Source organism: Lacerta agilis, chromosome 10, assembly GCF_009819535.1.
Source record: "Lacerta agilis isolate rLacAgi1 chromosome 10, rLacAgi1.pri, whole genome shotgun sequence".
Lineage (NCBI taxonomy): Eukaryota > Metazoa > Chordata > Lepidosauria > Squamata > Lacertidae > Lacerta > Lacerta agilis.
The window spans coordinates 69,661,859-69,783,754 of NC_046321.1; the positions used below are offsets into that span (position 1 = coordinate 69,661,859).

The 121,896-nt window shown below is 42.2% G+C and overlaps 3 protein-coding genes and 1 long non-coding RNA gene across 7 annotated transcripts in view; 1 reads left to right on the forward strand and 3 right to left on the reverse strand.

Moving 5' to 3' along the window:
- SEC61A2 (SEC61 translocon subunit alpha 2) overlaps positions 1-1,419 on the reverse strand; it is a 20,296-nt gene extending 18,877 nt beyond the window's left edge. Inside the window, exon 1 of the mRNA XM_033161950.1 lies at positions 1,367-1,419. Within this exon, the coding sequence (XP_033017841.1) occupies positions 1,367-1,373 (7 nt within the window). The 5' untranslated portion in view covers positions 1,374-1,419. The remainder of the gene's footprint in view (positions 1-1,366) is intronic.
- A 6,300-nt stretch (positions 1,420-7,719) lies between these two features.
- DHTKD1 (dehydrogenase E1 and transketolase domain containing 1) lies at positions 7,720-43,115 on the reverse strand. The gene is made up of 17 exons (XM_033163543.1): positions 42,932-43,115; positions 36,766-36,921; positions 36,046-36,257; positions 34,309-34,503; positions 32,696-32,965; positions 31,888-32,059; positions 30,605-30,803; positions 28,705-29,017; positions 28,162-28,246; positions 27,499-27,638; positions 26,982-27,132; positions 26,009-26,115; positions 24,848-25,012; positions 23,766-23,848; positions 21,488-21,657; positions 20,067-20,152; positions 7,720-8,384 (listed from the first exon to the last, which is right to left on the reverse strand). The coding sequence occupies exons 1-17, from the start codon at positions 43,113-43,115 to the stop codon at positions 8,283-8,285; spliced, it is 2,790 nt and encodes a 929-aa protein (XP_033019434.1). The 3' UTR covers positions 7,720-8,282.
- Positions 43,116-47,708: 4,593 nt separating this feature from the next.
- On the forward strand, positions 47,709-110,868 carry UPF2 (UPF2 regulator of nonsense mediated mRNA decay). Of its 4 annotated transcripts, none has more exons than XM_033162920.1 (24): positions 47,709-47,775; positions 54,023-54,396; positions 55,602-56,381; positions 66,056-66,216; positions 66,514-66,711; positions 67,104-67,253; positions 69,094-69,156; positions 72,359-72,462; positions 73,228-73,313; positions 73,897-74,005; positions 78,427-78,540; positions 78,909-79,025; positions 80,760-80,945; positions 81,930-82,133; positions 82,620-82,895; positions 84,715-84,898; positions 85,647-85,786; positions 86,100-86,204; positions 91,125-91,223; positions 97,846-98,013; positions 99,485-99,626; positions 100,296-100,416; positions 108,198-108,257; positions 109,599-110,868. In XM_033162920.1, the coding sequence occupies exons 1-23, from the start codon at positions 47,713-47,715 to the stop codon at positions 108,229-108,231; spliced, it is 3,978 nt and encodes a 1,325-aa protein (XP_033018811.1). In that variant the 5' UTR covers positions 47,709-47,712; the 3' UTR covers positions 108,232-108,257; positions 109,599-110,868. The 4 variants fall into 4 exon arrangements, with proteins under 4 accessions (XP_033018811.1, XP_033018812.1, XP_033018813.1 ...); XM_033162923.1 differs by lacking the exon at positions 47,709-47,775 and adding an exon at positions 47,896-47,977; XM_033162921.1 differs by lacking the exon at positions 108,198-108,257 and having other exon boundaries at positions 47,710-47,775.
- On the reverse strand, positions 99,469-107,626 carry LOC117054259. Its single transcript, XR_004427469.1, has 2 exons — positions 107,556-107,626; positions 99,469-99,737 (listed from the first exon to the last, which is right to left on the reverse strand). It is a non-coding gene; the product is annotated as an uncharacterized LOC117054259 (long non-coding RNA).
- Positions 110,869-121,896: the final 11,028 nt, after the last annotated feature.

Consider the following 121,896-nt stretch of genomic DNA (forward strand, 5'->3'; position numbering starts at 1 on the left):
TTGCCGATTTGCTACCAGGCCAAGTTCAAGGTGTTACTGTTAGCATATAAAGCCCTGAACAACTTGGCATCACTTTACCTCAGAAATCACCTGACCCAAAACACGCCCACTTCATCACTTCAATCTGCAGAACTTGCACTGTTACAGCTGCCACACAATAGTATTTGTTCTGCATTTATAAAAAACAATCTTTTAGTGTGGCAGCACCGAAACTTTGACACTCCCTGTCTCTTAACATCAGGCAAATGCCTTCATTGTACTCTTTTTCAGGGCCTGCTAAAACATTTTTGTTTAGATAAGCCTACCTAGATATGTAGGGCGTTGTGTTTTAACCTATTAGTTTATCACTGGTTTTATTTTTTTGTAGTATTTTGTTTTCAGCTGTTTTTACGAATGATTTTATTCAATTCTTTTTGTAAACTGCTTAGAGGTTGTTCAGAATCAAGCCTTGTATAATTTTTATGAAATAATTGAAACATCACAATTTGTAAGATTAACATCACAATTTGCAAGATGGTTCAAAATGATTTGCGAGCTAAAACATTTCTTTTTCACTTGAGATGCTTATGAAGAAGATAATTTATTAAATTTGTAGACCACCCTATAGCCATAGATCTCAGGATGCTTCACCATGTATCATATATGATATGCATCTTCAAATATCTAAATGGCTGTCACATGGAAGATGGAGCAAACTTGTTTTCTCTTGCTCCAGACTCGAGTTTAGAACCCAAAACAACAGATTCAAGTTACAAGAAGAGATTCTGACTAAACATCAAGAAGAATTTTCTGACAGCAATAGCTGTTGGACAGTGGAGCAGACTTTCACAAGTGGTGGTTGACTCTTCCTCCTTGGAGATTTCTAAGCAGAGGCTAAATATCCACCTGTCAAGTATGATTTAGTTGAGATTCCTGCATTAGATGACCCTTGGGGTCCCTTCCAACTCTACGATTCCACCATTCTATGAGCAAGATCGTTAAAGATCGTTGCCTTACTCATTCTTGCCGTTTCCAGTTTTGCCCTTTTTGCCCTTCCTCCCACGCGCCCGTTTCTGAGCCCTGAGCAACCTTCTCCTGCGGTGGGGGGGGGAGGGGGTGCACGCCGCCTCGCCAAGGGGGCCACAGCAGCCTGGCCCCAGAGGGAGGCGGGCGGCTTGAGGCAGCCACCTCGCAGGGCTGCTCTCCGCGGAGGGAAGGCGAGAGCGGCGAGGAGGAGGAGGCAGGCAGCGGCCGCGGCCGCCTCTCGCCCGCCTGCAAGGCAGGCAGCCGGAGCGCCAAGAGAAGCCGCAGGCAGAGGACGGCGCAACCAGGCAGAGGACGGCGACCCCCTCCGGCCCGCCCGCTCCCTCCCGGCCCGCCGACTCACTTCCCATGCTGGCGGAGGCGGCGCCCGGAAGAGGAGGAGGAGGCCCCCCCGCACCTGCCACGCCGCCGCCACCGCTCACGTCACCAATGACGCCTTTTTCCGGCGCGACCGAAACTCCGGACACGTAGAGCCACGCAAAAAGTAGAGTCGCGCGACCTCGCTTCCTTATTTGTTTACATTTACTCCTTTAATTGAATGGGCGCTTTAATTTTATTAAATTTTTATTTATTTATAATTGTGTAATAAAATTGACGGGAGCTTTATTTATTTATTATTAAATTTGAGGGGCGCTTTTATTTATTTAATTTGACGGGCTTTTTCTTTGTCATTCATTTATTATCCGCTCCAAACCGGTGCCAAACTGCTGCAGTTGTTTTCAGCCTTTTGCAGCGAAAACTGCGCGTTTTGAAGTGTCCCACCCACTGAGCAATTCTTAATTAAACCTGGGGTCAAACTATCACCCCAAGGCCTAACATTGTCTAATTCACTCCAAAACAGTTCCAAAGTGTGGCAACAATTTTGCCGCGAAAACACGACGTTGTACAGCAGGAGTCAGCAAACATTTTCATCAGGGGGCCTGTCCACTGTCCCTCAGACCTTGTGGGGGCCCGGACTATATTTTGAAAAATGTAAATACCCTGCAAGCTGGTCCCGCAGCTGCCTCCAGACCTGAAGGAGGAACGCACTCTGACCGCGCTCAGGAGCGCGTCTTGGTGCCACCCACTAAGCGGCGTTGTTGACGAGCAGCACCCGCGCTTCCTGCAGCAATCCGAAGCTGCGCCAGCATCACCGTCCGCCCTGAAGCCGTGTCAGTCCTCACGCAGCAAGGTGTCTGCAGTGCACAAGGACTGACCAAGCGGGTGGCAGGGCCCGCAGGCCAGATTTTTGAGCGGGGGGGGGCTGCATCCAGCCCCCGGGCCTTAGTTTGCTGACCCGTTTTACAGCACCCCACCACGGAATAGCATTGAGCAAATACTACTTGTGGCAGTGGCTCAAAGGGCCACAATAAATGTGATAATGTGTACCCCTGTAAATCCTTGAGTGTGCTTCAAATAGAGAAGTTATGGTAGCCTGTTACTTTATGAAACTGATGATTTTGCAAGTTGCCACACACACACACACACCAAATTGGGGCAGAAAAACAGCTAACGTGAATTACAAAGATACAGCTAGAACCTAAGTTGCTACATGGTGCAAATGGCTACACATAGGTTCCCAACCACAATGTAACAGAACATGGTGGTAATCAGAACTTAGCCAGTGCCTATTGCGCATGACTGGTGGAAATTTAAATGCTTTGTTTGAAATTTTATAAATACTACTGCCTGGACCACCAGGCGGGGTTGCAGTTTTCCGGAACAATCTGACTGTAACCTATTGCTTTGCAATAAAATTTGGACTCCTAACTCCTCACTTTTCTGAGTTTTATTGTCATAAACTGAGGAGATAAGCTATTTACTGGCTTAGAACATACTCAAACCTGGGGTAACAGCTATCACCATAAAACCAACACTTTTGCAGCACCACAACTGAGCAATTGCTACTCAAACCTGGGGTCATAGTGAAAACAGAGAAATCAGAGGGCTCACTTGGACAAACTGAGACTTCAGCCAAAGTTTGGAGCAAAATGGCAGCCAGTAGGCTTTGTCTTTATTTTAAAAATGCTGTCGCAACAGGACCTCCACCCACCACAAGGTGAAGCAAACAATGGAGGCCCTGAACAGGAGGAGACCCCAACTTTTATTACCCTCCCATCACCAGGATATACCCCTAAAACTACATAATTGCTACATCATGGTTACATCAGAAATACATCACAAAAAAGGAGGGACCAAGGTGGAAACTTGAGCTTCTTGACACCTATCTTGCTCTCCTCCTTACCCCTCCCAGACACACATTCCATAGGACAAAGGTTTTCCTGCCCCCCTCCATAGGGCCAAGTACTGCCTCTTTGTCCCAGTTCGTGTTGAATCCATTTCCAAGTGGTGGATCTTTGTAAAGCAAATGTTCCAACGTCTGGCACTATCAAAAGGAGGTATTTCCCCTGGGGATTATGGCTGCCCTGTGCCAACCTTAAACCAACCCCCTTTGACCGCCTTCTTCTATAGAGAGAGACAAAAGTGGAACAGTGAGAATCCCATATACTGTTGATTTTATATGAATTATTAAAGAAAACACATAGAAACACTGAGCCGATAATCGGAACACAGAATCAGGAAGTCTTTCATTAACACCTACGCAGGTTATAGATAAGATTGTAGGAGAGTAAATAGCGGTCCTGCAGTACCTGCGTGGCCGCCACAAGGGGCGCAGTTCGGTAATGCTGATTGGCTAAAACACAAAGGCTTGTTTGAATGGGAATTTCAGCGGAGGTTCAGAAGCACGGCTGAGTAGCTTGACAATAAAGGAAATGGGTGCAAAGGGAAACGGACCTCCAGGCTTGGCGCACCCTTATCAAAGGGGGCCATTCTGATAAAATGGTCAAGGGGCATGTCTCTTCGTGTGCGTATGTGCGTGTGTTGTGCTTGTGTGACTTGTGAGGGGAAATTCCTACAACAATAGCTGTTACCCCCCAACCGAATGCTGTTCAATTCACTCCAAATGGTGCCTGAACGAATTGCAGAAGTATAACGCGGTGAAAATTTGTCTAATAGTACCTTAGAGACCAACTAAGTTTATTATTGGTATGAGCTTTCGTGTGCATGCACACTTCTTCAGATACACTGAAACAGAAGTCACCAGACCTTTATATATAGACCCAGCCACACATTGCTGTGGCTAATAATGTGGATTGGAAAAGGAAGTATAGTGAAAAAGAGGAAATGTATTGTTTTTATACCTTATTTTGTTGAAGTGAGGGGATGTCTGCAGAGTGTTTTGATGTGTAATTGTTTTCTTTGTGCAGTTTGGAGATGTTTGTGGTGGGACGGGATATGTTTTGGAAAAAATATAAATGAATCCTATGTCCTTGGGATGGGGTATGTTTTCTGAAAAATATACCGGTAAATGAATTCCTATGTTCTATAAAGAACTTAGAGATCCATTTTAAATAAAAGTACACCTTCTACTCATGTAAAAACAGCAGGGATGCCCCATAAATAACCCAGAGATGCATTTTATTTAAAAGGGCACATTCTAGTCATTTAAAAATTTCCGGACCGTCCGTTGCGGCCAAAATCGGGACTTGAGGTCAGTTTTTTTTTTTTTTTGCACTGTCCTGGTTGTGGAGGTGGGCGAGGTGAGGGAGGAAATGGCGGATGCGGCTAGGAAGGGGGAGAAATAGGGACCCAGGGGGAGTTTTTTTTCTGGCCGCACTGGCTGTGGAGATGGGTGAGTTGAGGGAGGAAATTGCAGGCGCGGGTCTTTTCACCGCCGTTGCTCTTTACAGGTGGTGTTTCCGTTGTTGGAAAGCCGCTGCCTCTGGAGGTGGACGATGGGAGGGAGCAACTTGCGGTGGGGGGCTTTCCGGGTTGCGGTTTGCATGGTTCGGCTCCGCGACTGTGGATACGTGTGAGGGGAGTGTGGAAATTGGGGAGGCCTGATTTTATGGCGGACTGGCTGTGTGCAGGTGGCAGAGGAAGTGGCATAAAGTGTGAATGGGGTAAAGTTTTGCTTTCGGTGCTTGGTTCTGTACAGGGGGTGGTGGGGACGGAATAAACTCACTCTGGGTGGCTTCCAACAAATATTAAAATACATTAAAATGTCACAGATTAAAAACTTCCCTAAACAGGGCTGCCTTCAGATATTTTCTGAATGTCAAGTAGTTGCTTATCTCTTTGACCTCTGAAGGGAGGGTGTTCCACAGGACGGGTGCCACTACTTCTAAGCAGGTCATAGAATTGTAGCGTTGGAAGGGTTCCCCAAGGGTCATCCAGTCCAGCCCCCTTGAAGGTGCTGAATCTGGCTTAGCACTGGAAGCGGGAGTCTGTGGCCTTCCAGCTCCCATCAGCCCCAGCCACCAAACCCCATGGTGAGAGATGAGGGGACTCTAAGAAAACAAAACAGCCACAGGTCCCCCATCCCTAACTCTACCTGAGCTGGACCATCCATCCTCAGGTATAGCATCCCCCTCGCCTACTCCTCCTGCTCCTTACCCACCTGGGCACACCTGCCAGTAGGCCTGGCAGCAGTCCAATGTGTAAGGGCATGCCTGGTTGCAGTAGTAGGGCCCGTGGGACCCGTCCGCCCTCCAGCCGGCGCTCACGGACGCCATGCTCCAGCCCGCGCAGGCTGGGGAGCCGAGCACAGGAGCCAAAAGCTGATGGAGAACACGGGCGCGGCAACTAAACTCCAGGCGCGCTGCTGCCCCGCCGGCGCTGCTGCCATGGCCCTCGTCCTCCTCAGCTCCGAGGGTGGGAAAAACAAAGTGCGCGAGGAGGAGGAGGAGGCGCGCAAGCTCCGCGCATGGCTTTGTCGCCCCCCTCTCGCCCGCTCCACCTCCCGCCTGCCTTCGCTTAATCCCTCCTGAAGAGGCTCGCCCTGTCGACGGCTCCTTGCTTCGCAGCCAGGCGTCCCCGGGGAGCTCCGCGACGGGGAGCTTGCTCGCTTGAGTGGGACATGGGCAAAGGGGGCGAGCGAGACGGAGGAGCTTGGCGGGGCAGGAGCGGGTGGCGGGGCTGCGGGCCGGAGGGTGGGCCATCGGCCAGGTGAAGACGTGGGCGGGCGCAAGCGGGCCAGCAGCGCGGTGCGGCGGGGCGCCCCCTCCATTTCGGCGCTCTAGGCGGCCGCCTAGTCTGCCTAAATGGATGCACCGGCTCTGGACACAACATATACATGCAACTTATTCTATCACATTTTCTGAACTACTGCTATCATTTTCCATTTCTTCTTGTTCTTCCTCTTTGTCATTTTTCTCATGGACTTCTAAGAAACAGCTTTGGGGGGAAACAGGAAAAAAACCTGTCCCCCTCCCCATTTTTCTGGGTTTTCTTTCCAGGCCTTCCCATCTGTATTTGAGGACAGCCGGGGCAAAATGCAAGGCAATTTTTTTGCATGCCAGGCCTAGAAGTAACCAACATCCAGCTGCACTAAGGCTCAAACTCTGTTTGAAAGGAAAAGGAGTGTGTTTTTTAAAATTGAATTTGTTATTATATATTATAAACTGCATGACGGTAACAGAGCTTTCTAAACAGTTTACAAAAATATACAACAGAATACTAGAATGATTGATAAAACACAGTTAAAAGCAGGTATTTAAGAGTATTCAATAGATGATTAAAGTCAGCAGTGGTTAAAAGGAAGTAAATCGCATGTAGCTTCTACGTGTTCAGATGGGCTGCCCTAACGAAAATGTTTTGAGCAGTTGCTGGAAAGAGTACAGTGAGAGCATCTGCCTGGTGTCAGTTGGCAGGGAGCTCCAAAGTGTGGGTGCTGGAAGGCCTGGGAAAAAATGGGAAAATTGGGGGAAGGGAACAGGTTTTTTCAGGTTTTTTCCAAAGCTGCTTTTTCATGAAAAAAAAATGAAATAAAAAGTGTGTAGAATTTTCAAACTATATCAAACTAATTTTTTTTTCAATTTTTCCGGAAAAGAACAGCTTTGGGGGGGAAACAGAAAAAAACTGGTGCCCCGCCCCATTTTTCTGGTAAAAAAGAAGTCAGGATTAAAACCTATGACAGATCTTGCTGCCTGGAAGTGTGCTGTCCTTCCCAGAGAGAGGATGTTGTCTGCTATTGTGAGCTGCTTTGAGATTGCGTTTGTCACTGGAAAAGCGGAATACAAATACTAAATTAAATAAAAATCAAATTGCTTAAAAAGAAAATACCGATAAACGCTAAGCCAACAACATTCTATATTCGCACAATCAAATTCTCCCTCCAAAGGTTTATTTCCATCTCCCTCCTTTGGCTTCAAGGGATGAGAAAAGAACCTGCTTTACACGAACAACACATTTAAAGGGAAAAGCTGCAATTTTCCATTGAGAAAGACTTTTAATATCCAAGGCCTAGTTCACACAGATGCATTGGTAAAACCAGCCCTGGGTTGTATCACTTTTGCATGACTGAATAAATACTTGCAATAAAACAAATTCACAGCACGCAGAACCACAGGTGTCAGCAGCGCTATTTTTCTAGAAAAAGAGGTGCTGGAACTCCCCATGCATGCCTCCCTTGTTCTCTTCTTATGGCAATGGCGCCCACCTGAAAGGTGACAGAATGGCGTTCTGGCAAGTTCCAGCTGAAAAAAAGCCTTGGATGTCAGGAGTAAGATTATGCTAGTTTTTTATATGCAGGGATCCCATCCACTCAATTGAGTTATTTTCCCACCTACTGTCTGAAGTGATACAGCTGAGGAACAGATTTTTCCATCACATCTGTTTTTTATAATTTAGGCCTACAAGGCCCACTCATAAAAAAACACCCAGCAAGCTTTAATAATTTCTTTTTAAATTACAGTTACAATAATCTACCATGATTTAAGCCAAGGGTAGCTATCCTTTTCCAGACAGAGAGCTGCATTCAGCTGTGGTCAGCCTTCTGTGCATGACATGTCTGAGTTGGTGTGCTTGAATTTAGAAGGGTTTTGCTCCTGAAAAATACAAAATCTTGCCACTTTTGCCATCAACAAATAATGCACAAAAGTGGGAAGTCATTACGGGTACAATAAGAGTCTCAGATTTTAGGAGCTGCATAAAGATGTTTAATTTAAAAATAATTTTATTTTATTTTTAAAAGATTTCTTACCTAAACATGAGCAAATTGCAATAGGCAAGATTCAAATACAGATAAATGCACTTACGCTCCATTCAAGGGTGCAGATTTAAATACATGCTTAAGTATACAATGAAATGAATTTTAGCTGGCTTGTACCCAATATATAATTGTGAGCAAGATGCCTCAAGACCACATTCAAGTTTGTAATGTTCTCATTCACTAAGACCTTGTTTTAACCTTCAAGAATTAACACAATTCATACGTCTCAAGCAAATGTTTTGGTGAGAAGGTCTTCCTGCTGTTTTCGGTGTAACATTCCAATGCCCACTGCAGGTGCTGGTAACGCGGGTCTACTTACAAGATGGAGCTGCAATTAAGTTAGAAAGGCGGCATTACAAACTACTTATTATCTGTCCAAATTAAACAGTTATTAAATTAATAAACTGGGCTGCAATCTTGCACGCAGGCTACTTGACTCAAATGGGGCAACACAATCCTTAGCATGTTTGCTCGGAATTAATCTGACTGTGTTCAATGGGTTTCATCAGTGAGGGTCTTGTCATATGGGCTGCCCAGGATTTCCATAGACACTGCCAGGCTCGTGCCCTGGAGTGGTCACTTCAGCGCTGCCAAAGCAACAAAAACACAGGAGGTCTCTGCAGCCACAGCGGGTGCTGTGATTCTCCAGCACTTTGATTTCACCCACAAAGGCGCACTCCATTGTCTCTTGAGACAGATGGATGCCAAAAGCAGCAACAACTCCCTAGTAAATGTACTTGGGATAAGAGTCAAAGCCAAACTATGGCCACGACTGCAGTCTTCAGCATTATTCTGCAAACAGTATTATTGTAAAAGACAAACCTGTACTACATAACCAGTATGCTCCCTCTTCTATGGCTCTGTCTTGGCTTCAGCATACATCTCAGGAGGCCAACATTATAAGACCCCCTTAGAACTGCACACCTAGCTCCTCAAGCTGGCCACAGGCCAAACAGACAAGTGGGACGCTCCTATGTGGTTGAGAACCACAGCTCCTTTAAAAGATCAGAAATTGATTAAAAGTCTCCCATATTTTGCAAGAAAATGTATTGGGTGTGTTTTACAGGCCTGTAATTGTTCAGAAGGAAGTATCACTGTGTTCATTGGGTTTTGTTCCCAAAAAGGTAGAGAGAGAATTTCAGTCTTAATTCCAGTTGTTGTTGTTTATTCAACTTATACACTGCCATGTATCAAAAGCTCCCAGGGTAGTGTACAACATTAAAAAGTTCTAGCGTTGCCTATAAGGTACTGCTAGAATACAATGTTATCAATCAGTAAAAATCCATTACTATTATAACATTTATGTTCTGCCTATCATGGAACTCAAACTGATGTGCATAACTCCAGGTTCAAAGTTCTTGTATACAAAGCCATGAACAATTCAGGACCATGTCACCTAAGGAGCACCTTACCCTGCCTGCTTCAGGCCGGCCATGGAGACCACCTGGGAAGCCCTATTGGTGGACCCCCATGGACCATGTAGTCATGCCTTCAGTGTAATGGGCCCAGCCCTGTGGAACTCTCTCTCCTTAGGGCTCAGGCAGGCAACACCTCTGATGCGTTTCAGATACAGTCAGACCTCAGGTTACAATAGCTGTGGGTTGCGTTTTTTTTTAGGTTCCGAATGCGGCAAACCCGGAAGTGTTCACTTCCGGGTTTCTGTGCATTCTGCGCAGTTCGCAGAAGTGCGATATCGCACTTTGGTGCATGTGCGATATCGCTGATCGAGTTGCAGACTTTTCGGGGTGCAGGTGGCACCCCGGAACGGATCGTGTCCACAACCCGAGGTACCACTGTACCTGGTTAAAACCATTCTAATGCTAATAAAAGACTCCACTGAGAGATTGGAAAAATCCATTGGTGCAATTGAGGAAGGAGTGAGGAAAAATCGAGAAGAAATTGATAAAATTGGGAAAGAGGTGACAGTTTTAAAAAAGGAAACAGAGGAGTTTAAAGAAGTAAAGGAGAAAATAAAAACGGTGGAGACGAAATTGGAGAATCTTGATTTGGAAAAGATAGAACAAATTGGATCGCAGCAGAGGAACGTGGAAGAAGCTCTTGCTTTTTTGCAACTCCGAGACAGGGAAGGGAACCTCCGTCTAAGAGGAATTCCAGAATTGGAAAAAGATAGTTTGAAAGCTTTTATAGTTACTGAATTTGCAACATTTTGGAACTTGGAGGAGGAAGACGTCTCAGCACTCATAGTGAAGGCCTTCAGATTTGGATCCAGAGGGAAAAGAAGCACAAAAGTGCCTAATGACTGTCTGATTGTGTTGAACAACAGATATCAAAGAGATTATATTCTGGATTTACATTACAAGAACAACCTGGTGGTACAGCAGAAGAAAATCATAATTTTTAAGGACATCCCCAAATATTTCCGGGACAAAAGAGTATCTTATAACGACCTGGCATCAGAGCTAAGAGTAAGGAAAATTCCTTACAGTTGGGAATTTCCAGAAGGCCTTGCATTCACATTCAAAGAGAAGAAGATAAGGATAAGATCCCCGGCTGAGAAACAAAAATTTTTGGACAAGCATCTGGAAGATTTCAAAGGCTCAGCATTAGATCCAGCTTTCTTCTTTCAACTTCCAGGAGTATTGCCATTGCCAGGGGCACCGAGGCCTGAAGGCTCAGAAGATCCAGAAAAAGACAAGAAAGCAGAGGCGTCTGGAGGAGCAGATTAGAAGATGGCCCTGAAACTGATGACATGGAATGTTCGGGGATTGAACCAGAGACCGAAGAGACACAGAGTATTTCTTGGAGAAGAAGAAATTGGATATAATTTGTTTACAGGAGACCCATGTGGTTCGACAACACAGAAGGATTTTACAAAACAAAAAATTAGGACAGGAATATGTTTCATCGGATAAAGTCAAGAAGAGAGGAGTGGTAATTTATGCAAAAGAAAAATACAGCCCAAGACAGCTTTTCAAAGACGAAGAAGGGAGATACATTGCTATTGAAATTAAGGTACAAGGCGAAAAAATTCTGATTCTGGGACTTTATGCGCCAAATGATGGAAAGTCAATTTTCTATAAAAAGATTCACGACTTGCTATTGGACTATTTGGACTATAAAATAGTATGCCTCGGAGACTTTAATGGTGCAGTTTCTACATTAATGGACAGATCTCAAAGAACAAAAATTACAAATGATGGGAAACTGCCAAAAACGTTTTTTGAAATGGTTGATAATCTGAATTTGGTAGATGCTTGGAGATTGAGAAATCCAACCGAAACTGAGGCAACTTATTTCTCAGAATCTCAGCAGTCGTGGTCGAGAATAGATTACATCTGGATTTCAAATGAATTGACACCAAAAATACAAAAAGTAGAAATTGGTCCTAAGACTTATTCTGATCATAATCCTGTACAATTGAATTTAAAAGTAATTTCCAAGTTTGAGCTGATGTGGAAAACAACTGTTACAAAAGGAAGAACATAGAAATAGAAACTGAAATTTGATACCCACCCCCTCTCTCAACATGTTGGGCTTTGTGTTTGAACTTGTTTTGAACTCTGGACTAACGGATGAACAAAGGCTTATTGTCTTGAAGCTGGAACTGCTTTATCGGAAAGTGAAGGTCTTGAGTGGGGATATGAAAAAAATCTACTTCCCACAGAGGAGGCTTTCCAAGCTTTTGACACCATGGGAGAAAACCTTGGCAAAGAGCTGAAAGGGATGTTTGAAGGATGGAGAGAAATGACAGGGCGACTCCGGGAAAAAGATCCGTTCTTTGGGGGTGGCAGCCCCGGGACGGCAAGAATTGTTATATCCAGCCCCCGAGGTGTGAGCTCGGGAGTAAGGGTCAAAGAATTAAGATATCTACAAATAGAGGAAGAACGTTACAAGGAAGCGGAGGAGCAGAAAGAAGATGAGTGGTGTACCCTGATGCTCGATGCAAGGTTTGTTGTGAACTGTGCCTGGATCTGTGGACATATGGGAAAAGAGGAAAATTGGAAGATTGGTTCCGGTGATAGATGGAAAAGGACAATGGACAGAGGGGGAGTAGGGTGAAGTATTAAGTGTAAAATTTATATGGTCTGTTATGGTATTCTGAAATCGGAGGGTTAAGACTCTAAGTTTTATTTTATTTTTAATAAGAAAAGGGATATTTTGAATTTTATGTTATTAGCAGCAGTATAAGGGATAGAAGAAGTTCGTATAGATTTGATATAAGAATAATTTGTTAAGATTTAAAGATTTGTTATTAATTATTATGGATTAAGGTGATTGTTCAGATCTGAATTTTCTTTAAATGAATTTAATTTTTAGAGAGAGGATGTTATTAAAGTATATTCTGGATTTAAAACCGAAGGTGAAAAGGCAGGGGAAGTCAACAGTCAAGATTCGGAACTAGAATTTTTTTTTTGTATGTAAACAAGAAGAAGAATCATGGCTATGTTTGTATTTGTTTTGTATTTGTTTTGTATTTGTAGGTGTGGGTGTGAGTTTGTGTTGTGTTATGAAAATGCCAATAAATTCTTTATAAAAAAAATAAAAGTAATTTCCAAGGATTCTTTCAGATGGAGAATGGATGATGCTTTGATGAGAGATACCAAGCTGATAGAAAGAGCTGCAAAAAAGATGAAGGACTACTTCCAAATTAATTTGAACACTGATGTGGAAAAGAGGATAGTATGGGACGCAAGCAAAGCGGTGATGAGAGGGTTCCTCAGAAGTGAGAAAGCAAAAAAGAAGAAGCAGCAAAATGCAGAAATGGAAAGACTATTGAAATTAATCAAAGGAAAAGAAAAAGAATTAAGAGGTCATCCCAAAAATCAAAATATACAGAAAGAAATTAAATATTTGCAGTCCCAATACGCAAAAATTCTGAACCAAGACTTAGAATGGAAGATAAAATTGATGAAACAAAGAACTTTCGAATCAGCAAACAAATGTGGGAAGCTATTAGCTTGGCAGTTGAAAAAAAGACAAAAAGCAAATGTCATCAATAATCTAGTAGTTAACGGAAGGAATGTGGAGAATCCAGAGGAAATTAGATGGTGCTTTCAAAGATACTATAAACAATTGTATAAGGAAGATGAAATAGAAGAATTTGAAATAGACCAGTTTCTAAAAAAAAATGGATTACATAAAGTCCCAGAGGACAAAATAAACATGCTCAACCACCCGATTACAATGCAAGAGATAGAAGATGCAATTAACAACATGCAGATAGGGAAGGCTCCAGGTCCAGATGGATTAACTGCAAAGTATTATAAATCATTAAAAGACTGGCTGTCTCAGCCTTTGAAAGATGTTTGCAATGATCTGTTAGAAGGAGGTAGGGCACCGGAGACATGGAAGGAGGCCTATATCACACTGATTTTGAAACCTGATTCAGATAAGACTGTTATGAGAAACTACCGTCCCATTTCACTCCTGAATGTGGATTATAAAATATTTGCTAATGTCATGGCTACGAGATTAAGAAGAGTGCTGAAAGACTACATCCATAAGGACCAAGCAGGTTTTTTACCAGGAAGACAAATAAGTAATAATACGAGAATCATTGTGGATATTTTAGAGAAACTGGAAAAAAAAAACATAAACACGGATTCAGCATTAATGTTTATAGATGCAGAAAAAGCCTTTGACAATATATCTTGGACTTTTATGAAGAAAAATTTAGAAAAGATGGAAGTTGGTCAACGATTTCTTAATGGCATCAATGCCATTTATACAGAACAAAAAGCAACAATTATAATTAACAGTGTGATATCGGAGGAAATTAGAGTTGAAAAAGGAACAAGACAAGGGTGCCCTATCTCCCCTTTGCTATTTATCACGGTCCTGGAGGTCCTTTTAAATATGATACGAGAGGAGAAACAGATTAAAGGAATAAAGGTGGGTGAGAAGGAATACAAACTACGAGCCTATGCTGATGATTTGATGTTATCCCTACAAGAACCTGAAAGCAGTGTCCCCAAAGCCTTAGAAACAATTGAACTCTTTGGACGTGTAGCCGGCTTCAAATTAAATAAAGTGAAGACCAAAGTATTGACCAAAAATATGAACCCTGTGCAGATACAGAAGTTACAGGACTGTACTGGCCTTAATTTTGTTAAAAAAGTAAAGTATTTAGGAGTTAATTTAACTGCAAGAAATCTAAACCTGTTGAAGGACAATTACGAAAAAATATGGGCCGAGATAAAAAGAGACTTAGAAACGTGGACAAGATTGAAACTTTCACTAATGGGCAGAATAGCTGCCGTTAAAATTAACGTATTACCAAGGATGCTGTTTTTATTCCAAGTAATACCAATTTTAGATAAACAAGATTGTTTTAAGACATGGCAAAAGGATTTGACGAAGTTTATCTGGCAGGGGAAGAAGAAAAGAATCAAATTTAAGATATTAACGGACTCTAAGGAGAGAGGAGGCTTTGCCCTGCCAGATTTACGGATTTATTTTGAGGCAGCAGCCTTTTGCTGGTTGAAGGACTGGTTTAAACTAGATAATACTGACGTGTTGGACTTGGAAGGTTTTGATAATGTGTTTGGATGGCATGCTTATCTTTGGTATGATAAAGTAAAGGCCCACAAAGCTTTTAAAAACCATATAGTTAGAAAAGCCCCTTTTCAGGTTTGGATGAGAAATAAAGATTTGTTGGAGAGAAAGACCCCTAGATGGATTTCACCTGTAGAGGCCAAGGCCTATAAAAGACCAAATATGTCTGCAAAATGGCCAAGATATGTAGATATACTGCAGCAAGAAGGTGAGACGTTTAAGCTGAAAAGTTTTGATCAAATGAAAGAGGAAGTCACCGACTGGCTGCAGTATCATCAAATTTATGAAATTTTTAGATTAGACAAAAAGATTGGTTTTCAAAAAGAAAAATCAAAGCTGGAAACAGAGTTAATTGAACCGAACTCCAAAAACCTCTCCAGGATGTATAATTTGTTGCTAGAGTGGCATACGAAAGATGAAATGGTTAAATCTGTAATGATAGATTGGGCAAAAGATGTGGGACATAATATTATGATGGATGACTGGGAGCGGTTGTGGAAGGAAGGTATCAAATTTACTGCTTGTAATGTGTTAAGAGAAAATATTATGAAAATGATATATAGATGGTATTTGACGCCAGTGAAGATTGCTAAGATATATCATGTAACAAGCAATGTGTGTTGGAAATGTAAATCTGCGGAAGGTACCTTTTATCATATGTGGTGGACATGCCCAAGGGTTAAGGCTTTCTGGGAGAAGATTTATAATGAACTTAAGAAGGTAATGAAAATTACCTTTAGTAAGAAACCAGAGGCCTGCCTTTTGAGCATGACCAATCATGAGATACCCAGTCAGGATAGAGTGTTTTTTATGTATGCCACAACAGCTGCTAGAATTTTACTTGCAAGAAACTGGAAAGGCGAAGTGATTCCGACAGTGGAAGAATGGCAGATGAAGTTAATGGACTTTATGGAACTCGCTGAACTGACCGCGAGACTCCGAGACCAGAGGGAGGAGAAGGTGCAACAGGATTGGAAGAAATTTAAGGATTATTTAAAAGATCGTGTAAAGTTAGATATTTGAGCAGAATTAGCTTATTGTGTATTGGCCTTAGCTAGTTGATGTCAGTTAAAATTGTATAAAAGAAGTATTGTTATGAAGGATTTAAATGTTTAAGATTGTTTTAGGATAAGTAATCTAAGTAATGATTTACACTTGATTAATTAATGTCTTAAAGATTATTAAGAAGATTGGTAAATGTTAAGAAAAAAGATACAAAGTTACCAAAGTATATTGATACTGAACGCAGTTGAGGGAGCGGGGGGAGTCCCCCTTTAAGAAGATAGAAACTAGAATTAAACAATGATAGTTTATTGTTCCTGTTTATGTAGGTTTGTATAAGTTTTCTTTTATTTTATGTTCTTTGTTTGATGTGTAATAATGTGTTTGTTTGATGTGCTTTTTATTGTGTATTTGTATATGTATTGTGTTTTTGTTGTTGTTTAATGTGAAAATAATAAAATATGTTTGGAAAAAAATAAAATAAAACCATTCTAATGCTGTTCTACTGCTCCATTCCCTGATGTTTTAATTCATGGTTTAAATTTTATATCTTCTATATGTTGTTGTTTTCTAAGCAGTATTGAGATCCAGGTGTGGTGAAATGTGGGGTATGACTCTTTTAAAAAAATTAATAAAAAGGATTTGTCACGGAGACAAGCCTGGATCGGGAAAGGAGCGTGGGAGGAGGAACAGTGAGGGAAAGCGGCAAAGCAGACAGGCAGGGGGAGGGGGCTGGGTATAGAGAACCGGTCCCATTAATCTCAACAGATACGTCCGATGATGACAGCCCTCTCTTGGAGATATCGCCAGAAGAAAGGGGGAATACTGATGTCAGTAATAAACAGGGGGAGGGGAGCAAGAGAGGGAGGAAGAGATTTACGCATCACTTCCGAGGCACCCGGAGGTTCTTGTGCTGGAAGAGGCGCGAAACGGAAGACAGCAGTTAGGATGTTTGTAGCAAAGGAGTGCAGACGTGTTTTATAGCTCTGTAATTAGTAAGGACAATAAAACGCTTTGAAAACCGAGAAACGAGCCGGCTGTTATCTCACAGCAACACCAAAGGCAAGGTTGCCATGACAACAAATCCTAACTCCTCTGCGTTGCTGTGAGGCTGTTGGAGAGGCGAGACATGGAAGGAGTTGAAGAGAAGCTGAAAGCTGCGAGGGCCAGCTGGGAGATTCAAGCCAAGGAGGCGATTTTGAAAATTCGGCAGGAGGGAGAAGCCAGAGTTGCTGATTTGGAGGAGATAAATAAGCGTTCTGAGCTTAGAGCTGCCAAACTGGAGGAAGATTTACGAGATCTTCAAATTAGGCTTGACGAGGCGCGCAAAGCCGGTGGGGGAGGAGCCACAGCAGTCGTGACTCAGAGGCAACAGCTTGCATCAGTGAGTAAGTTTGATGGGGACCCCAGGGGATATTTGGGGTTCAGGACTGAGGTTGATTATGCCCTTAAGATGCGAGGGAAAGACTTTGAGACTGATGCTGAGAAGGTAGCCTTTATTATTTCCCATTTGTCGGGGTCAGCGAGAGAATGGGTACGCCCACTTTTGGCAAGTAACAACCCAGCGCTTGGGAATCTCCAGGACTTCTTGGATGCCATGGCGGCTCATTACACAAGTGACATTGATCAAGAGATAACCAAGCAGGAACTCATGAGCCTCAGACAAGGGAAAGGGACTGTGAGAGATTATGTGGCGAAATTTACCCTTCTCTGCCATAAACTGGGATGGGAGATTTTGGCCCCACAAACTGAAGCGCTTTTTCAGCAGGGGTTGAACCCGGAAATTTTGGATGAAATAAGCAGGGGACCGAGACCCAAGGACACTGATGCTTATATTAAACTGGCTCTGCAAGTGGGGGTTCGACAGGAACTAAGAGAATGGGAAGGGCGGAATGTACCCGGCAGTAAGACATTCAATGCTTACAGGCGGCCTTCCCATGGCGTCCAGCCGGTTCAGGGCAACAGGCAGCATCTGCCCCCCGAAGAGCCAATGGAAATCGGTCGTTTGGACACGAAAGCAAGCCTCAAAGAGACGCCTCGCAGGGAGCTGCTGAGCAGGGGGGAGAAGGAGACGCGCAAATGCTTTGTGTGTGACAAGCCGGGGCACCTAGCCCGGAATTGTTCCCAGAAGCGAGTGTGGCAAGGGATGGCAGCGGTTTCGGGGCAGGAGGCGAGAGGGGGAGCACAGGAGCAGGGAAACGCCAACGCCTGGTTGGAAACAAGAGAGGGGAAGACCAACCAGGCGGAACGCAAGTAAACCCCCCACAACGGCAGAGTGCAGTGGTTCCAAGGGAGCCCAGGCCTGGAATTGTGCTGATGGTACGGCTGGAATTGCCAAATGGGTACCCCCTTGAGGTAGAAGCTTTACTAGATTCGGGCAGCTCTGCCTCTTTCATGTCCAAAAGTTTCGCCAAAGCCCACCAGATCCATTTGTTGCCTTTGGACTTTCCTCTGGTGGTGACCACAATTGATGGGAGAGAGCTGCTGGGGGGCCAAGTGAGGCATCAGACACCGCCCATGAGGATGAGCGTCTCGCGGCATCAGGAAGTGATTGCTTTTAATGTCACACACCTGTCGGGGGCGCCGATCATATTGGGCATGTGTTGGTTAGATCTTCACGATCCGGTCGTTGCCTGGCACCAGAGGTCGCTCACCTTCGGATCTTCGCATTGCACGTAGAATTGCCTGATGGAGGTGGGAACGTCGGAGATGGAGGGGAGGATCGCCACGGTACGGTTGGAAGACTCCAGGGGAATTCCACCACAGTATGAAGATTTCAAGGAAGTGTTCAGTGAAAAGGAGGCGGACAAACTGCCCCCCCATAGGCCGTATGATTGTCAAATTGAGTTGCTGCCGGGGGCAAAGTTGCCTGCAGGAAAGTTGTATTCCATGTCGGAGCAGGAGTTGCAGGAGCTGAAGGAATTCCTCACACTGAACCTGCAAAGGGGATTCATACGAGAATCCAAAGCGGTAGGAGGAAGCCCAATTTTCTTCGTGGACAAGAAAGGCACGGCACAAAAACACCTTATTTGTGACTACAGGATCTTAAATTCGCGAACGAAACCAACCGCTTTTCCGATGCCCAGGATCGACGACTTGTTGGCGGTAGTGCGAAAAGGGAAAATTTTTACGAAGTTGGACTTACGAGGAGCTTACAACCTCATAAGGATCAGAGAAGGAGATGAGTGGAAAACAGCTATGTTTACCTCGTTTGGGACCCTTCGAGGTAGTGGGCCAGGTCAATCCCGTAGCCTTCAAGCTGAGGTTGCCCGAGGACATGAGAATTCACCCCGTGTTTCACAGAGCGCTGTTAACACCATACAGGGAAGGGCACCCTTATCAAGGGGAAGGGGGGGTGACAACAGGGCCTTCAGTGGAGGAGGTGGGGGCCGGCAATGAGGTCACTGAGATCCTCGATTCCAGGTGGAGGGAAGGGCAGGTGGAGTACTTGGTGGCCTGGGAAGGGGAGGACCCCGAGAATAACACATGGATGCGCCATGATAATATTCAGGAGGAATACCTCAAGGCTGAATTCCATGCGCTATACCCACAAAAGCCGGCCCCACCAGGGTATGAATGTTGGCAGGGACATCAGGAGGAGGGGATGGGGGACCAAGGGTCCAGAGGAGGGGAGGAGGCAGAGGAACCCCATCCAGACTGGTCAGAGGAGGAGGTTGACGAGGTAGTGTCATTCGCACCTTTTACGACGGAACAGTGGAAGACGGTATTTGAGTCGGATGAAAAGGAGGATACAGACTTCCTGGGGTTTGTCACTCCACCGCGCACGGAACAGTGGCAGCATGGGAACGGGGAGGTGGAGAATGTTAGCACGATCATACACCATCCGCTTGAGTCCAGCGACTCCGGGGAGGAAGGGGGCCTGGAGGAGGGAGTGGATGTCACGGAGACAAGCCTGGATCGGGAAAGGAGCGTGGGAGGAGGAACAGTGAGGGAAAGCGGCAAAGCAGACAGGCAGGGGGAGGGGGCTGGGTATAGAGAACCGGTCCCATTAATCTCAACAGATACGTCCGATGATGACAGCCCTCTCTTGGAGATATCGCCAGAAGAAAGGGGGAATACTGACGTCAGTAATAAACAGGGGGAGGGGAGCAAGAGAGGGAGGAAGAGATTTACGCGTCACTTCCGAGGCACCCGGAGGTTCTTGTGCTGGAAGAGGCGCGAAACGGAAGACAGCAGTTAGGATGTTTGTAGCAATGGAGTGCAGACGTGTTTTATAGCTCTGTAATTAGTAAGGACAATAAAACGCTTTGAAAACCGAGAAACGAGCCGGCTGTTATCTCACAGCAACACCAAAGGCAAGGTTGCCATGACAGGATTCAAATGTATTCTCTCATCCAAGGAACTAAGTAGATACACACGTGCTTAGCCTCCAGTCCATTATGGTAGCAAGAATGGCAAAAACTGATTTGAGGCATTCAAGGCTCAGCTAATGGGCAACTTACCCCAATGTCACAGAATACTGGGATCTTACCTTACAGGCCAGTTGCTTCTCAAATCTTGGTGACACAAATGCCCAGGGCCCCATATTCTGTGGTTCCTCTTGACTCCATATAAACTCTGAGTAAAAAATAAGAGGAAACAATAGGTATTGGTTTGTCCTATGAATTTTGGCTAATCCATAGGTTCTACTCTGCTTATATATCAGTGTGGCATACTGGTTTTAGAGTATTGGACCTGGGAGATCAGAGTTTGAATTCCCACTCAGCCATGAAGCTCCTTGGGTGACCTTGGGCCAGTTGCCATCTCTTAGCCTAACCTACCTCACAGGGCTGCTGTGAGATGAAATGGGGAGGAGGAGAACCATGTGCAACCATTTGAGCTTCTGGGAAGATAAAGGTGGTATGTAAATGTAATAAATAAATACAGTCACACCTTGGGTTGCGTTCGCTGCGGGTTGCGTTCGTCACGGGATACAAATGCACCGAACCCAGAAGTACCAGAATGGGTTACTTCTGGGTTCGGTGCTTCCCGCATACACAGAAGCACTAAATTATGCTTCGCGCATGCGCAGAAGCAGCGAATATCAACCTGCACGTGTGCAGAAGCGGCGCTGCAGGTTACGGACGCTGCGGGTTGCGAACGCGCCTCCTGCATGGATCATGTTCGCAACCCGAGCGTCCACTGTAAAACCCTTTTTGGCCTGGTGGGCCAGATCTTTATCTCCTGCACCCCTGAGGATCAACGTCAACAAGTTGGCAGGAGCACACACGTCTCAATCATCTGATGTCATACTGATAATAGTTGATTGACAGGTGGGTTGTCTTGTGTAACTGCCATAATTGCCCCTCAATTGTGTGGGTGTTTGGGGGTGAGACATACTGTCCAAGCAGGATTTGGGCACCATATGGAAACTGGATGGCACAACCAAGCTGAGCAGGATTGAACTCCCCCTGTATCATCTTCTACCTTCCCCAAACCTGAAGTTACACAAATGGACGTGGCTTTGGGAAAACAGCCTGGTGGCACTGGTGGAGCAACAGGGGTGCGGGGGGAGCACACCGCCCCTGGCGGCACGATCTCAGTGGGGTGCCATCGCGGCTGCCCCCCCGCTGGGTGCCATGCCCCCACAGGCGGCGTGCTACTCCCCCAGGACGTGTGTTACGCCCCTGCGGGCAGCACGCCATGCCCCCAGGGATGCACGCCACGCCCCCTGGGACATGTGCCAGCCACGCCCCTGTCTGCTCTCTGCCCACCCCCCGCCGAAGCTTGACGGTCCGCCATTGCCTGGTGGGCCAAATGGGGAGGTCTATATATGTTCAGTCAATGTCGGCCAGCACCTCTTATTATTACGCTTTAGAGCCCCTGTTCTCAAAGGGCTGCAGCACATTAGTCTAAAACAACTAAGTGACCAGGTTTTGGCCAAGCCCTTTTAAAGAGTCAGAGCCCACCAACCTTTTGCATTACTAAATTTTTTCATCTCTTGCTGAAGAGCTTCTATTGGAAAAGGACACAGTTCTTCTAATCTGATAATTGCTGTATTTTGCTTCTTTTCTTCAAGCATCTCCCGGTGTTTTGACAGAGAATAGTAATGTTTTCCAGAACAGAGAATTACTCTGCTCACACTACACGGAAGAAAGGTTGGAATAGTTTAAAGGATCCAAAGACAATGGAGATTTAAGTGCTCAGGATACACAATTCCTAAAAAGACCATGCATCTATTCCATCCACACACCCAGATGTCAATGTCTGATTAACTTAAAAGAGACCCAGTGTAGTGGTCAAAGCAGATATGGGGCAACCTGTTTTCTTTAGAGAGCTGTAAACTCTCAGGAGTAATATTTCAGGAACTGCATGTCAGTAATGAGTGGAACAAGAACAGAGACTAGGCTGAGCCAAAGATAAACGCGTTCTGGATTAACTACTCCGGAACAAAGACTGCTCTGCTCCAATTTTCACAAAAGCTACCTCAGATTAGAATTCCCAGCCATACGCAGGTCTAATCAGAAGCAAGCTCCACTGAGTTTGATGAGGTTTTACTCAAATAAGTAAGCAGGGGATTTAAAATAACATAAAATAATAAAAAGACCAATACATCTATGGTTCTGAAAAGCAAGTGAAAGTAATTCCTCTTTACTTTAGTGTACTACAATATTGTTTTTAGGTATTAGATTTCTCACCCACCCTTCACTATCAGGTCCCAGGGCAGGTTACATTTGAAATCAGAATAATAGGGTGGGTGCATTTACAGACACAGAATATGGGAGAAGCCAGCTACTTTGTCTCAGACAGCTGGGAATGGGGCTTCTTTTCTCAAGGAAAAGGAAAACATTTTTAAAAAGTTAATTTATTTTTATAAGATATCCAGCTATTCAGAAGCTACATAGAAAGAGGGGAGAAACACTTTTAATTATGAAAAATAAGGAGGAAATGATGGAAGGGAAGAATGAGGACGTTTCAGACGTTGAGTGCAGCATAAAAAAAGAAAAAAAATCCTTCCAGTAGCACCTTAGAGACCAACTAAGTTTGTTCTTGGTATGAGCTTTCATGTGCATGCACACTAAAGAAGTTATCTGAAGAAGTGTGCATGCACACGAAAGCTCAAACCAAGAACAAACTTAGTTGGTCTCTAAGGTGCTACTGGAAGGAACTTTTTTTATTTTGTTTTGACTATGGCAGACCAAAACGGCTACCTACCTGTAGCATAAAAATTGTTAAGGCTGCATAAAACTCCTCAGCAGCAGGCTGCTCACCAGTGGGCTATGCATGGACCCAGCTTCAAACTGCTGGTCATCCATACTACTCACTGGGTCAGTTTGGGCACTCCCCCTACAGAGGTGTTTTGTTTTAGGTTTAAAAACATTGCTCTTCTTCTGCCTTGGAAGAAGGGCAGGATATAAATCTAGGAAATAATACAAAGATAACGATTCCGCTTTTATACTGAGGACACAGGCATGTACAACTGAAACCTATGACTTTACAGGGAACAAGACATCCCAGGGGCCTGAGCACAAAGGAGACAGGAGACTCAGCACAGGCAAACAGGGACCAGGTGTGTACATGCACCCTACATCCCTGTCTCCATGTAACAGTACATGTGTTAATCCAATCTATCCCGTAGGACCATGTCAGATATACAGTACAGTGGTACCTCAGGTTACATACCCTTCAGGTTACAGACTCCGCTAACCCAGAAATAATGCTTCAGGTTAAGAACTTGGCTTCAGGATAAGAACAGAAATTGTGCTCTGGAGCTGCAGCGGCAGCAGGAGATCCCATTAGCTAAAGTGGTGCTTCAGGTTAAGAACAGTTTCAGGTTAAGAATGGACCTCCGGAACAAATTAAGTACACAACCTGAGGTACCACTGTACACAATCCTGCCAGCGCAATATGGCAATGGCAGGCCCCTGTCAATCTTCCAGCTGGTAATCTAGTCACCCACAAAGCAAAAGGCTGAATATCTGGCACCCCACTTCTGTCTTTTATGGACATAATCAAAAGCAACTAGTTAAATCAGAGAAACATGTTTTACTCAGGCCATTGGATCCTTACAACATTAAACAGGGCTTACTTCCAGGTAAGCAGGTATAGGATTGCAGCCTTAATCTTCATTCTAAATCTATGTCTTAGTAATGCTTAAATTTTTCACTCCATCATGCGCTATCGTGCTATTTTACTGCCTGCTACTATTTGGAATGTTGAATACTAAATACAAGACCGCAGTTCCAGTTACTTTTCAGGATCCACCGTCGAATCACCAATAACTGGTCTGAACATTGTTCCTGGGGCCATTTCTACTAAGCTTGATGCAGCAGCCTATAGAAAGGAAAGGGGGGGGGGGGAGACTGAATGTGTACATATCAAGTACATTTGAAGAGCTACATATTTCACTCAGCAACTGTAAAGTATCTAAGCAAGACAAATTTCTGAACCATTAAATTTATACAGTGCTTTTTCTAACTAAAATGTTTAGTGGTATTCTTTTTCCTTCTCATATTGAAATCCTGCCCCTCAATGCGGCCAAACTTAGATTCACAAAATGTTGAGTGGTATGCATACCCCTGCGTACCCCCAGAAAAAAGCACTGGATTTATATGACTAGCTGGGAACAACTTAGGAACAAGTATGGAAATACTAGCTAAAAAACTGTTTGGTCATTAAGATGTCTAAGATTCTTGATAAACATCCATGAATAGTCAAAAGTGCAAGACAAGTATATCCCATTGAAGTGATGGATCTTTCACATAAACTTTTTGAGGAATGGGTTAGAAGGTAGATGAAATGTAAAAGATTAAACACAGAGAAAGGTCATTTAAATAACAGATTATGTTCAATAATGTAGGGGTGTGTGTGTGTGTGTGTGTGTGTGTATGTATGTGCGTGCACACACTTACACAAACACACACAGAGAGAGTCAAATAAAAACCAATGACCCTTCCAAACATCTTATGCCCAATATAGCATAGGATGAATCCAGAGCAACACAGAGTTACTTCCCTGGTTTTTTTTTTCCAATGGCATTTTGGTAATATACCGTACATACAAAGGGATCACATGTGTAGGTCCAGTAACATGGTTAGCTCCCACACCTGGGTTAACCTCTTGGCAACATTCAGGTGGGAATTAACCACACCGCTGCCTCCTGTCCAGAAGTCCATTCGCCCATATCTTATAGGAACTACAAGTTAAGTTACAGGACCTACATGAGAAACTGTCATTTTGACAGTAAGTGGCTGTGCTAACAAGTGATGTTTTAGAATAATTAGGAGTAAAAGGAAATGAGTAGCAAGCAAAGCAAGAAATCTTTCTACTCACAGGCAACCTGAGCAGAGTTTTTGGAGAAGCAACGATCAGAGGTTTCCGGAAGTTTCGAACCATCTGCCTACGGAGTAAGTGGAAATACTGTGCTGGGGTTGTTGGGTGCACAACACACATGTTGACATGGTCACCATCCACACCCTCCTCTGAGCTATCACACATCTGTGAAACAAATGAACAAAAAATGCAAAACAAATTGGGAGGGGGGACAAGTACAGCTGCTGTTTTTAAAGTTGCAAAACAACAAGCACAGGGCAGAGCAATGGAGAAATTTCTCAAACAACAGTGGGATAACAGCTTCACCCAAGGCATGAGGGAGAAGAGCAACACCCAGTATCTGAAGAAGTGGGCATGCACACAAAAGCTTATACCCAGAACAAACTTAGTCAGTCTCTAAGGTGCTACTGGACAATTTTTTATTTATAGCAACAACCGGGGGAAAGAAAGACACAACGTCTTACAAGGACAGAAAGAAACACCACAGACAGAATAATTGGTGGACACAGGAAGAACAAGGATATAGTTCTGAGTTCCTCACTTGTATTTTTATAAATTGCAAAGGCAATTTGTGTCTGCACACTTCTCTACAATTGACTGGTGCGTAGCAGGACAGATTCTCTAGAACAATCTTTCACAATATAGCCATGTAAAAAGCTCCTCTCTCATCCTGGCCAAGTTTCAACATAGCTGAACTGGAAATTACCTGATGTGGTGATATGACAGTGCTGGAAGTGTCAGCCTCACCTTTGCCAGAATATGAACAGAAACAGCCCAGGACCCCGTTTCTCACAGCAGCCCACCAGCAAGATCCCTTCCCCTGCTTTCAATTCCTAGTAGCCTACATTAAGAAGTAAGGTGCCTCTGATCATGGAGGTAATATACAACATAATTGGTGAGGAGAGGGAGTGTTACTGGCTTGTGCTTGTTCCTGTTTGCATCATGTATTTATTTGTTTTATGTTGCATTTTTATGTTGTGAACTGCCCTGAGATCTACGGATGAAGGGCGGCATTCAAATTTAATAAATAACAACAACAATAATAATAACAACCATTGACAGCCTTATCCTCCATGAACCTAGAGATGCCAAAAATTGAACCAGGAACCTTATGTAAAGCATGTGAAGCATGAGCTTGTAGAACATGTCATGTCTGGCTACCTGCAAGAAACGTTCAATTCGGCAAGAAGAATGCTCTGGTCCAGCGCCGTCATACCCGTGTGGAAGAAGAACTACTATTCCACTCTGTAGAAGCCACTTTGCTTCCCCTGGAGTGGAGAAAGGAAGACTGATTCATTTTAGATGCCAGGATTATACGCTATCACAGTCCACACAAGAAGATCCTCATCACTGAGAATGGGCTACTTTCTATGTTGTGATCTTACCCATCCTTCAGCTAATATAGTATCTAATTGCTCTTCTTGCTGTGGGAAAAACCATTTGTGATGCACTTCAATTGATACAGAAGTCAGATTTTATGAACATTCAATTACACTTTCCTCTTATTGTTTACATAGCGACCCAAGAACATAGTGTGCTGCTTCAGAAAGATCTCTGAAACACTACAATATTGCAATTCCAAAAGTTTCACACATCTTCCTCTTGAACATAAGAAACACAGTAAGCTGCAAGCTGCAAGTCACCTCTACTGTTGCTGAGCTCACACATCTGTACATGACACCTGAGGGCTAGAGCATCAAGTGATGAGCTGCACGTGTGAAATGACCACAAAGCCTATACACAACAGAAACAGCTCACTCAGTACCACTGCAAACTCAATGCTTTTCCATGAAAACAGCTCATACACTCAGTGATGAGCCAACGGCACAATCCTATGTATGTCTACTCAGAAATAAGTCTGATCCATGAGACTTGCTCCCAAGTAGACTATTTAGAATTGTGAATGGCCCAAGTGAAGCTATTAATTAAATAGAATTTAACCCTTGTCTTTTAGAAGCGCACTTAAGGTGGCTAACAAAGCATTAAAATAAAAATGAAACCAAATTAAATGTGGAGCAACTTAAAAAAGAAAGTCTGAAGTGACGAGATATTAGGGGAAGCACATGTGAGTAAGCAATAATGACAGAAACAGATCTAAATGCATTTCTGTTTGGCACTGGCATTGGAATCTCACCTCCAGAGATAAATGTATCAAATATTATCTGAGCTCCATTAAAGAAATCACCAAACTGAGCCTCCCAAATAGGCAACAATTTGGGGCTCTCAATGCTCATTCCATACTCAAAGCCAAGCACAGCTTCTTCTGAGAGGGGGCTGTTGCTCACCTAACAGAGAAAGAATGTGAGAACTCATAAGCTAAATAGTGGTTCGTCAATAAATATGCATGCCCCACACACAAAAAAGCATTTTCTTTCTTAATCATAACTACAGCAGGAGGGTTAATGCAGGGGTGGACATAGGAAGCTGCAACATAACATTTACACAGAAGTAAGTCCCATTGACCTCAAGGTCACTGACTTCTGAGGACACTGTGAGAATCTCAGCAAGTTAGCAAGCTTAAAACTGGGGACCTTTGTTTTCATCTGTTCAAAAACTTAGCTATGAAGCAGATTTTCAGAAGTATAAACAGCCGATTACAGTAGGATCATGGTGTTAATGAAATGCTGCTTTGTTAAAAATGCAACTTTTACCTCAAGGAAACCTTTCTGATCTGGCGACATGTGATTCAAAGGGATGTAGGTTTCACCCGTCTCTTGGCAAACCAGCATTGTGTGTCTCTGGCTGAATGTTCCTCGGCCAACATCCTGTCCGCTCAGGCGAATATTAAAACCTTTGTATAAAGCAAAGTATGGAGTAAAAGTACAGCTACCCAATCCGGAGTGGCCAGTGTCCTCCCGACAGGGCAGGGCAGGGCTGTGTGGATACTGCAGCGAAACCACTGTGGCCTTCCCACTGGTGTGTCCATGCCATCCTGACTCACGGTCTTGGTGAGCTGCAGCAATGCCAGTGTCATGAGGGAAGTGCCAGCCCCCCCCCCGGTCCACGCACTACAGTAACCAACAGAACAACAGATACCAAGTATCCTGCAGGAATTCTCTTTAAACCAATGTTGACTTTTATTCAGATCTCAAAACCAAATTGTTTCCCCTTCTTGATGAAACATCCCTTTATCCATTTCTTCAAGCACTTGTATCTAAGTATTCCTTTTGGATGCATTCTACTGATTACTTTTGAGGGCAGTTTTTGTATGAGATACTTATTTTAAAAACTCATATCCCTCTTGCTTCCCAAGGAACACAAGGTAGCTAAGAAGTCACAATAGAAAAACTATTATATTTCAAAACATAGAATACCTTGACAGAGCAGAGAACCGAAAGCTAATGTTTCAGCCGTGGCCCAGTCCAACTTTACTCCTTCTTCCATCTTCAGCATTCTTGACTGTACAAAACAAAAATATTCAAATATTACAGCCTTGTTACCTCAGCTTCTGGAAGGTCTACCCAACTTCTGTCTGATTTCTGCATCACACATCATCAAGAGATTCAGTTGCATTATCTACTTCACATTTTTATCTGCTTTGGCTACTCTGTGTATGCAAAAGAAGCAACTTTCTGTACAATAGTTATATTTCTATTATACGGTAACAGCTCAATCTTTTGTTTAGCTAATCAGTAATCCCTTCCTATAAGCAAATATTATAGGAAGCTATTTAGTTGTTAGTATGTCACAAAAAGGAGCTTTTTGCAATATGCAAATGCATGTAATTATAAAAAAACTAATTAGTTGGCTTCCCTAAAGCCATCCAGCATTGTTTGTGCACAAGGAAAGATTTGAACCAGCTTGCAGGTATGTGCTTTCAGTGAGTGCAACTTCATATTTTATTTTATTTTTTGCACCTGGGTGTGTGTCTTCAGAATATGGCTGTGCAACTGCAATGCTGCTGGCACCTCCACAGACTTGACCCCAACAAACTGAAGGAGTGGAATTGGTATGCCGGTATCCCATGTGGTGATCCTTCGAGAGGGCTCCACCATGTTACTCCAATGAGCCTGAAGATTGGTGGATGGAGGGCTGTACAAAGTCATGTTGGCAAGATGTTCATTCAATTTGGAGTAATAGGAAGTCCTTATTTCAGACACTTCTTCCTCTGTCATTAGTCCCTGGGCTACCAGACGCTCTGCGTAAGTGTCTGGAATGCTCTTACGTGACCTGTGAGGGGAAACATGCTATTAAAATGTATGGCATTGCCTATTATTTGGATTACTGCCAGCCATGTCCTCTACATTCTGCTGCCCTTTTAAAATGGTTCAGAAACTCCAGTTAGTACAGAATGTGGCTGTGGCTACCTGCTTATTAATGGAAGCATGGGGTAAATATGAGTCACTCCTGTAAACCTGGGGGAGTGCCCTCTCTCTCTCTCTCTCTCCCGTCTGCCTCTTGTGCATCTCTTCATACACTGAAAACAGCAAAAGGGCAAAAGCAACCCAAAGGAGTGACTTTCTGCAGAAAAGCAGTAATGACTCCCAATCCAGTCTGAGACGCCACAGTTACTTTTTCTCCAAAATAAAAGTGACCAGGTAGAGCATGCTTGTTTAAACAGTTGTACTTTACACATTACAGAAGTTTTATTTAAATATTTTTAAAGTATTTTTGAAAGGCTCACATATAGATTTCATCAGGTCTGCTGGGTCCGTTTCCACCTATTAACTGTTTGGAGGGGAGCTGCTGAGAAGTAAAGTGGCTTTGGAGTTTTTCACAGTGTACAAATGTAGCATCTACCTCTGCAAAAAGGACTGCTACAAGAAGATCAAAGCAGAGGAGAAAATGTCTCTGAGATGTAGACCTTTGTGTTACTTAAAAAGGTAAAGGGTAAAGGGACCCCTGACCATTAGGTCCAGTCGTGAACGACTCTGGGGTTGTAGCGCTTTATTGGCCAAGGGAGCCGGTGTACAGCTTCCGGGTCGTGTGGCCAGCACGACTAAGCCGCTTCTAGCGAGCCAGAGCAGCGCACAGAAATGCCGTTTACCTTCTCACTGGAGCAGTACCTATTTATCTACTTGCACTGCGTGCTTTCGAACTGCTAGGTTGGCAGGAGCTGGGGCCAAGCAATGGGAGGTAACCCCGTCGTGGGGATTCGAACCACTTACCTTCCAATCGGCAAGCCCTAGGCTCTGTGGTTTACACCACAGCACCACCCGCACTGTCTTACTTAGAAATATGCAAAAAAATCTCCATTGCTTTTGCAACTGTATGGATGCAAAATTTTTAATGCAGCTGTGCACTGATACTATTTGCTTTTCTCAGTTGAGATTGCTATGTTCTTTTTGTCTTTTTCCAAAGTCAAGACTTTAAAAAGATGTGGATTTTTTGGGGGGAGGGAATAGTGAAAAAAAAGTCTATGAAAAAATAGAAGGTAAAATTTTAGTGGAGTTACTAAGAATCAAATATATGCCTCAACTCCCATGCAAAACAGCTTTAAGTGGGTGTGATTGTGTGTGTCTATGTGAATATTAAGGACACAGAAGCCAAGGGTCTTCAGCCCCCCCCCCAAGTTGATGGGCATTGCCATTCAAATGGTGCATGTGTACTGCGTCATGTGATCAATTATGTGGGGCAGGGATTACATGGGCCCTACCAATATTTTATTCAAGTTGGCACCCCTGGTTAAGGGCATCTGATTGTGTGTGGGGCTTGCCCAATGCCTTCCTAGAATGTGGCTGAGATAGCTTTCCATTGGGGGGGGGAGATGCAGCCTTCAGCCCAAAAAAGGTTCCCTGACCCTGCACTAAGCCATACCTGATAATTTTGTACATAGTGGGGTTAGTGAAGAATGGCTCATCAAGTTCATTGTGACCCCACTGCCGGTAGCACAGCAAATCGACAATCACGTCCTTACGAAAATGGCGCTGGTATTCAACAGCTAATCTAGTGGCTCGGATGACTTCTTCAGGGTCATCTCCATTTACATGGATAACTGCACAACCAACAATCTTGCCTAAGAATGAGAGAAAGAATATTTCAGTCTCATACAACGTATGACCAACTTAAGGTAAATGCAGCTCACCAGAAATGTATGACAATTCATGAGAGGCAGGACGCACCTCCTGTTTTTGTTGCCTATGAATGCAAAAGCAGAACGGATTCTCCAGCACCTAGCTGGTCACAAAGCACTGTGGTCACCAGCCAGGATTATAATTAAATTAAATAACTTTAAATATATCAGTCTATTTATATTTTTGCAGTTTCACATTCACTAATGATGTCCCCCTAAGCCTCCACGGCATTCTCAGGTACAGGTCCAGTCTCTCTGACTCCTCTCACTTCTGGAAAAGAACTCAGAAGTGATCAGAGTAAGTAGAAGCCACAGTCCCTGCAATACTGTCCCAGAAAGGGCCTTCCTGGTAGTGGCGCCACCCTGTGGAACACCCTCCTGCCAGATTTCAAAGAGATAACCAATTATACAACCTTCCATAGACACCTGAAGGCAGCCCCGTATCAGGAAGCTTTTAATGTCTGGTGTATCATGTGTGTTTTCATACTCTGTTGGAAACCACTCAAGAGGCAACCTAGTCCAATGGGCAGGGCACAAGTAATTTATTGTTATTGTTGCTGTTGTTGTTAACTTTCAAAACTGGTCACAGACAGTGGCAAAGTGTGGGGGCTTGGGGGTCCATGGCACCAGGCACATTTTTTTGAGGGGGTGTTACCAGGCACCCCTATCAGAGCCTGGCTCTGGCGCACGAGGAAGCTGCAAAGAAAGCTTTGCTGTGTGACGGCCCAAGCCTGCCAGCTGCGGCTCCACTTCTGGGTCAAGCCTGACCTGGGGGCAGAGAGAGGAGAGTCAGTGGCAAATTGCCACCCCTCTCCTCGGCTGGACGGCGATGCACAGCTTTCTCACACCCAAGTGCAGCTCCACTCCACAGGCATGACCCAGGGGCACAGAGCGGGCTCCCTCTGTGCCCTGCTCCCCTTGGGGCCACCCCACATGGCAGTATCATACGCTCTGCCGCTGGTCACAGACATTCTCAGTCCTTAGAACATATAAACTTTCTGCCTCCACAGAATCCGATGCTACATACCAATATCACTGCAATACAGAGATGACCTCCCTCGCTCTGCTGGAGTGGTGTAGCCCAACTGGTTGTTAACAATGAGATGAATGCTTCCTCCTATTCTAAAATGTGGTAGACCGGAAAGTGTAAAAGTTTCAGGAACAATGCCTTGGCCAGAGAAAGATGCATCACCGTGAACCTATATTACAAAAAGAAATTATGTCAGGAACCACTGCCAGTTCTTTGAGGGGACTTGTTGTTTGTTCAGGGGAGGGATTAAAATGTTTCAGCTATAATCTTTAATTAGGAAGTTTAGTGTAGCTTTCCAAATGTGGCAGATGATGGGGTGAGGTGGCAGCACTTACTTGACCTCTCAGCAATGTGCTGCTGCTATTTACTGGGAGAGTGGGGGGGGCAGGGTGGTTAGCACTGAGCAAATGCACCAGCCCCTTCCACACTGGCTCCCAGTAAGCAGCAGCAACTCATCTGCCAGGAAATCAAGTAAGCACCACATTCCTACTCTGCACAGAGTGCCACTACTTTCAATCTGAAGATTGCTAGAGAACGCACAGGCCTTCCATATTTTTTTGAACTTGGAATTCTAAGTAAAACGTTGTTACTGATTTAATTAAACCAATAGCATGCTCTTAACCTCTCTTCCAGGTGCTGATCAGTCTGTGCCCTGCTTAGCTTTGACAATACAACAGATCTATATGTCTGCAGGCTATTTCCTGTGACCAGAGAATAAGTCCTATCTATGTCATTACATCACATCAGGTTGTCTGAAATGTTAAGATACCCCTTCCAGAACCCTGCTCACTGGGTGTCAAAATACCTGCAGGCAGATGACTTTGTCTCCAGGCTGTGCAGAACTGTCTAGAGAGTAGTCCCCATCAAGCAGAGACTGCTGCCTCCCCCTGGCTTTGCCAACCGCCACAGGGTTAATGGCTTCTAGATGGGAAGGGTTTGGCAACAGGATGACATGAATAGGTCGGTGAGACCCGAAATCAAGATCCACTGAAGCAGTCAGATGAGATAGGACATCTCCAATCGCTGGTGAGTCGTCTGGAAATTCACTCAAGCCTCCCATTTTACGGAACATCAGCTTCACAGGAGGATAGGAATATGAAGTTTAAAACACATTTGCAGAGTATGTTGAATGCAGATGAACCAAAGCAGTCTATTACAGGGGTTCCCAAACTTTTGGAGCAATGACCCAGGTCTTCCCCCTCTTAGATTCAGGTCTCAAAATAATAATCTCAGCCCTCATTCTATTGCAGCCCACCCTGCCAACTTGAATAAAATATGATGTGGGGGGGGGGGGCGGTAAGCCACACAATTGATCATAAGAGGAGGCCTGGCACCCTCAAATATTTTATTGGGGGCAAAGGGACCTTGGTCCCCATGAGTTGGCTCCAATGGGCCTAATACTGTTTATGCCCTCACTTTCTTCAGGGAACTCTGAGCTTCATACATGGGTTGTCCCATTTAAACTTCATAACAATCCATTTGAAGGTTAGCCTAAGAGAGTGAGACCAGCCCAAAAGCACAGCTGAATGGGGGGTTTGAATCCAGGATTCCCTAGAAACCACTCACTCTATTGTTCTATCCATATTGACTCTGCATATGCTGCATTCACATGCAGTCTCTTTCAGGATGAGGCCAAACCACACGCTAAGTGGCCTTCAGGGACCAAGCGCATATCAGAGCACATGTTGTCCCAGATTCCACACCAGGTGTCTACAATTTAAAATATCTGCTACCGTGATGCTTATCAGAAGAAGCAACACTGGACTGGGAGGACAAATAGTTTGACCTTCGCACAAAACCACGGCTATGTAGAAGCATTTGAAGTTGCCATTGTAAGGCACCCATTATGTATCAGCTAGAGTTTAGGGGCCTGTGTCACAAAGACAATTGTGAATACTGCATTTGCTACTAGTTCTATTTAACAGTAAGTTGGAACACGGAGTAACTATACGGTGGCACTGTTTTACAGTTTTAGTGACAATCCTCTGAACTTGCAACATATGTAAAGCAGTCTGAATGGTGAAAGTATCAAGTATGTTTTTGACAAGGAATGTCAAGGAAAGTACACAGCAGAAATATTTCTCACAGATATTTCATCTTGTGGGTTATTTTGAATTGCCACCTCAAATTCCTTTTGGAGGAAGGGAGTTAGATATATTTAATAAATTAAAGTAAATGAAGCTTTTTGGTCAAAGTTTCAGCATTTCCACATGACATTTCCACATCAAGTTAAATAATGCATCGTTTTGTGTTAAGATATTTGCAACTGTTACATTTGGGTTGTCAAAAGAAATTCTAAACATGTCTATGAGGGCGACCCCAAAGAATCTAGTATCATTGCAGCTTTTGCCACCAATTTTATGGAAATGTGTGTTTTCAAATCAAAATTAGTCACACCTAAGAGAAAACCCCACTTACCTCAGGTGGAAATTGAAGAAGGCCGGTGAGGAGATTAAGTCTGCCTCGATGAGGCATTCCAAGTACGATGTCCGTCACCCCACTGTATGAGCACATCTTTAACAATTCATGAAAGAAACCCATCATGCTCTCTGCTCCTTCACCACCATATCTTTTCACTGTGGCAAACTTTGTAGCCAAAAAATGATCAAATTCCTGTAAAATGTGAATGGTGATTATATATTTACATATTTAGAATAATGTATCTTTGATAGGGATTCAGCCTTGGTATAGATATAACATTTGCAATCTTCTCACTACGATTTGGTGAGAGTGCTAAGAAGCATTCCATCTGCCATCACTGCTAACCCTGGTTAATGTGAACCAGGACTGCCTGGCTAACCAACTATGGCTTGCAAATGCATTTTGAAACACGGGTCAAATTGTGAAGGCAATCCTGGTTAGACAGAGAGGTGCTGAGGGAGGTGGAAGGTTTGTGCAAACCCATGGGGTATAACCACAGTAATCATTTGTGTAATCCACTAACTGTAGATAAGAGGTTCTAGAATGTTACCTCTCCACCAGGTCATAGCTATAAAAATATACTTCGAGAAAACTGAACAAAATTGTTTATTTGCTTCCTTCATGAATACTCAAATAGTCTATTTCAGTTTGGTAAGAAAATTTTGCTTTAAAGCACAGTCTGTTACAGAAATTTGGAGCATCACAAAACAATATATTGTGTTTGCAACAATGATCTCACAGATCAGTAGTCAGCATATTCAAAAATCACTATGGGGAAATAAGCATTTTGACAGGACTACTTGAAGTCTTTGTTGTGCAACTACTGCCGATAATGCTGTCTTCTATGTTATACATATAAACACTGGTCTAGCAATAGTTATTTACACTAGTAAATCTACTAAAATCTCACACTCAAAATTTAGCACTAGGAGTTTTGTTATGCAATGTCATCCATGGCCTCCTGGAATTTGGGCCTACGCAGCAACATTGATAAGCCCAACATGCAGTGGGGCAGCATGACTCCACCTTCTGCTTCAAAAAACACACAGCAGGGGATTGTATAGCTTATCATCTGCACTCTTGTGATAAGACTAGGATCAAATGCACTACAGGCAGCAACTGTTTTAGGTGCGTCTGATAGATGCGTGACTGCACATGCATGTGTCACGCTGAACCTGAAAGTGACCTGAAAATGTCAAAACACATCAGGAAAAGGGGCAGAATGGGGTGTTTGCAGACTCCAATTATACGCAATTTCACATAAGTGTGCGGTGCTTCGGAACGTAACCTGTTCTTCTCTATTCCATAGATGTAAGCCATTCCATTTTCTCTGCCTGCCTGAAAAGCCCATTTGTGCAAATCAAACAAGAAAATTTTCCCCTTGCAGTTAAGATTTCAAAACCAGTGCAACTACTAACTTAAAAGTACTTTAGTTTCTGCTAGGAATCACAAAACGCTGCAGAACAAGGCTATCAAAACTCATGTAAAAACTACTATGCCCGTAATGCAAATAATGAAATAAATTATTTGCCAGCATTTAATTGAGGAAAAATCCTCAAAATATCAGTTGTGTTAAAATATTATGGTATTTTATTCCACCAATTGAGCACTTTATTAATATTGAGAAATGAATCAATAATCCTTTAATTAAGGTGCTACTTTTTACCCCTAGAGATAATTTCATTCTCATTCTCTTTCTTATATTATATGCACACACATACTTATACAATGCACCTGAGATTCTAGCATGAGCTTGGACAAATACTTTTTCTCTTCAGTAGTGAATGCTTCTTCTTTCAGCTCCTCAAACCGTTTAGCAATCCATTCTCTTTCTTGCAAGCTTGACAGCTGACTCGTCTCTATAGACATATGTTCACAGTATATGTGGCCCAGGTGAGACAATATATCCTCTAGGGATGCCTCCTCCTTTCTCATGTTCAAAAGTCCTGGAATAAAATATTGTCTAATAGATTATATTGATACATTAATAACACTGAGCATCAAGCTCTAAGGTGTTCTTCTACCAAGTGGTCCATCAATAAGGCAACTTCTCTTTTTCTTCCCTTTAGAAAATAACTCATGGGTGTTCATTCTGTAGTTACTGCTGCAGTGTAACAGATCCACAATTCTCAAATATTGTACAGGAGACTCACAACTTACACACATTTAACTTGTACACACTTGGTATAAATTGTTTTAAACATGATAAAAGGGGTGGGTATCCAGGGAAAAAAGCTTTGGCAATCCCACCATTGCACCCAATTTGTGTTGGCTATATGCAATATTGACTTTATGCACTATTCCCAGAAGGTAATCCCTGTGTAAGCTGTGGGTCTACTGTAGTAACAAAACCATCCAATGTACTGTTTCCTTGACTGCTACGTGACCATTCACTTACCGGGGGGGGGGGGGGGGCTTCACTGTTCCGGCATGAAAGTCGCTTTTCTTTCCTACCTGCAGTATTGAAAGGTCCTTGAAGAACTTCAGTCAAAACTTGGATTTCAGGTACCATATCCATCACAGCTTGGCCAGTAAATAAAGGGTTGATTTTGGCAGCTTTGTGGCCATGTTCATAGTATGCTGTCACTAAGCGAGCCAGTCCATGGTCTACTAAAAACAAGAGAACAGAGAACAGAGACTACTTTTTAGCGATGTGCAAAGATACCAATTATTATAAACCATGAAAAATTAAGTTGGAAAGCCAATTGGATGTGGTTACAGAAACTGCTGGCTAAATTTTTTGGTGTATTTTGTTTGGAAAGCTTCAAAGAAAAATTCCTGTCTCCCTGCACTGAGCTCTGTGGATTCTTTAATGCACCCATGGAATTCCATCTGAGCAGTCTCTCTCATGCACTTCAATAAGTGTTATGTGCATTCAAAAGGGTGCATGCCTGGAGCTGTCAGGAAAGCTCTACTATGTGTACTTTCCTATCTACACATAAGGAAGCTCTGTGAGCCTATGGAAAAGCCACTGACTGCAATGTAGCTCTCTTTTGGGCAATCACTCTTAGCTAGCTTAAGGTAAACCAAGCAGTCACATTTGTATGTTTCTGGGAAGAATCCAAAGGAGTCCCCCCTTATAGAGCTCATTACCAGTAGCAGACCTTGGTGATAATTAATGTATGGAATAACAGTTGGCAATTGTCCTTTTCTCGGAGTGGTCCTGGCTGATGAATCAACCACAGCCTAAGAATCCAGCAGCACCTGACCCCCCCCCCCCCCCGGAGGGCATGTCCCAGCTTTGTATTTAACCATAGCCTGCTAAGAGGTTAATAACCTGTAGTTCAATGATTGCAGCAGAGCAGCCGTTTTCTCCATGAGGAGCATGAAAACAGAGCACTACTTTTGGGTTTCTTGGGTTTTTTTCAGGCAATTAACCTTTATGGGGTTCATAGGAGCCAACTCCTAGGAGCTGAGGTCCCTTCACGCCCCCAAAGTATTTGAGGGAGCCAGCTATGTCATGTGATCAATTATGCGGGGTGGGAATTATGTGCCCCCCACCAATATTTTATTCAAGTTGGCACTCCTGATGGAATTATTTACAAGGCTGGTATGACGTCATGCAGAACCAGGGAAGCATGGACTCCCAAGTCAGGCTCCCTACTATTCCCCCCCCCCCCATGTTCCAAGTGTTAAGTTTAATGATAACCAAATCTGTCATGCTTTTTATGTTTATCATAGATCAGAAGTTTGCATTAGTCATGTTTGTATTTTTGTGCATTTTACTTATGAGTTTTCTGTTTACAAACCTGTCAATTCCACCACTATTTTCCCTCTCCCCCCTTCTATATCCTCAATCACTCTTGTTTGTTCTTTTCTCTCTCCCCTTACTTCCCTCTGCCCCCCCCCTCGATTTCCTTCCAGTACATATATTACAGTATTCTTTGCATTCTGTGATCTTCCAGATTTTTTTTTATTATTTCTATTTTCTTTCTTTACTGAATTCTCTTCTGCCACATACTTCACATTTTAGTCTAGGCATATTAGAATATCTTTTTTTGAACAGTGCTTTTCCATATAGTCCTCATAGCATTTCCAGTTTTTTAATTTTTGGTTCGATTGATTTCTTATTATAGCAGTTGATTTTGCCAAGATTAGATATTCATTTAGCTTACAAATCCATTCCTCCTTTGTAGGTATATTTTGTGATTTCTATTTTGTAGCCATCACTACTCTAGCTGCTGTGCTTGCATATAGAACCCCCCCCCCCGGTGGTATCTCTTCATCTAACAATCCCACTGGCTTCTTTGTTAATGATAATTTCAACATCTTCTTCATTTCATGTACTATCACCCAAAATTTCTTAATCTCCTCACACCTCCACCACATATGTATTGTTGTCCCTATTTCTCTGCCGCATCTCCAACAGAGGTTGGATTTCAATTTGTAGATTTTGGCCAACTTAACTGGCATTAAATACCACCTATGGAACATTTTTACTAAGTTTTCTTTAATTGTATATGAGGCGGTGAATCTTATATCTTCCTTCCAGAATTTTCCCCACTGCTCTAGGTATATAGTTTGCCCAAGATCTTGAGACCATTTAATCATCGTTTCCTTTACTTCTTCCTCCATTAGCGGTAATTCCCAGTCTAGTAATAGATTATATGTTTTAGATAATAGTTTCTTGTTATTTTGTATCACTATATTATTAAATTTCGAATCTTCTTTTGAAAAACCTTTCTTTTGATCTGAACTGAATATGCTTCCAAGCTGTATATATTGCCATCTGTCCACTTCATATTCCCTTAATTCTTCATATGTTTTTAATCTGAGTTTTCCTTGTTCCTCTTCTAATAATTGTCTATATGTTGGCCAATTTATCTTCATATTTAATTTTTTAATACTAAATGCTTCCACCAGTGATATCCACCAATGTGTTTGCAGTTCCAAATATAGTCTATATTTGTTCCAAACGCTATATAATGCGCCTTGTGAATTCTTTATTAACTTTAACTTTTTTTCATAATTAAGATACGCATGCCATCCATATCTATTATTAAAACTTTCAAGGTCTAATATACTATTTTTTTCCAATCCAATCCAATCTCTTATCCAAATTAAACATTCCGCTTCATAATATAATTTTAAATTTGGCAATGCTAATCCTCCCCTTTCTTTTCTTTCCATCAATAGTCTTTATCAGGTATGTCCAACAGGTAGCTCACTGGACGTCTGCAGTAGATCACTGGTAGATCATTGGTTCCCCCCAAAGAAGCTGAACAACTGTGGCTCCCCTAAAAAAGCTCAACATTTTACCTCCTCCCTGAAAAAACTCAACAACTTTGACCTGAACCCCCAAAAAGGGGGTAGATCACTGCCAGTTTTTGACTCTGTGAGTAGATCGCAGTCTCTTGGGAGTTGGTCACCCCTGGTCTATATTTTATTTGTGGTTTTTTCCCTTGCCACACAAATTCCGTTATATCTTTCCTCTATTCTTCAAAGCAGTTCTCTTTATTTATGATTGGTATCATTTGAAACAAATATAGCATTTTTGGTAAGACATTAATATTGATTATGGATACTCTTCCTCATATTGATAACTGTAAACTGCTCCATGTTTCAAAATATTTCCTTATCCCTTTCCAATTTTTTCCATAGTTATTTTTAAACAAATTTATATTCTTCATAGTTAAATCTATACCCAAATATTTTGCTTTCTTTACTATCTGCAGGGCCACCTTTTCCTGAAGTTCTTTTTGCTCTTGTTCTTGCATATTTTATACCATCAGTTTTGTCTTTTCCATTTTCATTTTGAAACCGGACACCTTTCCAAAATTATTTATTATCTTTATTGCTTTGGCAATACTTATTTCTGGTTCTTCTGTTGTTTGATTATGCAGGGTGGGAATTATGTCCCCCCCCCCAATGTTTTATTCAAGTTGGCACTCCTGATGGAATTATTTACAAGGCTGGTATGACCTCATGCGGAACCAGGGAAGCATGAATTCCCAAGTCATGCTCCCTACTATTAACATCTCTGTCTTGTCTGGACTCAATTTATGAATTCTCATCCAGTCCCAGACTTCTACTAAACATCTGTTCAGAACTTCCATCACTTCATCTGGCTTTGTTGAAAGGAGAAACAGAGCTGCTACCATGAGCACTTCACCCCAACTCACCAGATGATATTCCATCGTGGTTTTTCATAGATCTGAAAAAGCCTGGTACAGTGGTACCTCGGGTTACATACGCTTCAGGTTACATACTCCGCTAACCAAGAAATAACGCTTCAGGTTAAGAACTTTGCTTCAGGATAAGAACAGAAATCGTGCTCCGGAGGTGCAGCGGCAGCAGGAGGTCCCATTAGCTAAAGTGGTGCTTCAGGTTAAGAACAGTTTCAGGTTAAGAACAGACCTCCATAATGAATTAAGTACAGTCATACCCTGGGTTGCGCACACCCCAGGTTGCGGACGTTTGAGTTAAGAATGCCCACAACCCGGAAGCGTTTCCGGAGCACGTGCAACCCCCGGATGGGCAGAACGCTTCTGCGCACTTCGCGCATGCGCAGAAGAGCTCAAATTGTGCTACTTCCAGGTTTTTTCTTTTGGGGGGTGTGTGTTCGTGTTACGCATGCCCATGCTACGTAGCGCAATCTGGAATAGATTGCGTGCGTAACACGCCACTCTACGTAACCAGAGGTACCACTGTAGACTAGACTAAACCCTTTGTTTGCCCACAATGTTTGATTATTGCCAAGAACATCCCATAAGACTAAAAAATGCCATGAGTTTCAAAGTTTTATTTTCAAGTTAATCTGTGCTCTATATAGCACCCTGGTTCTCACACTGTGGGGTGAGATACAAGATCATGGAAGGGTTTGAAACCTAGCAAATATTAGATTATTTTAATTTCTCGTCCTCAGAGGACTCATCACTGATCTATAGTGCAAGTGGCTGCCCACCCACTGCTTTGTTCTAATGCTGTTTCCTCTGCATAGTTTTTGGAAGTTTGGAGATGTCCTGTCTTGTCTTACTTCTATTTTTTAAAATAGGTAAGTAACAAAGAACGCTTGGCATGCATTGAGAAAAATAACACCAAAAGCTTGCTTATAAAGTCTCTCTCTCTCTCCCCCCCCCCCCCGAACCTCTGTATCAGTAACAATGTTGAAGAAGCCCCACCCCACAATCCAATGTTGGTTCTGTTCTTATTCACAAGCCTGGGCAGAATTAGTATCCCTTCACTGATTGGTTTGTGCATCTCCATGCACAAGATACATACATGCTCCCCTGCAGAACAAATGGTCAGGGGAGGGTGGAAAGAGGCAGCAGCTACAGAATATAAGAGGAGCAGAGCTCAAGAAAAAACATTCAAGTATGCTGTGTAATTAGTATCTTTCTGGAAGTTTACATGAGGGGAGCAGGTGTGGGAACCGGCAAGAGAGAAAAAGGTCTTGTTACATCATAGCAGAAATATTGGAAGAATTCCAAGACCAGCTTTGCACACAGTCCTACGCTACCCATACTTACTGAAAAGTTTGGAAAAACCATTGTAATCAATTGGATTTGCTTCCATGTAACCCTTTTAAAGATCAGTGTGTTATTGGTGTTGTTGTTCAGTCGTTCAGTCGTGCCCGACTCTTCGTGACCCCATGGACCAGAGCACGCCAGGCACCCCTATCCTCCACTGCCTCCCGCAGTTTGGCCAAACTCATGCCAGTCGCTTCGAGAACACTGTCCAACCATCTCGTCCTCTGTTGCCCCTTCTCCTTGTGCCCTCCATCTTTCCCAACATCAGGGTCTTTTCCAGGGAGTCTTCTCTTCTCATGAGGTGGCCAAAGTACTGGAGCCTCAACTTCAGGATCTGTCCTTCCAGTGAGCACTCAGGGCTGATTTCTTTAAGGATGGATAAGTTTGATCTTTTTGCAGTCCATTGCTGTGTTATTACCGAATTCCTATACTCACTCACCTGGGGGGTAAATTCCATTTTATTGATATTTATGTGTAAAATTATATGTAGGCCACCTTTTTAGTGTATGCAGCTTACACAGTGTAACTGCTGCAAACTCAGTGTGATTTACTAATGAGCAGACATGTATAGACAGGCACTTTGGGGACAGAGGAAAGAGGGGGGTCGTCTGGAGACAATGAAAAAACAGGAAAGCATTATCAAGTGTGGCAGAAGCCGCCTGATGACAAACCACTTTTAAGCTGTCAACTTTTCCCTTTTCTTGCAAGGAATCCTATTCGGAATAAGGGAATTTCCCTTAAAAAAGGGGGAGAGTTGACAACTATGCGTTTTAACAGCCTGATCCTGTACAGATCTACTCTGTACTGAGAGCAAGTCCCAGTGTGCCCAGAGGAACTTATTCTCAGGTGAGGCCAGGGTACCTTTGAAGGTCTGCTTGCCTTCGTTACCTTTCTGTTTGTATGGCGTGCATAAGTGGAGGGAGGCAAGCGGACATTTTTAAGGGTGCGTGCCACCCCGTGCGATTCCACCTGGGACCCCTTGTTGAATGGATCTGGATGGGATCAGGATGCATGCGGGCCAAAGTCCGAATTCGTAAGTATTAGTCTTCTTCTCTCCCCCCCCCCCCGCCCATAATATAGCAAAGCACGGCCTTCCCCCGCTCCCCCCCCCCCGCCCTGCGCCTCTACTAGGCGTGAAGGCGCCCGCCGACCTGCTCTCCTGCGGGAATCGCGCGGCTCCGCGCCCTCGGCAGCTCCGCTCTCCGCTTTGCGGCTCGGCTTGTAACCGTAAACCCCCCTCTCGGAGCGGTACCAGCGCCGCCGCAGCAGAGGCGCCGGCAGCCGCAGCCACCCGATTCGGGCTCGCAGCGCCAGGAGCGGCGCACACACCGCCATCGCAGCCAGGCCCCGCTCGCTCTGTCCGTAGCCCAAAAGAGAAAGGGGGCGGCAGCCCCGGCCCCCTCCCCCGGCCCCGGTTGGCTGAGCTGGGGGGCAGGAGGAGCACGCGGAACCGCCCCACGGGGGGGGGGAGGGGGGGAGAAGCCAGCCGCCGGCTCCGGATTGGCCCCCGCTCGCCCAGGGACGAGAGACGCGCGGCGCCCTCCCCAGCGCACACGCGTTTGGAAGGCACCAGAGTGCCAAAGGTTGAGGGAGGTTTAGGGTTGCCCCATTCTGAAGAGCAAAAAGAGGTCCCATTTGCAGACTTCCACTTTTAGCTGTGGATCGCTGCGAGGACTCTCATTTTACATGCCCATGAAAAAGAGGACATGTCCTGAAAAGAGGGGCCATATGGCAATCCTAAATAGAAAGATTCCTTGGAATGAGGGATTGGTATCTGAAGAAGTGTGCATGCACACGAAAGCTCATACCAAGAACAAACTTAGTTGGTCTCTAAGGTGCTACTGGAAAGAATTTTTTAATTTTGTTTTTACTATGGCAGACCAACACGGCTGCCCACCTGTAATTGGAATGAGTGGCAGCGGAGAATGTGGTGTCTTTAGTGCTTCTCACAGGGTGTGCCACACTGAGTGGCTGGAGAGGATGGCAAGTTTGGAGGGAAGCTTCAAGGACTATTGAAGAAACGTTTAAATCTTTCAGGATAGTATAATATAGTATCTATATAAATATATTAATTTGAGAATACGGATAGATCTCTCTTCAAAATGAGCACAAGAGCAATGGCTATTCTTCTATGAAAGATCAGAAAGGAGAAAGGCTTCTTTGGGTTGATGAGATGAGAGTTTGTCTCAAATTAGACCTAATATAAATGAGATTACCTGGCAAAAGTATACACACCTCTCGTTGAATTTGTATACATACTTAAGGTAGGCCCTACACATGTAACAGGTTCATCCATATATTCATGTTCTTGTGTAGCTGCATTTACTCACGCAAATATTACTTCTGAAAATGTGGCTCAGAAAGTATGTGGTTTATATATACATATAGAAACAGGAAGCCATCTCTGGGCAGGGTTGAAACTAGGCTTTTTTCACCGGGGTCAAAGACCCAGTTTGGCACCCCTCCATGCTCATTTGTGTACACACATAGTCTGAGACCTTAAATGGCACCCCTCTGGAGGCTTCACCCAAGGAAAAAACCTGGCTATTCCCCCCCCCCCCAGCTATGGCTCTGCTCTGGGAAGCAGTCTCTGGGCATCCATTGCCTTGGATGCAGTGTGTGGCGTACAAAACAACAGTTCTTCCCCACCTCCACCTTTGTACTTGGGGGTCACATATAATATTTCTGCCTAACCCCATTATATTTGGAATACAGTAACTGGAAACTGAGGCTTGCTACAAGTAGTCATCATTTTTGCTGCTTGTTTTTGTTATTAAACAGTGAGCATAAAACACTTAATCTCGGGGTTGTGGGTTCGAGCCCTATGTTGGGCAAAAGATTCCTGCATTGCAGTGGGTTGGACTAGATGACCCTTGTGTTAGGTACATTCCAACCCTACAATTCTATGATTCTATTATATACAACCTGAGGCTGCAGTGGAGGAGTTCATGGCATTAACACCCCATAAGGTCTTGCTTCCAGCAGAAGTCACGCATGGCTCTCACTCCCTGGCTTCTATCTGGTTCTAGCCCAGCTCTCTCACACACCACTCTGGCCATTGTACTTCTCACTACCAGCCAGGTGAGTAGTGGCATGCGGTCAGTGAGCTAGAGGGACAAGGCTAGTCCCCTAAATGTTCCCGGTAAATTACAGTATTGTATTAAAGTATTAAAGCCTGGTGTCTCCTTCCCAAAGCCGGGAAGCTTCTGCCTGGCTTGGCATGCAAGCAGGCTGTGGGGCGAGGCCACTCCACCCCATGGCCTGTCCGGAGTCCGCCCAGTGGCGCCGCTATGGCGCAGCATGCATGCGCAGTGCATTGTACGCACTACGCACATGCTGCTGCGTATGACGCATGGCGCACGCGTCAGACGCAACGCTGCGCACGCGCCGCCGCTGGGTCCCCGGGTTTGCCGCCCCGGGTGACTGAGCAGCTCGGTACGCACCTGCCTCGGGTTAAGAACTTTGCTTCAGGATGAGAACAGAAATTGCATGGTGGTGGCACGGCGGCAGCGGGAGGCCCCATTAACTAAAGTGGTACCTCAGGTTAAGAACAGTTTCAGGTTAAGAACGGGCCTCCAGAACCAATTAAGTTCTTAACCCGAGGTACCACTACTGTGTCCAGTTATGGCTGCCACAATATAAGAAGGATGTTGACAAGCTGGAAGGTGTGCAGAGGAGGCAGACTGCAAGGGTCTGGAAACCAAGCCTTATGAGGAATGGTGGAAGGAACTGGGTATGTTTAGTCTGTAAAAGAGAAGACTAAGAGAAATATGATAGCCATCTTCAAATACTGTATTTAAAGGGCTGTCACATAGAAGAGGGAACAAGCTTATTTATTCCTGCTCTGGGGGCTAGGACCCTACCCAATGGCTTCAAGCTACAAGAAAGGAGATTCCTACTAAACATCAGGAAGATAGTTCTGTCAGCAAGAGATGTTTGACTCCCACAAGTGGCGGTGGATTCTCCTTTCTTGGAGGTTTTGAAACAGAGGTTGGATGACCACCTCTCATGTATGCATTGCAGTGGGTTAGACTAGATGACCCTTGGGGGTCTGTTCCATGATTCTATGATTCAAAAGTCTGCACACCTAAACCCACTGAAATTAATGGAGTTATACCAGTGGTTCTCGAAGGGTATGGCAAGAGGATGGCAAGTGTGGCAGGACAATTCAAGGACAATCAAAGAAACATCTAAACATTTCTGTGTAGTATAGTCAGTGCTTTTTTCCTTTAAAAATGTTTAGAGGTACTTTCATTTTGACTCAAGAAATTCACCATTTTATAGCTGAAATCAGGAAAAATAAATACAGTAAACAGACAAAAGTACAAAGATTCACAAAATGTTTAGGGGTATGTGTACCCCTGCATCCCCCCAGAAGAAAAAGCACTGGGTATAGTATAGTATAAAGGGTAAAGGGACCCCTGACCATTAGGTCCAGTCGCGGACGACTCTGGGGTTGTGGCGCTCATCTCACTTTACTGGCCGAGGGAGACGGCGTACAGCTTCCGGGTCGTGTGGCCAGCATGACTAAGCCGCTTCTGGCAAACCAGAGCAGTGCACGGAAATGCTGTTTACCTTCCCGCCGGAGTGGTACCTATTTATCTACTTGCACTTTGGCGTGCTTTCGAATTGCTAGGTTGGCAGGAGCAGGGACCGAATGACGGGAGCTCACCCCGTCACGGGGATTCAAACCGCCGACCTTCTGATTGGCAAGCCCTAGGCTCTGTGGTTTAACCCACAGCGCCACCCGCATCCCATTATAGTATAGTATAGTACTGTATAGTATAGTATAGTATAGTATAGTATAGTATAGTATAGTATAGTATAATTTTAACAGGGCATTTTTTTCAGCCAGAACTAACCGGAACTCAGTTCTGGCACCCCTCAGGTGGGCACCATTGCCATTCTAAGTGAACAAGAGAGGCATTCATGGTGAGTTCCAGCACCTCTTTTTCAAGAAAAATAGCATTGTGTGTGTGTGTGCGTATATGCGCCCCCCGAAATAGTATCCATGCCTCTATTTTACAGCTCTGTTGTGAACAGATTTCCAACCCTTGAGAAATATGAAAGATCAGAAAAGAGAAATGCTTCTTTGTGTTGATGAGAGTTTGTCTCAAATGAGACCTAATATAAATGAGATTGCAAGCTAACGCCTCTCGTTGAGTTTGTATAGGTACTTAAGGCACTTATGTAAGAGACTCACAGTATAATTATATTTTGGGAATGATTTGTGTTCTTATGTAGCTGCATTATTTAATATGTTCTTTATGTCCCATGATCATATTATAAAGTAGTTCGTTCTATGTTATAAATTAGGCACTGCTACTTCTTGTTTCATTTTTGCTTTCCAATGTATTTCTTATTTAAAAAAAATTGGTGTGGCACAAGCAAATTTTTATTCTGAAAGTCTGCCCCAGGGGGGAAGTTTCAGAACCACTGAGTTATACACACCCAGCTCAGCACAGGAGTGGGTAATTTTTTATTTAAATGAAATTACATTTGGAAAAAAACACATTCAAAAATAATAAGTAATGGAAGCAGAGATTTAGCCTTGAAAGAATGCTAGCTGCAGTTTTTAAAAGTTACATTTTTGCAGTGTCCATTACTTACTACTTGCGTCTAAAGAAACAGAAGCAAATTTCGATATGTTTAGGAGAAGAGCGTGTGCACGTTTACTCCCGGGGTGCGCTCCCTGGGGTGCGGCACCTGGGACTGCAGCCCCGGTAGGTAAACTCAGGGAACCGTCGGCTCTCGGCGCGAGTTCCCCAGGGAGCAAAACACCGCCTTGCACCGCCTCCTCCTGCTCCCCCCGCCCTCTGGAGAGGCCCCGCCTCTCGGGCACTTCCGCCTTCCCCTGGTAACCAAAGCACGGGGTTGCCCTGCTCTCCCCTCTCCGTCGGAAGGACCCCGCCAGCCAGAGCTGTCCTTCGACATGCCTGGCAAACGTCCGCCCCTGTCTTCAGCAGCCCGTCCCGGGAAGGGACCGCGTCCGCCGGTAGGTGAATCGCCAGACCAATCTTCCCCCTCACCCTTCGCCCTGGACCGAAAGGCGGGTGGCGGCGGGGTTGCTTCGGAGCAGGCGACGCCGATGGCAGCCTGGGGGGGCGGGGTCCTCGTTTGCGTGAGGGGGGAGAAGAAGAAGAGACTGGCGGAGCTGGAGCTGCAGAAGCTGGAACCGATGTTTACAGCGGGCCGAGGTAACCGCCCCTTCACCTTCCTCCGTCGGGGGAGACGGAGAGGACGGCGGTGCCCGAGGTGGGCGGGGGAGGGGCTGCTCCGCCGGGGGGGGGGGGCGACGGGATGAGGAGCCCGGAGCGGCACGGGCCTGGTCGGGGTTGCCGCGGGGACAGGGAGCCTGAGGACGGAGTCGTCCGCGGGGCTGCCTTGGGGTGGCGGGTGGGGGAGAAGGAGGCTCCTTGGGCGAGGAGAGGTCGTGGAGAGGCGAGGAGGGGGCGAGGGGCGGCCGAAAAGGCGGCGAGGGGAGACGGCGCCTCTGGCTTCCTGCGGCGGCATCCTCACCTGCGCGCGCGCGGGGGGGGGTCCCCCGCTGCCCGAAAGTGACAGGTGTGGGGGAAGCCGACCAGGAGGGCGGGGGTGGTGGTGGAATGGCGCCCCCTCTCTTGAGTCGGTCGTGAAAGAGGTCTCTTTCTAAATTAATAGTAGTAATAGTAGTAATAATAATAATAGTAAAAATGCATGAAAGCTTTTCCATAATACAATAATAGAAAAGAAGGTATTATCTGAATAAAAACGAAAACGGAGAGAAAAGGAAATGCAGAGGCCTCTCAGAGGCAGCTCTTGTCTCACACAGAAGGTGGTGGACCCTCCCAGCTCCCACCTGGGAGCTCCGTAGAAGTCGTCGTCTTTGAGGGAGCAAAGCCACCGAGCGGGGACGGGGCAGGACGAACGTTATTGCCTTGTTTACTTGAAAGGAAAGGCCGACCTTTCGATACTCGGGGAGGTTGCCCATGTCTACAGACAGCCTGGCTGCTTCAGTCCTTTGCCACTTCCGTTGCCAGTAGCCCTGCCTTTGTGGAAGGTGAACGGATAAAGATGCTCCCAGTGGTTGTGATGCTTCCCAGGGTGTGAAGTGGTGAGTGACAAAAGCTCATCAGATGGGGTAGAAGTTTTGCACTTTGCCAAAGTTCAGTCTTCACTTCTTCAGCTCTTGCTTATCCCTATGAGATAGGCTTGTCTAAAGCTGTCTAAAGCTTGGTCTATTATTATTATTATTATTATTACTACGGAATTGTTCTCAATACGGTAAGCCACTCAATTCCTTGCTGTTCTGAAATAATTCTCAGTATGGCAAGCTGATCAGTATGGGCTACCCCTTCACTTTCTCTTTCAAATACTGTAGTTTTAGATAGTTAACTCAAACATGTACAGTATTGGGGACGCCTACTGCCATTCCTTCTGTGAAGTGGTTTTCTGAAGCAATTCATTGTGATTTAGGATTAATAGTGTTCACAATTCATAGCAGTTTAGGATTGTTATAAATTTAGGATTCTACTTACAAGCATGGTTCAACTATGCTTTGTTTTGCTTTTAGTTCTTCACAAAGCAGCAGTTCTGGGCATGTGCACTGACTGAACACAGTAGGACTTAAAGCGTTGTTTAAATATACATAATATCAGGCTGCCATAGTTTGCTGATGTATGAGAGGGGATTATATTATCTCTGCCAGTTATTTCAATAAGTTAAGTGATGAAGATAGTGCAGCTAGAATGTGCATGTAGACTTTCTTGTCTACTGTGACATGCAGTAAGCAACAGTGCAGTGTATGAGAGGCTGGGAAAATTAGTGACACATTGTTTATTCTCAAAAAGCATGTACAGTGGTACCTCAGGTTACATACGCTTCAGGTTACATACGCTTTAGGTTACATACTCTGCTAACCCAGAAATAACGCTTCAGGTTAAGAACTTGGCTTCAGGATAAGAACAGAAATTGTGCTCTGGCGGCGCAGCGGCAGCGGGAGGTCCCATTAGCTAAAGTGGTGCTTCAGGATAAGAACAGTTTCAGGTTAAGAACAGTTTCAGGTTAAGAACGGACCTCCGGAACGAATTCAGTACGTAACCAGAGGTACCACTGTACTTGTATTTAGAATGCTTTAACATGGCTTACTAGGAACCATGCAGGATTGCTGCTGCTGGGTCTTATGTACTTTATACCCTAGTGACAGTGTCCAAGTACACAGCATTATGACCTGAAAGAAGAATTTTCATAGGATCATAGGGATGTAAGGGATCTAAAGAGCATTCAGACTGAACACTTGCCCCTAAGACAGGAATCTCCTTATACATATCTTGGGTTAGTCATTTGGTGTGTGTTTTTTTTTAAACCACTTTGGTCAAATATTGAAAACAATTTGTTAGAAGTCTTACAGAATTCTACAGACCTGTGCTTGCTACAGCTCCTACCATTACCTGGGTGTTATAAGGGAATTAACAAATGGAATTAACAAATTTAATCAGTTAAAGCTATTGATGTTATGCAAATATGTTCATACTTCTACCCCTAAACCACAGTAAATAGTGCAGCTGTTGAACTTTTTGAAAATGGCATCAAACAAACAAAACATATGTAGTAACAAGATACAATTCAGTTTTAAACTGTTGAGTAGAGAGCAGGATGTCCCTGCTCTTGAATGAAATTGCATATTTGGGAGTAATGGCCCATGTTTTCATACCTTTTGTCTATCTTTGTCTATGTTTTCATACCTTTTGTCTATCTTGTGTCAGAGGATGTGAAAATGCAATTTAAAAGGTAGGACCTCCACTTACACTTGTTCGTGGCTTGACAGGATATTTGACCATAGTCAAATAAAAGGCAATCAATAGAGCAGCACCAGCCTGTCTACATCACATGCAGATTAATCCATCTCATCCATATTACTGTGCCACAAGCAGAGAGCAGAATGTTTGCCCCAGGACATATTTTTATAGAAAGGAAGGATGGAAATGCTGAAAATATATGTATATCTGAGGAGTCTATGAGGTTTGAGGAATTACTAGGTAAAATAATGTTCATGGCTCAGTTTAGTGAGCCAGGCTATATATTTTAGGGAAAGACATGCATTCATTCCGCCCCACCCCCCTTACAGTAGGGGCAAGATATTGAGGAAGAAATTTTGAAAGCTCATACAAAAAAGTCTTTTGTATTTAAAAATACAGTAATCCAGGAATCTAAAAAGTGTATAGAAAAAAATACTTTAGATGTAGTGTTTCTGAGCTGTTTGAATAATGAAACTTGACAGTGCACACGTTGATGAAAGGTTTCAGAGGATGTTCTCAGTTGATCTTTAGCTAGCACAACTTAACTTCCTTGCAGGGCTCAACTTTTGCTCTGTTTTCATTGTCTTCCCTCCTTGCATGCAAGCAAATAGTACACATTTCTTTGCCAGACTATGGAAAAACATTCTCTGTGTGTGTGTGTGTGTGTGTGTGTGTGTTGTGGGAAAGTGCTTCATAGTAATTAGCCATTAGATTATTTTTGTCCATCAGACTTCCTTTAGTTTGATTGTGTTCCAATATTACTCAAGTACAGACAGCACCTGAGATTTGTCCACAAAAGAAATGAATATGCATTGCTTTGAGGACAATTGCTGTTGTGCTGTAACTTAAAATACTGCACTGTAATTAATAGTGGTTTCAGAATTTTTAAAAGTGGTGTTGGTTTTAACCTGGTAATTCTTTAATTGAAAACAAGCTTTTAACAGAAGTTATGTTATAGTTAATTTCTTTTCTAGATTTTCATATGCTTTCATTTGTGAACTTCAATTTATCACCTAGTGATCGGCTTTGCTGGGAACTTGAAGTTTTGTTTGTAAAACTTTCTATCAGGAACGCCATAAAGGGGTGGCTTATTGATATAAAATGGAGCAGATCAGGCCTGCACAACTATTTCAAGTGATGTTTGCACATAAATATGCATACTTCCTAGTGATAGTCACTTGAAAAGAATTAATTACAAATTTGATTTTAGATCAGATTAATATTGTAACCATTCTAGTTCTTAAATTTTGGGCTATTACTATCTTCATTCATCATGTTGCTAATTATTTTTATGAAGCAATCCATTTTAAAAGTTGAAAACTTTCAATAGAGAAATATAATAGTGGAACTCTTTTGGACAACATTGGACAACATTTCAACCCATATCACTGCCTAGGACTAGGTATATAAAGCTTGGTTGTCAAAGAGTAAAGTATGAAGGAGGAGGAAGCATTTATTAGAGGTCATGAAATGGTATTTGTTTTTGAAAACATGGATGTGAATGCACCTTTAAGTATAGTGTTTTCCTTTTGCACTAATAATACATCAATTTCAGGACTATTGTTTCCTGCTTTGTATGTGGGTTGGGAAAAAATGGGTCTTGAGCTGAGTTTCCAAATCTCTCTCTGGGTGCAAAAGAAACAGCCAAGGTGAGCAGAAGTAGTTAGTTCTACTCCAAAGTTATTTGTATACACTGTCTAACACTTCAGTGTTAAATTACAACTGATCAAGTGTTACAAATGCTGTAGGAGTGTTAATGTTGCATTGGTTGGAAGATGTTCAGGAGTAGATCCATCAATGAAGTAGTGCCAATGCTTAAAAGCAACTGTTGTGGTAATTCTCACTGTTTTTCAGGTATGCTTAAGAGTAGACAGAGATTTGGAATGCAACTAATGGAGTGCAAAACTGACTGTAATACTTGCTTTTATCAAACAATTATTGGGTGGTAAATATCCTATTTGTTGTCTAGCAGTAACAACTAACTGATGTAGTCTTGGGTTTTTTCTTCTAGATTTTAATGGTGAACATACGTTTTAATGTGTGTGCTGTAAGCATTCAGAGCTTAGTTTTGAAGGCAGTGTGCATTTTATTGGAATGTTGTGGTTTTAACCTATCTAACAATGAATTGCTCATTTTAAAGAATCTTAAAGAGCTAGTATTTGTAGGACTGGAATAAGAAAGTTCTATCAAAAATAGTTGGCAACTGTATCCTCCTCCCAACAAAGGAGATGGTGCACCAGTCTAATGCGTTTACTTAAACTTCCTTAATTGTTTGCAGGTTTTGTTCTTTAATTGCATCAGTGTGCAGCTTTGAATTAGAGGATTCAATACACTACTATAAAGGTGTACATAATACTCATATGTGCATGGTGATTTGTTTAACTCGGAGGAGCTTATCAGATCCATACAATGAGTTTGTAAGTTCCATAGCTTATTTGCCTGAAAGGAATTATGTGTATTTTCATGAACATGCTAGAAAATAAGTTATAGTTGTGTGTAAAGTTGTCAGTCCTTGAACAATAGATCACTGTTGGTCTACTACGAGTATATTACCCAAAATTTCCTTCTCTAATGATAAACCACTTATAAGCAGATATTTTGAAAACGTTTTCAAGCAAGCACCTTTTTTGCTTATTTTATTTAATTGAAGTAACTTGGTTATAGGCAATCATACAGAAAAAGCAAATTTTGGTATGCTATCATAGTTCCTTTTGTTAAGCTGATGTGACTTTAGTTCTCTGATTGTGACACTTGGTTAAAAAAAGGCAATCCAGTGTATATTATTGAGAGTGGAATTAATTGTTACGGGAGACAGGGGGCTTCCAATGGGCACAGCATCGTCATTTCAAGGTCTGCCCTTCCCCAGCAAGTAAAAAACTTCCTCTAGGTTATGGTGCTGTATTTTTCTTCACAACCAGAAGCCAGTGATGACAAACAGGAAGTCAAAACTCAAGATGCCACCATATGTAAGGGAAGGAAGATAATTTATTACAGGAGTTTGTTTCTGGTGGTAGCTGGATGTTCTGCCCTCAGCTGTTCATGGTTTTGATGTTGTGTCGGAGGTGCCAAAACCCTGAGCTGAGTTGAGATGACTGCTTTAGACAGCAGATTGGGGGTGTAAACTGTAGAGTGGGAAAGGGATGGACTCAATTGTGCAGCTTTTCATTTCAGTGGGATTTGTGTAGGAGAACTTTCTCATGTTAATTGGTGAGAAGAAGGATACCATTTGGATTTTCTTTATCAGTTATGAAAATGTCTTGGGCTGCTTCTGTTATGTACTGTGGGCTGAAGGAAGGAAGGCATTTGTTCATTTAGCAGTACTTACCACCTTCCACCAATAATCAAGCCAGTTTGACAGCACATAGCTCTGGAAAAAATATCCATTCGTAGTTTAGAAACAACATTTTGAGGCCTTGATTAATAACTTGGGAATGTAATGACAATGTGTTGTTAATAATCTTTCAGATCTGCCTGGGTAACATAATGCCAGCAGAGCGCAAGAAGTCGGCAAGCATGGAAGAAAAAGAAACATCATTAAGTAATAAAGATAAGGAGTTCAATGAGAGGCGTAGCAGCCGGGACAAGCCCAAAGAGGATGTCAGGCTTGGAATGAAGAGAGAAATGTTAAAACCACCTGAAGATAAAAAGAAAAAACTGGAGGAGGAGAAACGGAAAAAAGAAGACAAGGAGCGGAAGAAAAAAGATGATGAGAAGATAAAATCGGAAGAAGAGCAGAAGAAGAAAGAGGAGGAAGAAAAGCAAAAACTTGAAGAAGAGGAGAGAAAAAAGCAGGAAGAAGAAGTAAAGCGACAACAAGAAGAAGCAGCTGCCCAGCTGAAGTAAGACTTTTTTATTTATTTGCTGCTAGTACCTAGGTTTTCAGACTATATAAGAGAGGGTGCTGGGACACAGATGGGGGAAGCACAGGGAGCTAAGGATTGGGTGGGTTGAATAGCTCCATGGAAATTGCAAGGGAAGTTGCTCCATCTGAAAGAAGAGCTGCCTTTTTCCCTTGTGCAGAAGAAATGCTTGCTACTAGGTTGTTGGGCTGTGGAAGTACAATACAATTAGACAAGCCCCACTTCGAAAAGCTTAAGAAATACTGATGCCCAGGAGCCCATTGTAACTAGTTCTGTGCAAGCAAGGTAGCTTTCTCCTTGTGTTCCTCAAATAACAGATCTATTTTTCCACATCATAAGCCACTCTTGGAGCTTAGTAGACTTTGCTAAGTGGTTTGTGATATGGGAGATTTGCTGGTCAAATACAGTAGGAAATCCCACTGGATATGCCCAACAGAGCTCTTTAGATGCTGGTCTGAGTATTTGTGGAAAATTTCTGACTGACAAGCTACTTCATTTTCAAAGGGTTGCTGGTTAGAAGCATCACTTCCTTATAACAATAATGTCATTTAAAAATGTTGCAGTACAGATATAAGGAAAAATTAAAGCAAAATTACTTGTTTAATTAATTTTGCAATTCATTAGAAAATTCATTTATCTGCACTTTTCTGCTTTAAAATTATTGTTGTCACCTGACTGAATAAATTTGTTGATTACTCAGATAGTTCTGACTTAAATTTGCATATATTGAAAGCATTTTTAATAACAAAAAACATACTCTTAGACAGTGAATGTTTATGTTGCAGCTGGCACCATCTTAGTGAAACAGTCCCTTGTGAGAGTGAAAGAGGAAAGCATTTTCTAAGATGGCACCTGCTGCCATCTGTAATCTTCATAAGTTCTTGGGTGAAATCCAGTGCTGCATCCACTTGACCAACAGGCGTTCACCCTGCTTGTCTCTCCCCTGAAACTGTCCAAGTCCCCCCAAATCTCCTCTAGAGGGTCCCCTAAACTTCCAGAGCAGATTTTGGGAGGTCGGGTAGGAGAGGAAGGTGAAGTCTGTTCTGCTGCCACAAAGACGTCATTTATTGCAACCTTTAAATTAAAAATATGTTGCTCTGTTAATTAGGCTTGCCTTTTTAGTCTATTACAATGTTTAAAATTTTAGCCCTACTTAAACACAATATTCTTCATATTCTGTTTAGAGAGAAAGAAGAAGCCCATCAGCTCCACCAAGAAGCTTGGGAGCGCCACCAAGCAAGAAAGGAACTCCGGAGTAAAAACCAGAATGCATCAGACAGCCGCCCTGAAGAGAACTTCTTTAGCAGGCTGGATTCAAGTCTCAAGAAGAACACTGCCTTTGTTAAGAAGTTAAAAACTATCACAGAACAGCAGAGAGACTCCTTGTCCCATGACTTTAATGGCCTCAATTTAAGCAAGTACATTGCAGAGGCTGTTGCTTCTATAGTGGAAGCAAAACTGAAAATATCAGATGTGAATTGTGCTGTGCACTTGTGTTCTCTGTTCCATCAACGTTATGCTGATTTTGCTCCATCACTACTTCAAGTCTGGAAGAAACATTTTGAAGCCAGGAAAGAAGAGAAGACATCCAACATTACTAAACTAAGAACAGACTTGCGGTTTATTGCAGAATTGACAATAGTTGGGATTTTCACTGATAAGGAAGGCTTGTCTTTAATCTATGAACAACTAAAAAACATTATTAATGCTGATCGCGAATCCCACACCCATGTCTCAGTGGTTATTAGCTTTTGTCGGCACTGTGGAGATGACATTGCCGGTTTGGTCCCAAGGAAGGTTAAAAGTGCGTCAGATAAATTTAACTTGAGTTTTCCTCCCAGTGAAATCATTAGCCCAGAAAAACAACAGCCTTTCCAAAATCTGCTGAAAGAGTACTTTACATCTTTGACCAAACATCTGAAAAGGGACCACAGGGAACTGCAAAATATTGAAAGACAAAACAGGTAATATTTTAAATGCTCTTAAATGATTTGACAGGTTTCTAATACTTGCTAGAGTTTCAAAATGGATTGGGTAAGAACTCCCCCCTGCAAGAGACCACAAAGCATGCTTTGAGGTTTGATTGGGGGGGGGGGGGAATGGACTAACATTACAATCCTACATGTCAGAAGCAAGTCCCAGAGAGTTCAGTGGTGCTTACTCCCAGGTAAATTCTCAGTAGACCCACTGAAATTAATGTGTCCAAAGTCATGTCTGTTAATTTAAATGGGTCTACTCTGAGTATGATGTTGGATGCAACCCTTAATCTTATAACCATCTTGTAGGTTTATCAGTGTCTTCTGCCTCTGATTTGGAATTATTCATATTGTAATTTAGGAATGTGCTAGCTTTTTTTTTTAAGCCCTAGCAGCTTCTGTTTTTCCATGTGGATGCACTCTAGTTTACAATATTAAGTATTTTACAGCCTCCTAAATCTCATCGTGCCTGCTTTCCCTTAGTAAACATTTGGTATACCATAAAATATGGTTAATGGGGGTGGAGGAACAACAGCTGCATTCTAAACTGGACCTTCATCCAAAACATGGACTCTAGGGAGGTGTACATTAAAATCAAACAATCAATACAAACAATCTTTTTTAAAAAGTAAAATCAAAACATGGAGGTGGTAATCTGTCATGGATGCATTACTTGAGATTTCTGCATTGCAGGAAGTTGGACTAGACGATGCTCAGGGTCCCTTCCAGTACTACTAGACACCAATAACTATTCAAAAACTTAAAACGTAAATATTTAAAAACTGTGGGTGATACTCAGTATTATTCATACTCAATAGTAGATATGTTCAAAACAAAATCGAAAATTCTTTCTAGTAGCACCTTAGAGACCAACTGAGTTTGTTCCTGGTATGAGCTTTCGTGTGCATGCACACTTCTTCAGATACACTGAAACAGAAGAAGAAGTGTGCATGCACACGAAAGCTCATACCAGGAACAAACTCAGTTGGTCTCTAAGGTGCTACTAGAAAGAATTTTCGATTTTGTTTTGACTATGGCAGACCAACACGGCTACCCACCTGTAACCAGTAGATATGTTAAAATCGTTGGACTTGAAACTTTTGGTGGGTGGGTCTGCATTGAGTATGATGTAGTTAGATATCGCCCTGCATTTCTTAAGAATTGTTTGCAAATTGGTATAGAAGAGAAGTGGATGGGGTAAGTGTGGGATAGGGCCACATAAATTTCGGGAAATAGGGCAATGAGAAAGGTAAGGGAAGTTATGTGTGATCAGAGAAGCAACATACAATATCACATAAGTATGTGTATGGATGTTTAATTCTGCAGGAATAGTAAATCCATGTGTGTGATGGCTTATTCCAACACCTGTGTTTCCTGACTTGCCCCACCTTGACTATTTCCTTATCTTCCTCTTGTGCATTACATTTAATGAATAAAATTGAGTTTTAAAATTGCTGACTTTGAAGCTATTACTTTAAGATTACAGTTTCCCTATTGGCATGAAAGAACGTCTTCCTCACCCCTCAGATGATACATCCAGTTTGTAATTTTGTGGATAGCATTGGGTGTATTGCCAGCAGAGGTCTGCAGATAGTCTCGATCAAAATATTGAGGTGCACCTGCAAGCTCTGGAGTCATGCACTGAAAGAACTTGCTCTTCTGCAACATTTCCTCTGAATGAGCAGTTCTGTGTTGGCATCTGTCTGTCTTGGGAGACAATGAAGCAGTGCGCCTTTGGGGGTGAAGTCAAACTGTTGAAAAGTTGTGGCGCCTGCTGTGGCTGTAGAGACTTCTGGTAGAGAGATGCTCATCTGCAGATGGGGCAGATGAAAGCATCCAGTTGTGCTGTTGCAGGTGCACCATAGCGTTTCTTCTCTCTGTTTGGACTGATCCATGTTGCAGTCGGCACTGTGGTAGCTCTGTGTGACACGGAGTGTGTGACACCGATCGCCTGGTGACAATAAAGGCCAGTTGGTGCCAGTGGCCTGACCTTGGATGTCTCCAGGACACTAAGTGTTTTACCTTGGTAGTGAAGAACATGTTTGTGATGCAGAGGATGTAATATGAGCACAGCTCAAGCAGCCTTTGTCTTCTTGTTCATGCTGCCAATACCAAAGTAGCCTATGCAGCTGTCGTATGTGTGATGATCTTTCCCATGGCATTGAAATATCCCAGCAGGAATAGGTGTTCACAATCTGGGACCCTCATGACAGCCTAGTCTAGTTCCTCCTAGAACTGGTCTTTGGTTTGTAAGGCTAAGGAGTAACTTCCTACACAAATCCGGAATGGAGACCCTAAAGCGGTTGGATGGTGTCCTGTATGCCTCCTTCCAACAACAACTGCAGCCAAGCTGGTGCCAGACCTATTGCTCTGCTTTTCTCTGGACCACATCAGCAAAGCCCAAGCTGTGGGGTGGGCAGCCCAGGACCTCCATACACACTGCCCTGGCTTGCGCCACAGAGAGGTCACTTCGGTGCTGCAAACACAGAAAAACAAAATGTGAGGTGGCAGTCATGAGTTATAAGATCAACCTGATTGGCGTATGGTACAAGCGCTACTGGTTACTTCCGTTGGTGGGAGGGGAGAGATCATTATGCCAAGAGATTTCTGCATTTGTGAGAACTCATTTGTGAGAAAGGCTTCAGGAGTAAACCTCCAGGAAAAATCAGTACCTGCTGCCCTGTGGGACATCTAGCAGTTCTGTAAAGGGGAGGTATTTGTTAGTGAGTATGGTACTACTGCCTGAATAAAATATGCTTGGAAGCAAGTGTTTACAGAGCAGTTGCTTTCTGGAGCATAGTGCTTTGAGATGCCAACTGAGATACTGTGGTAGCAGCTTTTTCATCCTAGCTGCATGCCACTGAATGTGTACAGGGTCACTTCCTAACTGCCAGTCTGAAGCAGAGGCAGAGCTTTGATGTCTAGTTACCAATATCCACTGTTCACCCCTTGTGTTCACCCCTTGCTTTCCTTCCATTCTGGGTCTAAAAAGAATTCGAATCGTGAATGTTTAGTCCTCTAATCACCTGTGCGAGTAACCCTACATTTGCATATTACTATTATTTATTATATTTGTTAGTCAGTTTTCTTACTAAGTAATTCAAAGCAACTTAGCGGTACATAAAAATAGAGATGTAAAATTTCCGGAAATTTTGAAGCTTGGAAAAACCGCCGGGTTTTTTCGGGGAAAAATGGAAATTTTCGGAAAAATTGAAAAAAATGCTACATTAGCACTTCTCTTTTCTTTTCCAGGTTGAAAGTCATTCTGTTACTTTAGAAACATAAAATATAACTATGGACAATTTTAATGGGCTTAAAATTATCACAACTAGCATATTAAAAATATAGTGTATCCAAATAATTATTACAAACATAATTTACATTTAAAAAAATATTTATTTGTATTTGTAACAAATGGAGCAACAATCTCCTGAACTGTTTATTGGTTTATGTGGAACAAAAAACTCCACATAACAATTTTTAAAAATCCAGAAGTAACAATTATTCATATTTCCTTTCCACAGTATTTAAAAAAACATTATCATAAAAAGAACTGAAGAAGGAAGTGGGACTCAGTTTCAGTGAATGGGCATGGAATTTAATCAGAAACATTTTCTGAGCTGTAATTAAGTATATACTTTCAGGCCCTTTTTGTTGCTCTATATTTTCTTCCAGTGCTTTGAGGCCTAGTGAAGAGGAACAGAACCAATGCATACCACACGCATGCAAAAACAAAACGAAACCTTTTTCTTTTCTGGTGAAAACAGCACCTCCTAAAGGAAGAAATGTATCTTGTTCTTGCATTGGAGAGTTCAGTTTGTAACCTAGGACTTGCTTTTTCTCACAGAAATTAGAATAATCTGATACCATACATATTTTTTAGAAATGATTTATAAAATATTTTAAACCCTTATCTTAAAATATTTTATTCATGTTAAAATAAAACATTCCATAATCTTTTTTTTTTTCAATTTTTCCAATTTTTCGGGAAAAAACCAAAGGCTTCAGGAAAAAAACGGGGGGGGGGGGGGGTTCCCCCCGAATATTTCTGTTTTTTCCCCAGGCCTTCTCATCTCTACATAAAAATCAGTTAAAAACCTTAAAGACACAATATATTTTATTTTTCTGTGTATAACACAACCCCATGTGTATATTTTTTTCTGGGTATAACATGACCCCTTTTGTAAGTTCACTGAGATGTTGAGAACTGGTGCTGTAACTCACTGTGTACTCTTCCTAGGCTGGGAAGAGCAGGCAAGCAGCCTCCTCACCAATGTTGCCTGCTACTGCTGTGGCTCCAGCTCTCGCTTACTTACTGTATTAACTTGTGTACAGTATAAGAAAACCCCTAATTTATCACTAAAAAATTTCAGAAAAAAATGTCAACTTACACATGGAAAAATACAGTATGTGAAAAGAGTAAATACATAGCTAAGTAAAAAGGTATATCTGCAGGTCCTACCCACTAAAAGAGGCAATACCACTCTTAAAAGTTAAGAGCCAAAAGTCTGGGGGAAAAGAAATTTCTTTGCCTGGCACCTAAACCTGGTTACAGACGGCACCAGGTGCCCTAGGGAGAGCATTCCACAAACAATAGACCACTGCTGAAAAGGCCTGTTCTCATGTCATCTCCCTCTGAACCTCCCGTGGAGGGGGACACAAAGAAGGGGGATGACCACAGGATCCAGGTTGGCTCATGTGGGGAGAAGTGGTCCTTAAATCAATGGGGTCTTGAGCAACATAAGGCTTTATAGGTCAAAACCAGCTAGTGCAGTCGTGCCAATACGGGTTTTATACGTTCTGACTATCATACCCCAGTCAGCAGTCTGTCGAATTCTGGTAATGTGAGATGGGCTGCTTCAAGTGGCAAATTTTGGGGGCACTGTTAAAGGATATCACATTGCCACCTGTTTAGTTTCTTCTCATATTTTTCATCACTTTTGCAAATATGTGTTAGATTTGAATTTCTTTTGTAAGCACTTTCTAATGACTTGCTATATGGTCAGATATGCTTGCTAATGTGCTCTTTGGCAGTGGAACCTCTGAGCTTAGAGCCCCTTTGGTTGCATTCAGGCCTTTGGAAATTTTTTAATGAACTCCCTGAATTGTGGCACTCACTCACAAAATGCTTGTGCACTTTTCCCATTCTTGTCTGGCTGCTCATCTTTAAATTTAGAACCAATGGTGCTTTGAGTACATCTAAAAGAGACCTGTTGAGATTGTTCATAGTACATTACTATACTATTCTTTTTCATATTGTGACTTCTCACTGTGCAAAAAAACTATTGTTTCCTTCTAGCACACTTAAAGAAAACATCACTAACCAAAATCGCTTTATTTAAATTTGAATAATCCCCTACATGTGCCTTGCCCTCCTTAGTGAAAGGGAGGGATAGTAATGTAATTGAGTCTCAGCTGATTAACACTTACCAATCAGATGACTCATTCAATACTTCCCTTGTTCTGATTATCAGAAGATAACATTATTCCTTGGTCCTGCTCCAGTCCTCTTAAGTAATCCAAGTACAACAGTTCCAATCTTAATCCTTTATTTTAACAGCCACTGGTGTGATGATTTTCGTTCGTATTTAGCTATTCCATATCCATTAATTTGCAAGCGGAGTTTATATCCTGTAACTTTCTATCCTGTAACTTTATATCCTGTAACTTTCTGTGTGAAATATTTGTTTGCATTTGTCCTTCCCTTGAAGATTAATGTAATCAATCATTAATCTTCATCATCTCCCCCCCCCCCGCCCCGGGCTGAATTCTCATTACGCCACAGCCTCATGCCATCTTGCCTTTTCATCTGACCATTGGTCCAGGCAGACTTCCAGCATTTTCTTCTTTCAACCTTTCTAATCTACTAACAAACTGGTGTCTTGCCAAAATCTATTCATTCAAATAATCCATTAAAAATTATGAAGTTCTTGTTAATTCCATCTTGCATTCCATTAATAATTCTAATTAGTGGGTTTTTTCTGGGGGAACGTGGGAGTGCACAATGCATATCCCTAAACATTTTGTGAGTCTTAAGTTTGGCCTCATTGAGGGGCAGTATTGCAATATGAGTAGAAAAATGAGAGTACTCCTAAACATTTTTTTAAGTGGCTGGGGAAACCCAGCTGGATGGGCGGGGTACAAATAATTTATTATTATTATTATTATTATTATTATTATTATTATTATTATTATTATTATTATTATTTTAAGAAAAAAGAAAAAAGGACTGGTTGTAATCCATTGATAATTATATAACATTAGTAATTAATTCTTCTTCAGTGAAGATTTGCCGAATCACAAAACAGCAAATATAATGTAGAGAGAGAACAAAGGCTCCCCTTCACGTACATTCCAATCCAATTACGGTGAAAATCCTCTCCAAATCAAAACCGTGGCACTCAGTGGCTGATTCATTTAGCAGGTTATCTTGTCTCCTTCGTCCAGAACACGCCTGTTTCTTTAGTCCAAATTCAAATCCATCTTAAGATAACGGAAGGACCTCCGCTCATGGTGACTGCGTTGGAGAGTTTCCAATATGTGCAGTGCTATGCACTCAGCATCCCTGCCCCCCGCATTCCGTTGCAACGAGAGGCAGATATCAGACAATCTGCGAGTGAGAGCTCACCCCCCGTGTCCTGCAAGGATAATTACTCTCAAATTATCCTTAATTGGTTGCACGGCCAGTGTCCCCTATTGTGGGAGCTGCTGTTCACTCTGGCGGAAATTGCTGGAAGTCCAGGCTTGACTTGAATTTGATCCTTCATCTCCATTTGCATCCATGCACACAGTCATCAAATTCATGCTGCCATTGTTCGATATTAGCCGGGCACCAGCTGCATTTTGCGACTGGCAACCAACCTTTTGTGACTGGATGGAGATGTCCAGGTGCCACCCTTGATGCCTAGCATCTCCACCTGCCTGGCTGCAGTCATTTACTCTGCCAGGTACCACGGTAGCAAAAGACACCTGTCCTTTTGCTGACATGCTACCCCACAAAACACCTGATTTGCCTAGCAGCACACAACAAAAGATGTCTTTTTTTGCTGCTGCACTGCCAGGCGTTTTGCGGGGTAGCACGGTAGGAAGACATTCATCTTTTGCTGCTGAGCTACTTTTCTAGAACACCTGATTTGCTTGGCAGCAAAATAAAATATTTTATTTATTTTTGCAGCTGTCCTGCTGGCTGAATCAGGTATTTTGCGAGGTAGCGTAGCAGCAAAAGACATATCTAACCTACAGATCACCTCGATTCTCCCGGCGGCTCCCCCCCCCCCCCGTTTCCTGATCTGGTAGTGTTGCAGCAAAATAATAATAGCAATAAACATAAAAGGTGCCTAGACATTTTGTTTTGGTGCCCACAGCCTAGGCCCCAGGAGCCACATGGCTCCTAGCTTTCATATCCCAATTTCTAACATTGCTGATTTCCTTCCTAATTCACCAGCCTCTGTTTGAACAGCTTGCTTGCTTGCTTGTTTGTTTATTAAATTTGAATGCCACCTTTCATCCAAAGTTCCCAGGATGGTTCGTAGCATAAAAATGCAAGATAGAAACACAAAATGCATAATAAAAACAATAAGAACAAACCAAACCAATAACCTCCCCCCCCCAAAAAAAACCACACATTTAAAATAATATAGGATGTTAATCAGCTTAAGGCCTGGTTGAAGAGTAACCTTTTTGCTTGGTGCCTAAAGGTATATAATGAAGACGCCAGATGCACCTCCCGGGGAGAGTTTTACCCATTGTACCTTGGAATAATAATAATAATAATAATAATAATAATAATAATAATAATAGTAATAATAATTTATTATTTATACCCCGCCCATCTGGCCAGGTCTCCCCAGCCACTCTGGGCGGCCTCCAACAAATACCAAAATACAATACAGAGTCACAAATTAAAAACTTCCCTGAACAGGGCTGCCTTCAGGTATTTTCTAAATGACAGGTAGTTGTTTATCTTTCTAACTCCTGATGGGAGGGCGTTCCACAGGGCGGGCGCCCTCTGTCTGGTTCCCTGTAGCTTTGCTTCTCGCGGTGAGGGAACCGCCAGAAGGCCCTCGGTGCTGGATCTCAGTGTCCGGGCTGAATGATGGGGGTGGAGACGCTCCTTCAGGTATACAGGACCGAGGCCGTTTAGGGCTTTAAAGGTCAACACCAACACTTTGAACTGTGCTCGGAAACGTACTGGGAGCCAATGCAGATCTCTCAGGACCGGTGTTATGTGGTCCCGGCGGCTACTCCCAGTCACCAGTCTAGCTGCCGCATTCTGGATTAATTGCAGTTTCCGGGTCACCTTCAAAGGTAGCCCCACGTAGAGCGCATTGCAGTAGTCTAAGCGGGAGATAACTAGAGCATGCACCACTCTGGCAAGACAGTCTGCGGGCAGGTAGGGTCTCAGCCTGCGTACCAGATGGAGCTGGTAGACAGCCGCCCTGGACACAGAATTAACCTGCGCTTCCATGGACAGCTGTGAGTCCAAAATGACTCCCAGGCTGCGCACCTGGTCCTTCAGGGGCACAGTTACCCCATTCAGGACCAGGGAGTCCCCCACACCCACCCGCCTCCTGTCCCCCAAAAACAGTACTTCTGTCTTGTCAGGATTCAACCTCAATCTGTTAGCCTTCCTAAAAATTCCTTCCTAAAACCTCTCTGGTGTCACCACTCTTCAAAACCTGCCTCTCTTGTGAAGCCCTTAGTTTAAACTTCATTATTCAACATGCATTTGTAGTTATATGTATGTAACTGGACTTGATCACATCCATTCCTTTTCTTCCCCATCTCTCCCTCCTATTATTTGTCCCATTATTTTAATTTATATTCCAACCTTCAGGGTTCTAGCTATGCTTGCATAACTTTTAAGTGCAATCATTGTTTTAGCCAAAATATGGGTATAATTTGAAAATAAAAATGAACCAATACTATAAGTAGCAATAACTATGAGAAAGTGAAGAATGTGAATTTATTTTATTTCAAAGGTATTGATAATTTTTTTTGGAGCAGCTTACAAATAGGTTGCTGCTGAAAATGTACAGCTTCAAAAAAAAAAAAAACATTTTTTGCTCTTACTGATCAGTTCCTGATCTTTTTCTTTAAAGATTGCAAAGCAGCTTTATCCTCCCTTTTTATGGGCTCAGTAATATGATACCGGACGCGGGTGGCGCTGGGGGTTAAACCACAGAGTCTAGGGCTTGCTGATCAGAAGGTCGGTGGTTCAAATCCCCGCGACGGGGTGAGCTCCCGTTGCTTGGTCCCTGCTCCTGCCCACCTAGCAGTTGGAAAGCACGTCAAAGTGCAAGTAGATCAATAGGTACCGCTCCAGTGGGAAGGTAAACGGCGTTTCCGTGCGCTGCTCTGGTTCGCCAGAAGTGGCTTTGTCATGCTGGCCACATGACCCGGAAACTGTATGCCGGCTCCCTCGGCCAGTAAAGCGAGATGAGCGCCGCAACCCCAGAGTCATCCGTGACTGGACCTAATGGTCAGGGGTCTCTTTACCTTTTTTAATATGATTTTTAATAGTCAAATATTTGCTGATGTTGAATATTCTTAATGCATTTTAACTCTGGGTTATTCTAAGAAGAATTAAAAGCTATAGTTACAATAGTTTGTTCATACTTGGAATCTTCATTGCTCTCTTTTTTCTTGGTTAATATTTCTAGGCGTATTCTGCACTCTAAAGGAGAGTTGAGTGAAGATCGGCATAAGCAGTATGAAGAATTTGCTATGTCCTATCAAAAGTTGTTGGCAAACTCCCAGTCATTAGCTGATCTCCTGGATGAAAATATGCCTGATCTCCCACAGGATAAGCCAGTGCCTGAAGGTATGGAATTTCCTAGTTCAGAAAGCAAACTTTTTAGTTCTAATGGAAACACAAAAGCATATTAATAGCTATTCCCACCCCCCGGTGCTTTTTTGAGAATTAAAACAAAGCAAGCTGAGCAACTTCTTGCGATCATTTTGTTGCTTTCCTCCTAGTATTGCTTCTTGGTGTGTCTGTTCTTTAATTTGCAATCCCCACTGATTTCATCCCAGTTTATATTAGAAGGAATTATGTGACATATTGATACAGATACTGAAATCTGCTGTAATACATAACATTCTGCTTTTTATATTCCAGAACATGGGCCTGGCATTGACATTTTTACCCCTGGCAAACCTGGTGAATATGATTTGGAGGGGGGCATCTGGGAGGATGAAGATGCTCGAAACTTCTATGAGAATCTAATTGATTTAAAAGCATTTGTGCCGGCTATTTTGTTCAAGGATAATGAAAAATGTTCCCAGATTAAGGACTCTGGTAAAGATGATTCTAGAGGTACATCTTTTTGTTGCAACATTGTTTTAGAAGTTGTGGTAGAGAGGGTACAGTGGTAGGATTTTATCCTGATCTGTGTATATGCTAGCTCTGCAGCACAAGTGTATTTTCTTAACAAATTGCACTTTGCTATTATGATACCTATGCCTACTAAAAAATCACATGAGCACTTTATTTTCTTGGAGGAGTAAGAACAATGCTTGAAACTTATGAAAAACGAAGCTGTTCTAAGAGGCAGTTACCTGGTTCACAACATTTTGTGCTAAATGTCAGTGATTAAAGAGACACTCTGTATTATATTTTCTTCAGAAACTGTAAACTATGAACATGGAGGGTCAAATGGCCAGGTAAAAATGGGGAAAAGCATGTACATCTTACTATTTTTAAAACAGAGTTAAAAGAAACTAAGGAAAACAAAGATGTGTCTGGTACTGATGATCTGGAGTTGGACCTGGAGAATCTGGACATTAATGATGATGCACTTGAATTAGACTGTGGTGATGAAGCAGAAGATCTCACAAAAAAGCTTCTTGATGAACAAGGTAAAAATAATATGGAGAGGTATATTTTTGTCTTTATTGGTTTTCCTAAATTGAATTTATTACTGATCCAATCTATAGCAATGCATATAATTTTTTTTCACTGTATTGACAGAACTGTAGATATGCTACTTCATTTTGGAAGCATTTGCAATTATGCACAATAGTACTTTCATCCACTCTGTTACATGACCTCTTTTTAGTGTTTCCATGACCAAAGATGCTTCTGTGCCTCAGCCAGGGAATTGCTTTCAGTGAACTAATCTTCATTACTACTAGGTCATGCTGTCAGTAATACTTCTTCCCTGTAATTTGATATTGCCTGTGAGCAGAAAAATTGCTCCTTGGCAAGGGTTCATTAATAATGCCAAGGTAGCATGTTCTGCTTCCTTACACAACCCAGCGGTGGCATACCTAGATGGGGTAAACAGCTGTTGAAACTGGTGCAGGATATTTTCTATATTATTGAATTGATGTGAGATTTTCCACTGAGGAGCATGGGAAATTTTGTTTCTAAACACAGTGAGGTAATGATTATTCAGCTGTTCAAAACAATATATCTACCTGACGTAGAAAGCAGTGAGATTTTGTTTGATCTTATCAAAGTGTTACCACATTTTCCCATTAGGATAGCCATTTGCATGGCTTTTTATTAATATCCAGTTAGCATGTGACAGTAAACCAAACATGGCTAAGCATGGATGTACAAGTGTACAGGTACTCAAAGCAGAAATCCTGGCCACTTTACTCCTCCCCTGCTCCTCCTGCTGCTGCCATGCTGTCTGTCACTCCAGACAAACCACAGTCTGCAGCCAAGTTTTCTTTTTGGATTACCAGTCTTGGTTTGTCTAAAGTGAAACAAACCTCAAGCCTGGGTTCAGATGTACCATTAAGCCAAGCCATGGCTTAGCTCCAGGTAACAGCAGCAGAAGGACCAGGGGAGGAATAAAGTGTCTGGGATTTCTGCTGTGAGTACCTGCATGCTTCTATGTCCATGCTTAGCCATGGTTTGGGTCAGTGCTACTTGTGAACCAAGCCACTATAAATCTTACTATAGAGAAAGCCTTTTTTGGATTAAGTGAATTCCAATTCCAGTTTTGCTGTCAAAAGTTGTTTTCCTGAAGTAGTTCTCTGCTAGCTATAGCCTCATTTTCCAGGGTAAATGGCAATTCTTGAGGAACTTAGTCATGTTTGGAGGATAGTATTCACAAACTTGCTGCCTAGCCTTGCACAAGTCACATTCTCTCAACTTTAGTTCTCCTGTGAATGGAATATGAATTATATAGTGACCTACCTTGCAAGGCTGTTAGCGTGAATGAGATTGGTTGCGAAGCACTTTGTGTGGTTAAAAGTGTTTATGATATCTGTGTATGAGTGAGAGAAAGCAGATGAGGGACAGGGAGAGAACAATAATTCAATTCCGTTCATTGAATTCACTCCCAAATTGTAAACTGATACTAAAAATCTACTAAATTGTGTGGATATTTGACCTGCTGATAATGTGGTGGTGGTTGTCTTTAAATAAGAAGGAACCCATTGCTTTGAACACTTCTCAGTCTGGCTTAAGATTCAAATTTTAGGATATTCACCTCAGCACCATTTGTTTTTCACATAGTTTATTGGTGATAGTGAGATTAGAATATTAATATGCTTTGTAGCCCAAGATACTTTAAATAAAAACCCTGATTGCATACTATTAATATGGAAAGTAACATGAACTTGGGGAGGGAACATCTACATAAAGGAAGAGGAAATTATTTTTTTCATATTAAAGATTTGCTTCTGTGTCATGTTTTGTTATGGGTGTGTTTAAATTTTTTTGTTCTATTTTTAATACGATTAGGCAAGAAACAGGGAGCAGATAGCACCGGAGCTGAAAATAGTGACGGAAAGCAAGCTGCACGAAGTGAGTTTATAGGTGGTACCTAAGGAGAAGAAGCCGCTTAAAGCAGATAAGCTTATAGGGGGTAGGGAGCAGATAGAAGTTCTAGGCAGAGTGACTCGTGCCAAATTATCTGTAACTAGAGGCGTTTTAGATAAGTGCTGTGTCAAGCTCTTCTATATGGGAGCAAAACAAAATGCTTAATAAAATGGTTCAGACCCTGTTGATAGTCAAATTAACTTGGGGTGAACTTGAAATACTAGTTCCTGTAGGTAGCTAATGATGACTCTGTGTTCTGGCTGCCACTTTGAAAGCATCCCTCTTGGAAAGCACCTAGAAGTTAATGTAAAGCTTAAGTGAAAACAGAAGGAAATTTTTCAGTGAGGACTGAGACAAACCTCACCCAAATGTAAATTGTATTTTTGGTCACACCAACTAACTTGCCACATAAAAGGTAAACTTTTTAGACTCACCACATTTATCAGAAATGAAAACCTTACTTTTTAAAAGATTGCTTATGAATCTGAGTTCAGAAACCCAACCAGGGTCACTAAAAATCCAGAGATAGTAAAGATTTTCTTGTAAGACAATGAAATACCACATTTCTCCGCATACTGGTTGCCACTGCATAATAGTTGTACCACCCTTTTTCGAACTCCGAAAATGGTCCCAGAGCATTCCCTGCATAATAGTTGCAGGGTAGCTTCTAAGGCCTCAAGCCCCTTCCTTTCCTCCTCCAGCTGCTGCCGCCCGGCTCCCCTCATACCTCGCAGAGCAGGCGGGAATGTCTCTCTCCATTCTCCTGCTGCTGCTTTTTTATCACTGTTTCAGTGGGAATTGATGCTGGGGAAACTGGGCCACGTGGGCTGAGGGGAGATGGCGGTGGCCCCCAGCAGGCCTGGCCACAGATGCTGCCGTCGCTCCTCGTTTGCTGTTCCTACGGCATTCCTTACAAAACTTCCTGTCCAAATTTGAATGGCTGTTCTGCTCTTGCAATGCATAGAGTATAGAGCGGTTTTGTTCACTGTACAGATTCTTATAGATGAGCGACGCTGCTGCGTCTCAGTAGGCTGGACAAGAGAACATATGCACAAGGCAGGCTTCATTTTTACAGAAAGGTACACTAGTGTCTTTCCGTTTTCTCTCCCCATGGTCTCAATAACAGCAGTGACTTTGTCTCTGGCTCTCCCTCGCTCTCCCTGCACTGCTGGCTCCTCAGATCCATCTGCTGTTGTCCCCACTTTATTCCTTGCATAATGGTTGCACTTTCGTATTTCCCCATGTAATAGTCGCACTCCCCTTTTTGAAAGGAAATATCAGCACCAAAAATGCGACCCTTACGCGCTGAAATACGGTATCAGCAATGGTTCAGATAACATGTGAGGGTAATCTGGTTTTTTAAATGGCTAATTTAGTTTATTATAAAAAACATTTTTAAAACATTGCAACCATTGTTCATAGTTGTGCTGAGTGCCTTTGAAGTTTAATACGATGCTGGCAGCAAGACCTCTCCTCTCCCCTCCCCTGAGTCAAGACAGGATTGGGGAAGACGGGTTGGGTGATGACATAGTTTGCCTGTCTATTAAGGCAAACCAAAATTTGTGGGCCCCTCTTAGTATCACATAAAGTTTGGAGGGGCAACTCTTTGTTTCAGTGTCTGCCTTAAAACTCCTAAATGCTTTTTTAAAAAATGTGGCCTAAATGCTGAAATAGTTCTACACATTAGTTAGGTTTCACAGGTAAGGAAGATGGAAAATTATTTGCAGTCCAATCCATATTGCATATACAGTAGTCTGACTAGGCTGCATTAGTTTTCATAACAGTAGGAGAAGTGTTGTGGATGAGCATGTAAGATCTGTCTGTATTAGGTAGTATTTAGGTAATGGGAACCAAGTTTCATTAAAAAATAAATGCGCTATCTGGAGGTGAGAGAATTGACTGTGGCTTAAACCCAGTGGCGTAGCAAGCCTCTGCGCTGCTGGGGGCGGCGGCGGCGCAGAGGCACCCACCTGGGGGAGGGGCACGACGTGTGCGTCGTGACGTCATCGCGACGTCACGACGCACGTGGATGCAGAAAGGAGGAATTTCCCCCTTTCCGTGGCTTTTTTCGGCGGGGGGTAGGCCAGCGAGGAGGGGGTGTCAGCAAGCGTGACAACCCACCCTCACTGGCCCGCACCCCCCCCCCACCGAAAAAAAAACGGCGGAAAGGGGAAAAAGAGAAGCAGAGCAGGCGCTTGAATGCGCCTGTTCTGCTTCCTTTCACCCTCCCAGCGGTTTTTTCCAGCAGGGGGTGGGCCAGCAAGGAGGGGGTGTCATGCCAGTGTGACACCCCCTCCTCGCTGGCCCACCCCCCTGCCGAAAAATAGCCGCTGGAAGGGGGAAAAGGCGACATGCCCCCATTCGGGCCCGCCCGAGAGGGCGGGGGTGGGCTGGCCAAAGTGTCACCCCCCTCCCCTGGAACTAGGGGCGGCCCGCCCCCCTCACCCCCCTTGCTACACCCCTGCTTAAACCTACTGAGAGTACAAATTGTTGCTCTAGGAAAGGAGACTGATTTCTGAATTCTATGTAATCCTTTGCTATTGGAAAGTATAATGAAGCAAGAGACTGGGAGCCACATAGAAAGCCTAGGCGGGCAACTCCTGCTGTAGAGGTTTGGTAATTGGGTTCATGGGAGGATCTTTCCCTTGATGTTTAAAAGGCCACTTTCAATTTCAAACCTGAAACCAGAAACGTGGTGATATCAAAGGTTCCCAGGATTGGAACTCTGAGGAATCCACAAACCTAGATGCAAATGGGACTTTGGTTCCCAAAAATGTCTATGTTGTCATTCTCAATTCTACTAGGAGACGACAAATCCAGATCTCTTTGGTCTTCATAGGTTAGTTCTTTACTTCTTGCCTACTCGTGCCTCTTGTATGTGTCCTCCTTTGCTGTTGCTAATGAAAGTAGCACCGAACTTTGCTGTCTCTTCTATGTGCATTTCAAATCTACTTTTCTCCATTTCTATTTCATCTTTCCCTTCAAAGATGTTACTAGGGAATGGCCTATAGGGATTGACCATTTTTCTTATGTTTATTTCCTCATTGAAAAAGTGTGATTCACTTCCCTAAGGTGAGTGATTATATAGCACTTGCAAGCATACTTGAACAATTAATGTATCATTACTACAGTGTGTGAGAGCTTTTGGTTTCTCTCGCTTATTTTTGATTTTTTTATAAATGGCTAGAACAAGAAGATGAAGAAGCCAGTACCGGGTCACACCTGAAGCTTATAGTAGATGCTTTTCTTCAGCAGCTCCCAAACTGTGTAAATAGAGACCTAATAGACAAGGTACAGTAAACTTGTAGCGTTTCTTCTTTATATCCATAAGTTGGTTATTGGATGTTGATATAATCTGTTAGATAGTTTTACTGTTGTATGCCACTCTTACACCCACTGTTAATATGGTAAGATGCAAATATACAGTATAGCAGAAATTCGGTGAATGTTGGCAGTTGTTGTTGTTTAGTCGTTCAGTCATGTCCGACTCTTTGTGACCCCATGGACCAGAGCACGCCAGGCACTCCTGTCTTCCACTGCCTCCCGCAGTTTGGTCAGACTCATGTTGGTAGCTAGCAATCCCAAATAAATTTTGTAAAAAATGTCCTCAAATTTGAGAGAGATTGGTGAACACTGCTAGCCATATACTTCAGTTTGTCAGCATTTCTTTCTTGGACATAAACCAGTGAATTGTGTACCAATTAGCTCAGATGCTCATAAATTGACTTGGATATTTGTCAACAGTTACAGTTCTAATCTACAGAGCAGACACATTCTGACGTGGCTGTGGCTTTATGGGAAAATAAATGTGTATATAGACTATTCAAAAGCAATATTCTATCCTCCCAAGTGAACTGTGATTAAAAAATGGTTGGACCACCAGGAGTCAAATGAAATGACATAACAGATATGATCTTGCCCAGGGACTGCCAGTTGGCCTTCTTTAGGATGAAAGAAACTATTGTTCCCCATGTGTAGAAGAGTATGTGACACTCTTTCTTTTCACCTTGTAAACAATCTGTGTATTCTCAGATTTAAGTGCCTTTCTTCTTGCAGGCAGCAATGGATTTTTGCATGAACATGAATACAAAAGCAAATAGGCGGAAGTTGGTTCGTGCTCTCTTCATAGTTCCTCGTCAAAGGTAGGTGTTGATGTAAAGGTCATATTAATGGTCATGGCAGAGATACCTAAAGTAACAGGGACAGCAAACAATGGCTTAAGCTAAAATGACCTCCCAAAGCAACAGGAGCATGGTAAACAAACACATGCAGATGCCTAATTAGTTCCAAAAAATATGTCATATCTAATGCAAACAGAGGCCACTGTTTAGTCATTAATTAACCCTAGCAAGAATAAAAGGCAACAGGTAACTGGGTTAAATATTGTCACATTCCATCCCTCCCTTATGAGAGTTTCATACCCCACCCTAGTATTTAGACAAATGTGGATTCTATGAAGTTAAATAGGCAGTGGACTCTAGAAATGGCATTTCAATAGTGGCATTTGAATTTCTTCTCCACCCTCATGCATGTAGTTCTGTATAGCCAAAGAAATATCAACATCTACTTACCTGTAGGTAAAAAAAAATAATTCCTTCCAAGAAGATAGCTGAATGTACATGTATAAATATATCAGAAGTACACTTACAAAACAGAACAGTTAGAACTTTAATATTGTTCTTTATAAAATAATGCTATATTGCATGTGTAACCTTTTGTTTGCAGGCTGGATTTGCTACCCTTTTATGCACGGCTGGTTGGCACATTACATCCTTGTATGTCTGATGTAGCAGAGGATCTCTGTTCTATGCTGAAAGGTGACTTCAGATTCCATGTAAGTTTCTATTTGTTTTGCACCTCACAGATTCAGTCATTTAGGAAATGTTTTAAAATACAACAATGTGAAAAGTTAAAATACTCAGTTTGTGAGAGTAAGTTTTCAAGGTATTACTCAATAAACTGATGTCTGACCAGCAATATGTATATTTGTGAACAGATATATAATAGTTGTACCTAACAAGAGAATGGGTTTTGTTATAGATGTTAATCTTCAGAATATCCTAAAACTGGACGTCTTTTGTTATCTTCATTTTACCAGCTTCATCTGGTTCACCAACTACGGCCTCACCACTGTAGTCCATGCATTGGTAACCTTAAGGCTAGGTTTATGATACTGTAATGCTCTTTATGTGGGGCTGTCTTTGGGTCTGGTTCAGAAGCTCCAGCTGGTATAGAATGCTTCAGCCAGATTTCTGATGGGAGCTTTGAGAACATGCGACACAGTTCTTAAAACAGCTGCACTGGCTGCCGGTCTGTTACCAAGCCCAATTCAAAGTTCTTACTCGATAAAAACAGCATCATCATATTCCATTATGACACTATCAGCATGATTACTTTTAACTTTTATAAGCCAGGATGGGCAAGGATCACGGAGACAGGTGGTTAGTCTCACTCGTCCAAGCAGCCTGTCCACATCCTCGGAGGAAACAAGATTGGAATTGATCCCACGCAACGTGACTAGACAGGACTCTAGCACTCTCCCACCCCGGCCCTGCTCCCACGGTGGAGTCTTCCTCTTCCCGAATCTGAGCAAATTTATCTACAAAAAACTTTGCAAAATCATTGCAGGAGATCATGTGGCCTGTACTGGGCCCCAATGGAGCAGGTGGTTCCGTTAGATTGCGAACCACCTGAAAAAGTCTCCTGCTGTGTTTTCTGCAGATGCAATAGAGGCAATGAAGAATGTCTTCTTCGCCATCGCTACCGCCACTTGGTAGGCTTGACATTGAGCTCTAACCAGTGTCCGGTCAGATTCAGAATGAGTTATCCGCCACCAGCGCTCTAGCTGTCTCAGTGATTATTTCATTGCCCTCAGATCCGTGGAAAACCACGGGGCTGTCTGGGCTCCATGCAATCGGAGAGGGCACTTCGGAGCCAAACAGTCAATAGCCCTGGTTAACTCCACATTCCAGCGGGCCAGCAGGGAATCAGCTGAAAGGCCATCAACATGGGATAAAGCATCCCTTACCACTCTCTGGAAACCATTTGGATCCATTAAGTGGCAGGCGTGCACTATCTGAATCAGTCCCCCCTCCCTGCAGAGGGGAAGGGTCGCGGAGAAGTCCAGTTGCACCAGGAAGTGATCTGACCATGGCACTTCTTTAATTTCACTTTTTTAAATGTCAGATCACCAGCATCCATAGAGGTGAATACGTCCTCGGCTATGAGTTGGGCCAGACTTATTCAGAGACAGCCCCATGGAGGCCATGCTTTCCATGAAGGCCCAAGCGGCCCCTTGTAAGGTTGTGTCGGCATGGATGTTAAAATCCCCTAGGACAACCAAACTAGGTGTCTCCAGGAGAACATTCGCCATGACCTGAAGCAGCTCGGGCAGGGAATCCTTGGTGCAGTGGGGAGGTCAGTACACCAAAAGGTGTACTTGCCCCTGTTGCCCAACTTCCAGAACATGCACTCTAAGAACTGGGTCTTCCTAACAGGATGCCTGGTGCAAACTAATGACTTCCTAAAAAGCACTGCAACCCCCCCTCCCCGCCCACATGACCTGGGTTGCTGTGCGTAAGAGAAACCTGGTGGACAAGCAGCAGCAAGGATAGGCCCATCTGCTTCATCCAACCAAGTCTCTGTCACACATGCCAGGTCAAGTCCCCTATCCATGATCAAGTTGTGGGTGGCAGTGGTCTTATTCATCATTGACCTGGCATTGCACAGCAGCACCTTCAGATCATGTGGGTATCCCTTGCTGATTCCAGTATCTGTCTGGTCAGGACCAGACCCGGAGTCAGGGATAGTCTTCAAACAACGACTAAACCTGCCTCCTCGGCAATGACATGGTCTTGTCTTAGCTTAACTCCCCCTCCTACCCGTGATCACTGAGATCAGTTGTCTCAGTGCATCCCCCCCCCCAATGGAACCTGCCCCAGACAAATGCTAAATCAAATCAATAAATGCCTCTGTTCTCGCATGGTTTTGTAATTGTGCTTTTTTGTATATCATAAAGCAGTCATTCTTCAAAAATACTCCCCATCCCAAATAAACAGGTATGTAATAAAAATCTAATTTGGCCAGAGAGAGTCATATTTAATTTTTAATGATTCGCCTGGCCACTTCACTATAAGTTAAGAACTAACTTAAGAAATTAAAAGTCTTTAGGATGTTATTACTGTTATAAAGAGTACCAATATGATGATAACTCTACTGATTAATTTGAATGGATTCAAACTACAAGAAAGAAGATTCCACCTAAACATTAGGAAGAACTTCCTGACAGTGAGAACTGTTCGGCACTGGAATTTGCTACCAAGGAGTCTCCTTCTTTGGAGGTCTTGAAGCAGCCATCTGTCAGGAATGCTTTGATGGTGTTTCCTGCTTGGCAGGGGGTTGGACTGGATGGCCCTTGTGGTCTCTTCCAACTCTATGATTCTATGATTAAATCTGCAGTCCAATCTTATAAAGATATTTGTCGCATTAACTTTTAGTACTAATGTGACTATTGGCTGGGACTCAGAGTACTATTCTAGATGGTCCTGGTGGTGCTTGTTACTTCTTTAAACAGCAATCTCCTTGCCATATCTCAATCTGCTTTTGAAAGTCCACTTGATTTCTACTTAGCATGGAGAGCTACTGCTAATGAAGCACAAGCCCAATACTCCTGGGACATGTGAAACTCATTGTATACTTCTTTGGATTCTGGCCATTGTGTTTCAATATCCCACCAATAAATTGCTTTTAAAATTGGTTATCTTATGCAATCTTTTACCTGTTCATAAACAAAGAAGCAGGACTATTTGGGCCTTGGCCGTCCTGCATGCATAGAATCTGGCACCAAGAGGGAAATCTTGAGAACGTCATCTGTCGTTCAGAAACATTTGGGAAGAATGGAGGAACATAATTCCATATTTCCTGATGCAAATATATCCACATATCAATTGTTTGCCTTTGTTGTGAATTTTGAACCCATGTTTTTTTTAAAAATTAGAGATTTTCTTGGTTTACAAAAGTGTGTACAATGTCTCTCACATTTTTACAGATCAATTTTGGTTGTTGAGACATTAGGCAGAAAGGGGGGGAGGAGGTGGGTGGGATGGGGGGAGGGTGGGGTGGGGGCGATGTTTCTTTTTTCCTTAGTATATGTAGGATTTGGTGTCAGCATCGTTTGTGTTGGTTCTCTGTTGTTCGCTTCTGTTTCCTTGGGGGTGAGAGGTCGCGATTGGCGTAGGTGGGTGTGCTTGTTCCTTTGTGGTTGGCTGTGGTGATCTTTGGTTTTCTGTGTGAGTGGGGTGGGTGGGTGTATTGGATCAGGTTAGCCATATTGATTTGTATGCTGCCGGTAGATTTTTGTCATTATCTTGTTGAGCTGTATGTGTGATGAAGGGGGACCATATGGGGGTGAAGGTATCTTCTTCTGTTTGTCCCCGTGCTAGTTTTAGGTTGCTGGTTAACTTTTCTAGTAGGGCTGTTTCCCATACTACTTGGTACCATTGGTCCATGCTTGCTCCTGACAGTTCTTTCCAGTGTCTGGTTATGATGTTTCTGGCTGCTGAGAGTAGATGGATTATGAGTTCCTTGTGTTGTAAGTGGGCATTATTGTCTTGGAAGATGTTTAGTAAAGCCAGTTCTGGGGTGGTTTCTAGCACTTGTTTGGTTATTTTGCTTATTTCTCGTATGGTTGTTGTCCAGAATGTTTGGATTTTGGGGCACTCCCACCACATATGGAAGTATGTGCCCGTGGAGGTGCATCCTCTCCAGCATTTTGGTGAGGTTCCTGGGCGTATTTGTGCTAACTTTCTTGGCGTTAGATACCACCTGTAGGTTAGTTTTAGGGTGAGTTCCCTTTGAACCCATGTTTTTATAACGTCCAAGCATTATTTATAGGACTCCTTCTTTGATTGTAATTCAGTTAACTCATTGAAATCCTCCAGAAAAAGAACTGAATATTTTAGCCACATCCCTTAAAATATTATACTGATTTTATTATTTGCATCCTAAATACACCCAGTGGCAATTTTTATACCAAATAATAAAATAAAGCCAGATTTCAATTTAACAATTGAGGCTAGTTTCAAACCATTCTTCTGCTTCTCCTTGTACTGCACTCTCCCAGCCCCTTGTTACACTCTGGCGTGTGTGTATGCACACACATGAACAATCAAATAGACAGCTGCATATCTGTTGTGGGCAATAAAATATTAATTCGCTGCATACTAAAAGTAAATCTTCTTGTATTCCTATGTTTAGGTGAGAAAGAAGGACCAGATCAACATTGAAACAAAAAATAAAACTGTGCGATTCATTGGCGAACTTACTAAGTTTAAAATGTTCTCCAAAAGTGACACTCTGCATTGCTTAAAGGTTGGTGCTCATGTACACTGAGGATCAGTTCACATCCCCCTTTTCTTTTCTTTTCCTGGCATACTCAGAGGTTCTCTATACAAAGCTGTGTCTCAATCTACTTTTTATAATGGCAGAGAGAATAATTGGGCATGATTGACAGTGGGTGGGGTTGTATTACCATTCAGTGTCTATTATCATTTAATGTATATTTTTAAGAATTGGAATTCCATCACTATAGATAAGATGTGATGAAGCTGTGCTACCACTTTAAGAATTTCACATTTTACTTTAGCCCCAAACAAGGATGATTTTGATCCCACTCTGAATACTCTGATAAATTAGTGTTTCAGTATGAAAGGCATTCTAAATGTAATTTATTTCCACAGATGCTCTTGTCTGATTTCTCTCATCACCATATTGAAATGGCATGTACATTGTTGGAGACTTGTGGTAGATTCCTGTTCAGATCTCCAGAATCTCATTTGAGAACTAGTGTCCTTTTGGTAAGAATAATTTTTTTAGAGAGCTGTTTTTAAAACATAAACATAACAGCCTGCTAGGTTCCAGTTACAGGTGGGTAGCCGTGTTGGTCTGCCATAGTCAAAACAAAATCGAAAATTCTTTCTAGTAGCACCTTAGAGACCAACTGAGTTTGTTCCTGGTATGAGCTTTCGTGTGCATGCACACTTCTTCAGATCTGAAGAAGTGTGCATGCACACGAAAGCTCATACCAGGAACAAACTCAGTTGGTCTCTAAGGTGCTACTAGAAAGAATTTTCGATTTTGTTTAGCCTGCTAGGTGAGGCCAATGGCCCATCTAGTCCAGTCTCCTGTTCTTACTAAGTGGACTAGCCACATGCAGTCCCTGAGCACGAGAGCACTTTCCCCCCTGCAGTTTCCTGCAGCTGGTATCCAGAAGTATTGCTGCTTCTGAGCATAGCCATCGTAGCTAGCAGCCTTCCCCATGAATTTGTCTACTCTGCATCCAAGTTTGTGGCCATCACTGCCTCCTGTGGGAGAGAGTTCTATAGTTGTTTCTTTTAGCTGTTCGGAACCTTCCAACATTCAGCTTCATTGAATGCCCACAAGTTCTAGTTTGTGAGAGGGAGAAAAATGTTTTCTCTCCATGCCATGGAAAAATTTATAGAAGAATAAGATAAACCCCTGTGTTGCAAACTTCAAGCCTAGTGTAAAAGAGGAAACACGTAGACCAATGAATGATGGGCACAATTATGTCTTTATAATTTGCAGCGAAGTAATAATAGCTGTACAATCTATGTGTTGCCTCTTTTACACTATGCAAAAATTTATAAACTTCCACCATGTCACCTCTTATTCGTCTTTTCTCTAAACTAAAAAGCCCCCAAACACTTCAACCTTTCCTTAAGTTGTTCTTTGACAACTCTTCAAAGCCATAGTTACAATAAAATGTTCTAAGATATTATTCTAATGCTTACCAGGTGGTGGGCCAATTTCTGTGGCAGAAGAGACACTTCCCTACCCAGTGTGACACATTTTATTTTATGCAGTCTGTCCTTGGAGGCAAAGTCACACAAATCAGCTTTCTCCTCCTCCAAGTCTCTGCCTGGAACATCCACATATATTACAGGATAAGGGTTTGTGTAGGGGATGGCAATCTAAGGCCCATGGGCCAGAAGTGGCCCATGGAGGCCATTTAACAGGCCCACGAGCTGCCCACTCGGCGAGTCCCCACGTGCTGCGCTAAATCGGCATGGTGCAGCACGGCGACTCTCTTCCACGGCTCTGGAAATCACTTCTGCGCATGCCCAGGCACCGAAGCGATTTCTGGCGTTGCGCTGCGAGTGATCCGACCCATGCCCGGTAAGCCTTGCCGACCCCTGGGTTTGTGGATTGAGATTTGTGGCAGTGAGAATTGGCTCCCCCTTTGGTAGCCATCTGAACTGGCACAAGAACTTCAGTGAAGAATTATATGCTTAGCTATCTGCAGCCTTGGTGGGCAAGGATATGTGTCTTAACTTCCTACATTATCAAATTATAGTTAAAAATATAGGGCTGCACATTCAGCAATAGTTGTTAAAGGTGCAATGTAGGAAAGCTAAGTAGATTTTAGCTTGTGAGCCAGATAATATTTCACAGTATGATTGTCTTGGTAGAAAATACGTTTTGGCTTTTACTTTAGCTAGAAGAACAAAACAGATGGTTCTTATGAAAACTTAGTATGTCTGCACAGGGTGATTGTTTCTCTTTGTTTCCAGGAACAAATGATGCGAAAGAAACAAGCAATGCACCTGGATGCACGCTATGTCACCATGGTGGAAAATGCCTACTACTACTGCAATCCTCCTCCCGCTGAGAAAACAGTGAAAAAGAAACGCCCTCCTCTCCAGGAGTATATTCGGAAGCTCCTTTATAAGGATCTCTCCAAAGTCACTACTGAGAAGGTGCGTTCTCTTCAATCTTGGTGGGTTTTCCCCAAAACCATTATTCAGGAATAGAATAATGGATTTTTACCCTAGAATAACTTCTAAAGCACGAAATCTAAGTACATAGGATTTTAAATTCATTTTTTTCTGTTTTAATTTTTTTTAAATGAATGAGATAATCAGGGAAGTAAGCTGAAGGACGCTAAAATGAATGGGAAAGTGCAGGTCAGATAGCTAATTGCAAACTAATACACCTGAATATTGTCTTTAATATTAAATTACATTAAAGTACTTAAGTCCTCAGGAGCAATATGTTGAGCATATCATGTAAAGATTTACTTCAAGCAAAGAGTCTTACATTTGTTAAGTTTAGCACCTAGACTTTGAAAATAAGCCTCCCAAAACTACTTGTCTGTAGCATTCTACAAGCCCATCTGTTTCTCTGCAGCATACTAATGCATTTGTGGCACATCTAACAGCATGATAGTTTTTTTAAAAAAAAACTTTTACAAATGTTCTGCCTGCGGAAACATCAGCTTTTCCTCAGATACTGTTCTGGGGCTTCTCTTGCTCTTCCTCAAGCAATTTTTTTTGGGGGGGGGGAAGAGAAGGGGGAAAATCCTGTTGTGCAATCAGAATCCCTTCCACAGGGCTGCTTCTGGTGGGATTCTTTATGTGAATCCTCTCTTTACTCTTTTGGGGGGTTTACAATGAGTTGGGAGTCCTTTCTTGGCTTCAGTCCTTTTTTCAAGGGATGAATGGGAAATCCTTTGAGCATGACTAAATACAGCAGTAGCACTTTTATATGATGGGTTCATAAATTGGCTCTGAGTTTGTGTGTGTGTTAAGATAACAGGTCACAATGAACTATGGGTATCCCAAAGTACTTTTTTCTTTGGGGGAGGGGGAGTAATTTTATTTAATAATCAACATATATGTATGTAAAGCATCCAACTTTGTTTTTTTTCTTTTTGAGTTAAGTTTCTTTAAAATCTTGTTCAGGTCCTGAGACAGATGCGCAAATTGCCCTGGCATGACCCTGAAGTGAAAGACTATGTTATATGTTGTATGATCAACATCTGGAATGTGAAATACAATAGTATTCACTGTGTAGCCAACCTTTTAGCAGGACTGGTACTTTACCAAGAGGATGTTGGAATTCATGTTGTGGATGGTGTCCTAGAGGATATTCGGCTAGGAATGGAGGTAAAACACTTTTAGGCTTTTCTATGTGAAATAGAACATAGTACAAAACATTTAAAAAGAAGTTTAGAAATTATGTACTTATAACTTTTTAAAAAACATTTGAAGCCCAAGGTTGAGAAAGGATGCACTAAATAAAAAAGCATGGTAGGAGTTGACATGGTTGTTTTATAGCATCGTTGTCCTTGACATAAATGGCTAGACTGGATTGGTAGTTCACAGGACAAGTTTTCATTGGTTAACTGCATGTGAGATACTGAGGGATGGAGAGGCCTGGATCAAAATTCTCTAATCTGCATGTTTACACTGCACTCCACTTATTTATGCTAATTTATCATGAACAGTAGTGCAGGCAGCCACACCGTTGCCTCCATCTTTACAGCTTTTTGCTTAATCATAGTACATTATGAGACCTCTGCAGGGTATTGAACTTCATCTAGTGTTTAAGAAATGTATGTTAACGTGTCAGTGGTATTTTGTTTGCCGAAGGTTAATCAGCCAAAATTTAACCAGCGGAGGATCAGCAGTGCCAAGTTCCTGGGCGAACTGTACAATTACAGAATGGTAGAGTCGGCAGTAATATTTCGAACTCTGTACTCCTTTACATCATTTGGTGTGAATTCGGATGGTACATCTAGCCCACTTGATCCTCCAGAACATCTTTTCCGAATTCGACTGGTGTGTACCATCCTTGACACTTGTGGGCAATACTTTGACAGAGGATCTAGCAAACGGAAACTTGACTGCTTCTTGGTCTATTTCCAGGTAGGAACAAGCTTCATCTTTCCCTGTGACCAAATTTGTCTCTTACATATTACTTGTTTATTATTTTATTTGAAATAGGCATATCCCTCACAAAGTAACATATAGAAATGAGAGTACTATTAAGATGTATTTGGATGGTCACCAGAAGAATGTTATTTATTAAATTTGTTAGGCTCTTTATCTTGCCCAGGGCAACCTAAAGCAACTTACAACCAAACAAACAAACAAACAGACAGACAGACCCCCCCCCAACAACAACATAGATACATTAAAGCCAAGAGGAAAAAGAAATGTATTAAAGACATGTCATCCACTTCTAAAAGGCCACAGATAATTAGCTATAGTGGCCTAGCTAGAGAGGAAAGTTTTTGCCTGGTGCCTAAAGTTTCATAACAATGGTGCTAGGCAAGCCTCCCTTCCACAAACAGGGAGCCACTGCAGAAAAGGCCTGTCCTGTTGTTGCCACTCTCTGGACTTCTTGTTGAGGGGGATACTTGAATAAGGGTCTCAAATGATGATTGCAGGGTCTGGGTCGGTCCACATGTGGAGAGGTGATCCTTGAGGTCTTGCGGTCCTGAACCATTTAAGGCTTTATAGGTCAAAACCAGCACTTAGAATTGGGCCCAGAAACTAACAGGCAGCCAGTGAAGGCGAGCAAAGATTGGCATTATATGCTCAAACCATATTTCCCCAGTTAGCAACCTTGCCATTGAATTCTGCACCAGCTGAAGCTTCTGAACTGTCTTCAGAGGCAGCCCTACGTATAATGCATAGACAAGAGAAGTTAGAATTTCCCTGTCCAGATAGGAGCGCAGTTGGGTCACCAGCCAAAGTAAGAGTTGCAGCATAAAATAGTTGAATGAAAAGGGTAGAATGGATTGCCATAGTCAAAACAAAATAAAAAATAAAAAATTCCTTCCAATAGCACCTTAGAGACCAACTAAGTTTGTTCTTGGTATGAGCTTTCAGATAAGATATGTTCACATATCTGAAGAAGTGTGCATGCACACGAAAGGTCATACCAAGAACAAACTTAGTTGGCCTCTAAGGTGCTACTGGAAGGAATTTTGTTAAGGGTAGAATGGAGTTAAACTATCAGGAGGAAAATAAAATTGTGTTAAATTTGACCGACACTAGGTGGTATTTATGCAAATTAGGTGAAGAAGGCATCATTGAAGAGTAATCCCAGGTTGAAAAGGAGAATAATTATAGGGACAAAACAAAATCAATGAGAGAGAAAAGAGAAGTTAATAAAACAATTTAAATGAAGAAGAAACTGTAGTATCAACAGTGCATTCAATCAATAGTTGGCAAAGTAAAACTGATCTCAAAAACACTGTAAAATGTTATTGAAATGGGAAACAAAAGATGAATTGGTTAAATCAGCAACGATATACTGGGCTAAAGATTTTGGTCATAATATTGATATGACCCCATGGGAACTACGGTGGAGAATGAATGTGAAATATCCTGCCTGTTTTACTTTAAAGGAAAATTACATGAAAATTTTATGCAGGTGGCATTTAATGCCAAATAAATTGGTAAAGATGTTTAAGACTATGTCAAATAAATGCTGGAAGTGTAAACATAATGAAGGGATGTTTCTTCATATGTGGCGGACATGTGAAAAAGCTAAAGGCTTTTGGGAAATTATACATAATAAAATGAAAAAGATATTTAAACTGGTTATACCCCCAAAGCCTAAAGCTTTCCTCCTAGGGATAATTTAGCCTTGTTCCTTGTTTTAGCTTTGTATGTTAAGATCTGAATTTCACTAGACTAATTCTAGTGGTTGCCTATCTGTTTTGTGTCTTTCCAGAGGTATGTTTGGTGGAAGAAAAGCCTGGATGTTTGGACAAAAGATCACCCATTCCCTATAGACATTGACTATATGATCAGTGATACATTAGAATTACTGAGACCAAAGATAAAACTCTGCAATTCCCTGGAAGAATCTGTTAGGCAGGTACAAGAACTGGAAAGGGAATTCTTAATCAAACTAGGTAAGAATGCTACATCACGAATGAAAGGAACTGAAATCATTGTTGCCTGTTTCTGCATTTTTTGGCAATATAGTATTTTCTGAAACTTGAATAAATTTTTAGGATAAGTGGGTATGAACTTGACTCATTCTAGAATTTTGAAATACGTTATGAGGACTGTAGCAACATACAGTGAGGATGGGGATATAAGGCTAGTCTGTGAATCTGTTCCTGGTATAAATTAGCATTTACCCTCATTTGCATGGGCTTACCTGTGTGTTGTGCTACTTCTAATGTTCCTTTATCTTTCCCAGAAGGACTAAGTGCTCCCTAGAATCAGAATATAACATAAATAATAACCTTGCATTTAATATCAACTCTCACAACCCCTTTGTCTGTTAGATAATTGCATAATTCCTTTGACACGCATTCCACATTTTGATCACATGCTTAGTGCTGGCAACAAAACTATAAAAAGCAATTGAACCAAGTAACAAAAGCCATTATTCTTGTGGTTCTCTGTTAATAAAACAGGGTAAGCATCTATCAAAAGAAAATAGTAATGTAGGTTGATGGGGCAGTAAAATGTACTGAGAATTGTTGGTAAACTTAGCTTGACCCTTTGCATTTATCTCTCAAGTAAAACTGCAGTCCTGATCTTAGTTGCCTAAGGGTGAGTAGTCCTTACAAGTACGTGTGTGTTGGATCTCAGACATGGTCAGAATTCTTTCTAATCCAACTCATTAATAATTCTTATTTCCTTTCTTAGGCCTTGTGAATGATAAAGACTCTAAAGAGTCAATTACTGAGGGAGAGAACCTTGAGGAAGATGAGGAGGAAGAAGAAGGTGGAGTCGAGATAGAAGAGCAATCTGGAAATGAAAGTGAAATAAATGAGCCAGAGGAGGAGGTATTCTTTTTCCACCATTAATTTACTTAGCTACAATTTGAGGGGATGGGCTGTGTAACTGTTTGTCAATCATAATGAGCTCCACATTTCAAAGATGGAGGTAACTTGGTTGTTATTGCACTCAAGGTCCTTCTACTGCCACAGAGAAGTATTATTTTATTAAGGGAACTGCAAAGCTGTGTTACCTTTGAGTCTCTCGGAGCTCTGGTCATTTATTAAGAATGGTCAGGGGTCCCTTTACCTTTTATATGTATATCAGTTTCATTAAAACATGGTTTATGATTATACATTAAAACTCCAGTAAACATTTCAGGAGGGCTCTGATAATGACGATGAAGAGGGAGAAGAGGAGGAAGAAGAAAATACTGATTATCTCACAGACTCTAATAAGGAGAATGAAACTGATGAAGAAAATACTGTATGTATTGCTGTATTATTTATTTCTTTAAAACATTTTTATGAACATTCATTAGAAGGTTGATTCATAACAGTATAAGTGGCCTCAATCCACAGCAAGCCACATAAGTACTGTAGGCTTGATATTAATGACCAGCAAATGGCTGGATGAACGAATAAGTCATTTGTTGTTGTTCAGTCGTGTCCAACTCTTTGTGACCCCATGACCAGAGCACACCAGGCACTCCTGTCTTCCACTGCCTCCGCAGTTTGGTCAGACTCATGTTGGTAGCCTCGAGAACACCGTCCAACCCTCTCAACTTCTGTTGTCCCCTTCTCCTTGTGCCCTCAATCTTTCCCAGCATCAGAGTCTTTTCCAGGGAGTCTTCTCTTCTCATGAGGTGCCCAAAGTATTGGAGCCTCAGCTTCAGGAACAGTCCTTCCAATGAGCACTCAGGGCTGATTTCCTTCAGAATGGAGAGGTTTGATCCTCTTGCAGTCCATGGGACTCTCCAGCACCATAATTCAAAAGCATCAATTTTTCGGCAATCTGCCTTCTTTATGGTCCAGCTCTCACTTCCATACATCACTACTGGGAAAACCATGGCTTTAACTATACGGACCTTTGTCGGCAAGGTGATGTCTTGGCTTTTTAAGATGCTGTCTAGGTTTGTCATTGCTTTTCTCCCAAGAAGCAGGCATCTTCTAATTTCGTGACTGCTGTCACCATCTGCAGTGATCATGGAGCCCAAGAAAGTAAAATCTCTCACTGCCTCCATTTCTTCCCCTTCTATTTGCCAGGAGGTGATGGGACCAGTGGCCATGATCTTAGTTTTTTTGATGTTGAGCTTCAGACCATATTTTGCATTTTCCTCTTTCACCCTCATTAAAAGGTTCTTTAATTCCTCGTCACTTTCTTCCATCAAGGTTGTGTCATCAGCATATCTGAGGTTGTTGATATTTCTTCCGGCAATCTTAATTCCGGTTTGGGATTCATCCAGTCCAGCCTTTCGCATGATGAATTCTGCATATAAGTTAAATAAGCAGGGAGACAATATACAACCTTGTCATACTCCTTTCCCAATTTTGAACCAATCAGTTATTGCATATCCAGTTCTAACTGTAGCTTCTTGTCCCACATAGAGATTTCTCAGGAGACAGATTAGGTGATCCGGCACTCCCATTTGTTTAAGAACTTGCCATAGTTTGCTGTGGTCGACACAGTCAAATGCTTTTACGTAGTCAATGAAGCAGAAGTAGATGTTTTTTCTGGAACTCTCTAGCTTTCTCCATAATCCAGCACATGTTTGCCATTTGGTCTCTGGTTCCTCTGCCCCTTCGAAATCCAGCTTGCACTTCTGGGAGTTCTCGGTCCACGTACTGCTTAAGCCTGCCTTGTAGAATTTTAAGCATAACCTTGCTAGCATGTGAAATGAGCGCAATTGTGTGATAGTTGGAGCATTCTTTGGCACTGCCCTTCCTTGGGATTGGGATGTAGACTGATCTTCTCCAATCCTTTGGCCACTGCTGCGTTTTCCAAACTTGCTGGCATATTGAGTGTAGCACCTTAACAGCATCATCTTTTAAAATTTTAAATAGTTCAGCTGGAATATCATCACTTCCACTGGCCTTGTTATTAGCAGTGCTTTCTAAGGCCCATTTGACTTCACTCTCCAGGATGTCTGGCTCAAGGTCAGCAACCACACTACCTGGGGTGTACGAGACCTCCATATCTTTCTGGTATAATTCCTTTGTGTATTCTTGCCACCTCTTCCTGATGTCTTCTGCTTCTTTTGGGTCCTTTCCACTTTTGTTCCTTTCATATCTCCAATTTTCTTGAACATATCTCTGGTTTTCCCCATTCTGTTGTTTTCCTCTATTTATTTGCATTGCTTGTTTAAGAAGGCCTTCTTGTCTCTCCTTGCTATTTTTTGGAAATCTGCATTCAATTTCCTGTATCTTTCACTATCTCCCTCGCATTCTGCTTGCCTTCTTTCCACTGCTATTTGTAAGGCCTCATTGGACAGCCACTTTGCTTTCTTGCATTTCCTTTTCATTGGGATGGTTTTTGTTTCTGCCTCCTGTATAATGTTACGAGCCTCCATACCAGGCACTCTGTCCACCAAATCTAAATCCTTAAACCTGTTCCTCACTTCCACTGTGTATTCATAAGGGATTTGATTTAGATTGTATCTTACTGGCCCAGTGGTTTTTCCTACTTTCTTCAGTTTAAGCTGGAATTTTGCTATAAGAAGCTGATGATCTGAGCCAGTCAGCTCCAGGTCTTGTTTTTGCTGACTGTATAGAGCTTCTCTATCTTTGGCTGCAGAGAATGTAATTAATCTGACTTCGATGCTGACCATCTGGTGAAGTCCATGTGTAGAGTCGTCTCTTGTGTTGTTGGAAAAGAGTGTTTGTGATGACCAGCTTGTTCTTTTGACAGAACTCTATTAGCCTTTGCCCTGCTTCGTTTTGAACTTCAAGTCCAAACTTGCCAGTTGTTCCTTTTATCTCTTGACTCCCTACTTTAGCATTCCAATCCCCTATAATGAGAAGAACATCCTTCTTTGGTGTCATTTCTAGAAGGTATTGTAAGTCTTCATAGAATCGGTCAATTTCAGTTTCTTCAGCACCGGTAGTTGGTGCATAAACTTAGATTACTGTGATGTTAAAAGGTCTGCCTTGGATGTCAATATTTATTCTTGCCATATCATTTTTAACCACATCCAGGTTCATGGTTCTTACATTCTAGGTTCCTATGCAATATTTTTCTTTACAGCATTGGACTTTCCTTTCGCTTCCAGGCATATCTGCAACTGAGTGACCTTTTGGCTTTGGCCCAGCCGCTTCATCAGCTCTGAATCTACTTTTACTTGTCCTCCACTCTTCCTCAGTAGCATGTTGGACGCCTTCTGACCTGAAGGGCTCATCTTCCAGCGTCATAACTTTTATATGCCTGTTGTCTTTGTCCATGGAGTTTTCTTGGCAGGGATACTGGAGTGGCTTGCCAGTTCCTTCTCCAGGTGGATCACGTTTAGTCAAAACTCTCCACTATGACCTGTCCATCTTGGGTGGCCCTGCACGGCATAGCTCATAGTTTCTCTGAGTTATTCAAGCCCCTTCGCCACGACAAGGCAGTGTCTTTAGCAAGCACCAAAACATCCAAGTTGGTGCTTGCCATATTCCAAAAGCTGAGTATTCCAACAGAAAACACCCTCCCTCAGATTACCGCAAGATGAATTTCAGTAGGCTGACTCATCTGAAGGTCTCTATGAACAGCTACATCTATTGAGAGAAGGCTTTCTCTCAGATAACCTAGTCCTAAGTTGTTTAGATGACAACAACAACCACCTTAAACTTGACCAGGTGGATTGGCAGCCACTGCAGTTCTTCTTGGAATGGGTAGCAACCCACCCACTTCATGCTGCATTCTGGAGCAAATTCCAACTTTAAGATGAAAATCGCATAACACTACATACAAGTGCACACTACATACAAGTGTGGCTCGTGCCACAGCACACATCATGGTTTACTGTTTCATCAGTATTACATAGATGAGTCCACAAGCCCAAGCAAAACATTGGACTTGAACTCTTTCCCCCTCTGTTCTCTTACTCTTCTGCTGCCAGGAAAAGGACTTCCATTGAATTTAGTGTTCATTCAAAAAATCTTGCTCAGCATTACATAGAACCTGGAGTTCTGCTTTAAAACAGTGGTTGATTACTTAGCAAGTCAATTTCAAATCATTGATTATGAAGCTGGCTTTTTAAACCACTGTTTGTTGTAAACTAAGATCCCTGGCTCTTAGGTAAGACTAAGCTCAGATTCTTTGAAAGTGAATCTAAACTTGGCAGAACTCCTGTGTACTACTGTGCAGAGAAGAACACAAGCACATAACGTCAAACCAGGGGCATGCAAACTTAGTGCATGCAAACCAGGCCATTAAGTACGTAGGTGTTAATATTAATTAGTTTACTTTGGATTATCAATTCACACGGATTCTTATGAATATCAAGTTACGAAGATGTAACTGATGTTTGGCTCTAGAGTGGATTTATCAGAAACCTACAAAATGGCTAACGTAGAAGTCTTGTGTTATGGAAGAGCATGAATGAAAACAAATAGTACCTCATAGAATTGGTCACATTACCCTAGAACAAAATTTACTGTTGTATTGCCAGCTGTTGTATTGACAACATCTATGCACAGGATCTGAAGCTAAGACTTTATGAGAACAAATACATAGTGCAGCTCCTTTATTTGTAATTTAAAAGAATGGGCAGCTAAAGGAAACTTAGAATTGTGCTTCAGCTAACTCAACTTCCTGTATTAGAAACTAATCTGCAAAGTAGCCCTGTTATTCTGAGAGAAAACCCAATATGAAACCTACATAACTAAAAGTAAGAATTTAGCATTAAACCTAATAGTTAGAACTAGAAAGCCTTAATTATAGTGAGAGCTTGTAATTGTACTAATTCCCTCTGACCGGTAGTCCAAATGAATTTGAGACTGTTGAGCCATCCAGAAGCCCTGCTCCCTTGTCTTCCGTTTAGCCTGAGTGAGACAGGCCCGTTCTCCAGCCACCTTCCAACGTCTTCAGAGGTGGGCTTGGTTCCAAAGAATACAGCCAGCTGCATGTAGCAGGAAGGAGTTAATGGAGCACATTGGACTTAAGTCAGTGTCTGAGCTGCATTACATACAAATGCCAGAGCATTAAAACATGGACTATTTTCTACTTCTCTCTACCTTTTTGAAAACATTCTGTCCTAATGACTGAAATTATCCCACATTTTGATTTAAAATTTTTTATGATCATTGGGGGCCAGATATTGCTTCACAGGCAAGATTCAGTCTGTTGGCCAACCCTAATTGAGGGATAACTTATGGCCATTAATCTAGAGAACATAATAACATTGTTTCCCTGCCCTCCCTTATTTAACAGGAAGTCATGATTAAAGGAGGTGGACTTAAGCGTGTCCCATGTGCTGAAGATGAAGACTTCATTCAGGCCTTGGACAAAATGATGCTTGAAAATTTACAGGTATTAATGGGATTTTTATTCAGTCACTCATATGTCTTACCCTTATTGGTATCCATTATACACAATGACATTTAGCATGGAGGGATTAATTTACAATTCTTCCTTGTACATCAAGCCTCCCACCCCCCAGCTTGTGTGCTTCTCTTCTCTGATGTGGCTGCAAAGAAGAATTCAGAAGCTTTTGCTTTAGTTTGTGAAGCCACAGCTTGTTGTGTTTCCAAACGTGAACAAACACTGGCAAACGTTAATTCTGGTTTGTTTGAAAGAAGCTAAATTTGAAACCATTCGTGCCATAATACGGACATAACTGTTAAATCAGCTGAGAGAAACCAGAATATTTTACTTTGGGGGACCCATTTCACATATTAGCATTCTTAGGTGTGCTATTGGTTGTACTTCTGGCATAGAGCTATGACCAACCCCAACTCCCTGAAGAATGCACCTAATATTTTACACCTGCTTACAACATTCATGCAAATCATGGGTATATCTCCTTTAAAAATGTAGTGTGTGAAGCAAAAAATGGGAGCCCCCAAAACTCAACTGGAAACAAAGCAAAAACAACAACAGGCCTTTTGGTCCTTGCTGTTTCTTTTTCATGGTATTCTAAAATCAGTTAAAAAATAGTTAAAGAGCTGAATAATATACTGCATAGAAAAGATAAACAATAAATTCTGTATTTAAAGATAATTACAAACTGGAAAAGGAGAGCAGTTTATTTCCCACATTCAGAACAAATTTGGGAGAATAAAATATACATCTTTCAGACATTAACTTTTATGTCAAAGCTTTCTGATAGATCAATCAGAACTCCAGCTCTAAATATATATGTACCCAGGTTTTTTTTAAAATATAAAAATGTATATATGCATGCTAAATTATGTACATATAAAATATCAAAAATTAAACTTTTTTTTACAGTAATTCAAAATTTCTCTTATTTTTATGTTATACCAAACAACTGAGATATCCACCTACCATTCCTTTTTAAAAAACTTTGATTTATTTGTTTGTTTGTGTTTCTGATACATTTCAATACAAACAAGAATAATACATTGAACACCTCAAAAATAATAAAAACCAGAAATTTAAAAATAGCAGAAAAACAGAAAACAATCATTAACAGACTTCCCTTCATCTTCTTCCATGGTTTTTTTTGTCTTCTACTTCTTCTTGCGTTTTCTTGGTTCCCCATTCTATCTCAACTCCTCACATCAATCTACCGTATTTTTCGCTCCATAGGACGCACTGGACCATAGGGCGCACCTCATTTTTAAAGGAGGAAACAAGGGAAAAAATATTTTTCTGGTTTTCCTCCTCTAAAAGCCCTGTGTTTTTTTGAGGATCAGCTAAAAGTTTTGCAGCTTTTTTTGCAAAGGGGGAAAAGCAAAGCTCCTTTTGCAAAGGGGGAAAAGCAAAGAGGAAAAGCCCCATTTTTATGGGGTTCGACTCACATTTCTGAAAAATCTTAAGGAAAGGGAGCAGTTTCTACTGTTTCCAGACAGATAATCTGTCAGGAGATGCTTGATAGTTGCTCATGAGAAAACAGTCCGGAGCCAAACAGCTTCTAAAACCAAGCTATTTATTGTGCAAGCTATTTACAGCAGAGCAAAAGCTAGACACATCCTCCCATTACAAGTCAGATCCACGCAATGAACTCCTCCTATTCCCTTTCCAGCAAAGCATCCTGGGAAATTTCTAGCCCCTCCTTCTCCCTCTCTGAGTTCTGTCACCCAGCGTGAGACCCTGACCTGTGCCCCAATTCTCAGTGCTGTACTGCGGCTGTGATACTGTGCCGCTCTCTGCTTTCTCTCCCCCTGCTTCCCCCTCACTGGAATGTGAGGAGGAATGCGAACAACTATCACTGCTGGAGAGGAGGGGGGGGGTGTCTCTATACTTCCCAAAACTTTCCTGCAGTACCGGGGGGGGGGGGACCTCCCTGATATAATCTAATCAGCCAGTCACATGTCCTGGGGAAACAAACAACCTCCCTCTGCAGCACATTCAACAAAGGAGGGCGAGGCTGAAAGGGAGCCGGGACTCTTATCTCTCTCCCGATCTCTTGCTGATCAGCTGCTGAGCGGGATCCTTTCAACACCCCCTTTTCTCTTTGTAAAATAAAAAGCACAATATGCTTTTGGCCCCTGGGCAATTTAGCTCCAGGGTCCACCATTTGCTTCATAAGACGCACAGGTATTTCCCCTTACTTTTTAGGAGGGGGGAAAGTGCGTCTTATGGAGCGAAAAATACGGTAGTTATTGCTTACACTGGTGAGAATATTACCATCCTGCTACTTTTCCCAATAATCAATAAAAATATCCAGTCCTCCTTATATCTTTTATCATTTTGATTTCTTATTCTAGTGGTCATCCCCGCTAGCTCCACATATTCTAACAGTTTCTTCTTTTGTTGGTACCTTATCTGTTTTTCATTTTTGTGCTGTTAACATACATACGGCAGTTGTCACATACAGAAACAAGTTTCTCTCTGTTTTAGAAACTTCTGTTGTAATTAATCCCAACAGAGGACACCTTCACCCCAGCATGGCTCCCCTTGGTCACATACACAGCCCGAATCAATCTGGCTTACTTGACCCAACAAGCCCTCCTGTCCCCCCTCACAAAGGCAAACAAACCCCATCACAGCCAGTCATCCCCTGGGCCCCCAACTTCTCTCACTACCAAGAAACATAACAAGCAAATAGAAAAAGAACCGACCTAGTTGACGCTGACATGAAACCCCATGCGTACACGGCAAAAAATATAAATTTCACAACCCTCCCCGCTTCTTGACCTTATACTGTGTAACTCAACACTAATGTCTTGTAACAAATGTAGCTGATCTGTAGAAAAGACTGTACAACATGAAAAAAGAGACAAGGCATGTACTTTTGTAAACTAAGAAAATCTTTTTTAAAGAGGGGGGGAGAGAATGCTTCTGGGTTGTTAGAAAAGGATTTTTTGAACATTTTAAAAAGTTCATTATAAATCATTTCCCAGTAATTTTTTATTATACTGCACAACCACCACACATGGTAGAATGTTCCTTCTGCTACCGTACATTTCCAATAGTGACCCTTTATTGATTTTGACCCTTTTGCTAGTCTGTTTGGCATTAAATACAGGTAGGTAGCCGTGTTGGTCTGCCATAGTCAAAACAAAATTAAAAAAAATTCTTTCCAGTAGCACCTTAGAGACCAACTACTGTATATACTTGAGTTTAAGCCGAGTTTTTCAGCACACTTTTTTGTGCTGAAAAACCTGCCCTCAGCTTATACTGGAGTGAGGCTGGCGGCAGCAGGGGGAAGAGCAGCCCGTTTCGGCGGCTGCTCCCGCCACCGTTGCCTGCCTCTCGCAAGGGCAGGAATCGCAGTCGCGGTTGGGAGAAGCACAGCGCTGTGCCTCTCCAACCGCAGCTGCGATCCCTGCTCTTGTGCGGCAGCGGGGAGGAGGAGCATCCCGTTTTGCTGCTTTGGGGCTGCTCGTTTCTCCTCCGCCCCTTTGCCAAAAGGAGGGGAACCCGCTCTCGCCCCAGAGGAAGCGCAGAATCATGTCTGAGTCAGACATAGCGGCAGCAGCCTCCAGCCTGCTGCTGTCTCTTTCCAAAGTGGCTCTCCCGTTCCCAGAAAACTTCCTTGCGCTCCTTCATTTTGTGAGCTGAGTCACCTACAGAAAGGAAGACTCTTGCCGGTGTCAAAAAGACGTACACAACTCTCCAGCTCCCCTCAGAAACGAGCGAGGAACATGCCCCCTCCCCCCTTAATCCCTCCCTGAACATGCCCCCTCCCCCCTGAAACCTTCCCACAATATGTCCCCTTGTCCCCTGAGCCCGCCCTGTAAGAGACCCTTTCTTTCCAAGCCTTCCCTCTTAACCCCTGCCCCCATCCCAGCTCTGCCCACCCTAGAAACTGCCCACCCTGAAACTTTCCCAGAATATGCCACCTTGTCCCTGATGCCCTTCCTAAATATGCCCCTTCCCCCCTTAATCCCTCCCTGAATCTGCCCCCTTACCCTGATTATACCCCTGAATACTGGGCAGAATATGACACCTGAAACCGCCCCCCCACACACACAATATACCCCCTCAACCCATATCCTTGATTCTATCCATTGGTAGACCCCAGTGGGCTGAGGTGGGGGCTGGGCTGGATGACCTCCCAGACCCCCCCTTCAGACTTTCACCTTCTTTGATTCTACGTTCACCTTCTTTGATTCTACGACTCAGCTACAGCACTGGTGTGGTTGCCAGCACAAACTAAGCCCCTTTTTGAGATGCTGGGAATGGGCAGCAGGCAAGGAGGTATAGCAAAGGAAAGGTGTTTCCTCTGGCAGAAGAATATTTGTGGTTGTATCTCGTGCTAAAGGAGGAGGCGTAGCTAGTCTTTTGTCCAAACAATGCAACTGTTAGGATAGCAAAAGCTTTTTTACACAAACTAGTCTCACCGTGTAGAACGTAAGCCTCTGAATACCTGTTGCTGGGAACTGCTGCCACACTGAAGGATGGGTGAAGCTGTCTATCCTCCTGTTTTTCAACACTCAACAATATTGTCAAACATTTGCCACAAAACTCTTCTCCATGTTCTACATACTGACTGGTTTCAGATGTAATCCTTAAACACACCATGGGATGTGATTCTGAGCAAACATATCTAAGCTTGAGCTGTAAAGCTGCAGCCCTGTGCACACTTGCTTCAGAGGAAGCCCTAGTGAACTCAGTAAGATTTACCTCTGAGTGGACTTACATTAGGCTTGCTGTCTGACTTGAGAATTAATTGCTCTGGATTGCACCATATTTCCGTGGGAAATAGTAATCCTCTGTAGGCTCTCAGAAGCATGCTGCTTTGCTCTGAAATTTAACTTGAGCTGAAGCCAGGAATTTCCCTGCTGAGGAGTCCAAATCCTGATCTTCAAGTCATGCCCAGTTCTACATTCTCCTCATACCCAACTTTGTAAATTAGGCAAGAACTGTGCTGCTGTTAAAGATTTAAAAAGTATGTATGTATGAAACAATTGCCCTTTCACATCCAGCCACGTCTCTCCTCAGCCATGCCAAGGAACGGCCTATTTTTTGTGTGCAGGCATTTTCCAAGGAATACCAGTGGACCAAAGGCATTCACCATGCTGACGCAATGACTCACTGCAAGAGCTCACTCAGAGGACTCTAATTGGGAAGATCACTAAAGCAACTGTCTTTTATACATTGTATCCTCTAGCTTTATCCTTGTACACCACCTAGAGACAATCGAAATTAAGTGATATATCAATTGACAACATAAATAAATCAGTGAAGTCATTGCTCAGTTGCAAACTGCAGGGAGCGGAGTCCTAAGTTTTGCCTGTTATGCTGATTGTCACCTGCAGAGGAGGAGGAACGAGCTGCCTGAAAGCAGCCCTTTCGGGCTGCTCCTTCCTCCTCCTCCTCCGCCGCTGCCACCACCAGGCTCTGCCTCTGCATTTCCCACCCTCAGCTTATACTCGAGTCAATAAGTTTCCCCAGTTTTTGTGGTAAAATTAGGTGCCTCAGCTTATATTCGGGTCGGCTTATACTCGAGTATATACGGTAAGTTTGTACTTTCAATTTGTATTCCTCCCCGGTGACAGTCAGCAAATCTCTATATGTGCTCCAGTTTGTCTGTGTATGAATTTTTTTTCCTTGTGAGGGCTTCTATTGGTGACAACCACATCAGTGTTTTCCTTTCTAATAAGTTGTTATATTTTTCCCATACCCTATACAAGTGTTTCCTAATCATGTGGTTTCAGAAACTCTTATATATAAGAGTTGCCTTCCTATACCACAAGCATGCATGCCACCCGAATTTTAGGTCATGCCCTTCCATATCCAATAAGTAATTATTCTTTAATAAAATCCATTCTTTTAGCCAACATAAACATGATGCATTAAAATACACTTGTAACTCTGGAAGGGCAAAGCCACCTCTCTCCTTAGTATCAATCAGGGCCTTATGTTTTATCCTGGGCTTCTTTCCCTGCCATATAAACCTAGATAGATCTTTTTGCGACTCCTTAAAGCTTCAGATGTGATTAACTATAGGTTTGGGAGTATATTCATTTTTATAACAGAAATTTTACCCAACAATGAAAATTGCATTCTACTCCAAATTTCCAGATCTTTCTTGATTTCTTTCCAAACCTTTACAGAGTTATCATTAATAACATATCCCCAAGTACTTCACTTTTTTTCACTCTTCAAACCACTGACTCTTTCTAAACCCTTCATAAGTTGACTATCCAGGTTTTTAACTGTCATTTTTGTTTTATCTTTGTTCAATTTAAAACCTGTCAATTTACCAAACTCCATAATTTCTTCCAGTACCGCCGGCACACTTTCTAGTGGGTTTCCAATGTTAAAACCACATTGTCAGCGTATGCCTTTAATTTATAATTTTGCTGACCCACCTACCATTTCTAAATCCAAACATTTGAACCTGGAAGTAATGCTGAAAGGCCTAGGTTCTCATTATGACTTATAGGAGCCTTAAAAACCACGTGGTGGTGTGTGAGGCAGCCCTGGAATTAACTTGTTATCCACAACCCTGCTTGTTTTTCTAAATTAAAGAATGATATCCTAGTTTTGTTGTTACCTCCCCTTCTTGCCTTTTCAGCAAAGGAGTGGGGAATCGGTGAAAGTGCATCAGTTAGACGTTGCAATTCCCTTGCATCTCAAGAGCCAGCTCAAGAAGGGTCCACCACTGGGTGGTGGGGAAGGAGAGTCTGAATCTGGAGACACCATGCCTTTTGTCATGTTAACTCGAAAAGGCAACAAGCAACAGGTGAGGCCTTGTGTACCAGGGAGTTAATTTTGCCTTTTTCAACATTAATTTCATTCATAATTTTTGTCATCCTGTATACTTCACTGTCTGCTGTCTTGGGAAATGTGGCTCAGTGACACTACTAACATTGTTTTGCAAAGGTGCTGCATAGTTCTCATCATCTCCTTTTCAAACTGGTTTGTTTTTGGAGGGCAGATAGGAATGCCAGCTGTGGCTCTCACATGTCTTAGTCAGGCTATCATAAGGAACTGAAGCATCAAATGGACTTTCTGTTTGCCTTCCTTCCATTAATTCTTTCCCATCTCATAAATATGGGCCTTAAGCAAGAAACTACTTCTAAAAAATACATGGAGAGTGATATACGTTTGAATAATTTTTATCTAGCTGTGATTCATGAAAATGGTGAAATTGCTGTTAAAATAGAATAATGTATTCCCAGAATATTTTCACTTTTAAGGGCTATCACTTAGCTTAATTATATTACAGCCATTATAGCACAGCAGTAGTCGCATCAAAATAAAATAAAAAATTCCTTCCAGTAGCACCTTAGAGACCAACTAAGTTTCTTCTTGGTATGAGCTTTCAGATAAGATATGTTCACATAGCTGAAGAAGTGTGCCTGCACACGAAAGCTCATACCAAGAACAAACTTAGTTGGTCTCTAAGGTGCTACTGGAAGGAATTTTTTATTTTATTTTGTTTTGACTATGGCAGACCAACACGGCTACCTACCTGGAACAGTAGTTGCATGTTAGACTGGATCAAGAACTGATGTTAACATGGGACCTGAAACCAAAAACTATGAATCGCGAGGCATCTACTTCAAATCTTTCCTCTCCTATGATCTTGCTAGATGGCCCTAGGGACGCCACTGTCTCTCCTGGGCCGTCCATCTGTGATACGGGAATCGTAATGATCTACCTTGCAGGATAGTTGTGAAGAATAGAACAAATGCATGTATGTGAAAGGCTCGGAGTGCATTCTGAAGCTCTGTGTGAATGCTTGGCATGATAATATACGAAATACTTAAAGTAGCAAAGTTCTGTAGCTAATGGCACATTTCTTTCCTATGTATTCACCTTTCTCATTTTAGAAGTTCTGTTCTGTTTAAATCTGTGGGATTAGCTCGGTGTTTTGTCAGCTTTAACCTGATTGACATTCCACTGTTCACTCAAAACCCACTTCTGGAAATAGTTTGGACTTAGAGTTGCAAGTATTGGTGCAAATAAAAACCAGCAACATTTTTGCACTTTTCTTCCATCTAGAACATGTTAAGTCATACATTTGTTCCTTTCATTGAGCTTACATATAAGACACCACGTAAAATAAATTGTACAAAAAATCTTCCCCATAACCATACAATAAAAATCTACAATAAGTTTAAAAATGCAGCCAGGATAAAAATCAAATGCAGTATGCAAGCAATAAAAGAATAAGCACAAGTTCTCAGAGGTGTCTTGTCTGTCTTCAGTTTAAGATCCTAAATGTGCCAATGTCGTCTCAATTGGCTGCAAATCACTGGAATCAACAACAAGCTGAGCAAGAGGAGAGGATGAGAATGAAAAAATTGACATTGGATATCAATGAACGACAGGAACAAGAGGACTATCAAGGTATGAGTTACCCTTCCAAAGGGCCTTCATATAGATGAGGTTATTGCTGAGGTTCAACCTTCTACCACATAGCACCATTTGACTGGTTTTGTGTGGGCCTGCTCCAAATTCCTGTGAAGGAATTGACAGATCATTTATTTCCTTGACTACCAAATTAAAGAAAAACAATATTAAACAAAATTAAAAGATTCAATCTTTCAAATAAATGTCAATTAAATAGACATTTGTCATCCTTTGAAGTGGCTTTTTCGCCCAACCTGTAGGGCTGGTTGCCTGGATAAGGAATCATAATTAAAAACGTTCCAGCAAGCATAGTGGAAACATGGTTTGCTCATTCAATAACCAATCAGTTACTGTGGTTTCTGCCTGGCAGAAAAACATTGTTAAATAATGTGCATATAAAAAACATCTTAAATGCCAGTGTTTAGCCTTTAAAAATATATTTTGTCAAAAATAGGAAAAATGTGTTTTCTTTATTGTTCATGTGTTTCAGCTGTGTCACGGTCTAACTCTTTCACAAAATAACATTTCCCAGAATTCTTCCACTGAAAGATTAAAAAATTGAGAGCCATCCATGAAACTCCTTTGAATTTGCAATGTAGCTATACCCTCTGCTGCCTTCTTTACTTTTAAATTTTATATCTATATATGTGTATATTTAATATGCAGAGATGATGCAATCCTTGGCTCAGCGGCCAGCTCCAGCAAATACCAACAGGGAACGGCGGCCTCGTTATCAGCATCCAAAGGGAGCACCTAATGCCGATCTAATCTTTAAAACTGGTGGAAGGTGGGTATTCTAGAAACAGGATGATTATTGCATTGTTTTCAACTTCCTGCAGCTTTCACTATTTCAAGCATAAAAACCCTTAGGATAGAAGTGACAATATCCTAAGGTAAAAGGGAATTCTTTCAGGGGTTAAGTGCTTCATGTCTCTGCTTAGAATCTTGGGGTGATAGGAACACTGCCTTGTTATAATTGGTTACAGCAAACTACATTATAAATAGATCGTATACCTCTGTAACTAACACTACTTATAAGTTGCTTCATGGTGTAAAACCCAAGTTGGGACATTTGCATGTGTTGTCAATATTTTGTGCATGTTCAAGCAGAGACATGCAGGAAACTCCTCAAGGGGCTTAGAATGAAAATTTCTTGGTTATGATTTTCAAACAAAAGGGTATAGACTGGGTCTCTAAAAAGCAAAAGTGTAATAGTGAATAGAGATGTCATTTTTTATGAGCGCAAGCACAAGGTAGACAAAATACTTCTGAAGTGTGTCTTCCTTCAAGCCAGAGATTATCTCAAAGTGAGAGACAGAGACAAACTGAAAAATCAAACAGGAGGTTAAGAGACAAACAGCAATGAGTGGAGAAACTTTTCAGGATAGAGAAACTGATGTTAAGGTAGAACCTGAAACAGTGAGTACTCCTATTTTAAGAAAGAGAGAGGATAGCACCTGTACATTATCAGAGTGAATTTCAAAATTATCAGATATACATAAAGCAGTGATGGCCAAACACGACCCTCCAGCTGTTGTGGGACTACAATTCCCATCATCCCTGACCACTGGTCCTGTTAGCTAGGGATGATGGAAGTTGTAGTCCAGAAACAGCTGTAGTGCCAAGTCTGGCCATCACTGCCATAAATAAAGCAATGAAAGTACCTGTAGCTTATGAACCAGAATGTTTTGAAGAAATTGATGATATGGAACCAAAATTAGCAAAGTGTTGGTTTAATGCTATGTCAGAGGTAATGGAAGCAATGCATAAAAATGAAACTTGGGAACTTGTACCTTTACCTGAAGGGAGAAAACCCTTCAGTTCCAAATGGGTATTTAAAATTAAAAGAAATGAACAAGGTCAGGTAGAGAGATTTAGAGCTAGATTGGTTGCAAGGGGATTTGCACAAAAATACAGTGAAGACTATGAATCAATTTTTGCTCCAGGAACAAAATAGTCAAGTGTTAGGCTATTGTTAAAAATAGCAGCAGAAAAGAAAATTAAAGCTTCACATTTTGTTATTAAAACTGCATTTTTATATGGTGAACTTGAAGAAGAAATATACATGATTCAACGACAGGGTTTTGTGAAAGATCCAAGTCTGGTACACAAACTAAAAAGGTCCATTTATGGTTTAAAACAGGCAGCTAGGTGTTGGAACAAGAAATTAGGCAGTATGTTGAAAAATCTTGTATTTGAACAAAGCAAAGCTGATCAATGTCTGTACACTTGTAAAGATAATGATGGAATTACTTATTTGGTGGTTTATGTTAATGATCTTTTATTGATTTATGATTCAGATAAGCAGAAAAACAAGTTTGAAAAAGGTTTGAAAGCACATTTTGAAATTAAAAATTTAGGAACAGTGAAGAATTACCTAGACATGCAAAAGAGATGAATCAAACACTTTTTTGATTAGCCAAAGTAGTAAAATTCAGGCTCTGCTAGAGTCAAATGGTTTGGATGATTGTAATCCAGTTGCTACTTCAATGACTCTAGAATATCAAAAACAAGATGATGAAAAAGTATTTGAGGATAGTGACAAATACAGAAGTGTAATTGGAAGTTTGCTTTATTTAGCAAACATATCCAGACCTGACATATCAAATACAACTAACATACTTAGCAGAAAAATGTCTTAAGCCAACACAGCAACATTGGAATGCAATGAAATGAATTTTAAGATACCTTAAAGGAACCATTCATTATAAGCTTAAAGTATCAGAACAAAGTGATGATGATTTCTGTGTTTATACTGACACAGATTGGGGGACTTCTACAGATAGAAAGTCTACACCTGGGACTGTATGTATAAACAAACTCCTATTGAATGGTATCAATAAAACAAAGCTTGGTAGCAGTATCAAGTGCTGAGGCAGAATATATTAGCCTGTCTCTAGCCTGTAATGAGGTTGAACGTTTCAGACAACTTTTTAATGATCTACATTTAAATAACACTATCTGAAGATAATCAATCATGTATCAGAAAAATGTAGACCTAAAACAAAACATTTAGATATACGCTATGCACATTTAAAAGACTGCATTTTAAAAGGGTGGATTAAGCTCAGGTATTGTTCTACAGAGTTTATGATTGCAGATATTTTTTACAAAGCCTTTGCTGTAAAATTTAAAATGCTGACTATGGAATTGGGTCTTACTGAGTAAAAGAAAAAATTAACAGGTGTTCAAGACAGAATTTCAAGTTAGGAGGGCTGTTGGAATATTCTAGAAAGAACTTGATAATTGTTCTTGAACAGGTTGCTAGGCAACAGAAAAATTACCCAGCAACAAGAGCCTTTATAAAGGCAATGTGATCAACATGGGTCAGTGTGTAATGAGCATGAGTCAGTATTAGGTCTCTGGCCGGATGCCTGGAAGAAGAAAGCATTATGTTATTTTATTTGTATTCAACCAGTGTAATTTTTTGTAAATAATGTTGTTGTTGTTGTTGTTAGTAGCTTCGAGAACACTGTCCAACCATCTCATCTTCTGTCGTCCCCTTCTCCTTGTGCCCTCCATCTTTCCCAACATCAGGGTCTTTTCTAGGGAGTCTTCTCTTCTCATGAGGTGGCCAAAGTACTGGAGCCTCAACTTCAGGATCTGTCCTTCTAGTGAGCACTCAGGGCTGATTTCTTTGAGAATGGATAGGTTTGATCTTCTTGCAGTCCATGGGACTCTCAAGAGTCTCCTCCAGCACCATAATTCAAAAGCATCAATTCTTCGGCCATCAGCCTTCTTCATGGTCCAGCTCTCACTTCCGTACATTACTACTGGGAAAACCATAGCTTTAACTATACGGACTTTGTCAGCAAGGTGATGTCTTTGCTTTTTAAGATGCTGTCTAGGTTTGTCATTGCTTTTCTCCCAAGAAGCAGGCGTCTTCTAATTTCGTGACTGCTGTCACCATCTGCAGTGATCATGGAACCCAAGAAAGTGAAATCTCTCACTGCCTCCATTTCTTCCCCTTCTATTTGCCAGGAGGTGATGGGACCAGTGGCCATGATCTTAGTTTTTTTGATGTTGAGCTTCAGACCATATTTTGCGCTCTCCTCTTTCACCCTCGTTAAAAGGTTCTTTAATTCCTCCTCACTTTCTGCCATCAAGGTAGTATCATCAGCATATCTGAGGTTGTTGATATTTTTTCCGGCAATCTTAATTCCGGTTTGGGATTCATCCAGTCCAGCCTTTCGCATGGTGAATTCTGCATATAAGTTAAATAAGCAGGGAGACAATATACAGCCTTGTCGTACTCCTTTCCCAATTTTGAACCAAACAGTTGTTCCATATCCAGTTCTAACTGTAGCTTCTTGTCCCACATAGAGATTTCTCAGGAGACAAATGAGGTGATCCGGCACTCCCATTTGTTTAAGAACTTGCCATAGTTTGCTGTGGTCGACACAGTCAAATGCTTTTGCATAGTCAATGAAGCAGAAGTAGATGTTTTTCTGGAACTCTAGCTTTCTCCATAATCCAGCACATGTTTGCAATTTGGTCTCTGGTTCCTCTGCCCCTTCGAAATCTAGCTTGCACTTCTGGGAGTTCTCGGTGCAATACTGCTTAAGCCTGCCTTGTAGAATTTTAAGCATAACCTTGCTAGCGTGTGAAATGAGTGCAATTGTGCGGTAGTTAGAGCATTCTTTGGCACTGCCCTTCTTTGGGATTGGGATGTAGACTGATCTTCTCCAATCCTCTGGCCACTGCTGAGTTTTCCAAAGTTGCTGGCATAGTGAGTGTAGCACCTTAACAGCATCATCTTTTAAAATTTTAAATAGTTCAGCTGGAATATCATCACTTCCACTGGCTTTGTTGTTAGCAAGGTTTTCTAAGGCCCATTTGACTTCACTCTCCAGGATGTCTGGCTCAAGGTAAGCAACCACATTACCTGGGGTGTATGAGACCTCCATATCTTTCTGGTATAATTCCTCTGTGTATTCTTGCCACCTCTTCTTGATGTCTTCTGCTTCTGTTAGGTCCTTTCCACTTTTGTCCTTAATTGTGGTAATCTTTGTACGAAATGTTCCTTTCATATCTCCAATTTTCTTGAACAAATCTCTGTTTTTTCCCATTCTGTTATTTTCCTCTATTTCTTTGCATTGCTCATTTAGAAAGGCCCTCTTGCCTCTCCTTGCTATTCTTTGGAAATCTGCATTCAATTTCCTGTATCTTTCACGATCTCCCTCGCATTTTGCTTGCCTTCTCTCCCCCGATATTTGTAAGGCTTCATTGGACAGCCACTTTGCTTTCTTGCATTTCTTTTTCATTGGGATGGTTTTCGTTGCTGTCTCCTGTATAATGTTACGAGCCTCCATCCACAGTTCTTCAGGCACTCTATCCACCAACTCTAAATCCTTAAACCTGTTCTTCACTTCAACTGTGTATTCATAAGGAATTTGATTTAGATTGTATCTTACTGGCCCAGTGGTTTTTCCTACTTTCTTCAGTTTAAGCTGGAATTTTGCTATAAGAAGCTGATGATCTGAGCCACAGTCAGCTCCAGGTCTTGTTTTTGCTGAGTGTATAGAGCTTCTCCATCTTTGGCTGCAGAGAATATAATCAATCTGATTTCGATGTTGCCCATCTGGTGATGTCCATGTGTAGAGCCGTCTCTTGTGTTGTTGGAAAAGAGTGTTTGTGATGACCAGCTTGTTCTCTTGACAAAACTCTATTAGCCTTTGCCCTGCTTCATTCTGAACTCCAAGGCCAAACTTGCCAGTTGTTCCTTTTATCTCTTGACTCCTACTTTAGCATTCCAATCCCCTATAATGAGAAGAACATCCTTCTTTGGTTTCATTTCTATAAGGTGTTGTAAGTCTTCATAGAATTGATCGATTTCAGTTTCTTCAGCACTGGTAGTTGGTGCATAAACTTGGATTACTGTGATGTTAAAAGGTCTGCCTTGGATTCGTATCGATATCATTCTATCATTTTTGAAATTGCATCCCAGTACAGCTTTCACCACTCTTTTGTTGACTATGAGGGCCACTCCATTTCTTTTACGGGATTCCTGCCCACAGTAGTAGATATGATAGTCATCCGAACTGAATTCGCCCATTCCTGTCCATTTTAGTTCACTGATGCCTAGGATGTCAATGTTTATTCTTGCCATCTCATTCTTGTAAATAATAAAGATACTCAATTAAAAAGAAACTCTGCTGAAAGTCTATTAAAAGAAGAAAACCCAAGAGTAGATGGAACACCCACATCAGCACGAGAATCATCTGAAAAATGATCTGACAGATTAAATAGTGGATTTTGAGTCTGTGTCTCCTTTCAGAAAGGATCTGTTCAGGGCTAGCAGCAGCTTGGTACCTGTTTTTTGTGGCAGGGGGAGAACTGTATTTTCATATAAGTGTCATTATAGCTTCAAAGTGCTACAAGTTTTTTGAGGTGGGGTAGGGATTGCTCCTTAGATGTGCTTTTTTGCATCTCTGGTATAGAAAGCACATCCCATGCATTACATCTACTTCTCTAAGGGTTCTGTAAAAAAGGATTGAGAGTTTCCTGTTGCAGAATTTACCTTACTCAAGTCAAAATGCTTAAAAAATACTGCCATCTCTACAATTTTTGTATGTTTGTTTATATGTCTTAGAATTGCTGAGAGAAAGGAAGAGCCAATCTAGAGGTCCCTTCATGGCAGGGTTGAGCACCCTGTGCCCCCCCCTCCCCCGATCTTGCTGGCTTCCAGCTCTCATCAGCCAAAACAAAATCAAAAATTCTTTCCAGTAGCACCTTAGAGACCAACTGAGTTTGTTCCTGGTATGAGCTTTCGTGTGCATGCACACTTCTTCAGATACACTGAAACAGAAGTCACCAGATCCTTAAATATAGTGAGGGAGTGGGGAGGGGTATTGCTCAGAAGGGTGGTGGGAATGGGTGATCAGCTGATAGGTGTGGAAAACCTGTTGACGACTCTTAAGGGCTGTAATTAGTCTTGCAGGGAAAGGCAAGGGGTGAGATGGCTAAAGATAGCTTTGTTATGTATAATGAGATAAGAATCCAATGTCTTTGTTCAGACCAGGTTTCTCCGTGGTTTTAAGTTTGGTGATTAGTTGTAATTCAGCCACTTCTCTTTCATCAGCCTCAGCCAACATGGGGTCATGGGAGTTGTAATCCAGCACCTCTGGATGCTCACAGGTGGCACCACCCACTCAGCTTTATGGCTCTTCTTGACAGCCCTGATTTCTTTCTGGCATAAATGGTGTAGTAAGTCCTGGAGCATCCTTAATGCTCACCAGATGGAAAACTGTTGGAACAAACAGAATATCTTAAACTGTAAGGGTCGTCTTACTAGGTTTGAGGGGCTAGCGGTATTAGGACAAGAATAAAAGAAAATAGATATTTTAATTTCTGAAACTTGCCCATCTAGCTAGGCATACTTACAAGACCATGTTAAACAGAGAGCCTCCAGCACACGTCATGCAGACTGCTGGTCTCCCCATGGCCAACAAGGGGGAAGAAGGAATCCAGCTAGAGTTGGCTATTAAGAAGAGAACAAAGCAACTCCTTCAGGAAGACACAGCTAATGAGTTACAAGCTTTTAACTGTCTTTGCATGGCAAGGACCTGCTGTATATGCCCTAACCACACACCCTCCTTGATGCATACAAAACAAAGTATGTAGTCCAATTTCAGCTCCTAGCAGGAGGCTTGCTGTTGCCCCAAACTCTGTTAAACAAAGAGGGTGGTTATTTAATTGGCAGTATCTTTTGAACAGGCACAAGAATAACTATTTAATATCCATAGAGGTAGTCTGGTTTCTACTTTTCTGAGGGAATTGCCCTTGCTGGGGGAGAAAAGGTGCCCAAATCTACCCTGGACATTTATGATATCCAGGTGTCTGATTCTGGCATACAGGCAATCCTAACCTTAGCTGATAGATAGGGAGTCAGAGGACATCATTGTTAAACTTATTCAAGATACCCACCAAAATGGAAATCCAGTTCTTTTTTTATATCTTTTTATTTCAGTTTGTCTGTGTTGCTGTTGGTGGTGGAAGGAAACTGAAATGGTGACTTATCTAATGACATTTTAACTGGGAGCTTCCTGGTTTTCACACTTAGCCTTAGCAGCAGCATGCACCATTTATCGCTTTCTGTTCACTTCAGTTCTTTCTCTTGAATTGGTCCCTTTGCCCAACAACTCCTGTCCAGAGGAGCAGCAATACCTTGGGGCTTATTCCTTACCAGTCTCTGTATTGGGGGGGGGGGGAAATGAAATCACATTAATGTCTCCAAAAATAGACAATGATCATGTTTTACTTCATGATTGTGAATCCATTGCCTAACCATTGGTGTAACAGAGCAGTTGCAGTGTAAAATTACAGTGTGGGGGGGGAGTGGATTTCGAAGTTAAAATTAACCTTTGTGCCTATTGTATTTCCACTTATGAAAAAGGTACTACTTTGAGCCTTAAAAAAGATGAAATATGATAACTTTAAGTTGCTTTGGTAGCCTCTTGACTAAAGAGCAGGGTATATAAATAAGTATATTGCAGAAGAATGCAGTTCATAAAGAAACTAGAGCACTTCTCAATTTCATTATCATTCCTATTTTTTTAATATGATCAGGCGAGAGAGAGGGAACAGACAGCGCCGAAGCTGAGATTAGTCACGGAAACAGAAAGAAAAGTGAGTTTTGGGGGAGGAGGGTTCCAGGTATAGGTCCAGTTCCCATGTCACATTGAACCATTTAATGTGAAAGAGCACTGCTCCAAAGTTCCTGCTGCATATCTACCCTGCTCCTGCCATGCCATGAATGCAGCAAGCCAGTATGGCTCATTGTTTTGTCTGAACCTAGGGTTGTGGTTTATTTCCCCCAACCAACCATGAACAGTAACCACAGTTAGTTGTGGTGGGTAGGTGGGGGGGGGAACCCAACCACAAGTCCAGATTTGCTTGATTGATAGCTTACCAGGAGCAAGGGGCATGTGCTATAGGAGGTTTTGAGCAGCATGCACTAGCAAGTTTATTGTTGATATTAAACCATAGCACTACGGTTTAATGTGCCATAGAGTATAAAAGGTTACTCTAGGAGTCAACGTGGCATTTTAAGGTAAGGGATACAGGCAGAGAGGCTATAGTAGACCACCCAAGACACCAAAAATAATCAGTTCACCCAAATAAACCTTTTTCAAAATATGTAGGTCTAGGTTTGAACTTCATATTTGAAAGATCAACTCCGATTCAGCTTTGAATGTAAGATATACTTGCAGGAAAAAATGTGACTTGGGAACAACAGCATCTAAGCCTTGGATTCTAATGGTGGAAGTCAACTTCCAGTTGTTCCTTCTGTACAAGCATTGCAGCTTGTCAGATGAAAACTTCTCCCCCCTCCTGCCTATATCTGCTGTTCTGAGGGAGGTCCCAAGCCCATGTCAATTTCAGGAGGAGCGAGCTCTTGTGCAGGACTTCCACTGATGGGACTGGTTAGCTGACTCCTTCCCTAAGGACTGAATCAGCAAACTGAGGGTTAGGGTTGATTTTATACATGGCACACTAACACAGTTTTGTTCTGTTATTTTAAAAAATGGGAATGCAAAAAAAAAAAAGACCCATGGAGGGTGGGTCAAATCCAGCTCCCCACCTCTGACATAGATTGTGGAGTGATGAGGAAGAAAAATTGTCAGGTTGCACATGCCTAAGAATGTCATTAGATCCCTGTCCTTGAAGAACCTTGCAGTACAACCTCATTATTGTAGTCAGTTCTGAGACTACTATGTGAAATAAATAAATAATAAATAAATCTACTGCATTGGGAAGCTGTATTCTGCCCCATGTATAAATTATGCAGATTTGCAACATTTATCCTGTTTCTTTCAGTCATGGAGGTAACCACAGGGTCCTAGACAGAGAAGCTCCTGCCTGACCACTTGAAATCTTATTGAGCTCCTCTTCTGGGCTTCCGATATTTTCACCAGAAGTTCTTTGTTGTTGATATGTATTTCCTTTGTCTTTTCTCTTCTTTGTTAGGAGACGTTGATCCAGCAGCAAGCGTCATTTCATTAGGTCCTGTATCTCCAATGTTGTGGATTAGTGGAGTCCTCCAGCAATTAAACGAGAGCAGCGGACACATCTGAGCATGTCGGTCTAGAGAGTTCAGAATCGAAAATCTGGGACAGGCTGGAGCCATAAAGCAGATACACCAGCCTCCACTAAAAACAGAAATAGCGGAAGCTCCCAGTCACAGCCTACCAAACAAACAAAAAGCATCTTGTTATGGAACCATGTGAGGATTAATCTTCTCATGAGAATGGAAGCAAATAAATGAGATGGTTAACTTTACCAGTGAGCAGTTCAGTTACAACAAAGCGCAACTTAAATAAGATGGATTATGCTGGAATGGAGACGGTATTGATGGCGAAGTAGGGGGGAAAGCAAACCTAATAGGAGTGGCATTTTCTCTGAATTGGGCATGTCATGTCAGGAGAATATTAATCTGGGGCTCCAGTCTGCATTAGAGAAGTGGTAGAGCAAGAGGTAATTATCGTATAGTAAACCCCAACATGCAGGGTAAAATAGACAGCACCTGATTTACCAAAACACCAGATATTCCACGAGAAAGAGGATTTTGTTTCAAGGGGGAAACCCTTTCTCTGCATGTGTTGCAGGAGGGGGAAAGTGAAGAAGGGAGCAGATCCAGGGGAGTGGGATGGTCTACTGAAGGTCAGAGTGGATGGGAAGGTAGAGAGGGAGCATTGACCCAAAGTTGCTTCAAACAGCCTGATGCCAGCCTGAGAACGGATCTAGAGGAGCTCCTTAAAGCAGCATTGAAAACCAAAATGTGCCAGTCAGCATGACAGACAGATGCCGAGAAGTGGAGTTGAACGTTCTGTTGACTTTCATGGGTTGATAAGCCTCTGTGTCTATATTTTAAAACACAAGGAAAAATTAGCTGGCAACAAGTAGAATTTTTATTTTTCTAAATGGAAATGAGGTTTCTGGGTCAGTTTCTGACAATCTTGTTTGTTAGTATAGTTCTGGGGATTTTTTTGTTTGTTTGTTTGCTTTCACGTAGGTCTAGAACATTCAGTTAAAGAGCACATCTGTATGCTAAAAATTCTGAACTATTTTAAAATCCTTTTTACCTCTGTTGAGTTCTGCATGTAGAATTTAAAACGAAACTTGTACAACTTGTTACATTTCACACTTGCGTACACACAGTCAGAAATGCCGCCCGATCTTCACCAGCTTCAGAAAACTGATCTTTGCCGATGCTGCAATAAAGTGTTGTAATTTAGAATTGGGGTGGTGTTTTTTGTCTTTGTGTCCCATTTTATGACTGGTGCTTTAGTATCTGGCTCATCGTTGAAAGATTTTTACAGGAAATTGATGTGCATCTCCGTCCCCTTCAACGTGATAAGCCAGCTAGCAGCTGGAGATTTCTGGATTACCTCCTTCTGCACAATTCCCATCTTAGGGGTTTGGGGATAATATGGATTAATGCCCCCAATTCTGCTGCTGGAGAGCTGTCTTTATCTTAAAACACAGCAGAACCTATTGGGTAAGTTTTTCAATTAATAGTTTCTGCCCCTGCTTGAATTTACTTCGCACTGTATTTTGATTCCTGATACTTCTTTGCTGAAACTGATTCGGCTGTTGTAACAGTGAGAGGAAGCCTGTGTGCTGCTCATGCACTGATCTCTGTATCAAATGCCAACAGCTCTCTATATTGGACAAACAGGCCAAACCCTACACCAAAGGATAAATGGACTTAAATCTGATATCAGAAATCACAAGACAGAGAAACACTTCAATCTCCCAGGACATTCTATACAAGATATCAAAGTTGCTGTCTTAATACAAAGGAATTTCAGAAATAGACTGGAAAGAGAAGCTGCTGAATTGCAACTCATTCCCAAACTCAAAACCACGGAGAGACCTGGTCTGAACAAAGACATTGGATTCTTAATCTCATTATACATGACAAAGCTATCTTTAGCCATCTCACCCCTTGCTTTTTCCTTTAGGACTAATTGCAGTCGTTAACAGTCGTCAACAGGTTTTCCACACCCATCAGCCAATCCCCCATTCCCACCACCCTTCTGAGTAATACCCCTCCCCACACACTCACTATATACAAGGGTCTGGTGACTTCTATTTCAGTGTATCTGAAGAAGTGTGCATGCACACGAAAGCTCATACCAAGAACAAACTTAGTTGGTTTCTAAGGTGCTACTGGAAGGATTCTTTTATTTTTTATTTTGTTTTGATCTCTGTATGTTTGAATTCAGAGAACCTAATAAAACCATTGACTCAAAGGTAAAGGGAACCCTGACCATTAGGTCCAGTTGTGTCTGACTGGGGTTGTGGCGCTCATCTTGCGTTACTGGCCGAGGGAGCCGGCGTACAGCTTCCGGGTCATGTGGCAAGCATGACTAAGCCGCTTCTGGCGAACCAGAGCAGCGCACGGAAACAGCATTTACCTTCCCACCAAAGTGGTACCTATTTATCTACTTGCACTTTGACGTGCTTTCAAACTGCTAGGTGGGCAGGAGCTGGGACTGAGCAATGGGAGCTCACCCCATCGTGGGGATTTGAACCGCCGACCTTCTGATCAGCAAGCCCTAGGCTCTGTGGTTTAACCCACAGCGCCACCCGCTGTGGTACAAAGGTACAAGGTTGTATTTCTCAATTTAGGAAATTTTCCTGAAAGTATTGTGTGGTAGCATTGGCTGGAACTGAAGGTGTTCCTATCACTTCGAAGCTTAGAAATTGCTTGTATGGTGGCAAGGGGATTGCAAATCCAGGTGTGGGAATTCTCAAAATGACCATATATTGTTCTGTGGGGTTTAAGTAATGTGTTCGGTTAGTGTTCTGTGGGACTTAAAAGAATAGGAGGAGGTGTATCCCTGTGGCTGGAACCACAAATGGAGGTAAGGTGTAGGAGGAGAAAGGTTCAGCACCATTTTCCTGCAGCTCCTTACTGTTAGACACCAAATTACCTGCTTTTTGTATGCATAGGGTGACCATTTTGAAAATAGTGCTTGTTACAGTTGCATCTTTGGGCCCTAACTTTCTCAACCATCTTCCCTAGCATGACCATTGAACGTAGCTGGTGGTTGGAATTTCATTCTTGCCAACTGACTCACCCCCACTAGGCAGGCCTCTGAGCTCCCAATTGCTTGATCACAAAAGGAGGTAAGAGTGTGTGATTCTGCATAATTCCTAGCAGGCTTTTATTAAAAGCAGGTGGCATTTAATTGGCACAACTGATCTTTGCTGGATAAATTATTCACTTTGTTTAAGCCAGTTGGGCAACTAGCTAATCTCGGTTTGCAAGACTTTCTTCTAACACAGTCTAGTTGAACTTCTTGGCAGCAGTTACCGCTTGGCATGCTTTTCATAATTAGCCTCTCTGCTGTCCCTCCCCAGAGTCACATTTAGTAAAATGTTGTGTGAAGTCATTCCTGAGGCCAAGTTCAAACATGGCGCATTTCCCGTTGACAGAAATATTGTGCACACTGAGAGCCAGTGACGCTGCTGCAGGGGTTTTTCCCAAGTGTATGTTCCTGGTGTTATGGAAATGGCAAGAGCCTTTGGTGTGGCTGCTTTGATTGCTGTGCTCAAAAGATTTCTGCGTTCAGATAACATAATCCTAAACCTGGCAAAGGTCACCTTTAAGAGGACTTCTTGCAAACTTGTGGGATTTTTTTTTAACGTGGTTGCATAAATAATAAAAGTTCTAAGAATCACTCCTAATAGGGAAATGGCTGAGTGCTTCCAGGCTTGCTGCCAAAAATGAGGCCACTAAGAAGCAAGGGAGGTATCAGGCATGCTTGGAGGGGACCCTCAGGGTTTGCAGAAGTACAGAATACACTGCAAAAGCAATGAAGGGGTACAAAACAAAACTCCTAGCCTGAGAACATGCTCCTTCATGGAATGTAGAGTGATAATGATTAGGAAAGAAAAGTGGTAGGTACATGGGGTAGGTGGGAAAGGAGAAGGAGGGAGTCCTTTTAAAAGGAAAGATACATGGCAACATGTCTCATTACTGTATGTGTAACTAACCAATGTGGGCATAAGAGCCATGTATGATGTGCTGTGCATATGCCTGCTTGATGCCCATATATAAACACACACACACACACACTGTAGACAAGCTTGCTTGTCATTTCTAGAGGCTGAATCTTGAAGAGCAGATGAATCTTGACCTGGGTGCACGTGTGTGTAAAGCAGGTAATTTGGTTTGTTTGTTTGTTTGTTTAACAACTTGCTTGTCTTCCTTTCCCCTGTCCAAATCTGGGATTAGCCTTGAGTTATGTTTCTTGAGTATAAATTTCTCTAAATTTTTGAATGAATTGGAACATGAAAGCCATTACTCATATTTTGGCTATATGACCCTACAGATGCAAACCACTGGACTGAACATGCCGGTCCTACCTTGGAATGTATGACATATTTAAAAGAAGCTGTCTGCTGATGACTCAGAACTGAGTGTTAGTACTAACTTTCTTTAAAACAGAATATATAGTTACAACGTAAGACAAAGCAGGAAATGTAGAGCCCGTCCCCAGTCATGTTGGGGTTTGGGGTTTTTGTGGGTATTTTCTGCAACATGTCCATGCTGCAGTAATAGTGCATTCATGGTGGAATTATGCAAGATTGTCCAGACACCATTCTACTTTATTAGTTGTTCTGTGTTGCTTCCCCAATGCTGCCATATTACCACCCTCCAGGGGAGGGGGGGCGGTGACACACCTGCGTTGTAGTGCAATGAAAGCAGGACAAAAAATCAAACCCAGAACTTTTCTGGTCTGAAAAGTTACAGGATTTCAGCAGGATATTATGAGACATGCAGTGACCTCAAACAAAGCAGTGTGTCCACCACAAACATTTTGCAGGAGAGTATTCTGTTAGAAATATTAGTAAATGTAAGAAGGAGAGGAAATAGTATGGGGATTATTGGCAATAACTGCAAATTAGGCTTGATTTGGGAGTCAACGGGTGGGAGTCGGGGAAGTCCCAGGAGTTAAGATGATATGTGCATTGTAAGGTGATTAAATTGGCAAATCATAAGTGTTCACCCCAGTGAGAGGGGGGGGTAATTTGGCATGCTCCTCTTGGTGAGAGAAAGGGGGGTTAGATAAATTTAATCATGTGTTATAATTTGATTGTAATTTGGTTGTAATTGGAAAAAGTCTAATAAATATTATTTAAAAAAAAACATTTTGCAGGAGCGAACAATATCATCTATGCTCCAAGACCATCACCATGAATGCACAATTACAAAGGACCTCTGGAGAGACCTGTCCCCTGCAACAGGGGCAACACCTGTTTAAATCAGCTTTGTACTGGGGGAAGCTAAAAAAAGCCTGTATTAGTTTTGTTAAGGACTTGCCCCCTCCACCCAGAGCTTTTAGTTAGGCTAGGAAAGAAGCAATGGCCAAGAAGAACTGCCCCTCTTAAAGCAGCACACATGGTTCCTTCCATTGATTATTTGTTAGACTTGCAGGGAAATTATACCACAGCCCTGGCTCCCACATGGTGCACAGAGGCACATTTCTTCCCCCCCCCCCTTGCCAAATTGTAAGTCCAATCACAAGCAGGAAGCGTGAAAGTTCACATATTCCTGCAATTTAGAAGGACAGAAGAAACAGATGCTACAGACACTGAAGTGCAATCAGGTGCACATCAAATACAGCTCTTTTGCTGTGATGTGTCTGCATCTAACCACCAAGAGGCGGTCTTGCTAGAGAAATGATGGCCAAGCAAGATTTATGTTCCCAGGGCTAATGAAGGTCTGCACAGTATCAGGCAACCTTGACAGAACTTCTTCTTGGAGTTTTCCGCTTTCCTGCCCAGGCAGCCATGCAACAATCCCAAAGATTCTGTGCTCTCTGCCACCTTTCCTCTACCCAGAAAGGAAGCCATAGTAATATTTGAACAAATGGCACTTTTCTTATTTTTTCCTGTTCTTCGCCCAAACACCTCAGCCTTTTACTGTTTTCTACCCTCCTGCTTTGCCTCCTTGCCTAATGAAGCAGAAACCCAAGACCAGAAGCAAACCATTGGTGGTGGTAGTAAGCTACTGAGGGCAAACATGTGAAGGGAAGGGGCCTGCCTGGGATGTTATTTAAACTGTGCTCAGACTAAATTTAATCCTTAACACCTTAGTTATAAATTTCAGAAATGAAAAGTTCCTTCCCCCCACCCAAAAAATTGTGTAGGTTTAGTGTGTGTGTGTGTGTGTGTGTGTGTGTGTAATATATATAATCTGTGGATTTATTTAATGAATTTTATATTGATTGAATTTAGAATTATATCATGCAGCCGCAGGGCTACTATGGATAAAAGAATGGATAACATTGGAAAACCCGGGGATATTAAATCTGGAAGGATTCAAAAATCAATTCAGTTGGCACTCCTATTAAGTGATTTCTAAATCACTTAGTAAGAAAATCTTTATATAATATTTGGAAGAAATATAGAGGAATTTTGGAACCAAAAATACCCCTGTGGACCTCACCAGTAGAAGTCATCACAGTAAGAAAAACGAATATGGAGGGGAGGTGGGCCACATACCAAACTCTACTAGAAAAACATCAAGAGGAATGGTCTTTAAAGAAATACAAAGAGGTTAAAGAATATTTGAATGACTGGCTACAATATTATCAGATCCACCAAAGATTCATAATAGGGTCATTCCATGGTAACTCACGTTACATTTGACTTATGATTACAACAATTAAGTAATATCTAAACATAGTAAATGAGAAGCAATCTTGAATAAAATAATTGTGTATATAATACATACCTGGTTATTTTAAAAACCTATTACCTTTTTCATATTAATTTCAAAATATTAAAAATAAAAATTATTTTTGTGTGGTAACTCGCGTTACATGAATTGGACAGCTTAATTTTATGTACCCACGTTTTTTCTTTTTCCTCCTCTTACGAGGAATTTAGAAAAAAACTTTTTAGGTAATAGTATTACAGAAATCTTACCTTTCATAGCATAGTGGTCAGGCATCTCAAATTTCAATGGTTATTAATTGAATAACTTTTCTCATGGTAACTCACGTTACATAATATGGTAACTCGCGTTACTTTTCAAATAATAATTTCATACATTGGAATTTTATGAAGGTAAACAATTATTTCCTTGTCACGTAGGAAATTTTGACAAATATTTATTTAAACATGAATGTTAGAGACAGTTTAGAATCTATAATAGCCTCTTGAATTAACCATAGTAGGTGGGGAAATTACGCCAATGACTTTAGATCAGATGTAAAATATTTCATCAGCAGGCATAGGCCATGTCCAGAAATTTCCAGTTTTTTTCATAGCACTAACTTTGTACTCCTGCTGCTCTTCAACAATTTTAATGTCTTTCACAGTTCCTGGAAAAAAACATTTCCCTCATAACTCACTTCTACCCAAGATCCAAGCTTAATATCAGCAGGAACTGTTGAACCTGCAACAGTAGGAAGGTTAGAACTAAATGAAGGTAGAACTCCCACTTCATAGGTCTGCTTAGTTACTGCATCACTATTTTTAGAAAGTATGGAGCAAATAGGTTTGTGTTCCAGAATCTTAATATGGTGCATCTTTGATATGGCCTTCACTGGCTGCACACGTTTGAAAATATTCAGCGTAGCGTTTCTTTTAACGATTTGGCCTGGTGTGATCTCCACTACTTTCACCATAGAGACTTTAGTTGCTGTGGTGACAAACTGAGTGGCACTGAAAACCAGGGGCGTAGCAAGGGGGGCAGGCCGCCCCTAGTTCCAGGGGAGGGGGTGACACTTTGGCTGGCCCCTCCCACCCCGCCCCGCCGGGTGGGCCCCGAACAGGGGCATGTCGCCCTTCCCCCCTTTCCAGCAGCTATTTTTCGGCGGGGGGTGGGCCAGTGAGGAGGGGGTGTCACACTGGCATGACACCCCTCCTCGCTGGCCCACCCCCCGCCGAAAAAACCCCCTGGGGGGGGAGGAAGCAGAACAGGTGCATTCAAGCACCTGCTCTGCTTCTCTTTTCCCCCTTTCCGCCGCTTTTTTTCGGCAGGGGGGGGCGGGCCAGCGAGGGGGGTTGTCACGCTTGTCACCCCCTCCTCGCTGGCCCACCCCCGCTGAAAAAAAGCCGCGGGAAGGGGGAAATTCCCCCTTTCTGCATCCACGTGCGCCGTGACGTCACGACGCATGCGTCCTGCCCCTCCCCCAGGGGGGTGCGTCTGCACCGCCGCCGCCCCCAGCAGCGCAGAGGCTTGCTACGCCACTGTTGAAAACTATTTGCTTTCTTGCTCTCACTGCATTCCAAACTTGACGCTTAATGGTCCCTCCTATGCCATCAATTGGGCCTTTGCCATGCGATGTAGCAAAGTAGTTCCACCTTATTTCCTTGTGGTGCTTTTCTTCAAGAGCAGCAATTGCAGCCACAACATATTTGTTCTTAAATTGTGAGCTCGGTCCATCAGACCATACATTAATTATGTCAACTTCTTTACGAATCTTCTGCAAAATGAAATCTATGTAACATACCACTGTCTCCTTTGAATGATCAGAATTGTCAAAAGCAAGAACCAATGGGTGGTGCTTCCCACTATACCACATTGAACAAGTAAACAAGCTTACTTGGTTTTGTTTCCAGTGAGCACTTTGAATTTCATCCTGTGCCACACAGGTGTAATTTTCCAAAAAGTAATTTTCCGAAAAGAGCAATTAGAATGCAAAATTTGAGCACTGTAACGCGAGTTACCATAATTGCGGTAACTCACGTTACACATTTTGATAGTGTTTGTAGGGCACAAACTGTAACATAAAATTATAATGTTTACATGATTACATTGCATCTATTGCCTAGAAGGAAAATGCAGAAAAGTTTAATTCTGAAGCTCCAATTCAGGAAGATATTCTAAAAATAACTTGTTTTGGTAACTCACGTTACAGCTTCATCATCAATAATTAAAATCAATCAATACCAATGAAAAATGTAATTGGAGCAATATAGACTATTTGCAATCAAAAGATGACATTTTAAGCTTTCAGTATACCTATTACAATAATTGTTTACATGGTTTGAATAGATTTTATCTTACCTTTAATGTATGTCTAACTTCAAAAACAAATTCATTTGCAACATGTGCTACATTCAGGTGGTTGCCATCTTGGAATGAAGCATTCTGGGAATAATTTGTTTTGTTGCCAAAACAATTTGATATGTGTACACAAACTTAACATGTAAAAAAAATATTTTTTTTAAAAAAATATTTTTTTGAATTTTTTCCTCATTTTCATGGAATGACCCAATAGATAAAAAACGGGTCTTGCAAAAGAAAGATCAAAGTTTGAAAAAGAACTAGTATATAGTGAAGATATATTTCACGTATGTACAATTTATTGTTAGAATGGGATCTCAAAGAAGAACAGGTGAAATCCACAATGGTTAAATGGGCGCAAGATCTAGGCAGCTACACCTGCAGCAAATGCAAGTTGGTTGCCCTACTGGAGGACAAGGTCCAGCAACTTCAGGCTCGTGTTTCTACGTTCCAGAGAATCAATGAGCTGGAGCTTTTCTTGGATGCAGCAGAGCACACTATCTGCACCAAGGTGGAGACAGGGGACATCCCTGAGGAGGAGGTCAGTTCCCCAACACAGCAGCTAGATGTATGGAGGAACGTGACTCATAGAAGGCCCAGGGATCACTCTGAGTGTTTAGAACTACAGAATCGATTTGAGGTGCTCTCCCTTAACATGGAAGACAAGGAACAGACTCCATTTGAAGATCTCTCCCTCATCACAGTTGATCAGGAATGTTAAGTCGTGGGTGAACACAGCAGACAACACAGTGATTTCCAAACAGCTCTTGTTTATTATAAGGCTGGAACAGGACTGAGCTGAAGGGCTCAGCAACCTGCTTATATAGAACTCAGCTACAACGCAACAGTAACAACATTCTGCAGCTATCCAATCCCTGAGTGTCAGTTTATAATCCTTCATTTGCATATGCTGACCTGAGTGAAAACCGCAGCAGAATGAACTATATACACACACCCCTGGTGGCCAAGGGTGAGAACTTCAATACATAACAAGGAATATGAAGATGAGCACCAAAGTCAGTCCTCCGGGAATATGCAGGTAACCTTGGAAGAGACAGCACATGGAAGAATCCCAACCAAGCCTATGAAGAGGCGTGTAGTGATGATAGGGGATTCCCTACTGAGGGGTACAGAAGCAGTGATCTGTGGGCCTGACAAGATGTCTCGAGAGGTGTGCTGTCTCCCCAGGGCCAAGATCAAAGATGTAACAGAACGGCTGCAAGGAATCATAAAACCCACTGACAAATACCCCTTCCTTTTGGTCCATGTGGGAACCAATGACACTGCAAGCCATAGCCTCCAGAAGATCATAAGTGATTATGAGGCTCTGGGCAGGAAGTTGAAGCAATTAAATGCACAAATTGTCATCTCATCTGTCCTCCCAGTTGAACGACATGGCCCAGGGAGAGGGGGGGAAATAGGGGAAGTGAACATCAATAATATTTTATATTTTGGAAATTATTTTACAAATTCTTTCTCTGATTTTTGTATTGGATTGTTTTTCTTATTAATATTGTAAATATCTTCTCTTTTTCTTTTCTTTTCCTTTTTTCCTTTTTTCTTCTTCTCTTCTTTGTCCTTTTCATCCTTTTTTGTTGTTTGATTTAATGTGTCCCACCTTTATTGTCACTGTGTTGTTATTTGAATGTTTTTAAAATAATAAAGTTTATTATAAAAAATTATATTGATTGTAACAAAACCTCTAGGTGGTTTACATGAAATGTTAAAATTATAATTAAAACAGTTAGGAAACAAGTAATTAAAACATATTTAGAAATTTTTAAAATTAGCTGTTAACTAATATTTATTTTTATTTAACAAAATTGATTTGTCTTGGAATCAAAATGAAAGCCACTGACCACTAAGGTTATGGGTGATATCCAATTAAATCAAACTTAGAATAGACCCATTGAAATCCATGGATGTAACTTAAATGTTAGGGTTTGAAACTGAGACGCTGGCAAATTAGCAAGGTCACATGATTTAAGTTGCAGTTACAGGTGGGTAGCCGTGTTGGTCTGCCATAGTCAAAACAAAATCGAAAATTCTTTCTAGTAGCACCTTAGAGACCAACTGAGTTTGTTCCTGGTATGAGCTTTCGTGTGCATGCACACTTCTTCAGATACACTGAAACAGAAGTCACCAGATCCTTAAATATAGTGAGGGAGTGGGGAGGGGTATTGCTCAGAAGGGTGGTGGGAATGGGTGATCAGCTGATAGGTGTGGAAAACCTGTTGACGACTCTTAACGGCTGTAATTAGTCTTGCAGGGAAAGGCAAGTGGTGAGATGGCTAAAGATAGCTTTGTTATGTATAATGAGATAAGAATCCAATGTCTTTGTTCAGACCAGGTTTCTCCGTGGTTTTAAGTTTGGTGATTAGTTGTAATTCAGCCACTTCTCTTTCCAGTCTATTTCTGAAATTTCTTTGTATTAAGACAGCTACTTTGAGATCTTTTATAGAATGTCCTGGGAGATTGAAGTGTTCTCCTACTGGTTTCTCTGTCTTGTGATTCCTGATATCAGATTTATGTCCATTTATCCTTTGGCGTAGGGTTTGGCCTGTTTGTCCAATATAGAGAGCTGAAGGGCACTGTTGGCATTTGATTGCATACACAATGTTGGAAGATGAGCAATTAAATAGTCCTGAGATGGTATGTTTGATGTTGTTGGGACCAGTAATGGTGTTGTCCGGGTTTATGTGGCAGCAAAGTTGGCATCTGGGTTTATTGCAGGCTCTGGTACCAGTGTCCATGTTGAGTCCTGTTGTAGTATTATTGTGGGTGAGGAGCTGTTTGAGATTAGGTGGCTGTCTGTAGGCGATGTAGATCTACAACCTCTCCTAGACAATGACAGTTCTCTTTCTCAAGCTCTGGGAGGAAGACCCTACATCAGCTGATCACCCATTCCCACCACCCTTCTGAGCAATACCCCTCCCCACTCCCTCACTATATTTAAGGATCTGGTGACTTCTGTTTCAGTGTATCTGAAGAAGTGTGCATGCACACGAAAGCTCATACCAGGAACAAACTCAGTTGGTCTCTAAGGTGCTACTAGAAAGAATTTTCGATTTTGTTATGATTTAAGTTGTTAAGCTTCTTAAGTAGTTAAGCTGCTCAGTATATATAGAGCGTTTGTGTTGTTTGCCTCTGGGATGTGTGGAGCAGTCATGTCTGAAAGCTCCAGAGGAGTGTTTGTTATCTGTCTGCAATAAACCTGCCTTTAGAAAGACG

Coding starts and splice junctions, on each gene's coding strand:
- UPF2 (XM_033162920.1), top strand. CDS start 47,713: ATGCCTGGCAAACGTCCGCCCCTGTCTTCAGCAGCCCGTCCCGGGAAG. Junction 66,712..67,103: donor TGGTAAAGATGATTCTAGAG/GTACATCTTTTT, acceptor TTTTTAAAACAG/AGTTAAAAGAAACTAAGGAA. Junction 100,417..108,197: donor ATCTTTAAAACTGGTGGAAG/GTGGGTATTCTA, acceptor TAATATGATCAG/GCGAGAGAGAGGGAACAGAC.
- DHTKD1 (XM_033163543.1), bottom strand. CDS start 43,115: ATGGCGGTGTGTGCGCCGCTCCTGGCGCTGCGAGCCCGAATCGGGTGG. Junction 36,258..36,765: donor AGGACCTTTCAATACTGCAG/GTAGGAAAGAAA, acceptor ATTTTATTCCAG/GACTTTTGAACATGAGAAAG. Junction 29,018..30,604: donor ACTATGTACAAAATTATCAG/GTATGGCTTAGT, acceptor TTCCCCTCACAG/GTCACGTAAGAGCATTCCAG.